We start from the raw sequence: 144179 nt of genomic DNA, 5'->3' as shown, positions 1-144179 counted from the left end.
TTGTTTTATATTATTTACACATTTTTTTTAAATTTAATTTTTTTTTCTCTTTTTTAAATAAATTTTTTTGAAATTGTTCAATTTGAAACCATATTAAATGTAATATTATAACATATATTTATATTATAAAATTAACTTTTTCTATTACAGTAGGAATATTAATGACAATTATATATAATATAACTAACTACAACATTCATAAGTCAAGAGCAATCATTAAAAAAAAGCACAATTAACAAAATTACATGAAAAGCAACAATTATTTATAAACGCCAGAAATTTATTTGAATTGTTATCACATCATGAGGCCATAGAAAAAAATGTTCAAAATAACTAAATAGATTTTTTTTTCTAACATTACATACATACAAAAAAACTTACAAAAAACGCACACAAATGCAAGTGCACAAAAAAAAAATACAAAAAAAGCACAAATTAATAAAAATTATTACTAATCAGCCAACGCATGCTACGCAAATTTTGCGCGTATCGCGTTGATTGTGTCAGCCAACAAAATGTAAAAATAAACTTTAAGTACAAAAACTACAACAAAACTACAAAAAGAAAAAAAAGCCGAAAAAAATAATGCTCAACAGACTGCGCATAAAAGTAGCGCAGCGCAGCGCGCGCATTAAATTATTATTGAGCCTACAATTAAATTGGCTCAATCCACAATAGGCTGGCTAGCCCAATAATCAGGGGTAAGTAGGGCAGCGCAGCTAGGGGGCAAGCGAGCAACCTACAAAACGGCAGCATTAATTACAGAAACAAAAGTGCGTGCACAGCAACAACATTTAAAAATTAATAAAAATTTATATACATATATATATATGAACACGTACATATATGTGTGTATGTATGTGTAGGTATGTTTATTTTGGCTCTCATACGTGTAAATACAAGCAAGACTTCAATTTTATATAAATATTATTTTTCTAATATTATTTATATGTGCATATCTATTAATATATATATGTATTTATATGTAATTTGTCTGTTTAAAAAACAAAAAAAAAACCTTGAACATACACAACATAATTTAAAGTGTGTACTTTATCTCTTTGTCCGTAATGCGTACGTCTGCAGACCCGTCTGTCTATCTAATGAAATCAAAAACTATATATATGTATATAAATATATACATACATATATACTATATTTAAAAGAACACAACAGCTCTTATGTTTAGCAGCAAGTTTTTTTTTATTTTAAGTATTTTACAAGTCTACGCATAGCAAAATTAAAACAACAGCAACAAAATCAAGTAAATATTAATGAACAACAATAACAACAATAACAACAATAACAATCAATAGCAAAAAGCAGCAACTGCAAATACAAGGTTGCTTTGCTATGCTTTGCTGTTTTTTATAATGAAATGGAAATACAAAAACTACAAGAAGCATTTTTATATCAATAATAATAATAATAATAATATAACTACAAGTGCGTAACTTGCTCAAGTATTCGTTTTCGCATTCGTATTCGTATTTGTATTCGTAATCGTATGCGTTTCATGTAAAAAAATAGAATCAAAAAATAAAACAAGACGCACACGCACACGCACACTCGCACACTAACTTAAAGTTAATGCATACAAATACATATACACGCAGTAGCAGAAACAAAATCAAAATAAAAAAAGAAATATATTACGTATACGCACACGTGCCTGCAATGCCTTACTTAACTTTCAAAATATATACATACATACTCGCAGTCGCTGTTACTCACTCTTTGCGCATATAAAAGAACATATCAACGCACATTTACATATGCACGACGCCTAATTTTTGCATTGATGATCAAAGCTTTTGCTCGCTCATATAACACAAATATTTTTGTTTTGGTTTTGCACTTTTGATTTGTTGTTATTTCTGTTCTATTATCGTTGCTGTTGCTGATAGGCCAGAGAAAAAATAATTCGAATTATTTTTGGTAATATATTTTTTCCTCTCTCACACACATGCACACACATGCACACATTTACTGACAGTTTGTATTCTAAAGACTTCAGAAAGTCAGAAAGCTTTTTTGCGAAAGCTTTTTAGAGTAATATTTTTTGAATGCAAAAGTTTTGGTTATGCGTTTTTTAATTGTCATTACTGATCGATCGATCGTTGGAATATTTTAAAGCTAAAATTTTAATTGAATTTAAGGAAATTAATTATAATTAACTAAAAAAAATTTAAAAATTTGTTAATTTATTATATTTTATTTCACCTACGCAACAAATATTTGGAAAGGAAAAATGAATTTTTTTAATGTTAAAATATAAATAATTTTTAAACAGCGTAAAATATATGTATTTCATTTTTAATAATTTAGAATTATAAATTATTTAAAAAAAATTAACATAAAATTAAAAGAAATTCAGAATCAGTAGCGATATTAGCTCTGTTCCACGATATAGTTCTTGAGATATTTTTATTATGAGATGATCCATTAAATATAATCATAATTCAAGAACCTAGTCTATTTCAAGAACTTAGTTTTTGAGATACACTTATTGTATTTTAAACCCAATCGGTTTCCCGTAACTACTTCAAATTTGTGCTCTAACATCGTCAATTTTTCCACTGTTTTGAATATCTTAAATACGATCATGGTATTTCTACCCATCATGGTAAAAAAACAAAATTTTAGCTACAAAATACTTAAAAGCACAAAAAAAACTTCTTTCCTTTTTAAATAAATCTTTTTATTGATACAATCACAATTACAATAACATGTAATAACAATAAAAATAGTAATATAATAAATCAATCTACTAAAGCGTGAGTATATCTACTTGTATTTAGACTATTCTCTCATTCTAATTTGTATTTAGAAATGTCCGTCGTCCATTTTATTAAAGATTTAAGAAAAAAGAAACTATAAAAAGCATTTTATTTTTATTGCGCATACATATGCACATACATATGTACATGTGGCTTCGGCGCATCTAAGGGGAAGAATGTTGCTTTGAAAAGCTTTTCCAAAAGAATTTGCATTAGTCATTAACTAAGAAACTTAAAAAAGTTTTGCTCATAGTTGTTAATTACGTAAAAATTATATTTAATTAATATTTTTTACATAATTATTTAAATAAAAATAAAAAACAAAAAAATAATGAAATTGAATTTATTTTTAATTAAGGAAGTTGAAAAGTTCTTATGCGTTGTATCGCACAATGTAGTAGAATTGTAATTAGACAAATAAAATTTGTTGTTTCGAAACCGATAGCGATCTTAATAAAAATTTTATTAATTATAGGCTGAAAGTAATTTGAGCCCAATCGGCTTACCGGAACTCCACCAAACATGATTAACTTTTCCATTTTTTTGAATATCTCAAAAACTATTATAGGTAAAAAACCAAGGTCTGAGATAAAAAATACTTGTACTATATTGTTAAGGTTCAAAAAACTTCGTGTTAATCGCCCCACTGACACACCCACCGCCCAAAAAAAATGTTCATAAAAAATTATTTATTTTTAAAAATTATTTATTTCAAATTATTTTATTTTAAAAACAATTTTGAAAATTTATTAGTTGTTATTTTTAAAAACATTCTTTTTACTTTATTTTTATTTCTTAAAATTTATTTTTTTAAAAAAATTAAAAAAAAATTAAAAATTATTTATTATTTTTAAAAATATTCTTTTTATTTTATTTTAATAACATTTTTATTATTTTTAAAAACTTTTTTATTATTCTTAAATATGTGTTTAGCACATATTTATACTCAATGACAATTACGGTGTCTGTTGAGATCCTTACGAATTCCATTCAACCGCCATCTATAGCACTATATCGTTCTGACTATTTCTTGAGTTGTTACAGGCTTATTTAAGATAATTTTTTTTTTTAATTTCACTTTCTATTGATACCGGTGTTCTTCAGCTAGTATAGAGTTTTGTTGAAGAAACAACAAAATATTTTTATTATTATAGATTTCTGTTATAGATTGCAAATAAATGAATTAGGTAATAAAAAAGGGAAAGCATTTCTTATTAAATTCTGTTCCTTGGTCAGTCGAAAATTTTTATTAGTTATTCAATTGTAAAAATTAAGTTTCCGTACATCAAAAAAATCATACTCTGAGGTCTTTGCCTGCATTTCTAATTAGTCCTATAGTTGAGACAGAAAAAAAGTCGCCTGTTTTGCCATTAAAATTATTGTAGCCCACACACGGCTACTCGTTATTGCAGCAATGTTTTACATATGTATGTGTATTGCTCGTTGGTTCTAACGAGTATCAGGCAACAGGCGAATATGCAGAGCAAGAATTCTATGGCATATTTGAAACATTCATGCCTCTACTGCCGGCCTTGCCACGGCGAGACTAAAGGCGACGTCATTGTAGCTTTCATATTGTATATTTTTTCCGGCTTGGTTGTTGTTTTTGCATAACTGCACTTCAAAGTAGCAATTCAATTTCATGGTAATTTTGTTTTTTTTTTTTGTTAACTCCGTAGTTTTGATGTGCATTTTTTTTATTCCGAAATTTTTATTTTTTACTTTATGCCGGGCCGTCTATTGTTTTGATATCGAAAAAAAAATACTTACTGTGCTTTTTTGTATGATTTTTTGTATTCTCTTGTATGTTTTATTTATTTTTAGCATAAAATACTTTATTGTTGTTGTTTTTGGAAGTTGTACGAATGAATATATGAACTGCATAAGGCAAGGTGCACACTGATCGTGTGTAGTGCGCTTAAGTCGTTTCTTATTAACTGCAATTATCATTTATTTATTACGATAATGATAATGGAATTATACCTATTACATTATAACTCAGTATAACTTAGTATATGTTAGCTATGAACTTACAGCAATGACTGATATAGTCGTTATTATTGTAATTATAATTATAATGATAGTTTCGCCACAAAAGTTGTTGAAACGCACACAGATCTGTTGTAATACCACTTGAGAACTTAAATTGACTTCTTAATATTCTTTCCTAAAAATATTGCTAAGAAAACTAATATATACGTAATGAAAAAGCAGATAGTTTGACTCGTCTATATGCATTTCAAGGGATATCAGTACTTCGGGTTAAGTAGACAATTGAGAAATAAAGCCTTCTCTTCACAAATAAAACCATGCTCCACAGGTCTTTTATCGTACCTGACTTGCTTTATGCTGCGAAAGCTTGGCTGACTGTCCAACAGTGATGAGAAGTAGTATTCGAGAAAAAAAGTTTTACGGAAGGTCTGTGGCCTCTTACGCGTTTGCAACAAATATCGAATTATTTGGAACGATGAAGTGTTCAAGATATACCGTGATATTGACATAGTTAAACGCACTTTAAACTGGCAACAGCAAGCTACTGATTGGTGGGCTGGCTGGCAGTAGCTACTAGTAGCGAACTAGGACGACTCACATCTGTGATGGCCAAACGTAAAATTTTAAGTTTAAGTGATTTATTCAGACAATTTTACAACAAAATTCGTGAGCAGTGTAATTTACACTTTAAACTTAAAAATTTTTTTTTGGAATAAATTAACTAAAACAATAGTAACAACAATAAATAATTTAAATTATTGTTAACAAAGAAATGCAACAACATTTTCACAACTTTCTATACAAACATTTCGGCATATTTGAAGCACGAAAACAACAGACGGCGAAAATGCGTCACACGCTTCAAAATAAGTTTCAGGTAATTAACTTTACTGTATTTTACTGTAAAGTACTTCACTGTAATTCTCTTAAAGAGTTTTAAACTTAACTGCCAGAAAGCAAATAATAAAAATACGAAAAAAAACTCAATAATAAAAAAAACCAAACAAAGAAATGCATTTAATTATGCATGCCGTAGACAGACAGACAGACAATTGGGTGCTGCATAGGAAAAATGTTACAAAATGCATATGTTAAGCAGAAAATGTAAGCAAAAGGAAGGGAAACTATGTAAAGCTCCGAAAACATTCCCCAAAATGTGTGCGCATGTTTACAACAACAACAACAGCAACAACAACAATAGCAACTAACGTTAGTACTGCTTTAACTGTTTTCACTGTTGCTTTAATAACATTTCTCTGTTGTTTACTTTGTTGCTTTTGCAACTAAAATTTGTTTGTACTGCTAAAATTATAAGTTCGTCGGGTCAGTGTGTGTTTGTGTATGTGTGTGTGTGTGAGTGTGTATGCGTTTATTAAGTTAACGTTTTTTAAATTTGTTTACCCACCAAATTGTGCACCGAAGCACATGTAAAACTAATGCCGTTATTTAAGTTGGTATGTAGATATGTTCATGCAAATGCATATAGCTAATGTTCTACCATCAAACGAACATTAGATGGTTAGGTAGGTTGGAGTGCCGGCGTTTTTGCTAAAAAGCCTACTTGAGCTCAAATGATGGCCTATTGTGGTAACACAAGAATAGCATTGTTATGTATATAGATTTAAATCAGTATACAGCCAACGTCGAAAAAGGTAACGACTTCCTCATTAGGTAAAGGACAACCAACCTGACAGTTCTATAAACTTGGCCAAGTCCCTAACATTACATGTTGACATCTTAGTCAGATCGATGAGAAAAGGGGATCTGAAGATTTTTAATCATCTTCTAGCTAAAGAAGGACACTGGCACATAAGATGGAACACGGTCTCCTCCTCATCCTCAGAGCTACAACCTCGACAAAAATCATTATAAGGTAGACTCAGTCTCATAGCATGCCTTCCTATTTCGCAGTGTCCCGTCAGCATAGATACCGTGGTGCTGAGAAGGAAGGAAATTTTAGTACAGAGCTTTTGTTATAAATAAGACCAATTGTTTTGACATTAGTTCTAAAAGATAATTTACTGTACTTCAAAATAGACATGTTAAGATCCAATATTAAAATGACTTCATATATATGAACTGACTTGATCTCTGTTTACATACAATTCAGTAAGAATACATTCCATTCAATACGGTTAAATGTTCTATTTTTTATTTGAATTCTAATTGGATGTAGTTATTTATAAAAGTGCACCCATTAAAATGCATTTTTAGAGATAGAAAATTAACTAAAATTTAGTAAGATTTAGGCACAGAATTAGAATCAGATTTGTTGAATGTGATTATTGTATAAATTGCAATTTTAATTACTTGATTATGTATTTAATAATAAAATTTTGTTTAAATTCAATAGGAGTACCCATTCAATATGAATGTTCATTATTTAAATGAAAAAAAAACCTAAAGTGATTTGACCGTATTGGAATGCACTTTTAAGCATAGAAAATTTAGGTCAAATTTAGTAAAATTTAGGCACAGAATTAGAATTAAAATTTTTGATTGAGCTTTATTTTAGAAATCAAATTTTGCTTAATATTAGTAATATGATTTATATTAAGTTCAAATAATTTGAAATAATATATCCATTTTCATTTATATGAAAAAATATAATTTCAAGTATGTATAATAAATAGTAAAAATCTTATACTATATTATATATCATTACATATTTTCAATTAGCAAATTACTCGCTATATATACAGTGATAAACAACAATAAGTAACGAGATAAACGCAAAGAGGCACACTGCATACAGCGTTGCATTTGACATGCATTTTCGAATATCCCAGGAGCCATAAACCATTTGCTGCATTGCAATAACAGAGCTATCCAAAATTACTCACACCAACACATACACAAAAATAGAAAAGAAAAGAAAAGAAAAGAAAAGAAAAGAAAAGAAAAGAAAAGAAAAGAAAAGAAAAGAAAAGAAAAAGGACCACATTACCGCAGTGTGTGCATTCTAAAGTGCTGCCATCGTATGCAAAAGTGAAAGTTTTTACTTTACTATTTTTCATATTCCTTTTTACCATTACTTTTTTTTTTTATTATTCTCATGCTTCTATTGTTGCTGTCATTGTTGTTGTTGTTGTTGTTGTTGTTGCATTTATCACATGTCTGTCTGCTCTGTTTGGGTTTTGTCGTATATTAGATCTGGTTTAACATTGTGAACGTGACGTTGTCGTATAGGTGGTCTGCAATAACAACAACAATAGCCGCCCATCATTGTTGTCATTATCTCTCCAGCGAGTAACGAACAACGTCATAATGCAGTTGTTCGTGTTGTTGTTATCGTTGTGTGGCAGTCGTTGCTTTTGCTTAAATTATATAGTCGCAATCGTAATCGTAGTTGGAGTCATAGTCTACGCTATCATCAACAAATTGTGAATTTCTAAAATGAGGGTTGGTTTGAACGAACGAACGAACAAACCCTTGCCCACTCTTCTTACACTTTCCACCTTCCACCTTTCACCAAAAAAAAAAAAACTTACATAAAAGTTATCCGAATGCACCGATACGAAGAATGTAAGGACTCTGTGAGTTTGGTATAAATACGCGCAGATGATGACGCTAACGATAATAATGATGAGTATGAAAGTTAAGCATTTTGTTTTGCTCCTCTGCTCCTTTTCGTTTTTCGTTACTCGTTGTTCGTTGTTCGTTCAGAAACAAAAAATGTATGCTATGCTGTGCTGTGCTGCAAATATGTTTGGTTAGATGCGCTTCATAAGCGCAATGTTTCAATGTTTCTTTCTATCTTTGTTGTTGTAGTTTTCAAATAGTTGTTGTTGACTACTATCTAGCACAAACAACCAAATTTTCATTCTGGTTTTATTTTTAGTCTTGTTTTTTTTGCACAATTGTTGACTGTGTAGAAGTCTCCTCGTCAGTTAAGGTAGCAAACGTAATCACCAATATCATCGAGCGGCACTAGTTGTAGCTATTTTTTTTAATTGCTGTTGCTGTTGCTTTGGCTGTTACCGTTACTGTTGCTGTTGCTGTTGCTGTTATTGTATTTGTTATTGTCCTGCGCTTTATAATCAACTGCCAAGCGCATTTTTGTACAAACACTTTAACAGGATTTGGTTTGGTTTTAGTTTTTTGATTTAGGCACTTATTTTAGTGCCTTTTGACTTGGCTCGACTCCATTTTATATTTTTTATTCGCCGCACAAGTGCATAAAATGAAAAATTCATTTTTAAGTTCTATTTGTTGCTGCATGTTTGAATTTTTTTTTATTTTTTTGTCGTCAGTATTTCGTTTGTTTTTTACTTTCTTTCTTTTTTTGTTTTTTTTCTATACTACTATATGTTTTCCTGTACCGAGAAATTCTTAACAACCGGCCTGCCAATGTCGTTGTATGTGTGTGTGTGTTTGTCTAGTAAGGAAATAACAGACGATAAGGAAATGAGAAAAATTCATTTTACACATAAATGGCATTTGTATGATGATTGCTTGTGTGTCTGTATGCGCGTGTGTGTCCGTATATATATATGTGTGTGTGTTGTACCAAGGAAATGCATAAACAAATGAGTGCAATGTTTGCTAGCGTAGACACAATAAATTTATGATAGCCGTCTTTAGCAGACCTCATAGTCGCACTCATACTACAACAACAGCAGTAAAAAGCCAAAAGTTAAAATAAAAAATTACATATACATATATATAAATACACATATAAATAAAATGGCGTTCCTGAAATGCAGTTTAATATTTTTCACTTTGCAGTTTTGTCGCAACAAATGGTGGGTTCGTAGTGGAATGAAACTGCTGGGTACTTTTAGATATATTTTTTTTTTATTTGCTAAATAATTTAATTTTAAGCTTTTTTTTGTTTTTTTTTTTTTCGTTTTTTGCTTCTAGTGTGCAGTCAAACAAGTCTTGCGTGTTTTCGTTGTGGGTTTGAGCGGTTTAAAGTGACTGTGGAGGTTAAACGTTGACTCTACATGCACTTCTGGTTATTTTAGTGTTTTTTATATAGATTCTTAATTGTTTATTTATTTATTTCTTCTTTGTTTTTAACGTAAATTTGTTACAATACAAACAACAGCCGGTTTATTATTGTATGCTCGATTTTATGCAATACAGTGAATGCTTAAACACTAGAATCCAAAAAATTTGAACATTTAGTAATTAAAACTTGATTTTATTTTTTACTGAATGTTGTAAGATCACTGTAAGGTTTTAGTTTATGACGAACTTTACTTTTTATAAGTTGCTCATCCTACATGTGCTTCTGTATGTCGATCCTCCGTGAAGTACAGACGCAATCACAGAACACTGAAGCAATTCCGATATATATATATATATTTATTACATATGTATATAAATATTTTATATTATATATACATATATATATTAATCGCCATCATAACGGTGAGGTTATCTGTCAGTGATCAAACAATATAAAACTTAAATTGGAGAGTCACCATATTTGTTTTACCTCATTTTACAACTGTTAGGGGCCTTAGTACTTTCATTTCAATTATATTGCACTGCGAATCGCTGTAATGAAACACAAGTGTCAAAACATATTAGGTCTGTTCCACGAGCTACTCGTAGTAAAATTCAAGTAAAACACTAGTAAAGTAAAAACTGAGAGCGTAACACAATTAAAGTGCCAAGTTATACTCTTTACATAGATTTTCATGGAACAGCTTTGTGTAAAATCTGGTGAGAACTCCAGTGCCGTGCAGATAAACAATATAAAAATTTAAATTCAAATCAAAACAGCTGATTTACACATCAACATAAATTTTACTTGAAATAAAATCTACGTGTAAAGTCTGTGTAGCATTTTCAATTTTCAACAGGGATGTTATGCGCTCTCAAATGCTCTCATTTACTCCGCACTTGTGTATACACAGTGTTACTTAAAGTTACTATGAGTAGTACGTGGAAGAGTTCTATTATTGCTATAGCTTACATTAAGTTGTTCTGGAGATCCTTAGGATACACTCAGGCCGATTGGCCCATTGTGTTACCAGACAAGAAACTCAGATAGTGAAAAATTACCAGAAACATATGACAAAGCCAAAAATGTTCTTTAGAGTGAGGTCCTAGAGCTGGCCCCTAAAATAGTATATCGGCGTTTCGGAAACGCTGGATAGTAACAAAGTAAATGTAAGGCACAGATGTGGTAGAATTAAAATGAGAGAATCAAAATTCGTTATTTTTTGGTGTCAGTTGATATACCAAAATGAAATTCTTCTTAAATATAGTTTTTGAGATTGGCTTTTTTTTGAATCAAGTCCAAACATCTTATCCAAACCATTTCAAATTTAATTTTAAATATGGTAAACTTTTCAATTTTTCATTATTAAATACCTCAAAAACTATAATAGATAGAAATATGAAATTTGGGATACAAAATACTTGTGCTATGTTACAAATATTCCGAAAGTTTTGAGATTTTCTGTTCATTGAAATATGCAACCTTTAGACAAAATTTTAAATAAGTACATATTTATTAAAATAGGAGTGATTCGTCTATTAGTTTTTAAATTATTTGCAATTTTATGAAATTTTAACGAAATTGAGTTATCGTAAGAATTGTATCAACTTTAAACTGATATCACTTTTTGGAAAAATGGTGATTTTTTATGTTTATTAAACTATAAGATACAATTATTAAGTAAATTTGTTAAAACTTTCACAACAAATTAACAAAACTCTAGGAAAAATGTGCGAACATAAAAGTCAAGTACGGCTTTGGGCCAGTTGTTTAAGGAGCGCTGACTCTGAGCTTTAAATTTGGCAGGAGACGAGTTCGATTCCTGATACTTGCAGTCTTAAAAAAATTATGTACGAATAAATAAATACAAGAATTATTTCCAAGACCACTAATGAGGAGTATTTGACAATTCTCGAAACAGCTGTATGGTTAGCCAAAAATTCAATTAATTGAAATAATATAAAAAAGAATTTTTGTTGTTGTAATTCACTACTGTTCGAATAACCTCATTATTAATTATGTGTAAAAAAAAATTTTAACAGTAAAATTTAATAAGTAAAAATATACAATACATCAGTCTAGTCTCTTGCTATTTTAAATTTTAATAATTTATCAGTAAAATTTAAAATATATATGTACATTAAATCAATAATCAATAACATAATGCATTTTATAATATTGTAGTATTTGTTGTTTTTGTTGTTGCATATAATTATTAACACCAACAAGTCCAACTAAGATATACCTACAAAACTGCTGTTGTATGAATGGAGAGACATATGTAGGTATAAAAAAAAATAAGAAATTATATTAAACAGGAAAAAAAATAATAAAAAGAAATGAAATAATATAATATAAAATTTATCTTGAACTTGAACTTGATATAACAACGGTAGCAGCAGCAACAACAACAATAATAATAATAAAAAGACAACAATAATAACATGAAGCAATAATAAATACAACAGAAGCAACAACAACAAAATTACAATAATAACAAGGGCAATATTGGAAAAGACGTTGCTGGCGCTGAAGATGTTTATGACGATGGCGCGTAAAACTCCCATAATTTGTGTATATATTTTTTTTTTGTTTGTTGAAACATACATATGAGTCGAAATGTTTTGTTGGATATTTGTTTGTGTGAATGTGCAGATGTGAGCTGTTTATACTAAATATTTGTATATACCTACGTGTATATTGTTATTTATATGAGTGTACGTACATACATATATTCATGTAAGTAAAAGTATTATTATGTAAAACAATTTGTTTCATTTCATTTGTCTTGCTGCTGGAATATACATACGTATACTCCACAGTATTAAAGATTTTCACAAGTGTCACGTACGTTTTATATTTGATTTTTTTTTATTTAAATAGAAAAACATAAAATAAAATAAAATAAAATGAAATGAAAATGAACTTATTGTGAGAAGCACCAGTAAACCACATAACCAATAAACAAAACAAAAAAATATATAAAAAAATATAAACAAAATAATATTGGTTACAAGTTCAAAGTTAAACATATACACACACGTACACACATACAGAGATATTCACACAAATAAGTCTAAACACTTTAAAGACGTTTCGTTTGCAGGAATATGATAAATGACAAGAAAAAAAGAATATGGATGCTTATATTTCGCTGTCTGCCTTCAAATGTGTGTCATCATTATTTACACACATCCAGCGAGTGCTGTTGTTGTGGATGATCACTTGGTAATTATATTTGTTATTTTATAGGTCATATTACCTATTAAATTAAACGAATAATATTTACTTAGAAATATATATGTGAAGTAAACAGTTATTCGATCTATTTTCCATTATTGGTATTTACGAGTTTTGGTAGATAAGTCATCGGTGATCGGGCAGGACAATTGACGAGCTAAATCGGCCAACCGACATTACACTTATCTTGTTTTCTAAAGATAGGAGTACTGAATGAAAGATAAACGCAGATGTTATTGTAGTGGCCCGGCGTCTTGTAAAGATTACACGACGAATACATGGGTAGGGGAGTGGATAGCTGGGGTAAGAGCGGAAATAAAAAAGCACATAGTTTGGTCTGCTTTGCCGCGTCCCTACAAATATCCCGAAGGGAATAGGTTAATGTTTCCCAGGAGATTGTTAAGGGTAGTGCTTATCTTTAATTTTTCAATATGTCAATAATAAATGGAAGATACTTGAAAAATCCGAATTTGCGAACTAATTAAAAGCGAGCACGTAAATACTGTCAGCATTACTGCAGACAACCCTGGTCACTGTTGTATACCTTTTGTGCAATCTTTATACTACTCATTGTAAAAGTTGAACAAACTTGCAGGAAAGTGAAATAATTAAGTATTTGTGTATGCACAGCTCTGGTGTCCAGAAGAGATAAATGCTTAGGGAAGTACTTTTCTTACAGTTTATTAGACTGTTCATCGGAACACACGAAAAATCTGCTATATAAGTTAAAGTCAAAAAAATGAATTAAGTTTTGTCTTCTTATATCTTATATAAGATTTTTTCCGAGGAATGTGTTCATAAAATGACGAGAAAGCGCTAATTATGGACAGCCGTAGATATCAGCTGTGTTAAGAAACTTATCACTACAACTAATCAAATGTAATAATCAAATTATATATTATTTAGAATTCAGGAACACTTTTGTTTTTGTTTACTGTTAACTGTCTGCTTTTTAATTTCTTTCAATGTTTCCATGTTCAGGAACCCAAATGAGAGTGATATCAGCTAGCCGATTTAGCTTGTCTGCATTTCCCCTCTACATTCTTTAATTAACTTTGTTGAAGATGAAGAATTTAAGAATTTAAATTTTAATTAAATTTTAAATTTAATAATTTAATTTAACTTTAAATTTAAAAGCTTTAACTTTAAATTTTTTTTTAATTTTTTCTTCGAATAATTGCACTTTAGCGTAATTGTGCAGATATCTTAAACTTTCATTTTTTTTTTTTTGGTATCGAACCTGGAGAAAAAATCTTCTAAAGATACAAATGGTTCGTACCATTTGCTTGCCCGATTCAAGCACGTCGGACTAAAAAGTTCCCACATTGTCAGCTCAAAATCCTGGAAATCCCTGCAGGACGACCAGTTAAGGTATTCTTTCACAGGACAGGTTAGAAGAGCACTTAGTGTGCTTTCACTCCGATTGTGTACTAAGTATTTCGTTCGTATTAACAATGTTTATTGTTCTAGTGATTATGCACTTGTGAAGGCTCCACTCTTTAATGCTTGCCAACATCTGCATTACCATTGGTAGAAGGGCTGGCTTCAGCAATTAGTCTCTAACTGGGATTCGCTAATTGTGAAGTGTAAACATAGTAAACTTAAAAAACTTAGAAAGAAAATTTTTTTTTTGAATTGTTTAAATACATATTGCCATATATTATATTCTCTTAAGCGTTAAGCAAGCGCATATGAATAAATTATTTAATTTGGCAGTTATCTCTCATTGAGCTCAGCTCAGCTTGCGTGAAAAAGTATTTTTGTTTTGATTCTTTTAAATTATATTGCCATATAAATTATATTCTGTCAACAATTAAGCGGATCTGACATATCAAACCAAGAGAAAAAGTGTTATTCCGCAATGAACGCAGAAATCAAATATAAAATAGTTCAAGTCACATTCAAATTTTGAATGCACATATGTTTTGTGTGAAATGAGATAATCGTTATATAGCTTTATTTAAGATAAATACAACCAAATAAGTATTTGTTGACAATACGAGTATAGAAAAAAAATAGAATTAAAAAAAAATATTGAAACAATTGCAAAAATAAAAAAATTAAAATGAATTCAACTTGAATGCGCCGCAGCTTAAAGTTTGAAAAAAAAAAAATAAAAAAAAATTATATGAAAAAGTAATTTGAGAAATATTTATTTAAAGCAAAATATACATTGAAAAGTAATCATAATAAAAACAAAAAAACAAAACAAAAAAACCAACAACAATAACAATAACAATTGCAATGTAAAATTGGCAACGCCTTTTTCATTGTGTTAGAAGACAAGCAAGCCAAGCGGCTATAAGAGCAGCTACACTCTGGCAGCACTTTCAACACAGACAGTAGCGTCGACAAGTACAACTCATACGACGACGACGTATGGTGCTCTTAATTGAAATGACAAAAAATATTGCATATGGCAGCAACTACAGCAACTAAAGCAACTACACCGGCAGCAGCAGCAGCAGCAGTAGCGGTAGCAACAAAATTAAAAGCAAAATAAGCGCACACCAACAGAAAATCTAATAGCGCACAATGCACGCGCACACACACAAACACTGGCTAATATTTGTTTTTGTTCTTGTTTTTGTTTTTGTTCTTGTTTTTACCTTTTCGTTTAATACACCAAAATGCATATTTTTAGTTTTTTGGTATATACAAAGGCGTATGAAATTAACTTCTTTATTACTATTTTTTTGTGGTGAATATACAAAAAAAGCTAAATTGAGTCTTTTAGTTTCTATGTGTTTAAATAGCAAACACAAACTTTTTACTATGTGATTTACATACCACACTGGTACGTATATTTGTTTATATGTATATAAAGTTCATATTATTATTATTAATTAATATTTTAGACAAAGTATAAACAATAACAGATGTACAGAATGCGGTTTTTATATATTTTTGTAAATTTTTTTAAACTCATTTTTTTAATAGTTATTGCACTATTAAAACAGAATAGTATTGAAAGTTAACAATTAAAAATAAAAAATATTAATAAATTAATTCTATTATTCTACAGCTGGCTTATGATTTCGTTCTAATATAAACACAGCAAGTGAATTTGTTATTAAACAACTTTCAGAGCAAATTAACAAAACTCTAGGAAAAATGTGCGAACATAAAGTCAAGTACGGCTTTGTGTCAGTTGGTTAAGGAGCGCTGACTCTGAGCTTTAAATTTGGCAGGGCACGAGTTCGATTCCTGATACTTGCAGTTCTAAAAAATAATTTACGATTAATTAAATACAGGAATCATTTCCAATACAACTGATGATTGGTATTTGACAATACTCGAAATAGCTGTAAAAATTCAATTAATTAAAATTAAAATAATATAAAATGAGTTTCTGTTGTTGTTAAATCTCACATCGTTCGTAATATAAAATAATTCAGATATTTTGCATAACACTATTGCTATAATTCCTGATCATTAGTATGCGAAGGATAAGTATACCCCAGTTGGAAACCTAGCGATCCGTCATCTAAGCTGTCTGTAATATACGGAGACATACATAACAACTGATCGATCTAAATAGATGACGGTTATTAAAGACATTTTTGTACAAATGAGTATAATGTCATTAAAGACCGATTGGATGCACTGCCTTATAGAGCGTCCGCATACGAATAAAAGTGCATGCTCCTACTATAGCTGCTCTTTGTTATTTTTCTTTCTCTGTTATTTTTCTTCTAAACTTATTAAATTTATTGAAAAACTGGTAAATTATTATCATTTGTAAGTTATTATATAAATAATAATACTAAACATTTTCATTAAAAAACAATTCAAATTCACTAATCCACTTTAAAATTGCAACAAATTAGTCGTAGTCCTTCGTTTTTTTTCTCGTTAATTAGAAAACTTCATAAATCTACTAATAAATTTCAGCTTATAAATATAGTAAGTTTTCGTTTCTTTTTTTTATGTTTTTTTGGTAGGTGGAAAGCATGGAAAGCCACAGATTAAGGCTTGCACTAATTAAAACCACTTCGTATAAACAAGTTGACAGAATCTTGCTGACAATGTCATCAATGATAATTTGAGCAACTGGGAAATAAACAATTGTTATGCTTAGTCTTTCTTTAAAGTTTTATATGGCGTTAAGAAATTAATTAGACTTTCCCCACAATTTATATATAGTTAGTGGTTTATATAGTTATATTATATAGAAGTATGGAACCCTTTTTGTTATTTTATAGGGAATTGAGAAATCAATAAGACTTTTTCTTTCAATTTGTGCACCCAATTGCTTGTAACATATGTTTATATTAGTTAGCATTATTGAACCCTCTCGAGAGTTTCATTGACAGTTAAGAAATCAATAACAAATCAATAACAATAGTGAACGTTGTCTATAGTTCTATATAGAGTTAAGGAATCAACAAGATTTTTGCATCTAATAGCTCGTATTTTTGTATTAGATAAAATTATTGAAGTACTAAAACTTTACTTTTCAATTTATATACATATGTACTGAATTGGTGATATATATTTATTTTACTTAGAAGTATGAAATTCTCTATGATAGAGTATTCAGTCCGGAAATAGGTGCGAAATAAATTTTTACTAATAATTGTTCTTTAATTTAATATTATTATAATTTATAATATATAATGTATTTCGTGTTATTTTTTTATAATAATATTGTATAATTATGTATTGTGTAATATTGTGTATTGTATATTGTATAATATTATCAATTACATATTATGATTTGATATTGATATTATTATTGATATTATTATTGATTTGATTATATTATTATTATTATTATTACATTATTACTATTATATTATTATTATTATATCATCATTATTATTATTATATTATTATTATTGTTTTATTATTATTATTTTTATTTAGATATAAAAAATATGGGGTTATCAAGGCATCAGATCTGGTAGTAAGTTCCGTTAGCCGGTAAAACAACAATTGTTACTTTCTAATATGAATATCGTTTGCAAACTACGCAGCAAAAAAAAAAAATAAAACCGAGTGGGAATTAAAGAGTGCGTTTGTTGTTACATAGTTTACTCGTAGCATTTCAACTAGTAACTAAAAACGAGTAGGTATGAATACATCTTATGTGTTCACTTTGACAAAAATGAAACTTGCGTTACTCATACGCACGAAATATGTTGCGTATTTTTTTTATTTTTTGATTGTTCAAACATTTGACAAAAACAAAAAAAACCTTTTGTAGGAAAATATGTAAAACTTTTATTAAATTAACACATATTGCATTTATACAATAATAAAAAAAATATTCTTTCTATGTTGGGTACAATATTTAAAAATCATTGAAATTAATAAAAAAAAGTGAAAAACATATGTATATAAAAAGGCAGTTCATTAATTTTAATATCTTTTTAAAACAAACTTGAAAATCATTAAATATATACAGCCATTTGGCAGTGTATGTAAATCTAAATGAAGCGAAAACGTCACAATAATAAAACGTCAATTTAGAGATACTCAAATGTCTTCCGTAAATAACAACTGCAAATCAAATAAGCAAAAAAAAATAAATATATAAAAAAAAATAAAAACAAAATCAAAAATGTCAGCAGCGGTTGTGTTGATAATGAAAAAAAAATAAAAAAAATCAATTAACAATTTTTATGAATAACAAAAGCAACACCATATACACCACATATGTAACAATGAATAAATTTTAGGAAATCGCTTAAAATATATTTTATATAATGCAAAATACTACAAATATATGCATATATTCAATATACAAAAAAAAAATAAAAAAAAAATTGCACATGATTGCGACGTGCTGTTCGCTGTGCAGTTCGCAGAGCTGCCAACCCTTTAAAGCGCTTCACTCACTAAAAAAATTAAAACAACAAAAAAGGAAGCAAAGCTAAAGCAATTTGCAAAATATAAAATAAAATAAAATAAAATAAAATAAAATAAAATACAATAAAATATAATAAAATAAAATCACAAAAAAATATTAAAAAAAAATTAACCAAAATGCGCTTCCCAAATACAATATATTCACAAAGAAAAAACAAAAAAAAAATTAGAAAAAAAATTTAAGCAAACAAAAATAAACATACTAAGTTTTTTTGATTTTGTTTTATTATTTATTTTTGTTAGAAGCAACGGAGAATGAGAGAGTCGTGGAAGTGGGACACTTGTGTGCAGCGAATTTCATTTTTATTACTTGTCTTTTTTTTATTTTGTGCAAATTGTATTTTTTTATCTGTGTATTATTTATTGCTTACTCTTATTCCCTCTCTCCCATTCATTTTACTCATATATGCACGAGTATATTTTCGTCTGTTGTATTTTATTTTATTTTCTTAATTTATTTATTTTGAAGAGTTGGTTGCTGTTAGTTTTTGTTGGTTTGTGAATGTGCTAATAATCGCCTCCACCTTCCTGCGTCCTCACTAAGGCATATTTTTGTGATTTAGTGTTAGCTAAGTTTTCGAAAAATTTCATAGTTCTGCAGTTTAAAATGTGCAATATTAAAAAAACAAAAAATAACTGTGAATTTCTTTAAATCAATGCAATTTTCAATTGTACAATTGTAAAAATTCCTATTCTAATTATTTGTGAAAATATGTGGATTTTAATTGCTGTGAATTGTTGTTGTAAGCATTCGCCATAAAATAGTTTTATCACAAAAAAAAAAAATATATATATATATCTTAATTTGTTATTTTCACCGAAAAGTGTTTTTTTAAATTATATTTTAATTATTGTGTTTTATAAATTTTTTTGTTAAATTTTTTTTATTTTTTTTTTATTTTATATATATATATATATATATATATATCTTATTCTGGTTATTATATAATTGTAGATCTACGTCATTTATTACGTCATTATTATGGTGATTTCTGACTCATCATATATCTTTGATATGCTACGAATATGTTTAGGCTATTTGAATATATGGTGTGTTCAAGGCATTCGCACATGTTATATGTTTATTATTATATTTACACAGATTGGTTTTCCTTACTAAACTGATTTAAGAAATGAAATAAGTGGGACTATAAACCATGTCAAAAAGTAAAAACGATGAATTATTTTACGAGTATTTAATTCCATTTAATGTTACTCATTCGCCCTGGTGTTTTATTTTTGGATCTAATAACTACTTATTTAAATGACTATAATAACCCGTTGCCGGGTTTCAATCTGATTCATCCAGACACATAAGAGATTATTGTTGCTTGAGAGAGCAGTATTTAGCAACTTATTTTTTAACAAAGCTTTTATCTATGCTGTGATGACATTGAAGAATAAGAATCTGTACATTATCTGTTATATCATTGTTTCGCACTTAGAACTTCAAAGTTTTATAATATTGGTATATTACCGGCATAAAGTCTATCGACTTTTATGAAAACTTTAAAAAAAAATGTCGGGAAAGTTCTTTGTAAAGATACTAATTAACCGGTGTTGCAATGGGTCAGTAGTGAATAGTCCAGGTAAGATAATTGAGTCATATAGTTGCCTAGATAGGTAGGTAGGTGAAATAAAACGAAGTTGAATTCTTCTTAATTAGCTCACATTGAAGAGAATTTACGGAGAATTTACATTTCTTGTAATTATGGGAGATAATTGAGCATTGAGATTGATAAATGCAAGTATCTGGCGAATAATCATGTTAGAATATCGCCGAGTGTGTTAAAAAATTGGGCGTCTGATAACTTAAAACTGGTCCCGGGCAAGTCTAGACATAGACACTGAGTATGTTAAAGAATGGGGTGCCCAATAACTTAAGCTTGGTTCAGGATCAGCCTGGACATAGACACAATTGGTGCTCTGATAGTATTTCTTCCAGCGGCAGTGGATATGTACTACAGACAAAATTCGGCAGAGCATGTCTGGTCATGTCTGGTTATATGCCGTCCACTAGTCTAGTGTCTTATTAGGACAGATATTAACCTAGGTACTTCTAATTTTTTTCCATGTACTAATTCGGAGTTTCTACATTTGGGTATAGGAGTCATGTAGCTGTTGACATATGTTGGCTGCTGAGGAACTATGATGCCAATTGCTATTTGGTTTTCTTTTGTTTTTATATTTCTTTTTCTATTTTCTTTTATTTGATCGTCTGTGGCTGGCAGGAGTAGGGATTGAAACGGAAGGTCCCATAGCAGAGGCGCTAAATCTAGCTAGTGCTCTTCTATATTATAGTTTATTAGAATGTTCAGGAATCTAAATATATAGGTCTAAACTAAGAAAGAATTTCTGTGCAAAAAAAGGAGTCATTAAAGAAAGAGGTGGTTGTTGAAAACTAATTGGAAGTTCATATGAATATATTTAATTAAAAAAAATTATTGTCTATTATGATTTTTTTTTTGTTTAGGGTGGGCTTAAGCCCACAAAACCCACTTTGTATACGTCACTGAATATGGACTTAATCACTATATATATATGTATCTGTATATATAATTACGTTAAATATACTTATACGTTACTTAGTCATTTCATATCAAACACATTTTATTACAAATTAAAACAAAAAGGAAACAATCAAAATATATATATATATATATATATATATATGCATATATATATATATATATATGCATATATACATATATATATGCATATATACATATATATGTCTAAATATTTAGTGTTATGCAAAATTTGTATAAGAATCAAAATATTATATGTACAAACATATATCCAAATAATGAATTGTGCTTTTCAACCATTATACAAACATATAACATACATATGTTCATACACATACACATACACACACATTGACATATATCAAAAATTGCACCAAGGTCAAATGTGACGAACATCAGGAATGCGTTGCTATTGTTTGTGTTGTTGTTGTTGTTATCGTTGTTGTGTTCTGTGTTGTTGTTATTGTATTTGTTAGTGTAGTGCTTAGAATAACTATATATATATAGCAAGAAAAAAATATTCCCAAAATATATGTAAATACAGAGAAGAAGAAAAAAAAATTGCAAAAGTATTAAGAACACCAATAACAACAGAATGCATAATAATAAACTTAAATAAACACAAATAATATTCAAAGTGAACGCGTATTTGATGAAATTTTTTTGTATACACAAGTGTAGACAATAAAATAATTTTTTACCGGGGCAGCATCAGCGGTAACTTTAGAAATACAAGACAAAAGTCGAAAAGCTGGTTTCATTTTGCATTTCTAAAGTTTTGTGATAATTTTTAATATCCTGCTTGAAAGTATGCCGAAATGCAGTCAAAGTGCTATATATTTAAAATTAAATTATATTAAATAATTCAAAAGTTAATTTTTTATAATTTAAATTTATAGATATACTCATAATAACAGACGAAGCCTGTTTGATAAGTCAGTCATAAGTCAATTCTTTACATAGACCTTAGAGTTTACTATCTAGCGCGTCTGCTAGTTGTTGTAAGGGAAAATAGGAGTTCAGCTTTTACTAATATTTTTTTTATTACTCTTTTTTAAGTTCTTTCTGCGGAGAGACTTTACTTGTCGTTGTTACTCGTCAATATAAAAATTGCATATAGTCGTACTAGTTGGGATCACATGGCAAGTGTATTCAATGTAAAGAGTATACAATCTTAACCCTTTAGGTATTAAGTTTTTTCATTTTTGTTTGTTTGAAAAAAAGTACTGTGAATAGCTTCACAGTAAATAAGAAATATGTATTTAAAACAATTTTATAAGTAAAAATCATTAAATTCAACAATATACATAAAAAATTTGGGGGTTTCACAATATATAAAATCACTCACTTATAGTATAATTGTAATAATTATTGGTACTAACAGAGCAGTTTAATTGTAGGCTACCTTAAGGAATTTAACCCAGAAACTAGAGGGTTAAATCTGCTTACGAGAAGTAAGCATGCGCGTATTGGTATAAGTTGTACAAAATAGCTGATACTGCAAAAATACGTTATCGAATGATGCAAATCCAAATCGCAACGCCAGTTGTCCTTTGAGATCGCGTAAGTCGGTTCGTGTGATGATTAGTGAATCAATATTTTTTTTCAAGCTTGTAATTTTGCGTAAAATGTTCTTTCATTTTGTCTATGTCGGGTTCTGTTGCAAACGTGTCTTTTTTTGCGAGTCAATATTTTTTCCAGGATTGTGATTTTGCAGTTAAATTTTGCAGTTATTTGTTGTATCGCTTCGAGAATTTTTGCAGTTATATTTTTTTGGCTATTTGATGAATCGATAAATATCACCAGAAAAAAAATCGATTCACAGATCCAATCGAATGGGTTTTTGTTTTGTTTATTTGTGACGTTTCTGAGAAAGTATTAGAAAACGAAAAGAGTGTAGATGACTGTTTGGTTATGTGACGTGGCTACATAGACACTTTAGATCATTTTTAAACTAAAAGTTAAATTAAAACTTTTAATAACTTATTGTGTAATAATTATGTTAATTTAGTTGTTATTAATTTAGACTAAAAGGACTCAATGTGTTCTAGTAATGTCATTGTATGTTCATTCTAGCTGTCAATAATATAGACTAAAAGAATCTAGTGTGGTTTGTCAATGTGAAGAAATTATTAAATAATTGAAACATGTTTATAAGTATTGGACCTAATTAAGGACTACTCACGTCTTTAAGTAAGTTTATATACCTAAATTTTTAAAAGTATATAATTCTTCTAAAATATCTACCGTGGTCTTAATCTATAATTAAATTTATTGAAATATTCCTTTTTTCTTTTGATTTGTTACGAATTGTTTATATTAAAATTTAAGATTTTGTTAACCTACTAACACCTACCGCGGTATGAATCTATTGATTAGTTTGTCCAAATTTTTTTTTACGGTTTTTTTTTATTATATTTAAAATCATATCTTTATTACTAGAATTTGACAATTTGCCCAAAAAAAAATTTTTTGTTTTGGTGTTACCGAAAAATTCCTTGCAGTAAGACTTATTTCAATAAAATCATTTCCTTGCTTGAAGATCTTAAATGATTATGTCTCAACCGAAAAAATTCTCAAAAATATTATTGAGAAAAGAATTAAAAAAAAAAACAAGCAAACAAAGAATATAAGATAAATAGAACGCATTCTGACATTCTAAGTTCTCACCTTTTGAAATTGATTCCTGGAATTTTAAGTTGTCCTTTTTAAAAAAAAATATATAAAGAAATCCAGATAAAAAAGTTTCTATCTATGAAAAGTTCGTTCATTAGAGCCCAAAAAAAAAATATTGGAATATAGAAGACCGCAAATGAAAAGAAACGCTTTTATGCATAGAAAAACACAGTTAAAAAAATAAGAAATAAAATAAAACGCAAATCGAAAGATCACGAAAATTACGTTGCTAATAAAAACAAAACGACAACGACAGCAACAGCAACAACAACTACAAACACAAAAAACAATCAAAGGAGAAACCTAATATAAAATAAAAACAAACAAAGCAATACGATCCAACTATATATCCTTGAAAAGAAAGCTACTTTTATAGGGAAATAAACGTACACACACACATACATACCACATACACAGGTGTAGAAATGACTACACACTACATTCATAACCAAAAACAACAATAATAATAACAACAACAAAACTGTTGTCATCATTCTGCTGCATAATAATGACTGTAGTTTTGTTGTTGTTGTTATCATTGCTATTGTCATTGTTGTTGTAGTTGTTTCTTCTAGTGAAAAGCAATCGAAAAAAACATATTACTTTTTAAAAAAAAATTTTTTTTTCTACAACGGAAAAGATAAATCAAAAAGTAACTAAAAATGCGCACATAACATGAAACGAAAAAAAAAACATTTCTACATATATATATATATATATATATACATTATATATATGTATATAATGTATACAATTCAAATAACTGCATTTGACCTTGTTTCGATATTTACTCTAGCGGTGTATTTTTTATTTTAATATTGTTGCTATTTATTTTTCCTTTGCTGCTTGCTGTTAGCTGTGAGCTGTTAGCTGTCGCTCTTTAAGTGTAAAACGCATGCGTTAATATTATAAAAACGCAGTTTGATTTAGTTATGAAATAAGATCGTCATAGACGATTCAGTCTATGAGAAATAATAATTATTATGAACGTTAGTTAGTATTTTTGGTATTATTAATATTTCTAACGTGCTGACGAAGACAACAACAACAACAACAACAACAACAACAATTTGGCGCAGTTAAACCACTAGATGATTCGCACAAGTGAATTAACAACTTCTGATTTGTTTCTTCGTTTACTTGTTTACTTGCTCTTTTAATACTACTTACTCCCTTGATACATTTCATTATTCTTCTTCTTCTTCTTCTTACACTTGAAAGCACTCCCAGAATAAAAATACATATATGACAAAATAAATAAAAATATATTCGATTGTGCCAATTTCAATGTATGCGTATTTGACACACATATACAAGCATAAGAATGCGTGTGTGCATGCGGTGTGCAAGCTTAATAATTTATTTTAGTATTCGTTTGCAATAAATGAAGCATTTAAATGAAAACAAATAATATCAAAGCGGGAAATGCGCCGCGCAACAAACTTGATGATGAGAAATGCTAAATTGTGGTGTTGTTTTTGGCGTTTTTTTTTCGGCACTCTTTTTTTTTATATTGTTTTTGTTTATCAAAAGCAGTAAAATAAAAAAACAAATGTACTCGCTCGTACGTACGTATAGTTCATTAAAAAAAAAAAAAAGAAATAAAACAATAATATAAATAAAAATATGGTAAAATAAAAATAAAAAAATTAAAAATATATTAATGAAAAAGAAAACAAAAATTCTTATATCGTATGTGTGTGCAATTTTTAGTAAAAAAATAAAATAATCAATTTACTTGTTTTTGTAATTATGTGACAACTTTTGATTGTTGTTGTAATTATGTAGCCGACGTTTGTTATTTTTTCTTTCTAAATTTCCGTCATATAAACTAATTGCGCAAGCGGAAAACTTTATATGCAAATATTTACAATGTTGCCACACATTATTATTATTTATTATTAACGAATTTATTAGCGTGGATGGACAGCCAGTTCTTATAAGTATTGGATATATGTACCTAACGGTTTTTGTTATAAATATACATATATAAATGTACACTTAAATGCATATTCATACGTATAAGTATATAAATATAATTGCATTATTAAAATTTTTTTTTTATTTTTATTATTATTCATTATGCGAATTATGTTCAACTATTGCCAAAAAGTGGGTTATATGTAAAAACGAAAAAAATTTTTTTGATAATCATACATATCTACATATATGAAATATACATATTGTACATATTTTGATAACAGTTGCTTTATAAAATTTTTTTGAAGCAGTCTGTTTTTCATTTAGAGTGCGTTATATTATATACTTTGTTATACATTAAAACATAGCCACGTTATCAACAGTAAAACTATTTAAGCAATTTTGCGATTTGCTTACAAATTCATTTAATACTACTATATATGCAATTTTATTTATGAAAAAAAAATGTTTGTCTACAATTTTTTCTTTTTTTCATGCGAATCATTGAGTAGAAAATTTTTCGTTATATCTATTCTTATCAAAAATTGTAAAAATTAAATTTTTAACTTTTTACGTTTATAGAAATTTAAGTGCTTCTACCGTAAAAACTTATTTTCACATAATTAGAGTATTTATTTTATTATTAAAAAGTTTTTAATTTTTTTGCAGTTATTTTAAGTTTTTAGTTTTAGTTTGCCTATCATCGGTTGAGAATTTTCAACTTTTATAATAAAATATGTAAGAAAATACTACGCTCATATTACCTTTATAAATAATTTAATTTATTTTTTTCAAACAAATACTGTAATTTTACACCCATAAATGAAAAATGTCATTTCTGTTTAAAATAAAAAATAAATAAAAAAAAGCTCAGCTAAATACGTGTTCAATCTTTTTTTATTACACTGAGCCGATCATTTTTATGCAACTCATCAGAACATCGTCGTGTAATTTATATTTAATAAACTTCGTATATGTTCGTGTTTTTGCAAAGAATGCAATTGGCTTTTCAATTTGTTATTGGTGGAATTATAATGCATACGTTTTTTTTTCATTTTTTATGGTATATGGGCACATGCATGTAATTGCCAATAAAATGCAAATGTTACTTACATGTGTTTGTTGTCTTTGCATTTGCAAATTCTACCACCACCACACCTACGTCTCACTTAAGCTTTAATAGCTTTATCATTGGTAGTTTATTAGTGTGAGTTGAAAGTGCATATAATATGTATAGTTTGCTTTATTTTGTTTTTGTAACTAACTGGTTGGTTGCATTCGTCTGATCGCTTCAATTTGACTCGTCAAGACTTCGTATTCCGAACTGCATACTTCGTATTTCGTGTTGGTATTGTATTCTTTGTTGTAATTTGGCGGAGGTGTAATTGCATATGTAAATGTAAGAACTAAATATTATTTTTAAGTTTAATGTTATTATTATTACTATTACTATTATTATTATTTAAATTTATAGGAGGTATGTATATGTATACATTTTTTTTTTATTATTACTATTAGGTTTCGTTAGGTTAGAGTGGTGATGGCTTTGTGCCCAAAGCTCACTTCATCTCAGATCACTTGAACAGATAAAAGTCATATATAGGAAATAATCTATATTATTTTCTATAATAGCAGCAGTAAAAAAAATGAAATAAAAGAAAGAATTATGGTACATGAGGTTCACGATCAACAAAATAAAATTAACACTTTGCTAAGCTATATGGAGAACTTAGTATCAACGCGTATGCTCATTTTATGGTTAAAACGTACTTCTAGAAATACTTAGGAATATAACAAGGTACATACCTACATAAAATCTAATTGAAAAATTATTTGTTGATTTAACTTATCCATAAAGTAACGCCGGTAATGAACACTTTTTTGTCCAGGAAAAATAAACTGAAAGTCTTTAATATCTAAGCAACAACTTTAGTTTGGCCGTTTAAAATGTTGTTAGAATCTTATCTGACCCTTTACATTTAAGAATTGGGTAGTAATCTCAATTCCAATCTGAAGCCTCATCACATTATTACTTCTAACACATTTTTATGTAATCCATAAGGCACTTCTTGATTACGTCCATAAATTCTTTGGTTTTAATATTTACTAAGTTTGAGAGACGAAATTTATTTATAAGAATATATATTATGGCCGAGTTTCAGTAAATTGATGGTAAATTGAGTGAAATAGTAAATTATGCCGGTATGGCAGCGAATGAATTTTAAGTAGTTTAATAAATAAATTTGAAATTTTTAAGCAAAAATAATAAATAACTGCAATTAAAAAATAAATAAATATTTACGTACATACGTGTAGTGCCAAAAATCCCTAGGAAATTTCAATTTACTTTACCTCAATTTATTTGAACTCGCGAACCGCTTATATCCGCTTCTGTAAGTGCACAATGTTATGTTATTAACATTAACTTATGCTGTTAACGTAACAGCTGCTATTGATTTTGTAATAAGTGGACTTGTAATAAGCAAGCAACGATTGAAAAGGTAACGATACGTTATATTTTATATTATATCTTTGGAGCTATTTACATGTTGATAATCATTGCAATTTAAGATGGATTTGCTTAATTCTTTTGTGAAGACTTTTTTCTCTAATTACCGAAAACTACCACCAGATAAAATTTTTTCTTTAGTATATTATATCTTTTATCTTTCAAGTCAACGTAATTTTTCATAGATTTACTTAATTTTCTTACGAAATTCCTTTTTTGGAATTAACTAATACTATGTTTAAGGTGAAATATTAACTTTTAGTTCACAAGTTTTTTTTTTTTGATTTGAAAAAATTAGTCGAAATAGTTTTTTAGTAAATAAGAAGTATTTCTTCAAGAAAAAAATTTATAAATAAAGATTATCAAGCTTAGTATAACGTATTTAAAATTTTTGAGTTTGACGAAGTATTAAATCGCTTATGGTGTATTTGTATTAATTATTGATGCTAACACGGCAGTTTAATTGTAGGGTGATTTAAGGCATACAGGGAAACTAGAGGGTTACTTATTTTCGATTACGTTTATCTTTTAAATTGTTTGAATGATAGTGGTTTTCGTAGTTTTGGTTGAATTTACTTAAATCTATTATGAAGATTTTTTTTCTGTAATCAAAAGTACTACAAAATAAAATAATATATTTTTTTTGAATATATTATATCTTACAAATAGTTTCAGTGATGATGAATGTTGGGATTTTAAATAGATTAAATTTATTTAGTAAATATTGTAATTATAAAGATTTACTTAATTCTGTTATAAAGATTCCCTTGCCTGAAATAAACAACATTATTCTAAATATAAAATGTTAATTATTTTCAAATTAAATCACTTAATAACCATTAATTTTGTAAACAATATATATGTTTATACTCAAATATGTAAATATTGAACTTTTTGTATTTATTATGTGATATTTGCATAGATTTTTCATTAAAAAGTATATGTACTTAAAGTCCCGACTAAGGATATGTGCGACTTTGAGTGAAGTGAGGTAAAGTAAATTGAAATTGCCTAGGGATTTTTTGCACTGCACTTATGTAAATATTTATTTGTATTTTTATTACATTTATTTATTATTTTTGGTTAAAAGTTTTCAAATTTATTTATTTATTAATTAAAAATCTTATAAAATTTTCACAATGGTAACATCTAATTTACTTAATTTTTATCTAATTTACCTTACTCAAAATTCTGGTAAATACCAACATTCGCTGTCATACCGACATAATCTACTATTTCCCTCAATTTACCATCAATTTACTCGAACTCGCACACGGCCTTAATAACCATTGATTTTGTGAATAATATATGTGCTTATACCCAAATATCTAAATACTGAACTACAAACTATTAAATTCCAATGCAATATACTTATGTTTATGACAAAAATATTGAAATATAATTATTATGTAAATTTGTATTTATTATGTGACATTTGCATAGATTTTTCATGAAAAAGTATACGTACTTAAAATTCCGACTCAATAGGTTTTTCTTACAAATCTCAAATCTGTTCTGCACCCTTTCAGAATTCTGAAAATTTCCAAAGTAACAGAGCTGATAAGGAAAGCACAAAACGCACACAAACTATGTTAAAAAAGAAAATAACCCTTGCGGGGAGTGGTGGGGTTCAAATGTAAACCTGAAACGACTATAATTACACATTGCATAGAACATCAAATTGTGAGAAGATGATGAGATGAGTTCTTCCACTGTGAAAATTGTAAATTTTTGTGTATGACAAATAGTACAATTGCGCAAAAAAAAAACATAAAAATAAAAATAATTAGAAAAACAAGTAATGGAAGAGTGAAAAGTGAACACTACAGCAGGCACAGCGCTTAGTTTTTACGCCTATTTAAATAATTTAAATTTTAATATGCAGCATAGCGAGTTCAAAAAAAAAAAATAAAAAAAAATCCAACAACGTGCATAGCTGATTGCAATTTTCTTTTAGGTTTTTTCTTTGATTTTATTTTTTTTTTACATTGCATACAGTAAATGATTAAATACGTTATGCCACAATAACAACAAAGCAACCCTTAGACAAAAAATCTGTAATTACAAAAACTGCCCTTTGGCTGTGTTTGAAAGGGAAAAGACGGCGGACTAGCAATAGCAAGTATTTTCATCAGTATTCGTACAAAGCAAACCAAAGCCAGTTGTTGTGTACATTTTATTCACTCTTCTTTTGTGCATGTGCAGGAATACAGCAATACAGCATTACAGCATTACAGCAATACAGCAATACAGCATGCGCAGCACGTGCGCTGCTGCTGCATTGCAATTGTGCATTGGAAGGATTTACACACTTCTGTGAACACGTATTTACGAGCGTATGCTTGTGTGATTGTGTATGTGTATGTGTGTGCGTGTATGTAGATATCCTGCACTCTTAATAAAGTTAAATTTTTTGTATGCGCTACCCTTTTATACTGTACATTTTCTACTCGTAATAATGTCTTCGTACTACTTTTGGAGTCAAGCAGTTGTGCTAAAACAAATTGCATATTCTGACAAAAAGGGGTGCTTGCTCACTTCCTTCACATGTGCAGTCTGTGTGCAGCACTTATGTTGGTTGCATTTGATGAGGGTTACGTTTGTAAACTGGCGAGTACGTCATGTCGTCATGTCGTAATATTAAAATGTTGCCAATTTGGTATTGCATGGCATCGCAATTGCTTGTTCATCCTGCAAATGAGCTTAAAAAACTGCAATTGCCAAGTGGACTGTACAACTAAAAAACTAGAAGCTATCACACCTAAGATACTTTAACAATATTTTATGCTAATATGCCACACTTGTCACATAAATACTTTAGTTTTTTCATAACTTTATACATTTTTCATTTTCATACTATATTTAATTCATACAGTATGTGTCTTGGCAATATATATTAATTATAATTTATACATTAAATTTTATTTAAAAAAGTTATTGTCTCTAACAGGCTTGTGGCCAAAAATTTTTTTCGAAGGAAGCGAGCTTTCAAATAATTTCATTAAATTAAAAAAAAAATTTATCTTTTTAAATAGACATGATTAATAATATATAAATAAATTTATTAAATAAAAATAAAAAAACTATAGTTTATTATTTATATTTAAAAACAACTTATATTTTAATAAAATATAATATAATTTGTTTTTAAATATAAATTATAAATTATTGTTTTTTTATTTCTATTTAAATGAGCAATTAGCCTGCTAATAAATAATTATTTAATGTTTTTGATCACAAATAAAAGAATAAAATATTTTGCAAATTTTTTTATTTTAAAATTTTATTTTTATACATTTTAATTTTTTTTTATTGTAGTGGAAAAGCATCGAAATCCATAGTTTTAAGACTTGAACTTCACTCACTAAAATACTTCACCTCTTAGCAACGAGTTAAAAAGATCTCAACTATAAAATTGTGAAAGACTACCGGCTTAAATTGTGTCCCAGTAATTATTGGGTGTAACATAGAGAAGCTTAGTATTTGAATGTATAGAAGCTAGTAAAATCAATATAATGAACACAAATATGTATATATATAGTTCTTCGTTTGACATACGTGTAAGTAGGGGTGATTCAGTCCCTCAAACCTTGCCCTCCGGCCTACGTGATTGATCTTTACTGTTATTCAAGCATAATAAAAGTGTTGAAACTTTTTGATACCCGACATTGCTTGCTTTATTCACTGATAGGTGATCTGCAATTGTCACTAAAGAAAATGTGATGTGGCTCGAATTGTTAGTTAAAAATAATTAATGTCAAGTATACTTCACTTACACCGTTATTCCTAGATAGGTACATCCTTTCCACTACAAATGTTAGGTGATGCATATAAAAGCTAGTTATAAGAGTTCTAAATTTCTATTAGCAACCTTTCAACAAGCACTTCAAAATACCAAAAGAACTCAGTAGAGTAGAGTAGGTATTGCATAGATATTAATTTATTCAATTTTATTTTTAGGCATATGAGTGTTCATTACTGGCGTTATCTCACGAAAAAGCTCAATCAACAAATTATTGAATATCTTGTATGTGTGTACCTTGTAATATTTAATAATTTGAACATCCAAATCTTTGTAGCTATGCTTCTCATGTTATGATTTAACAAATTTTTTTTTTTTTGCTGATCATGGATCTCTTATATCATAACTGTGACTTTTATTTCATTTCTTTATGCGATTGGTAATAAATTATTTTTGTTTTTTTTTTGTTTGCGGTTGGTGGTAAAAATCGAAGGCCACAGTGTGAGACTTGAATCTACTAAAATCATCTTTCAATAACGAGTTGAAGAGATCTTAGTTCTGTGAGAGATTTTTGGCTGAAATCACAATTTAGCAATAAGAGAGTGAAACTTAAGTAGCTAAGATTTTAAGTTTCTAAATTTATTTAAGCTAGAAATATTAGATTATTTCTATATTATTAATATTCATCAATTAGCCTAATACAATATTATATTGATAATTTTGGTAATAAAATAATAAATATTATTAATTTTTTCTATTATTGACTTTTATCAATCCGATCTAATATGGGATTTTTGTGCACAAGGCCGCAAGTCTAACCTAACTTTATTGGACCCATTATATTTGAGAGAGTGAACTATCATTATACCATGACCTGTGTTCACATTATGAAATATTACTTCGAGCACACTTTTAGTTGTCTTCTCAAATATGTACATGATTTTTTAATAATTTCATTTCTTAAACTTGGACTAATTCAATTCTATGTGACTCTGGCAGCAGCTTGAGAAATGAGCTTTGATGCAACTATATACTGTTATATAGAAAATCTTTATTTTTTTTTTTTTTAATTTCAATTTTTTATAGAACTTCAGGTCTACAAAATATTTGTTTACAAAACAACATCAACGCAGTTAAAAAAATTACTTTCGAAGTTATTGAAAAATGTTTTCTACACTGCATTGAACGGTGGTTTTTGTTTTTTGTTTTTTGCAAAGCTTAATTACATTTGCTTCGTTAATATTTCAATCTTTTAAATAGAATGAATAGCATAGAATAGTTTTCATGATTCTCCATTCTATTCTATGAAGTGGAATGGCGGCATGTACTCTCATCTCATCCCTTAAAATTGAAAAAGGAATTAATAAGAAAAAGCATTTGCTGTTTTTAAGTACAACATTTTCTGCATACATACACATTTTACACGTATTTGTGTTGCCAACTTGTGCTATGAAATATTTGGAAAGCGCACAACATATCTTACCCCACCACACTTTACTCTACTTTACGTTACTTTACTTTACTTTACTTTACTTTACTTACTCCATAACAACTAACAACATTGTCATGCATAAGTATGCGGCAATATGCGGGAATATGCACAAGAAAAAGGCATTCTTAAAAATTCTATCGAAAATAGCTAAAGCTGCTAACTGCTAATGCTAACTGCGTACACAAACAACAACATTGTACAGGCATATGAATTTCGTTTTGCTGCTCTACCTACTTTCTTACTTACAACTTTTTTTTTGTTTGGTATTCCTTTTCGGGTAAATAGGCGAATTGGTTGTGATGCAAGCATGCGTTTTAATGCGTGTTTGGTGTCGTTGTTATTGTTGTTGTTGTTGCTGTGGCACTTCCTCAAAACGAAAGCTTTGCTGCTTGCATGTATTCTGCTATATAGGCTTTTTTGTGTTTTTTTGTTTTTTTTGTTTTGTTAATGAGTGTACTAAAGCAAAAGCAAAGACCAAGTCCGACGCATGCACGAAACTTTAGCTTTCTTGTTGTATAGTTGGTTGTGTATGTTTGCAGTTTTTATTGCGTTGCTGTTGCTGCGTTAGGTTACTTCGTTTTTTTCTGTTTTTTTTTTTTGTTTTTTGTTATATTTATTAATTTTTCAACTATTCTGCTGTTTCGTGAACCTTAGGAGAGCCTTAAAAATTTTGTTTACGTCATTTATATTTTATATTGCGTTTGCTTATGAGTTTGAGTGTGTGCGTGTGTGTGTGTATTGAATTTTTTCTTTCCTGTGCGTTTTTTCGCAAGTAAGTTTTTGGAATGACAGCAACGGAAACAAAACAACAATAACACAACCATTAAAAGCAGCAACAGCAGCCTATCGTAGCAATCAACTGTGCGTGTCATAAAGCTCTCGTTTTTTTGTTGTTGTTTGTGTTTATTTAGGTACAGATAGATGTATATACATGTATATATAGATATTAAGTTGGCTCTTATGTGCATAAACAAACTAAGCTGATAAATGTAGCAACATACATACAGCAATAACAACAACAGCCGTTACAATAATATACGTATAAACCCTTGGGAGCTTCTATTGCAATTATGTGCTGTTATGCTGTTATGCTGCGCTTTGCCTTGCTGCTCTGTTGCTTTACTTATGCTTCTGCTTATTTTTGTGTATATGTGTATTTGTGAAAGTATATTAGCACATTCATGCGTGTGTATGTATGTATGTATGTATATACATGCGTACAAGTTTGCTGCATTGCTGTTATATATAGAGTCATAGTCATATTTAAGCTTAAATGGGTGGCTTGATGTTGTTGTATGCTGCAAGCTGCGTTGCTGCGAGTTGTGGACTCTGTGTGACGTTTGGGTGGTAATTTTTTGGGTTTGAGTTCAGTGGTTGGAAGGAAGCTTAACACATTGAATTTTATTTGAGCGATATTTGAAAAAAAGGAAAAAACTAAAAAAAGAGTATACAATGCACGCATCTTAAGGCGAATCATCATGTATACCTTATATATTGCTGGACATTTTCGTCAGTAAAAAATATTTTCTTCAAAATGTATATTTCAATATATAAGAACTACTTATATAATAGCTGAACGTCAATAGTTATATGTATGTTAAATGCGAAAAATTATATTGCCTAAAATTATAATAAAAAAAATTCCTTTATTGCAAAGTGCATTATAATTAAAGATATAGAATATTGTTTCATTGGAAGTGTATTCATAAAGGTGATAGCAAATCTGAGTCTAATCATTAGAGTAGCTAAGTTTTCTGCTTTGTTCCTGGTTGAGTTTTGTTAAAATCGCGCCCATTACCAATTTACTATTGCTTATAAGTCATCCCTTCTCGCACAAGTGCATACACAAAATCACATGGGTATCACCAGACCATAGAACTGAAAATCAAATTGTCCATATCACCATCTCTAAGAAATGGCGGGGATCGCTACTGGATGTACGGAATCGCAGAGGAGCGGATCTTTTTTGCGATCACCACCTAATCGCCGCCGACATCCGACTAAAAATATGTGCAATAAGTGACAACAAAGCCAAAATGCCGAGGAAAAGACCCAGTATTATGATGGGGTATACCGATCAGTTGAAATCGTCACTAAACTCAACAACTACCGAAGAACACATTGAATGGCAAACTGTCAAGACCATCTTCACTGATGCCGCTAAGGACCAAATTTGGTTCTATAATCGTTCACCCCAACAATGGATATAAGACGAAGCGTGATGCTTAATTGAAAACAGAAAGACTCAGCCCTACAAAAGAAAAAAAAAAGGGGTCCTATATAATATATATAATCCCTTCTCGTCTCATACTACCAGTTCCTATCCACATCCTTACCCAAGTATACGTCTTTGTAGTTTCTTTCATGTTATCTGCTTTGTACCTTCTTGCAGACTACAATAACAACAACAACATGGTAACATTGTGGTTCCGTTTTGCATTATCTATTCATTCTTATATATCATTTTTAAATACATTTAGTGCGGGAGGTGATTTCTTGCCACATGAAATTAGAAAAAATATACGGCACGGAGAGAAATACAGGATGTCATTGAAAAGTTGATCAAAAAATACTTTGTGTTAAAAATGAATCATCCAAATGACATCCAATGTCAAATATGATATATGAATTAAGTATGAGGAATTAAAATTAGTGAACATTCGCTGGAAGCACCATATCCTAAGAAATAATATAAACTGTTTAATAAGATATCTCACTGAATATACAATAAATGTTCACTATATGTAATGCTCCATGTATTATCAACGGCGTATAAAGGAAATCATTTCAGACACGTTCTTAAAACCTTACAATTTTATTTTTTTAGTGGTTTCTGTGCTGATCCACTTGTCAAAAACATTATTGTTTAGACATCATAATAAAACCGTCATATTTGTGATTTGAAATAATACCGTAAAAAAATAAACAAAAAAATAAATAATAATTTACAGTACTCTATTATTATTCCATTACAAATAATTTAAATTTATATTTTTTTTTATTTTTCAGGTGCTTACATTGTTCTTAAACAATTTATTGGAACTCATCTTGTGCTACCGATTTATATGTAAGTTCTATAAACTGTTTATGTTAATTTGTACTTTTGACATGTGCTAATGTGGTTTAATCTCAAAATATAATTTTTTAATCGGAGATCGGAGATCAAAGTAAAGTTAACCCAAAATATGAATCCATGGATCCACGAATTTTGTTATTTCCGACATTGGTCTGAACAATAACAATAGCTTAATCTGTGCTCACATTGGATTGTAGTTTAGCCGTTAAAAGAGTAAACAAACTGCAAAATTTTTTACAATAATAATTTTTAGAATAAAACTTAGTTTGTTGAATAAATTGACTGTAAAATCGACAAAGGGCTTTGTCTACATTTCTGATTTCCATAATTTGCAAACGTTCCTTTGGCTTAGACCTTTGCATAGACCTGCCTAACAATAATGTATGTAAATATGCTATATACTTTCTGATAAACGATAAAGTTTTTGGTAAAAAAACTAAAGGGTGTTTCACTTATCGCATTATCTATTTTACCATTCTCTTTGTATTTTCATTTCGAGGTATTTTATTTTATTTTCGTTTTTGTTTTTACTTTATGAGTATATTTTAGTTACATTTTTTATAGTATGCATTTTGTACAATTTGAAATGTAGATGGATTTCAATGAAGTTTCTTTTAATCAATACATATTTTTAACACCCATTGCTATATAAGCATATTTAATCCAAATGCTTAAAAGACAACAACAAACAAATTAAAAAAAAGGAAAAGCATTATAAAAAATTATAGCAATTCGAAAAGAAAAAAATTTAAAAACAGAATGAAAACGAATTGCAAAATGCCCAACAGACATGCAATTAAGTCGTTAATACTTCATCGATTTAATTCTCAACTATATACCTTGAATTTTATTCTATTTCTAAAATTATAGCCCCGCTTAATATTTGCACCTTCTTGACTTTCGAATACACCCGTCAACAAGGATTAAGGCATTAACGCGTGCGGACATTTGGATAAAACTTGTGATCGTCTATGAAATGATAGCTCTGAACCTGGCAACAGCAAACATTTGTTGCCCGCTCACCCAACTACAATGACTAAAACGCAAGGTCCTTCTGCTTGTTACATACAGAACGCGAAAAAAACAAATGCCACAAGCGCTACCAGCAACCGTTGTGTCAGGTCCGTACATTGCTTGTTACTTCCTTGTAAATTCCATATCAACTTGCTTATAATTAAAAACCCAATAAAAACAAGTCAATAAGTCTGTAAATGCAACAAAAATACGATACGTACTCAAATTTTGTCTTTACTTCAACTGCAATTCCAATTTAACTTTTTTGTTAATACGAATCGGGATCCCTTAGTTTAAATGTAACACAAAGTTTAAAGAATATATTTCAAAAACGTGAATTATTATAGTTACCAGTAGTCCAAGAAATAACAGTTGAATTAACCAAACACTATTTTTGGTAAGTTTATTCGTATAGTTATTATTTATCCGTATCCACACCGAAACATTAAATACTTAAAAACTTATTCAATTCGTTTCAACTCAACGTGGTGTTCACATACACTAAACGAGTTTGAAAATCAGCTGTTGTATTTATAAATTATTTGTGTGTGCATTCTTTATTACAACAACAACAACGTGATCGTGCAAATTTCAAAATGACAGCAAATCTTTTTCAATATACCCAAAAAGATTGTTCACATACTATTAAAAGGAAAGGTTATATATATTTAAATACGTCTTTTCGTTTGGAACTCGTTTCAGTGTAAAACCGCAACAACAACAGCTTTGCATAAAACTTGTTTATTAGCTAGTTATCTTACCGAATATACATTATACTAGTGTAATGTGTAATCAACAATATTGGTACAGATAAACCACTACGGGAACCCCTTTCTCACTTACCCAAAAAAGTTGACATTAATTAAATAAAAATAAATACGTGGCCAAGTATATTAAATTATCAACTTGTTTCCTTTGGAGTTCTTTTCATATGTCAAAATTTTGGTAACTTCTTCATTACAAATCTGACTTCAGCTTTTAGTTGAAGTGGTGTATGTTACTCTAGTTTATATACTTTTACTTGCTTGTTAGAGTGGTTTTTTAGGTCTGGCGTACGGATAGCGGCTCATCCGTGGTATCAGAACGGGATATTATGTGAGTTCTAATTAACTTAGGTTTTTCAATCCAACCTAAGCTAACTTAAATAAGCAAAGTTTAAAATACTAATGAATTAGGAGGAGGATTTCGGAAAGCATATTTAGTTTAATTAGATGATTTTTGGCTTTGTGTACATTGGTTTGCTATTATTACATATCAATCAGTGTCAGGTAGATGGAGATGGATTGGTTGTCGTAACAGCGCTCTTCTCCTAAAACGTTATTGTCACGTTAAGTTTATATAATTTAAAAGATCTTTCGTACAAATCGATGACAGATTTTTCGTTTAATACACTATTAAATAAATACTACTATAAAAGCCTGTTTCTACTAGTTAGATGATTCAGAGAAATTCCAGAGATTGCTTTGAAATTGTCTGTCTAACAAGTAATTAGTACTTACCGATGAGTACCACCTTAAAAACCTGTTTCTGCTGATTAGTTTATACCAAAAACCGGTTTCTACTAGTTGGACGATTTAGGGAAGTTTCAGAGATTTCTCTAAGATTGTTACTTCTTCGTGTCCTTTTCCACAACCTTTACATTGACTGTTACTGTTATTAATTAGTGAATTGAAGGAATATCTTCTAAATTACTTAAACCTATCTATATATTACGAAGTATTTTTTTTTAATTACTCTTTAGACTTAAAAACGTGTTGACATTTTACATAATGTCTTATATAAATCTATGTTGAACTATTATATGTTCACCTATAAAGATCAATAGGTCTATGTATGAATTATAACCATTCAGTTTAGCCTATTCTAGTCCAGATCTGTTTTGAATAAAAAAAAAAAAGAAAAAGAGTAGTTATATTTTTCAATACATCCGCCTGTCAAAATGCCTATTATTATTTCACCATTTTTCGTCTAGGCGTTTTTTTTACCTGGTTTGAGTTTTAATTGTATGGATATATGTACATGAATTTTTGGACTTTCTGTTCTTCTTCTTCATCGCAATAAATTTTTTAATGAAATCATATATTTTTTAACTACAATTTTTTACATATTTTTCCTTGTTATGGCGCTTTCAACGAAAAAAAAAATTTGTGGTAAAAATTTACTAAAACATTTTGAAAAACCCGAGCAATCTATGCTACAAATAACCAACCTACACACACATATATGTATATACACACATTTATGCATATATACATACGTAAACATTTTAACAATTTAAGCACATATTGAACTTACGACTAACAAAGTAATTCAAATGTCCTGCCTTATTGTTTTTTAACAATTTGCGCACATCAGATGCCATACGAGGAGAAGTACACCACACATCCAGACAAAGTATTCATGTGCATAAAACTTTCAAAAAGTACTCGTATGCTGGTGCTCACACAATACACATATCCTTCCACCTCTCATACTATGAATATTAACACTCGAACTCATACACGCACTCACACACAAACGCAAACGTGCATGAATGCGTGTACAGGTAAAACCAATCAAGAGCATCAATAAAAAGCACGTCAATCAACAGTAATGCTGTTGTTGCTAATGCTGTTGTTGCTCCCGCTGCTGTTGCTCCCGCTGCTGCTGCTTTCGCCATCACACTGTGTTACCCTCTACACTGCCTAACAACAAACAATCACAGGCAGGCAGCACTCATATATGCTTTGGCCCTGCATCTCAGCCTATGCAGATATTCGTATGAACACATTTTACTCGTATCGTACATAATGTGTAATGTTTTTATTTATGTGTTTCGGCAATAACACGTCTGTCCCTTTAACACAGCTAAGTAATCTTTGAGTTGACATTTGTACTGCCTAACAGTTCTAACTGTCCTACCTAGCCATCTGACCATCTAACTATCTAAACTGTAAATCTAAATCAACATAAGATTTTCAAAAAATTAACCACGGAAATAGAGTTCTAACATCTCAAATCAAATCAAATAATTCTCCAGAACAGTAAGAAAACAGATTTTAGCACATTGTCCGACGAGAGTGAGTTTGTGATATATAAAATTTAAATTTTAAAAATAAATTTGTTAATTAGTTTTACTTCTATAACTAATAACTACTACCTTTCCGAAAAGGTGTTTTTATATAAATCATCAAACAACAATCTGATAGGGTTCAAGCATGAATATTAGATTTGTAATACGGCTACTATATAGTAAGCTTATATAGTAAGGCTTATAATATAGGTATATCATTATGTTGCCTTTATAATGTCAATAAATGCAATGCTAATTGCTTTTATAATTACTAATAAGTTGGATGACTTAACACTGCGACCTGGAGATCTATTGCGCTTTCTTCATAGAATCAGAATATTTCTCCGATAATAATTTCTGAGAAAAGTAAGTCCAATTTGCTCGACAAATTTTAGGATTTCGCCAACTTCGCAAAGTGAATGATGTGAGGTTTATGAGTCTATTGCTGTTATTAGTGACCAGAGCTTGAATTACTAACTACAGATTGTAAAAAAAAAAAAATAAAACTGTTGCTATATTCGCAGTCTGTGATTATAAAGTGAAGTTCGCTTTGGTACAAAATTTATAAGAGTCAACCGAAATCAATAGTTGCGCCATAAAACTTTGATATTGTAGTCATATGATATATGAAATTGCAGAAATCTTACATATAAGTTTCATTAGTTATATAAAAAATACTGCATGATTATACAGTTTTGGTACAAAGTTTGTAAGGGTTGTCCAAAATTAGAAGTAGTTCCACATTAAATATTGAGGCTATAGTCATATAATATATTATTGCATTAAGGTAATCTATTAGCGTATATTAAATATTGCTTTGTTGCAATGTTATCAGAAGTCCTTCAATATCAGTAGTAATGCCAAAAAATATTGATGCTATAGTCATGTGATTTACTATGGGTATTAGTAATCATACATATATAATCGATTCCACATAGTTTTACAAAAGCAAATAATATACTTTCGTCTATTACGACAATCAGAATGGGTTCAATTATTGAATCTAAGTGAACCGATCTTACTTATATAAGGCGAACTAGTATGTCTAGTTATATCTCACATATATCTACCTAGTATTGATACAAATAAATACTTAAGAATTACAAGCGTGGCAGTGTGAGTTTATGTTGAATTATGGATCTATATGTATGATTTTGAGATAGTTGACTGTATGGAGATATCATGTTGAATAAAGTCCAGCTTTTCTAATTTGACACTCAACCACGTTTTTTTAATACCGCAACCAAAGACATTGTGCATAAAAAATGAATTTCATCTGCAGAAAAAGAATTTGATGTCTTTAAATACTATATTTCATATGTAGCAGAATTGAAAAAAATACTATTATAAATTATTCGAACTCGTTCAATTCCCCTAGTATTTATTTGAATAAAATCTCTAAATTTCACTTAGGCTCTTCTCAGAAATTCGCAGCTCGATTATTATTTGACTTCTCTATATGTTGCAAGGATGTTAGGCTCTTCAGTTACTTTGAGGGGTATATTTTTAAAAATTTTTCCGAAGAATGTCTTCTGCCGATCTACGAAAATCGTATTTATGTCATTTTTATTTCCTAGTTATTATTTTTTCAGTAATTGGAAGTTACTTAGAACTGAATCGTAGCTCGAATTATATATTATATTAAGATATAATATATCTTAATATTCACAAGATGTGCTAAAGACTGCCCTTGACAAAATCTTGCAGAAGTTGGACCCAGTTGTAGGTTATATTTCAGGTTTCACTGCCATAAGGATCAAGGCTTTAAAGTTGGTGTTGAGTAATTTCATGTTTATGTGGGGACTTATATTCGAGGAGTACCACATTTGGTTAGGGGCTCCAGAGACTCCAAAGCTTCAATATATTTAAAATATTGAAGTAGTATATATAAAATTTAGGGTGAAGAAATAACTATTATTTTAATATTAGGAAATCAAATATTTCACCTTTATATTTCCTTAGTAAAGCATGCAAATGTGTCCTTTCGCTATCTGCAAATGGAACGAATGCGTATGGATACTCTACGAGGTATTTATGCATATTAATGAAAATGATTTTTGTAAGCGTTTTCTCATACTCAACTTTACGTTTACTATAACGCAGGCACGTTAACATTAATAGAAAAAAATTAATAGAAAAAAATTTAAAAAAAAAGAATATTTTGCGTGTCCATGCAATACTCTATGTTTAGTTAACAATATTTTTTCTGCTGCTTTAGTAATTTATCGAGACAAAACACAAACACAAAAGGCACAGTCCTCTTTACATATTCATAAAAAGAAATGTAAATATATAAAACTGTTTTTGTCGAAATTAAAGAAAGGACCTTGTCATTCTGCGACACCTTCTACAATGGTAATTGTTTATGCGCCCACCAAAGACATCGACGACCGTCACTTCTGAAATGCGAAATACGCATGCATTGCAACTCACGGGGAATTATTGCACGCCCTTTAAAGTTACTACTATTATTGTATTTTATTTTTTTATACCCTACATACTGTCGTGGATAAGACTATGTTAAGTTTGGGTAGTGGTTTGTAACGCAGTGAATCAGATATGAAAAATAAAGTGGAAATCTGACTTGCAAAAAGGAATATATATATATAACTAATTGATCTTGATTTTTTACATTTATCACTGCACATACTGGAAGCCTGGTAATCGAAATATAAAAATTTCTTGATCAGACATGACAAGATTCAGACAAACCTAATGTTTTTTTAATTCTGACAGACCAAATTATCCTGAGAAAAGTCATTATATACAATACTATAAACTCAGGCACAATAGATCTATTCAAATTACAGCGCTTTCTAGTTTTTAATGATAATATTGTAATACTATAAACTCAGTTGGTTTTTTGTATAAGTAGTTCCATCAAAAACGGATGTTGTGAAAACACTTTTATTGAGGCGGTGTTGTTCATTAAAAGTGCTTTAAGGGGCTTTGTGTAATCAATAGTGAAATTGGTACGATAGGACTCTTCTGGTCGCAGTACCGACTGTTGGGCGATTTCACGTCCAAACTTTTAATAATAATAATAATGTACTATGACCTATTTTGAGTTGGTATCAATTAGAACCTTAACTTTTTTGCTATAAATCTTTCTTAAGATGTATAAATTTTGATAATACTTGATTTTTTTTTAAGAGTGAGGATACGGTATTATCCTAACTTTGAATTCAAAATTCTAACTTTGTGTTATGATTACATTGGGCTTTAAGACCAAAAAATCAAATAAATTGATAGAGATAGGGATTGAATAATCACTTAAAATTTGTTAGTGTAGATAATTTAGCCATGTTATAGAACCATTTGCAGTTCAAATATCTGATCTAATGTTCCTTAGAAGTAATAGGATTTTTTCTGTGTTTTTTTTCTCATTACGGGAAATTAGTATTATTGTCTTAAAATTTTAAAATAATTATTAAACCTATAACAAGTTAGAAAAGAGAGTTCAGCTAAATTATAGAACATTTACATTTCGTGGATGTACTCTTCATTTCCTTACAAAAAATAGGGTTTCTTTTGTTTAGTGTTGTTGAAAGGGTTGACCGAGGTGGTAAATGAAAAATAATTAAAATTTATTTTATTAACTTAAAATGTTATAATAATTAAATTAAATTTAAAATTAGTTATAGTAAAGAGGTGAGCTATGTTACAAAACATTTACAGTTTGTTGATGTCCTCTTGATTTCTTAGACTTAATAGTTTTATTTCAGTTAGCTTTGTTACGAGAATTAATTAACACGTTTAATAAAAAATAATTTAAATTAATATTAGGCCTTTTTTTGTAAGCATGTCGCAAAAGAACAAATAAAATAAGCACTGCTTTCGATAGTTGGGCTAAATAAGCCAGCAGTGTTGTTGTCTCATATGTTTTTTTTTTAAAATAAGCAGCTGTTCTTTTGTGATATGCTTACAAAAGAAAAGACCTATTGTCAATTTATTATTTTAATAAAATTACTATTATTGAAGAAATAATTCAATGACAATTTCCTACACACATAGCTGAGTGACACTTTAAGTTTGTTTTTTTATTTGTTATTCTTAAGTGGCGCCTTCGAAAAAAAACGCTATGATTGGCATTGTACTCGTATATGGCATATGCTATACCAAACAACCATCGTTCCAAATATTTCGAAATGAGTCAATTGGCTAATCTAAAACATTAAAGAAAACCAAAACAAAAGCGCAAAAGTCTAAAGTATTTCCTTAGAGTGCAGTGCAAGTACGTTTCCCATATTCAAGCAAACCTGATTCAAATAAAAACTTCATTAACAAATCAACTTGTCAATATAAAAAGAAAACTAAAAACGAAATAAAAAAAAAATTTATCTATTTTTTACGTATCGAAGCACGAAGGCAATACTTAAACCCATTACTAAAACATGGGGTCCGACCATGATGCCAGCACAACCACTTACTGCAAAATGTAAACGTTATTGCAAAACTAAATTAAGATTGAAATGTAAAACTGGAAACATTTTACACAATTACGACGTGGTATCAATTCTTTATGTTTGCATACCAGGACCCCAATTCTTTACCGCTTTCGTATAAATTCACAAATACTTATGAATGGAAATGAAACGAGCAGATACGAGATTGCTCATTCTTCAGTTGGTATATGAATAAAGCCTTTAGTAAGTTAGTGGCCTGGGTTAGTCATCATACGTCAAAATCAACGTTGATATTGATGACGATGAGGATGAGGATGACGACGACGACTGCGACGATGTTTATGTTAGTGTTGTTGCTATTGATACCATTGCTTGGAATACTAACTGCTTAATCGGACTCACCAAAAACCACTCGGACTATTAAAGGAAAAGCCAAATATATGAATCGGAAGAACAAAATATCTCATACTCAAATCGATGGGTTTTAAACGATTTAATTTTTTAATTTTTTTTTCGCTTTTTTTGTTTTTGTTTCTTCTTTTTTTCTTTATATATTTCAGTTATTTATGTTTTGCTATATGTAATCGTCATTCATTTATTCTGTGGAAATCACTCAAGTGCATAACTTACAATTCCGTAAATATAAATTTTAGCTATGATTGCAAAACGCACAACTAGGTCTCCTGCACAAACCCCTCACAGTTGAAACGAAGCAAAAAAAGAGAACGAAGCTTTAAAGTCCGGACTGAGTGGAGTTGTAAGGTATGTGGCAACGAAAGAAAAATTCATATTGGTACTGTCTATCAGAATTAAACTGCTTCCGGATTTCAGACACACAAACTCACACACATATCTCTATTCAAACTCTATGCAATAATATCTGTTCATTCCAACATGCATTTTGCAAATAACAAAAAATAATAATGACTAACAAAACAAGAATCGAAGTCAATGTATGTAAATTTCTCTTCAATCACAAATCCAATGATGTGCGCTTCGGCGGATTTTGACAGTTCCGCACTTTTAAAGCGTACGAGTACGTTTTCGTACAGATGGACGGCTACAGTTCCATAGTCCGTAGTCTGTGCCTGTGACTGTGCCGGTGCCTGTGCCTGTGCCCGTGCATACGGAGGACCAGTTTCTATTTAATTTTATGACAATGTGCTGAGATGTATTGATGTTGTATTGATGAGGTAAAAAGGGTTTGTCGAACGTGGGTTTATTCTATTGTGCTCTTACTGCTAGACCTGAGCTTAAAGATCAATTCAAACATTCATTTCAATGTTTTGACTTGATGTATAAATATTTTTTCATTCTATTAATTTAGATTCCGCATCCTTTTTTGTTTGACAGTTCAGTTTTGTGAACAATTTAAAAAAATTTATTGTTTATACGATGCACATGGATTGATTACATTCCGCTATAGAAGGGTGTACAGAAAGAATAATTTAATTACAATATTTTCTTTAAAGTGCCAAATTTTAACTATTTCTTATATATGTATACTTTCTATATAGTATTTATTTATATATAGTAAATTTAATATCTTATATAAAGCAGCTGTAACGCATTCCAGATTCATTAGCAGAAATATCTTAAAGACTTGAATATATAACTTTCATTCAATATTGTACTGGCGATATTTATAGGGTTTTAAGAAATATATACAAGAGCATAGATTATTCTTTATAAACGAACAATCTGTATTTTTGAATTTTTGAGTCAAAAATAAGTACACCAAACCGGGAATCTGGTTTAAATTACTGGACTATGTACATTTTCCATACCTATACCATAAATGTTTCACACTACGAAGTGGGTCATATGCTAAGAAGCTAAATTCAATAACTGAACACGACTATGTGTGCTTTTCTTATTTTTAACATCTATGTTATACATTTCAGAGTAGTGGTGCGTATCCAATAGGCCGGGAATGTAGTTTCAAATGCTAGATAAGGTTATGTACACTTCATATACGTTCAGTATTAATGTATCACATTTCGGAGTAGGCTTCCTTTTTGATATAAAATATTACTTTAAACACAAATTTGGGAGGGAACTAGAGACATACAACGTCCCATGTCTCATCCTTGATTACGTCATATATTGCTGTACTTTTTGGCTGTGTGTACATGTTATAGTATACAGTATTCCAGGCCCGTGATAATTCCACTAAATATACTTTTAAAACATTTTTATATATTTTATATTATAATATGGTAATAAGTTAGATTTCAAGTCGGTGAATATTACACTAATTAAGTTTTAAAATATTTTTGTGAGATTTTTTTATATTACTCTGGCATTATTAAAAAACTTGAGCCTAAATAGTTTTTCCGATTTTTCGCGTTTTGATAGTTATTTTTGTGAATCGATTCTTGAATTGTTGAATTGATTTATTAATTATCAGCAATTTTTTCAAAAAAAAACGAAGTTGAAAGAAATAATGAACTTTTAAAGCAATATAAGTTTTTTGGACCATCATATTAAATGGATCAAAACTGTAATCAAAGATCAGACTGAGCGATCAGAAAGACTAAGTGAGGTAATAACTGTAAATGAACGGTAGATTGAGATTGATAAAGAAGTTATAAAAAGTTATAGATTACTTAATAAGTACCATAGGAAGTAGCATACAAAAAAGTGTTTATATAGATGCTATCCTACTCATAGTGGATCAAAAACATATCCAAGTAAGTAAAGTAAAATAAAGTAACTTTTGTAATTGAGATTGCGATGAAATTGCAATTTCACTATGTATTCTGTTTGGTTTGTTTGACATTAGATATGAAATGCAATATCATTCAAATGTTTTTCATGAGATATCTTGTAGTACTTCTTATTTTCATAGCTAATTAGAGGTCATAACTTCCGAATGTTCGATTTTCAAAGTGACGAAAATTTGGGAATTGTTCGCATAAGCAATATATTTTTCATAAACTTCTAAAAAAAAATACCTGTAGTGATAAATCGCTGAATGATATTTGAAACCTGTTCACAAGACTAAAACGTCACACAGAGCTTAGTGTCATGCAACTAAGCTAAAACAGGACATGTCTTATGGCTTGTGACATTATCTTGTTAAAATAATATATCTTCTATTTCGATATCTTAATAAAATAAAAAAGTGACAAAAAAAAAGCCCTGGCTACTTGTGGAAAGACACGATTCATCATCGCTTCTAATTTGACAGACACGAGTTTTGAGTCTGACACTTGCAGTCCAAAGAAATTATATACGGACTATAAACTAATTAAAAAGAAATTCGAATATTTTCTAAGACCACTGATGATGAGTATTTGGTAATACTCGTAATAGCGTTGTATGGTTAGTCAAACTTCAATAAATTAACTAAAATTTTTGTTGTTGTCTTTTTATTGCTATTCGGACTATGAAGTAATTAAAAAGAAATTCGAATATTTTCTAACACCACTGATGATGAGTATTTGGCAATACTCGCAACAGTGTTATATGATCAGTCAACTTTCAATTAACTAAAATTATTGTTGTTGCCTTTTCATTTCCATTCGAACCTTTCTAACTATTCTTTTATCGAAAAAGTGATAATTATAACTAATTTTTAAATGGAATTGTTTTTTCATTTACGGTTAGTGCGATTTTTAATTCTTGAGGAATTCGGGAATTCGTGAAAGTTTACTTTTTAGGCTTTTACAAAACGAAAGCAAAATGTAATGTTAATTAAATTTAAATCCTCATTCAAACTACATATCAAAGATAAAAAATGTCATTCATACATGTCTTACTTCCAATTATCCTCGTAAACGTCAAAAGGAAAAATTCCAAATACCTGTACTCCCAGGACGCAGTAAATGTACATCAGGACTACGAGGCTAAATCACACATAACGTCGAAATGAGTAAAGCAACTGTTCATTGCCTCAACGCTTTTCCAAAACAAAAAAAAAAATGGATGGAAAAAAAATTATGTGGAAAAAAAAAATTGTTCTTAAAAACAAAAATCAGGATAAAAAAGCAGAAGTATTAGAATGGAAAAAGCAAACAAACGAAATTGAAATGAAATGAAATGTTACAATACGTCAAATAAAAATAAATTCGGTGCGAATTTGAATTTGAACGCCGGGCTGACTCCGAATCTGAAACTGACTTGCGAATATGTAACCTATTCAGAATATAAATGTAAACATTAGACGTGTGTGATGTGATGTGATGGTGATGCATGTGGGTCGGTGAAGTTGGCGGAGTTGGTTAGTTGGTTGGTTGGTCCTGTGTTGTGCTGAGCACGTTCGCTTATCAGAGCGTCGCATATATGTCAGGCCTGTGTGCCGTCATACCTCTACCAATTACTTTTATAAGTCGAGTCAGCAAAATTAAAAAATAGATTCAAAAATATTGCAAAACAAAAAATAAAAAATAAAATTCTTTACAAAAAATATTTGAGAACAAAAAAAAGAAAAAATAAATCAACATTTTTCATACCTTCACCTTTTTTTGTAGTTGGCTGCAGTGGTAGCTATTTTAACCATATCTGTTAACGGGTGGCGTATTCTACTACGTACAACAGCTGCTCGACGCGTCCATTACTGTATTTCTGTCGCGGCACACTCATATCGGCACATCGTCATCCTTGCTTGCATGAGTCAACAGTCAACCAACAGAGCAGCAAAAATGAAAAGTTGCTATCAAGTAAGGCCTAAATTGTCAAAAACCAAAACCTGCACTACGCGAACCATTGTGCTTCGATCGAAAAAATCGTAGGGAACGGTACGGTGGTCAGTATGCGTTTTTCATTGCGCAAAAAACAAAAACAAAAACAAAGAACAAAAATATGAATAAAAATTCAGGATACGAACTTTACTTGCGTTGTACTTGGGTCTGCAACTCTCGTTTCTTGCATGGCTTTTGGTTGGCTTTGACGCATGTATCATTGATGAATTTGCCGATAACAAATCTCAATCAAATGTCAAAAAGGTAACAGACATGTTGTAATGTTGCGATTTTCACGAGCAGCAAAAGCACAGGCACAGGCACAGCACAGGCACAGACCCTGCAACATACCAAAACCAACAAAAACAATTGACTGAAGGCACATCAATTCGGTAAACTTAAGTCCAATATATGTGTCTTGTTATATGTGGGTTTGCTATTCGATATCCTGCAAAATTGTTTTTATAAAATTTTTTTTTTACTCTTGCTATTTTTCTCATTTTATATTACAATTGAGGATTTCTATACGAAGAGGGTGGGGCGTAGAGCTTGTCCATTGGTGTGTATTTGACAGTCAAAATTGTAATTTTAAATTTGTTCTGTCAAAATTGTCAACCAGGCAATGAAAACAACAAATTTCAAATAAAAATGAAATAAAAATGATATGTCCTAAATTTCAAATTAAAATTGTTTACTTCTAATATTAGTCTTTATAATATACGGAATAAAATAAGAGTTGTACTTACAATCACATATCACAGTTGAGTTATGAGTTTTTAGCTAATAATAGGTATATATATATATATTTAGAATTTACCCATTTAACAATTTAACAATTTTGTATAAAGAATTTATAAAGAATTTAACAATTTAATTCAATTTATTAATCCCAAAATCGAACTCTATCTCAAGTGTACCTCAAGCTTGATATCGAGTTTGAAGTTTTTATTAGAGATTGTTTACTTCCATAAAAAAGATGGAAGTATATATGTAGTGTTAGTATAAAGCACCTCTCTGCTTATGTTGTTCTGAATAGTATGTTAATCACCAAACGCAACTTTAATTGGTGTTGTTTGGAAAAATGGGCTTGAAACATGCAATCAAAAGTTAGTATACATTGATACGAGATTTACAAATAATACTACTTCTAATTATAGACTCCAAAAATTTAATACTTTATTGGACCGCCTTACGCTTTGAGATAAGCCTTCAAACGCCACTGCATAGACTCAACAAGGTTTTGAGTGGTATTGAGCGATATATTAACTTATTCTTCGGTCAAAGCCGTTTGACCGATGAAAGACTTGCTCCGATGAAATCGAGCGTTTTTGGATATTAAACCCTGCCATTCAGTCAAAGTTAATTTTTGGCGCGAGATAAGTATGAAATTAAAACGTTTGTTTTACCTACGGTTTAATTGGCAGTTTTTGTCACTGCGGTCCAAGAACACAAATGGAGATTGAATATCGGCTTTAATATTCAAAGCTTTTCTAAACCGCGGTTTAAGAACACAAATGGAGAGTGGCCATCAGCTTTAACAATCTATAATGAACTATCACCGATATTAAGTTATTATTCATTATTTTTATTCAATGGTTCACAAAATCTAAGCTAATGAAGTTTTTTCAAATAATAGATTTATCCATTATTTAATAAAAGTAATATCAATGATCAAAATAGATTGTATGAGCTTATTGCAAGGCTTATTGCAGTTGTCATTGGTCATTGGTGTATAGGAACCCACGCAGAAAAACTGTACATTCCTCATAATACTCACTGTAGAAGTTGTGGAAATCTACAGGAAAATAGAAACTATAAAACATTTTCTCTTTGAATACCCATCATAGGAAATAGGTTTTTAGGAAGGTACTTCTTTGACAGTTTATTTTCATCAAATGTTAATCGGTAAAGTCGAAAGACCTATTAAATTATCTAAATTTAACGGAATGGATTTAGTTTATATTCTTCTATCTTAGGGGTTCTTGCGAGAAAAGTGGTAGCAAAAGGAAGAAAGATCTCTGATTGAGGTGCATGGAAGTTATCTGATAGTCTATCACTGCAATTAACCAACCAATGGAGTTATCAATTTGCAAACTACCTCCCTGCTTTCTTTTAATTAAAGTTTCATAAAATCTTCATTCAAGTTTAAAAAAAAGAAATTGGAAATTAACTATATTTTCTGTTTTATTTCTTTTTCAGGCAGAATTTGGAATTCAATTTTCTGGATTTTAAGCACTAACTGAATTTGGAAGTTATTAAATGAAACTGTAATGTAAGTATCTGTTAATGAATATCAATATATGTAATTTATATGAAATTATAAACAACAACAAAAAACTTTTTTCTTATAAATTTTTATTTGAATCAATATTTCGACTATATTTTATAGTCATCTTCAGGGTACTTTAAAACAGGTACACGTATAGCCCGTTTAAAAACAAAATTATTATTATAAGTATTTTTTTTTTTATCATGTGACATTGCTTAACCATATTTATTTTTGTCACATCTTTTTATCTGATATACAAGATATCTTCAAATTGTGATATTCCAAGTAGATGTGCTCACGATCTCGAATAATGAGCCGAATTCGGTGATTGAGTGATATGGTAACACTGTAAAGTATCTACAACAAAATACATACAGTAATCCAGCCTATAACGCAGTAGATTGGTTCCGCGTTATAGTAAAATGCGTTACAGGGATATTCTCCTATATCCCGTATACATACGTGCAAAGGTACGCGAAGGTAGTTATAAACCGTACAAATACCCGCGTTATATGGGGGAATGCCCGTATTATACGGGGGATTGAAATCGTGTAATATGAAAACACATTATAAGGGTACCGCGTTTTAGGGGGGATTACTGTATATGCACTTGAAGTCTATAGTATTGAAATTTTTTATTGCATTTATGGCTTTCATCAAGTCATGAGCTGGGCAATTGAGTAATATGGTTATACTGTAAAGTGTCAACAATTAAACAAATTTCCTCGCATCTATAGCTTTTTTTTATTGCAACATTTTATAACGATATCTGAATATTTGAAAAAATGTTCAGCTCGATATGTGGTTGTTAGTATCTGTATAAGCGTTTTTCTCAAAGATGATTAATAATTATGAGGAATCACTCTAATCATTCTTTATGATGGATGGTTTCATTCTTATAATAAATTTTGTTTATTATTACAGAAAATCGTTTGTCGTCGTGACAGTTTCATGTTTATTTCAGAGAAGAATTTTCAAGAAATAATGCAACATTTCAGTTATTTTTTCTTGGTTTTTTTAATTTTTACCAAAAATAAAAAGCAATAAAAAATTTGTGTCATTTGTACTTGGTAAATTATTAACATATATTAAAAATGCATTTAGAGGTTGTTCACTTTACCAAAAAAATTTTTATTTTTTATTATTCTTTTCGTGCACAAGTGTCTAAAAAATAATTTCATATTTTGAAGGTTTTTTTTTTTTCGTCAAAGTTCACTAATTTAATATACAAGTTCCGTCCGGAATGTAAAAATGTATGAAAAATAAAAAAAAAAAAATTAATTTAGTGAAGATTTAAGATTTTGTAATTCGTGCATTTTTTGTAGCCTACATTTTGAATTTCTTTGTAAACTATCTACAATTTCAAAACAATGAAAAAAAAAATACAAATTATTTCCCATGTGCAGCGAAGTGAAACCTCACAATATGCATTTTAACATGCACTTTGATATAATTTATTAACTTTTCTTCTAGTTTTTGTTTTGATACCACAATTTCACAAGTTTCATGACTCTCGACTGTCTTCTTCTTCTTCTATTCTACACTCTAATTGCTACGTGTAGTGAGCTGATTATCGTCTTACCAAAAAAAAAAAGAAAAAAAAAATGCCACTAAAAACGATACAATAACATTTCACTTAAGCGTTAGATACTTGTATCTTGTAGATAAATGTTGGTATCCACGTTAGTGATACGACGCATATATGTATCTTGCATCCGTTTTACATGATACTACGGAACCAGTTACTCCGTGCGCTGCAAAACTATCTGCGCATATTCGTATATGTGTAATTACCCTTATTATGCGTGACATCATGCTTTTGTTGTAATATTTTGTGTCATTTTACTGACTGTCTTACCTTAAGTCAACTGTAAATTCGTAATTTTGGATTAAATTGTTACGGCAACAAGTTTTTTTTTATACTCGCAGTTATTTAGTTTTTCTTATTTAACCTTTTCTTCTGCTGCGATTCCATTGTTTGAAATTTTGACATTAAATTTTCTCATGGTTTAATGCATTTTTTGGCTCATAATTTTGTTTTTATTTCAATTTTCCAAACTCAAGCCCAAACCCATTTCTGTGCTCACTTTTGAGTATTAGAATGTCTTTGTCTACTACTGGCATTACAACACACAATGGAACGGCAACGTAAAGTGACATGCGACCAACAAATAAAAAATAAAAAAGTATATCAAAACCTTTCTAGTATTTCTTAAACCCTTTGGTGTGCAGCGCAGTTTTCTACTTCTCTTCTTTTAGACGTTGCAAATTCTATTTCCAACTGTTGATGTCCTGCTGTGCTCTCACATTTGTTAAAATGTACATACTGTGAGTATGAACAGGATCAATAATACATTTTTATTAAAATATAGATTTCACTAGTTGTTGTTTTAAATGGCTGGAAATATGTTAATAAATATATTATGCACAAAAACAAATATTTATTTTAACCGAAAAATAGTTTTCTTGGGGTAATGATAAACATACGTCTGTCATATGACGTATGACCACGAATATTTTACGCTCTCTTGGATCAAAAGGTGAATATATTTTTATTATTATATATACATATCCACACAAAATATATATATTTGCTCCAAAAATGCGCAATTTCTGATATATATTTATTGAACAATACTGACCAACTTTTAATCGAAATTACTCTCTCACAGTTCTCGAAAAAAAAAAATATTAATAATAAAAATTATAAAATAAATATTTTATATTATTAATAATTGTTATTTTTATAATTTTTATAATAATAAAAATTTAATATTTTCATATAATTTTTATAATTTTTATAAATATACAAATTTCACATTTGATGTGAGCATGACTGTCTATATAACATGTTCCTTATAGTGTGTCATATCATCATTATCTTGTTGAATTATATATTCTCCATTTTATTCCAACTCATTTTGCTGTTATTTTGGCAGTAAAATAATTCCACGCTTATCATACTTCTCACCTATGCTGTCAAACACTAATCCAAATCCTTTTTCACGTCCTCATTCAAAGTGGAGGATTTGCCTAAGGCACATAATCCAAAGATATTAAATCTAGAGAATATGATAATATATTCCATACAAATTATACATTTTTTCTATGAGTTATTAAATTTGTTTGAGTTTTCGCATTGATTTTTGGTAGAACACTCTTCTACTACTCTTCTGAAACGAAACAAGGAAGAAGTCGATGTCTTCATAAGTCGGATGTTTTCTTTGCAAACTGGTATTTTGAGTTATGGTAGTGTGACTATATATCCTTATTACATACTTATTTTTTAAATAATTTGAAAAGGATTGCAATATAGTCAATATATAATATATAAATTCTATTTTATTAGGTCAAACAGAATTACAGTAAAAGCTCTTCTGAGCGGGCACTCATCAGTCAGTTTTTTTTTCTTTTTTTAGGAGGAAAAAACTTGTAGGCCCAAAATTAAAGGTAAATTTGTGAAAATAATGATAAAAACAGATTTTAGTTTTAGAAAACATAAACCCAAAAGCGTTGTCCGTTATGGAGACATGCTATTTAGAATAATTTTCACTGCATTATGTTTATAGTAATAATATATATAAATCTATAAATATATAAATTTATAAATAAATATAAAGAGGTTTTTTCGAACAGTAGTGAAATACAACAACAAAAATTAATTTTTTATATTATTTTAATTAATTGAATTTTTGGCTAACCATACAGCTGTTTCGAGTATTGCTAAATACTCATCATCAGTGGTCTAAATAAATATATAAATTTATAAATAAATATATAAATTTGTAAATAAATATATAAATTTTTAAATAAATATATAAATTTATAAATAAATATATAAATTTAAAAATGTATATATTAATTTATAAATATAAATATATAAGTCTAAATTAATGCATCTAATATCTGAAATGAAATTTTTTTTTTTGCAATAAAAAATATTTAAATCATCCAGTATTTAGATTCTCTTTATTAATAATTCTACTGCATTACGTATATAGTAATAATATATATAAATCTATGAATTTATAAATATATAAATAAATATATTAATTTTGTTTTGCAATAAAAACAAATTTAAATCATCTAGTGTTTAGATTCTTATTATTAAACATTTTTCCTAAAAGCTAATAAAAAACTCTAATAAATAATATAAATTTAAATTATATATATAGTTTATAGCAATAAATTAAATCATCTAGTGTTCAGATTCTCTTTATTAAGTGTTTTTGATAAGAGCTAATAAAAATCTCAAATAAATAATTTCAAATTTAAAATATTTATAGTTTTCTTTTAAATTTTTAAATTACCGTACATCCATTAACTGATAAATATTAATTCATTTTACAACAGTAACATAAATTCTTTTATGTAAAGTAGTGTATATAGTTACAGTGCTCTATATAATACAACTACAACTACTTCAAAAATAAAACAACAGTATGTATAGAACAACAACAACAACAACAACAACAACAACAACAATACGAAAATAAACAAAAAAGTTTTAAATATATACATTTTCTATTTTAAAGGATCCCTGAAACGATTACATAAACTTTCTTCAAAAACGTAATACTTTCACTTTTAGTTTAACTTCCACTACAGATTCACTGACGAATTTAATTTTCACTACCACTACCACTACCACTACCACTACCATAACCATTACCACTACCACCACCAACATCAGCATCAGCATCAGAATCACAACCCCTACTACCTACTATTCATACCACCATCCCCCATATTCAATATGCAATCTTCAACAGCATTGTGTATACATACAGATACTTTACTTTTTGGTAGTGAAACAAAAACCCAACGAACCGAAAATCCAAAGCTTCCCCCAGCTGCCAAATTGAAACTTTTAATGTAAAAATTTTCTAAAGCGTGCAACAACACAAGAGACAACAACAACAAGGAAGGCACGAAATTTTATATTGTCAACTAACAACAAGAAACATTCACGTAGCACATCTTTAACCATCAGTAGTAGCGCTGCATGATTTTCATACAATTTACCAACTGCAAACCAAAACTTAAATACTTTGAAAACGTTGCGGCAGCAGCAACAACAGCAACAACAGCAACAGCAACACCAACAGCAACAACAGTAACAACAGCAACAACAGCAACAACAGCTACAGTGGCAATAGCAGCTATACAGGCTATATAGAAGCAACATAGCATAACAAAACTTGCTCTAATTCTGCTTGCCGCAGTTTCTAAAATAAATATCATGCACACACACCCCATGCCGCCCATGCCGCCCATGTCGACCATGTCGCCCATGTCGCCCATGTCGTCCATGCACCCAATACAACCCAAAGGCAACAATACGCGCGCACATATAAAACGAGGTGGGATTGCGTTGCGTTGCGTTGCACTACATCCCTGCCTGAAAATTAGTTGCCTTGTCTTGCTTCCTATGCCCCATGCCCCATGCGCATTCTAAGGCCCTTTTGGGTGCTGTATTTCCGTGTTTCGTGCCCTGCGTTTTGCGTTTTGCGTTTTGCGCTTTACCACACCGAACATTGCGTTGTCATTTTACCATTTTACCATTTTACCATTTCACAGCAATTTTGCTATGAACTGTGAAGCAGGCGGCAACGTAACGTACTTATGCGTTTGTACCAGGGACAGGGACAGGGGCAGGGACAGAGGCAGAGGGACTATAGCATACGAAAATATCAAGAAAGCAGCACTGAGGTTGTAGAAAGTAAATAGAATAAAAAACGTTCACTGCGGTTGTAGTAGTTACCGATTTGTTCTGCTTTGCTCTACTGAGTCCTGCTCTACTGAGTCCTGCTGCACACGTTGCAGTTCAGTTTGGGGTGGTTTCGTCTCTACTTGAAATCATGTCAAGAAAGTTTGTTTTTTGTATTATTTCTATTTCCTTGCTGGGAGCATCATCTGTGAAGTCTTACGAAAATAACAACTTTTGCATTATTGAATACTTTCCTATTCACCTCATCTAAGTTGCGTTGAAGTTGCGGACTTGAATGATTTTTTTTGTTTTTTTTTGTTTTTTTTTGTTTTTTTTTGTTTTGTTAAATGAAATATTTCTCTATTATGAGTACAAATGCATTTTTATTCTATGCCGCAGTAAAAAAAAAAAATTTGTACAGATATATTCTATTGAAAATGAAAATTTGGGCACTTGCCTAAAGTATTATTCTCGTTGCCATATATACAATTCACTTACTTATCTCAACTACAATACAGACTGATGTACTGCATAATAATTATGTATCTACACATCTTGTAGTGTCTCTTTAATGCCATATATTGTATACATAAATATTAATTTTGATGCTGGTTTTCATGAAAGTTGAACAATTGCTGCGTTCTGCATTTTTTTTTTCTATTTTTAAGGGTTGTTGCACTAAGCTTCTTTCTACAATAAGTCTCTATTCTCTGGATTGCACCCTTCAAAAAAAAAAAAACTATAATTAAAATAAGTGCAAGTAGAAATGTTTGTTTGAAATGCGAACTTTGATGTTTAAGGCTTAATAAAGTTGACTCATAACAATCTTATTAAAAGTATTGAATTATCTAATTATTAAAATTTTGTATACACATAAAAGGTACTACTCGAAATACTACCCAAAATTATTAATAGATATTTATAGGTTTAGTAGATCAACTGCTGCGTACCAAGAACAAAAATGTAACCGGACAGACAGACGAGCCATAAAATATTTGGGTAATGCTTTAAGAGTTGGAATAGTATAAAATTGGATATAGAATGGTTTAGCCATTTCATTTTAAATAATCAAATTAAATTTTTAATTACTGTAATTTTTATCATTATCTTGATAATAATTTTTGACGAAATTAATTTATACTATAAAATTTTTTTGAATATATTTATCGAAATGTTTTTTATAATAGTTTTTATATATTTTTTAATACGGCTATAGCTCCCTTTTTTGTTAAATAATTCAACGTTTAATATTTTTTATTATATTCTATATTTGAATATAGACGATAGAATAAAGAGGATGACATAGGATGACGTAGATATAGTTTAAGCAATATTACTTTATTTGTTAATTTTTTAGCTGGCTATAGGTCACTTTTTTTTCTTTCCAATAAAAATTAAAAAATCCTTTATTAATGTTTTGTAAATAATTCTATATTTCTATATTTATCAGGATCATATTCTAATAAAAATAAAAATTAATAATATCACATTCCATTAATCTAATTGTCAAGTTGCTCCTTCGATTGTTCATATTCCATAATAGAAATGACCTATAGCCAACTAAAAAATAAACAAAAAAATCATTATAAAAGAAATACAGGACGATAAACAAAGTTAAAGTTTAATATTAATTTATGTTAGATAATGATTCTGATGAGAAGTCTCAAGGAAAGTCGAAATATACCTATATCCGAACCTATACCCGGATTAAAAATATATATAAAAAATATATTAATTTAATTTTTGGGTATGTGGGGCAATCACTGCTTGTAAATATTTATTATTTATAATTATTTGTAAATAATTTTTAAGACTGCCAGTACTTAGGGTTGAACTTCTACTTTTTCAAAAACTTGCCTATTAAAAGTTAATTTCTATATCTTTCAATGGATTAATGGGTCAATTTTAAATAATACACAACTTTTTAAAACAGTTTTTAAAAATACGCTATCATTAAACAATATTTCGACTATAGTCTATAGTTATCTTTAGTCACTTAACCCATTCAAAAATATACATATAAATAAAATTTGGTCATTAAATAAACCAAAAAAATAAGTCTATTAAAAAAAGAGTTTCTTTCGTCATAATTGACTTTAAAATAATAAAATTTAAAATTGTTTATAATTTAATAATATAAAAATAATCTAAATATAAATCAAAAAAGTATAATATGATATAATATTGAATACTGTTTATGATAAGGGCCCAAGAGGTGCAGTGTATTTGTATTACTTTTCAATAATAAAGATTTTTAAATCGAAAAAACGCCTAAACTTAACTATAATACAGATCATACCAGTATAGTTCTCATGCTTGAACTATAAGCAGCACAGCATATATAACTGACTTGATATATTGGAACTAAAAGAGTAGTATTGAAATCTAATAATTAAAAACAATATATAATTAATTAATTCAATTATTCTATAGTTGGTTTATGATTTTGTTCAAATATAAACACAGCAAGTGAATTTGTTAGTAAACTTTCACAGTAAATTAACAAAATTCCAGAAAAATGTAAGAACATAAAGTCAAGTACGGCTTTGGAGCATTTGGTTAAGGAGCGCTGACTCTGAGCTTCAAATTTGGCAGCGTACGAGTTCGATTCCAGGTCCTTGCAGTCTCAAAAAACTATTTATGAACAATTAAATATAAGAAATAATTTCAAGACCACTGATGATGGGTATTTGACAAGATTCGAAACAGCTGCATGGACAGCGAAAAATTCAATTAATTAAAATAATATAAAAAATAACTTTTGTTATTGTAGTACATTACTTTTCAAAACCTCTCTACCAAATACTATAGTTTCTATTTTGTAAAGTAGTCACTAACAATATAAATCACGTTAAATTACAATTTAAAATAATTTGTGATGGAATAACTAAATTATATAGGTCGGTATTCAAAACAGCTGTGTCTTCGTGTAAGAACTTACTTAAATAAAAACTAAATTTTTAATTTTTAAATAGAATAATAGTAATGTATAATTCAAGCAATTATAACATATTGATATGGAAGGAGAGACCCAAGTGCTCTATATAAGTTATAGGATAGAATAATAGTAATATATATTTAATAATATAATATAAGTGAAATAAAACAAAACTAAAAAAATATGCCTCAGATTGCGATGGCTTGATTTGATAACCTTGAAGAAATACTCGTTTCAAATTCAAAATAAATATTTTCCCGACAGCAGAGACTGCAAACTTTCAAGGAATTTTTTAACTGCTGTTTACCGATAGTTTTAAAACCGTTGACTCAACGGCAAACCTGAGCAAACAAGAAGATGATTTTTTCTTCTGTTCTGAATGGACAGACAATGCGCACCAAATTTCAAATGCATATGCGTTTTTACACTCTTTTTTTTTGGCTTCCGTCTCCATATATCCACACAAGAAAGCTGCGAGTACCTACTCCTAAAATGTTTATTCTACGTTCAAAACTATGGCATGTGGATGTCCACACTTTTGCTGTGTATGTATGTGTGTGCGGATTATAGCGTAAACGAAAAAATATTAGTAAAAATAACTAAATAAAAGCTAAGAATATCACGGATTCACAGATGATTTAGTGACGGAATACAATAGACAGTGAAAGAGACTTGCTAATAATATTATATATGTAGTTTTCAATTAATAGATGTAATATATGGAATATGTGTAATATATATTATTATCATTGGTATTATTCGATACGCTATAGAGCACTAATAGCTCAGCTTCAATTGCCGATAGAGCAATAGACTCTCAATTTTCACAACTTCAAACATGTCTGCTATTTTTTTGAAGGGTCTGCATATCATAAACAGAGTCCAATATCTCTTTATTCTTTTATCGAGAATTGCTTTTGGACGTTTATTTTTTTTTTTTCCCAAATTCCATACTAATTGACATTAAAAGTTCTGTTTTGATTGCATGCTCTATAGTGAAGGACTGTACTGCTTGTGTAGAACCAATCTTAAGTTATATATCCTAATCAGCATTTTATCTGCAAACTCTGCTGTGCAAAATGAACTTTCTTAAGATGATTTGTTAAAAGGTATAGGTAGGGTCGTATAAAGAAATTTATTTATTTTAGGGGTATTTGAACTTCAAATCCGCTCTTATATACGAAGATACACAAGAGATTTAAATTAAATACGCTCTGTGTTCAATATGTTTCTAAAATCCCACAAATTTATAATTGTCAGCTATATATGTTTATAAAATTTCTCTTACGTTTCTCAATTGTAAGGTGACAGTAATAGGATTGTGGTAGACTGTTTGTTTTTGGTGCAGTTAAGTAGCACTTTTGTTTGTTCGTGGTGCTGTTTTTGGTACATGGTACTTGTGTTTGGTACTATTCTTATCAAATGATCTTAGTTTTCATCTCGTTTTAAACGTTTTAAAATGGTAATCTTTTTAGCAAAAAGTTTACCATTTGTTTATATTTAAGTTTTTATATAAGAACTAACTTGTTCAACTTAATCATTCGTTAGTCTTTTTGTTTTTTTTTGTGCAGTTAGTTAGCACTTTTGCCTGTTTGTTGTGCTGTTTTTGGCAAATTGATTTTGTTTTTGTATCTTTAATATTGTTTTTGTCATTTTGGGTTCTATTAATTGTCATCTTTGCTCCTATTTGGTTCTGATTTTGTGAGATTAAGTTGAACATCTAGTATTGTATGTATTTAGCTGGCACTTTAAACTTTGTTTATTTTATAATTTATATAAGAGCTGACTTGCGCTTAAATGAATTGGATGTAGTGAAGAGGTATATTTTATAATTGATATGAATTCAGAATGGTAAGATAATTAATGTGTCATGTAATTTACCTTCAATGTATGATTTGATTACTAGAGTAAATCTTATTAATTATATTTTTTGGATTTTTATTTCTGAATACTTAATACAATTTTTATCTTTGACTTTTATAATTATTAACGATTTTGTTAAGGTGTATCAATTTTTATGTTGTATGTAAGCATGCATTTTGAAAAGAATTGAGGACAGCAGCAATTCTGATGTTTTTGTGCTACATTTCACTAACGATTAAACAAATTCGTGGAAACGCATCCAATTCTTATATTTTGCAACTTATGCTGCTGCCTTAGATTAGAAGGCTTTTAGCTATTTCACTTTCATTTCACTCATTCAGAAAAAAGAACGAAACTCCTAACTACACCATAAGAAGTAATAAAAGATTGCATCACAGCATCACAGCATCACAGCATCCAGCAAAGTCCAAATAAAAGTATGCGATCTAACCTACTCATCACCTGCAACTTCTGAGAATACTAAAATAAGAAACGTCGCGTTTTAATACTAAATGAAATATTATTGAGGGTCCGTAATATAAAAACATAAAATATTGTCAAGGTTACGATAAAATAAAGACCATGAAAACTTAGAAATTTATAACTTTGTAGTTGTATTTAATAATATGTACGAGCATTGCGGATGCAACTGCCTTTGAAGCATTCTGTTGTAGATACGAGTATGTGAGTTTTGTTGTGTTCTTCTACTTATTCGATACTATCAATTTTGTGCGGTTCTGGGATGAGCACCAATAAAAGTAAGAGTGACTAACAGAACAGCAACGTCAAGAACAGCAACGGCAACAGCAATAGCAACAGCTATAGCAATTTTACCATCGGCGGCACCGTTTTGTTCAAATATGTACCCAGCAAAATTCCAGGAATAAAATCGAATACTTCTGCTGCGAAAACGGCTTAGCTAAGAAAGAAAATCAAAAAAAAATTCATTCTAGTGCTACTCCCTTTTGGGTGTAGTAAATGCTCGATTAATTTTTAATAAATTTCGGAAATGTCAAACTTGACTTTGTTTTTACAATTTAACGCAAATATAGAATTACCGTCAATAACAGAGAGCAGTGGAAGGGGGGCTTCCACAGCATCCAAAGCATCCATAGCATGAACAGTATCGACAGTTTAGATGCAGTCGTACTCAATAATTTCATAAACCATCCTCGATGCACTACAATGATTTTGAAATATGATGACTTCAAATTTGAATCAGTTTTATAAAATTCATTCATTTACAAATTTCCTAGAAATAGCATTTGGAAATGCACTTTGTAGCTTGAAGTCTGTGGCTCTTGAAGCCAATAAAAATGAAAACAAATATTTGCACATATGTTACAATACCATAAAATATTTTCGTCAAAATATTAAGTTGCAGACGAAACGAAACTACTTCGATTAATTTCAGGAACGACTTAGATTTAGTACAGGGTATTGCACCTATAACATATATGTACTAAACCATGTACACATATACATATCAACTAAAACCATGAAATATATATATTATATTCAGAAAGGTTGTCCTATTAAATGATGAACACTCATACATATAATGAAGTACAGTTTTCTCTGTAACATAAACCCGGAACCATACAGAACCATAAACCCGGAAAAAGTCCTTAGATGATGTATAAAGTTTTATTATATGTCTGTTTAGTACGCAGTAATGTGGTATTATAGATACTGGTGTAATAAACTGCTGTTACAGCTGACTCGTGCAAATTAAATCCAATTTGGATCAGGTTAGTCTCGTGAAAATCTTCCTCTAAACCAAACTTCCCAGATTAACTGTATAACGACTGCCATTTATCATGTTAAATGCATAGAAAACCCATTTAAAAATTATACTTATGAAGTTAGATAAAATCCAGTTTGTCTTTTATTGTAATAAGAACACAAAAATAATAACAACATTATTATAATATAATAATGTATATAATTTTATAATATAAATTATATTATATTATATATACATTATTATAATATAATATTGTTATTATTACATTTTTTATAATATTAAAAAAAAGTAGAATTATATTCGAAACAGCTTTGTAGAAAAAGGTTTTACTCTATCTGGCATAACTAGGGACCAATAGGTTTTATACGTATTCTTGGTAAAAAAAATCAGTTGTGAGCTAAATAGATTTCCAATTTTTTAATAAATGTAATTAACAGAGTATGTATAATCTTTTTATTATGTAAATAAAGGGTGGATCATATAGGAGGTCGAAAGTACTCGTTTGTGGATTGAATAGGTTGATCAAGAATCCTTCAGTATAAGTTAAGTTCTAACTTTTTAATTGTTTTTTTTTTACTTCAAAATTTTTAAGGGAATGAAAGCAAAAACTGAAAAATCGCCTCTAATTATCTTCAAAGACTATTTAATGTTAAAAATATTTAAAATTTATCATTAGTATGTATCTAGTTGTATATTAAATTAATTAAACTACTAATACTAATTAATACTAATTAATATGGAATTAAATTTAATTTGAATTTGTTTTTTTTTTTAGAACTTGTGGTGTGCACTATAGTCGAGTACGTATCTGTATTTAAAACGGCAATAATTGCATGGCAGGAAATATTTGTTAAAATAAAAATACTTCAGGCTCCGGAGGCTATAGGCAATAAGGCAACAACTTAAGCCATTTAAATGCTAAAAACGCATAAAAACGAAAAAATAACAAAATTGGAAAATTCCTTTTGGCAACACAAAATTTTCAGAAGAGAAAAACGCATAAAATATATGCTGCAAAATTATAGAAAATTCATTTTTGGCAAAAAATATTGGGATCCGAAAACAGATTTGGACACAGATTGTTTTGAATCATTGGAGATATATCAAAAAGAGCAATTGCAAAAATTACTAACGGCGGGAACTAGTAAATTTATAAAAGAACTAAAAGGAACAGCGGCAAAAATCAAAGTGTATCTTTGAAAAACTAGAAACATTAACAACAACAACAACAACAATAACTACAACCAATTATTGGAGAAAAGGTTGTATAAAGGATATTCATACACTACGTATACCTGCACATGCAATACGTTTGACTTAAATTTAAAAATTTCTAGAACAAATTCTGGATACGAAATTTTATTTGTTTTATTATTTAACATAAAATTTTGACAAAAGCTTAAAAACAAAGTTTTTAACAAAAACCTTAAAGATATTTCGGAACATTACGAAAAGTTTTTTTATTATTTAAGCATCATTATACTTTTTTTTTGGAACTTGCGAAAATATTAAAAGTGCAAAAATGGATCCGCAGCAACAATTCTGTTTAAAATGGAACAGTTACTCGTCAAACTTAGCCATTACATTTTCCAATCTATTTAAATCGGATCTGCTGGCGGATGTAACATTATCATGTGATGGTAAGTTTGAGACACTATAATATTTTCATAACTTTTTAGTTACACTAAAGTAGGTATATAACGTTAAATATATAATAGAAGCAACAATTTGCTAATAAGAGAGAAATCTATATATTTTAAAATTTTATATATATATAGTACTTCTTATGTTTCTTCTTACTTCTTATGCAAAATACATCCACAAAACGCAACTTCACACACAGTTCGTTCGAGACTTTTCATTACAAAAGGACAATCGGCTCCATTATTGCACCTACCATCAACGCAACTTGATTTGTTTTTAGACGCAAACCTCAAACTACTACTCTCCATAGTTTTTGTAATGCGCATAAATATGGTATATATTATAATGACAACAAATAGTTCAAATAATAGAAAAAAACATATTAAACCGACTTTATAAAACTTGTGTGCTAACATAGGTTGCCAAAAAAAACATTAAATGTTTGATATAGATGAAGTATATTATGTACATAAGACACTACCTTTTCCTATGGTACTCTAAACTCTAGTAGATTGAGTAAGGCTGCATGAAGCGGCTGTCATCATATTTGTGCTTCATAATTATACCTATAGAAATAATCCCAATTAAGCTATATCTCGCTGTTCTCTAAGAAATCAATCACTGAACCTTATTAATAATAAAATGGAAATTTCCTATATATCATATAGGATCGCTTTCTCCCTCTGTTTAACGTTTAACAGTTGCAGAGGAAAAGGTCAAACGTATTCTCTTCATTTTCGTCGTGAAAGTTTCTATAAAAATAATTATAGGCAATTTTCAGTGCAGCAGCGTCTCTGCCTATCAAGTATGTTATCATTCTCATCAACACGACAAAATTCCCTCTATCAAACCAATTTGGATATTTCTTCTTTTTTCCTAAAATTTTTAATCTTTAATATATATTTATTTACTGGTAGAGATATTGTACTCTAAAGAGGTTAAAGTCCCGCCTAACAAGCCATATAATTAATATTTTTTCCAACATTTTCAGTCATATAATAATATATGGTACATAATTATTTGCAGAGATATTCTATCAACTACGATTCACTAATGTTTTCGGCATATTTTAAATTTTTAACTTGTTTAAGGCACGGGAATTACTGACTTTATTCTTTTGGAAATAGTTTCATTGATGGTATCTTGTCTGGCAAGTACAACTGCCTTATAATTATCTTGAACGTCACAATATTATGTCAATCATACATACATACATATTCTGTCCGTCTGCCTAGAGAGCCTGGTGAAAGATTTTACCATGGTATTTTATTAATACCATAGAAGCCGATGCAGTAGGTACATTTTTTCTTGGTTTTTCGAGTATATTAATACCTAATTTCCGGAGTATTTTCTATTATCTTTTTTTCATTTAATAAAGTTATTGTCTGATATAGTTATCGTCATCATTCATAAGTACACAGTTCAGGTAGAACCTAAGCTTGTTTTACGACATTCCTCTATCCTACTCTATTTTTGGTTTTTATTTTACAGTTGGTGACATATACCATATATATCTCAGATCTTGTCGAACACTGTCACTCCGTGTCTTTATCGGTCTTCCTTTTCTTCCCACTGTTCTAATTTCACTCTCGGAGATTCTGGCTGCTACTCTTTCCTCTGACATCCACACAATGTTTCCTGTGCATATGCTCGATTATTGTGACACCTTCCATCAGTTACTCCAGTTCATGATTATATCTTATGCGATACTCTTTATTTACTTGCACTGGACCAAATATTTTTCTCATAATTCTTCTTTCAAATACTGACATTCTTTCCAGCCTGATGTAGTTATAATTTAAAAAAAAAATGAACTACAAATGTATAAGTAGACTTATATAGTATTTTAGTCAAAAACATAGTTATGGGAAAGAATGCACATTTTGTTGGGTTTAATTTTTAAAGTGAATTTAAGTTAGGGTTATGTTCATAAAAATGGACTTATTGCAAAAGTAATTATATATAATTAATCTTTAAATGCAGTTGTCTCGAGTGAAATGTAATTTGGAATACCAATTTTTAAGCCGTTGAGGTCATATATCGTGCTTAATAGTTAAATAACGGGATTTAAATAATTCTCGTAGAAAATAATAGATACATTGGCAATAATTCTACGAATGTTGGATATGGGAAATTGTTTATTACTGTATACGACTGCCTCTACTTACACATTTTCTTCACCATTGCTATATCATATTTATGAACTAATATTAAAACTACCAATGCTGTATCAGGGCTTTAAAATGGTGCTCTAATTAACTATTGCAACAGTTTAGTTTTCATTGCTAGTGGTATCACAATGGACTGTAGGGTCTAAATGATTAAGTATTTTAGACTAATTGCTACAGATTAATTGCTAATTAATGCAGCAATTATCTCATGGGCCCTTTTCTAATTACGAAATATTACTTTGGACACACTCCTTTAGAGTACACCGTTCCAAACACACTCTTGGATACATCTATGATTCAAATTAAGATGTACTCATTGAATATATATCAAAGCCCTTTTTCTAGAAAAACTTTATTATATTATTATGATATCTTCTTGCAATACATATTAGAGACGTGGTTTTAGAACAAGTACATTATACTTCCAGTCAAAGTTTGGCATATTTCTGGGTGGTTGGATGTAAAACTCACGTGTCGTTCTATGCCTAAGTATGTGTGAATAAATACGAAAAAACTTGATTGTCTTTTTATGGATCTTTTTATTTCATCTTTAATTTTAACACCACAAATAAGAAAAAAGCCTAGAGGCTTTGCATACATTAAAATATCAAAATATTTATTCTTCGAGTGAATTTATTGTCAACATGAAAGAAATATTAATATGAGAAAAATTAGAAAAAACAATAAAGATTTAAAAGAAATTAAAATTGCATGTCCTTTGTGGGATTTGTACAGTGAAGGATTGAGTGAAAATATTTTCAAAATATTTAAAACCACAATTAAAAGAACGTATTAGACCTCATCAACCGAATTTCAAAAATATCTATGGCTTGGGTATACTCGTATTTCATTTTATTTCTATTGAAAATTTTAATCAAAAGTAGTACTTTTTGATTGATACCACAAAAAATTCAGGCTCTACACAGTTTTAAAGGAAATCAGCAGAAAAAACAATCTACATTGCGAGTAAAAAGAGCAGTTAAAATATTAATATACGAGTATGTGAAATCAAATGCTATATACAGGGTGTTGAGCAGATATTTGATTTCATGATGCAAGTAACTTAACAGTAGCAAACATTCATATAAGATAAAAACCATTACTCCATTACTCTGTGAGGGACCCAGTTTCGATTATGGCAAGAGCCATTGGCAAGTATCATTTACGTATGAATTTGATTTTTGTTATTTCATTGTTTGTATGAACGTCGCACATAATCCAAACAACCTACGAAATAATACTTTATCCTTACATAGCATTCACATCTGCATAGCTTTCACTCAGTCATTTCGCTTGGATGCATGCTTGTTAGCTTGGCTAAGAGCTCACACCGCTTTAAGGCACAGAATTTTGGGGAAAATGTGTGGGTGAAATAGTAGTCACCAGCGTCACCGCAATTGCAGTGCTTTGGCCGATTTCATACTTCAGCGATATGAAAAAATACAAAATAGACTCAATATAGCGCCGTTTTGAAAACTGTGTGTACCGTACCATGCTCCTTCTATTTTGTTTCCAGATATTTTGTACTAAATCTATGCGTACTCAGTTCTGCATCAATTGCTCTTTTTTTGCTCTTTTTTTATTACATGGTATTTTCTCTTTTGATTGGCTGTAGCCGTTGGCATGTTCTTAACGCCAACGTATCTCCCCAGATTTCGGTATTTTGTCAACATAGTTAGAAGGCATGGAAAAATGGTTCAAAAAGTAATAGAAGTGCAAATGTTTTGTATTTAAAACGTATAAAAAACATTGAAAAAAATATTTACTACACATTTAACCATATTCAGCCCATTGCCGAATATTTTTCGCCTCCTCGTTAAAAAATATTCTGGTATTCACTTATACTTGACAACCAACAAAATTAAAAAACACTAGTAAAATGCGCAATACAGGGCTTTCCATTTTGTGGTCCGAGAATAAATGTAAATAAAATATACTTATAATGCGGATTTGTATCAAATTTTTATTTCTGTATATTGTTTGAGACTTGCCATTACGCATTGAAATGTTCAGAGCGGTATATCACATATAATTTCAATGACTTGTCGGACGTATATCAGACGTAATTTGAGGCATATTTGTTTTCAAATATTACAAGTTTAAGAATCGTCCATATAAATATGATTCCTTGTGCAACCACACAAAAATTGTCCACTTTCAATTTAGTTGAAATGATGAATTGAATTTGTCAATACATTTTTCAGGCAATAAATCCAAAACAGGACTTGTCCTATAGCTTTGGTATCGTTCAGTTGAAACTATTATTTTCTCAAAAAATCTATATTTATAATTATGCTGCTTTACCGATCGTAGTGATCAACTTGTCAATTCATCAAAGTACGAGTCTATCAGACTTCTGGACCAAATGGCATATATATACCTATATGTTATTTATTATTATTATTATATTTACTATATCTTTAAAATATAAAACTCTATTCTACATAACATTTAGAAAAGAATGTATAAACCTCTACAGGTTATCTTAGGACCATGTTAGGTATACACTTATATGACGAATGGTCACAGCGATTTTACGCTCTTTTTGATTATGACTAAAAGACTCTCTATAAGTCATATCAAAATTTTCAATTTTCTACTTTTATTACTATTTTAATACGTTTATTTTGTGTATAAATTTAGAAGATAGTTATTTTTGCATAGATAAGCATGCAGATCTACACAAAAGTACACATATTTATTCTCAATAGGTTCAAATATTGATATACGATTGTTACTGAGCAATATTGTTTTGATCAACGTGATGACGCTCACAAAGTCTCGTCACCGTAATGAAATTTAAATCAAAACTTCTCTTTTAGTCTCATTCTTATTCTCTATTTTTTAAATTATATTGAAAATAATAATTTCGAATTTGACGTGACCATGACTCTCTATGGTATATAACATGCCCTTAAGCTTGCTGGATTTTCTGAATAATGTTTTTCAATAATAGAGAAAAGTGATCCAGTAAAAATATAAATGGGGTAGTAGTTTTGATGGTCTCATATATCTCATTAAGATCTTTATTTCGATTGTACTATGGGGTTTTGAACAATATCTTTAACGTTTTGTACTAGAATATTTGAATAATTTGTACTAGAATAAATGATAAATTAATTATACGCCACGTATCCGCACAAAAGAGACAGTTTTTTCATACGAAAGAATATGTGGTCGAATTAAATTACTTCCATACAACTTTATAATTCTTATACTTCTATCTATTATTATAGGAGTATATACATAACTTGGTTTATTTTAAACACTTGTTCTAACAACTCAATGTAGGTCAGTCATATGTTATATTAGCAGTGTTACGTATGTATGTACATATAAGCAAATAATACTATGTTATACATATATTGTATAAATTTGTTAATAAAATTTTAAAATATAATATAAAATAAATAAACGTAAACATAATATAAACAAAACGTAAAATAAGTAATCATGGTAATACTAATATAATAATAGAAAATAAATAGTAAAGTTAATTTAATTTTTTATCCCATCACAGATTTTATAGGTGGTATATATAGGTTGAAAACACTTCTGAGAACATAAAGCATATGGAACATATAGCCACTGTAGAATTCATTAAAAGTACGGCTTCATCTTAACATCTTAAAAACATCAAGTTATCGCCGACCAAATATTTTAACATATCGAAGAGCGATAAGTTACTTGATACCCCAAAGTTGCACTAATAGATCGAAAATTGTGACTGGATGAGACTAAAAATCACATTTTAGCTGAAAATTATACCGTTCATTTTATTGATATGATACCGTGTCATATTAAGGTTTCTAGAAAAAGGTTTTCACATAATTTAGTATTAAGTTTCATTCTTTTGTAATTAGAAAATATAAACACTAAATAATAAATAGTTTTGTTAAAAAAATTAAGGTTTCTTAACATAAATTACTCAAGCAGATTATGTTATGTTCCGTCAGGAAAATATGCTGGGCTTATGCTTATAAGCTTATAATATTTGCTTTTTATATATGCTTATAATAAGCTTATTATCAGAATTTAACAAAACTCCGCTTGCAACTGTGGAGATCATCCAAGTGATCACAGACGCTATTGAGTAAAAGTGCTTTACACCCTAATTCGAGTTTCATCAGATAAAGAAAAGAAGAAGAAGAAGGTTATGTCTGGATCTGTTTGTGTTAAAAAGGTTATGTTAAGAAAGTTATATTAGGAATGCTATGTTAGGCAGATTATGTTAAGATAATAACGTTAAGAGAAGGACTTTTGTTATAACGATCCTAATTCGCATTTCATCACATAAAGAAGAAGAAAGTAATGGTAGGATCAGTTTATGTTAAAAAAGTTATGTTATGAAAGTTATGTTAGGAATGCTATGTTAGGCAGATTATGTTAAGATAATAACGTTAAGAAAAGGACCTAATTCGCATTTCATCACATAAAGAAGAAGAAAGTAATGGTGAGATCAGCTTATGTTAAAAAAGTTATGTTAAGAAAGTTATGTTAGGAATGCTATGTTAGAGAGATTATGTTAACATAGTTATGTTAAGAGAAGGACTTATATTATAACGACATTAAACATTTTAAGAAATAGTATATAAACATAACAATTTTTAAAGTAAATTAACAGTTGAGTTCTGACTCCCGCGTTTGACTGACAGCAATATTTTGCTTTAAAGTGAAAATTGTTGAAGCGGAATATCTTGTTTATTAGCAAGATTTCTTGATATCCTGTAGCGGTCAGTAGCGGAAATCAGATTACATTTAAAATAAAATATTATAATAGTATCAATGATAAGATGATAGATATTAGAAGCGAAGGAATAAAAGGAGAGCATATCTTGTTATGAAATTGTCAGTATTGTTCGCAAGTATTTTGTTGTGGTAAAAAGGCTGCTATGGTGATAAGAACAAACACAGATGGAAAATCATTTTTTTAAAAATATTTGATGAAAATTATATAAGCAAAAGAAAAGGTCTTATATCTTAATATATTTCACATTTCAATTATTACATTTTTAATGTACTTTACAGTTGATCGATTTATATACATTCATATAGATATATAAATATGTAATAGGGAGAAAGAAGTGTGTAGGAGGAGGGTATTATGATTGTAAGATGTGTAAAACAACATGCAACGACCGCCAAGGAACAAGTTGACAGCTGTTCAGTTTCTTAGACTTTCCCAAAAGACATGAGACCGACCCAACTTTGCTAAAGAAATATAATTTGTTAATACATTTTTGTTGCTGTGTTAAGTGTGCTTGTTTCAAATACGGCTTTATTTTATTTATTTATATAAGTATATTGCTTTATTTTAAAGGGTAGGCAACGTTGCTTACTTACTGCCGCCTGCCAGTCAATAGCTATTATTTATGCTGTTGCCGCTGTTGCTGCTGTTGTTGCTGTTGTTGCTGTTGCTGTTGGTGCTGCTATCGACCTGTCATTTCAATTTGGTATTAGAGGCAAATTCAACACAACGCAGCACAACACAACAAGTGCCCCATAAAAAATTAGTAGATGTGAAATAAAATACATTCACACACACACACACACACACACACGCACAATAAGCCACATGCACACCTACACACGTACACATATATTTATTTGGTGTTCTTGCGAGAGCGCCAGCAACATAAACTAAAAAAAAAAAATAAGCTAAACAATAAAAATTTTTGATACCATACACACACTTTTCCCTTAACAGTACTCCCATATGGGCGCCAACTTTTACAGCTGCACATTTCCTTTTGTTAACCAGAAATATATATTATTTACATGTGCTGCTGCTGGTATTGCAGAAGCTTACAGAGCAGAGCAGAGCACGGCAGAGCAGAGCTGAGCAGAGTAAAATAAAGTAGAATAAAGCAAAGCAAAGCAAAGCAAAGCAGAGCAGAGCAAAGTAGAGTTTCAATTTTGATGCTCTATATATTTATTATAAGAAGTGCGCGTAAGCAACAGCATTACAATATTTTTGTTTTTACCGGCTTTTAATGGTGTACAGGTGCAGATGTACCCAGTTGCTCTTTGAAGCTGTTAGCACTTTTCACCTTTTTTTATGGTTTTCTGTATGTTGTTAGTGTTACACGTTTCAAAACCAACAATCACAACAACAACAACAACAACAAACACAACCATTTTGTACGCAGCTTCTTAAAGCAATTGCAAAAGTAAAACGTAATATCTTTCAACTACAACACAAGGATTCAGCTTCAGCAGTACATAAATATAAGAGTGTGTACGTGTGTGTGTGTGAGTTATAAAATAGCTACCAAGCGACAACAACAACAACAACAACAATAGAAATAACAATGTCAATTTACTTCATGACTGACTGCAAAGACTATGACATCAACAGTAACAGCAACAGAAACAGCAACACAAACACAAAGGATACGAAAACAAAAAAAAAAACAAAAGCAAAAAAAAACACGTACATGTATTCAAGAATAAGGAATTCATTTCCGTAGTTTCTTGGCCTTATTTTTTTTTGTTTTTTAGATTATTGGTTGGTTGGCTTACATATACGTGTTTACTTGGGTGTGTAAGAGCTGCTATAAATATATATAAGTTGGTTGGCGTGTGTGTGTGTGTGTGTGTGTGCTTTTGACATGATTTTATGGGTTCAAGGTCTTTTGTTAAATGCTTTCACTTTTTATTTTTCTCACAAATTTCCCTCCAATTTTCTTGTTGTGTAAAGTGATTTTCTTTACATTTTTTTTCCTTTTATACTTGCTTTTGTTATTTCATAATTTTTTGTTATGATTTTACTTTCTTTTTGTTTTTGTATTAAGAATTTTAAAGAAGATTGAACGCCTTAAAGTATGCTTCAAGTTTATTGCAGAAAAAATTAAAACAAAATATTAATATCTATTTTTAAATCTTCTATAAAGACATACTCATAAAAATGAGTATGTGAATCTTTAATTTGTAATAAAATTAATCACCTTTTCTCGCAGTCAATTAAATATTAAATATATTTCACAATAAAATATTCCTACTAATACAGAAACACATAATATATTGATAAAATGTTAAAAGAATAAGAGAATAAAGAAAATGCTTTTCTTCAGTATTGAATAGTTAATATGGGTTGATAATTTTCGAACAATACCAATCTTTTATCGTTTCACCACCATAACCACAACAACGATGTTAGCTTCGAGATCAGACGAGGCGAATCAACATTGCTACGAGGGTTTCTAATAGGAATCTATTACGTGGACTCCTGTATGTGATTATATAGTTCTCTAATTGCACTTCTGTATGCCATACATATAAACATATCATAGCTATCACAGATTGATAAAGCAGTAGTGGAAGTTTTCTAAAGAGCTTTAGTTATCGACGAGTTGTTGACGACTATCGCAACCGATTGAACTACAAACAGAACGAGCTTTTTAAAATTATTGATATAGTTCAGCAAGTTAACATCAAGCGGCTATTCTGGCTTGGCCAGTTCATAACAGGGTTCGTATTTGCTCACTTGTGAGCAGCTCAGGCTCATGAGCAAGATTCTTATGTGAGCTCAAAATTGACTCATGAGCGTGAACCCAAACTTGGCTCATATTGAAGAGCTGCTCACCAGCGTAAACCTTCAAGTTGCTCATGTTGAAGAGCTGCTCATGAGGTCTCACGAGCCGAGAGCTCACGAGCTCAACTATTTAATAAAAAGCAATTTATTTGCTTTATGTATTTTTATAAACGTTATATGTGAAAATATATAATTTGAAATTAACTTGGCTTATTATTATTTTTATTGAAACAATAAAATGAAACAATAATTTGAATTTGAAAAACAAATTTATAAAATATTATTTTCCACAAATAAACAATACTAATATATTTATTGTTTATTTTAAGAACTTTGATTATTTCCATATTATAGTTAGTTCAAGGTTATTAATATTTTAAATCTTATTTAATGACATGTTTTCACAAAAAAAAATAATAATAAAATCTTATGAGCCGCAGCTCAAACTCTTGCTCACGAGCATGAGCCCATTTATAACTTAATGGCGGTTCTTGCTCGTGAGCGTGAGCTCTGTAGTTGGGCTCGCTCGTGAGCGTGAGCCATCTTATGAAAAGAGCTTTTTGCGGGCTCACAAGCCGTGAGCATAATGAGCCAAAATGGGCCGCTTATGGGTACGCAAATACGAACTTTGGTTCATAACGATCGATAATGATGGTCTTAAAAACACCGTATTTAAAGTAGCAGTTGCAGCAAGAAGGCGTATATAGGTAGACCGTGTGTCCAGAGGTGTGGTCAATTTGAGGGAGCACTAATCGCTTTTGATAACGGGCTGTTATGACCATTAAAAAAGAATTTTCGGACGTATTTCTCTTTCCTATGAGTTTTCACTTGTGTATACTTTACTTAAACTATATAAACTTCGATGGTATAGTGTAATGCTACAACTGTTATATATAAGTTTGAGTTTGAGTATTCAAACCCAATTTTCTTATGCAGAATGCTTTTTCAACTTTATTACCATAACAAAAAGTGTTAATATAAAGAAAAGAGCAGAAACCAATTAAATCTCGCATCACACGTAACGCTGCTATCGGTAGTTAGCCGTGTTGTGACCTACAAAAGTATTATCAAAATGATCAATAAATAATCTGTAATGGTTCTTTGCAAAAAATTACGATTATTTACAATATCAGAAACCTTCAATTTTCTTGAAATAAAATTTTCTTGAATAAAATTTAAAAACAAAAATACTAATTATTCTTAACCATATTTACACAATAGGTGCAGTATTCAAGGCACATAAATTAATATTGGCGGCATGTTCGAAGAAGTTTGCTGATCTATTTGAAACAACACCAACAAATGGACAATGCGTTATTATACTGGAGGCTACATCATCAGATAATATGGCTGCATTGCTAGAATTCATGTACAAAGGCGAGGTTCATGTGTCGCAAGAGGCTTTAAATAGTTTTCTCAAATCTGCAGAAAACTTGCAGGTAACTTATATCAAATTTTATTGCACGTTCATATATATACATATCACAGTATAAATAATAATGGAATAATTTAAATCATATAGTTTTAAAAATTATTATCTTAAAAATTGAATGCCCAATTGAATTGCATATTTTATTTACGATATTATCTTTAGGTTAAGGGACTTTCAACGGAAACAGGTCGTTTAGCAGCGCAGCAAGCACAACAACACATAGAATCTGCGCCACTCGATTCGCCCACATGTCGTCGCAGTATTCGCAACAGCTTAAGTGGCAATGGAAATACTAGCGGCACTGGTGGCGGCGGTGGTGGTGTTAGTGGAATATGTGGTGGTACTGGTAGTGTTGCTGGTGGTGGTGGCGGCGGTGCAGATAGTGGTGGTGGCGTTACGGGAAGTGGTAATATTATTACTGGTCCTGGCGCTCTCGGCAATAATATACCTGGTAACATGGGTAGTGGTAGCGGCGCTGGCGCTGCACATTCACTACGTGGGGCTTATACTGGTAGTCTCAAACAAGAATGCGATTCACTTATGCAACCGAGTAGTTCAACTCTGGGCGCAATGTCACCATATGTGCCACCCATGTACCGGCCAATGTCATTTGAACCATTACGTAAGCGTGCACTACGCAGTCCATATGCTGAACAAGAAGTACGGGGTAGTGTATTGCGTGACGGTTCAAAGAACTCATCAGATTGTGCTAGTCCTATCAGTAAACCGCCCTACCATCGCCCGTCGTCGAGCGCATCTTCTACAGCACCCACCGAAGCAGATACAATGCAATCAGAGCGAGCATCACCGCAGTCAAGGTAAATTATCTAGATATTTTCACTTTTTTCAGTAACTTTTTAACAAATGATAACTTCGAACTACATTTACTAAATTATAATATTTTGCTATTATATTAAATTAAATAAAAACAAATATAGCCGTTATGAGAATCATAGTCCCAGTACTACTGCCGGCAATACGAATGCTTCTAATAGTTTGGTTGGCATCCTCGATAGAACAGTTAAAACGGAACGAAATAATGGTAGTACAATTGAGGGTAATGATGACGACCGAGATGATCATGATGAATCTATTGATGTAAGTAAATTCTGACATTTTTTTAACTAAAAAATATAAATGCCTTAAGATATTTTTCAAATGTATTGCAACAAACTTAAGTTAACCCTCTACGTTTCAATTTTCTTTTGTGTCAAAAAATTACTGGTGATAATTTTAAAATTAGTAAGCTATATTTGTTCAAGAAAAAACTTTGTATAAAGTTAATTAAACTCATTAATAAATATTTATAAATAAATAAAGCAGTTAAATTGTAGGCTTGGTTAAAACATTATTGGTAACTAAAGGGTTAAACTGAAGTATTTATATATTATCATTCAATTTATAGTTAAAAAAATAATTTTTTGTATTAAAATAATTTTAATTTTGATTAGTAATAACTAAATAATCTATTATGTGCAATAAGATACGTATATATACATATATAGATATTGATATATGCTCATATTATTTATATGTTTCTTTTCATATGTCGATTAGACATTCTTATACATACTTTCCTCATTATGGTTTTTATATATTTTTTAAACCGGCTATAGTTTATTTTTTGTTAAATAATTCAACATTTAATATTGTTTTATATATTATATATTTTGACTACTCTCCTTGAGAGTCGCCATCAGTATCACGATCTAACATAAATTAATACAACTTAAAGTATATCTACGTCATCCTCTTTATTCTATCGTCTATATTGCACTTTTCTCATTATTTTATTATGTAAAATTAACAAATATGACTTTTTTTGTTCAAAATGATTTTGATTTATTATTTAAAATGAACATAACCTTTAGGTTTTATTAAAATTTTTTTATTTTTTTTCTTTTATTTTTATTTAAAAAATATTTTTTAATATTTAAAATTAATAAATATGATTTTTTACTTTTGTTAAAATCATACTTAATTTTATTTTCTTAATGTAGAACGGTGCAGAGGACTTGCGTGTTAAATTAGAGAATTCCAATTATTCTCCACAGCCACCACCTACCTCAAATACTTCTCCAACAACACCTACTCTACTGGATAATCTGAAAAACTCTGAAGGTGGACTACCGGGTGGCTTGGCAGCTAATATTGCTCCTGCTGATATGTTGAACGTTTGGAATGCAACAAAACTAAATAATAAAAATACCGGCAGGGTTAACACGCCAGATGGTAAGTAATAGAAATAGACTAACACTATTGCAATAAATTCTAAGTAAGCCCGATACTAAACTAATAACTAAAAAAATAAAAAAAAAGAAAGATAAAAGGATTTTTTAAATTAAATAAAATATAAAAAAAATAAGAAATAAATAAAAATAAGAAAAACATTGTTTATTTTCCTAATATAATATATTTGATTTTATGTATATTAAGTTATGAAAATTATAAAAATCCAAAACTAAATTTTAACCACCAGGTCAAAAACTCAAGTGCCTGTATTGCGACCGCCTGTATGGCTATGAAACAAATCTTCGTGCTCACATTCGTCAACGCCATCAAGGCATACGTGTGCCATGTCCATTCTGTTCGAGAACTTTTACACGCAACAACACCGTACGACGTCACATTGCACGAGAGCACAAGCAGGAAATTGGCATTGCTGCCGGATCTGATATCGCTCCGGCATCCGTTATTGCTGCTGAAGCAGCATCCGCCAATCATTCACAATAGGATGCGGCCGCAACAGCAGCGGCAGCAGTAGTTATGAGTGCACAAAAAGAAGCAGCAAAACAGCGAAAGAGAAAATCATTAAAGATGGCATTAGAGAAATGTATGCAGAGACGTGATGCAGCAGCAACAACCACACCATCAGCAGGAACAGGAACAGGAACAGCATTAGAAGCAACGAAAACAACAAGAACAACTTTTACAGCAGCAAAAGCAGCAGCAGCATTAATGGCAACAGAGGGTGTAATTGCGAAGATAGGAGATGAGCAGTTACCTAAAAGGCAGCAATCAGAGATTAGTATAGCCATGGACATTGTGGAGAAATCCAATATGAAAGCAGCAGACTCAACAGTTATCACTCATCCAACTGTGAATGCAGATATCGCAAAGGAGTCTACACTAATGGATACTAGAATTGATGTTTCCGCAAAAGTGGCACATGATACTTCAGTCGAAATCGTTAATATTTCAGTGGAAATGGAAACAGAAACTGAAAGTACAGATGATACTGAGGTGGCAACACCAGCTAAAATTGCAGCAGAAAACCTATTGCAAATCGCAGAAGCAATGGTTGATGTTGCAGCTCAAGCCCAAATTCATGTTAAAGTAGAGCCAATAACTGAAACGTCAGAAGTGAACACATTGTATAGAGCTAACGTCAATGAAAATGACGGTATTACCGCCATGCATGCCACAAAGGTTGCAACTGCAACTGCTACAATAATTGCTACAAAAGATTTAAAAAACCCACCGGAACAAAAAATGGAAACGGATTCCAATGAGAACTCCGTTGCTGCTAATACAAATCTTCAAAATGCTGAAAATGTTGCTAGAATCGCTGAAGCCAACGCAAGTGAGATTGCTGTGAATGAAGTTGCTGATGCTGCAGCAACTACAACAACAGCAACGCTGAACTAAACAGAAAAGGGAAGGAATATGTTATATCTATATAAATATTGATATAGATGTAGGTGCACTAAAGGAAAATTGAAGAATTGAATATGAACAACCAAAAATACCAACTGTGGTTGGATGCATGTGGATGCATAACTAACTTATTTTCCTATAGATATATACAAGATATATATAAACTACTGCAACAGCTGTTGTTGCTCGGATGTAATAATGAATATGTAAAATATTCAAAGTATGTAAGTAAAGTAAATTTATTAAAAAGCAGTAAGAACAGAAGAATTACCTGCAAAATTACTTCCAATAGTAATTATAATTAATAATATTATTATAGATTTTAATTAACTATAATCACAAGGAAGCCTGAAATAGTGAAACAGCATGCACAGCAAAAATTTTGTGTAAAATAATGATAAGAAAGCCTAATGAGAGAAAAGTAACGCAATAGAAACAATTAAAATATTTATTTAAGTTTTTATGTATTGTGATGGATTTTTTAATTGTAGGACATGATATCAACAATAAATGCAGTTTTACAAATAATTTAAAATATTAATTGTATAATGATACATAAAACGCAAATTAGTTAAAATTTTGTAATATAGATGGTAATATAAATGGTCAAAGACGAAACAAGCCTTTAAAGCTAAATAGTAAATCCGACTGAAAAATCGTTTTCAGGGTGCTAACTTAACATAAATAAGAAAATATTTTAATTAATTTTTTTTAATGATAATACAATAATAATACAAGTGCAAATATATGAAATAAACTAACAGTTGAAAATAAAAAAAATATTTTGCTTTATAGAGAGTACAAGCGCATAGTAATATTTGAAACAGAAATCTTTAAACGTAAGCGCTAAGTTGGTTCAAATATAAAAAAAAAATAAAATAATATAAAAACAAATATGTAATAAATAATTATAATTGTTTTTCTACAACAACAATACCAATCAATTTAAATTATTAAAAAATAAAAACAAAAAACAAAATACAATAAACACAACGACAATATCTACAACAAAAAGCAGAAACCAACAACATTTTTTTTTTTCAAAGTTCGAACGTTTTTGATTGGTCAAAAAAAAATATTTTTTATTAAATTAAATATGTATAAGCAAAAAAAAAAACAAAAATATTATTATATATTTTTTGTACTGTACGTAAATGTTAATTAATATATAACAAAACTCTTTTTAACTTTTACAACAGCTGCATTTATTATTTATTATTTTATTTTATTTTATATTACGTATATTAACAGTTTTTAAATTAATTTTTTTTTTTATTTTTATTTTTAACAAAACCAGTGATTCCGTTTTTAAAACAAATTTAAAACAAAACAGTCACCAAACGTACCTATTTTTTCAACTATAGCAAACAAATCATACAAATTTATAATCAAAATAAAAAGAAAAAGAAAATAAAAACAAAAAATAATAGATTAATTTTTTATTAAAAATATAGATCCACATAGACTCACTTTTTCAAAGTATTTAAAATACTTATAATTTACAATATATATGTATATTTAACTTTATATATACTGTAACTATAATAGTTTAACCATATAGCAACAGAAGCCAATAGTACAATTACAATACGAGAGTATCTTATATGTTTTTATATTTTTACCACAAAAAGTACATTTATTTATATTAAATATTTTAATTATTTTAACTTTTTTTTAATTAAAGAAATAAAATGAATAATAACTGAGTATAAAGATTAATTATTTTTTGTCAATTGGTTTTTAGCACACCAATCCGGAAGATCAAGCATGCACCTCGCAAAATATAGACACATGACGGACGTCTTGACTTCACATACAGTATATAGTAGCGTGAATACAGTAGCGTATATAAGAGTGTGGTTTTGAGTTCACACCCTCGCTACTAAAATAGTTCGGATCATTTTATATTTGATATACAAAATATTTTTCACTCATATCCGTTTGATATGCACTTCAAATCAGTTTTCAAAAACCAATCCAACTCTCTATCTCTATCCCACTCTAATAGATATGAATTTATATGTCCGTGTCTATAATATAATATAATATCTATAATACCTCTAAAAAATTATTAATACTACTGCTTCGGGAATAGAACTCAAACCACTAAAAAAATCTATATAGATGTTTACCTCAACGTGGTGTCGCTAAGAACCAATAGGTCTATGTGTGGTTTACAACCAGCAGAATCAACTGAACTTATTTTTCTGTTTCTTACAATATTTTGAAAATCAATCAATTCTTTAGTTTAGCTTTTAAGCATCTCTCTTCCCTACAAATGCCAACTGTATAGTATAATGTTAATAAATACAATAGTTATTCATATATTATTTAAAGATTTTAAACGCAATAAATAAATCGATTTCACTACGGTAGGAGTATTCCAACCAAATAATCAGCCAAATAAGCTTAGAAATAAAGCATAAATCCACTTAATCTTAGATATGAGGTTTGACTTCAAAATGAATGTTTTATCAACATTTAAGATTTCTTCAGGGCGAGGGATTAAGTAGTCCAGTTCCTTATTCTTAGTTAACTTTAAAATTAATTTCACAAATAAATAAATAAATAAGATTTTTTTATTCTTAAATAAAAATAAAAAGTTAATATAACTTTTATTTATATTCTTAACTGTTTAAAAATATTCATTATTTTAAAACTATGTTTACTTTTTAGTGAATATAAAAATGAAATCTTCAGAAGTCTATATAGGCATATTACTTATTATAAAGTTATATATTAAAGTACTCAGTTTTAATTTTATTCATTTTATTGCTCTGATTATGCTTTCCAAACTGCTTTTTAATGCTTTCTTTTATTCCAAAATACATATTTTCAAAAGTTCTTATAATAATAGTAATAATAATAATAATAATAATAATTATGATAATAATAATATTTAATTTAACACCCTGTTTTTAATTCTATTTTATTATTTTTTAATTATTATTTATATATAATATAGTTATTGTTATTACTCTTTTAATTATGATTACTATTACACTATTATTAAAATTACTTTATTATTATATTTACTATTTTAATTTTATTATTATTGTTTTAATATTTTCATCATTATTTTGTTATAATGATGATGAAGAGGTATAGTCCTTTAGTCGGTAGGAGTCTGGCACACTAGTGTCATGACGATGATATTGACTGACCATAATGGCTATCGCACGCCTCACCGCAAAAAAAACGACTATAATATTATATTATTATTTTTATAATTATTAATATTATTATTATCATTATTATTTACATTATTATTTTTATTAATATTATTATCATTATTATTTTTATTTTTACTATTATATTCATAATTATTACTATTGTTATTATTATTACTATATAAATGTTTTTAGCTCTGGGATGATTATTATTGTAATTACAACTATTACCGTTTATATTCTTATTATTATTATTGTTATTATTAATACTATTATTACGATATTTATTAATATTATTATTATTGTTGTTTTTATTAATTCTATCAATACTGTTTATATTATTCCTATTATGAATATTGTTATCATTTCTGGTTTTATAATTATTATTGTTATTATTACTATTCTTATTCTTTATTATTGGTATTCATTGTTATTATTCTTTATTATTGGTATTCATAATTACTATTCTTTATTATTGGTATTAACTATTATTATTATTTTAATATTATTACTTTTATTATTATTACTTTTATTATTATTATTATTTTTATTATTATTATTATTGCTTATATTATTACTAATAATATTATTATTCATTATTATTCTTATTTATCATTATTTAACACTAGTTACCATTATTTTTATTATTATTATCATTATTATTATTTTTATTATTATTATTATTATTATTATTATTATTATGTTTGTTTTCATTTAAAATTCTTTATATTTTATTAGCAATATTTTTTTCATCTGTCCAATTAAGAGTATATATACTTTATTTTAATTATATAAACTTCTAGTGATTTTTTAAAAATTGTTTATTTTCGTTTAATTAAAAATGTGTATTTATTATTGAAGCTTTGTAATTACTTAAATAGACAATGGTCTTTTTTAACTATCAAGTTGTCATTTGCTGCCTTCGATTTACCAAATCTATATAGTCTTGCCAATAGAGCGACTTCTTAACTTCTGAGTTATTTGGCATAAAATCCTTAAATTGTTGTAGTTTTTTTAATGATTAATTTCGAAATTATGTTTGATGAACAATTAACAAGAGAATTTGACAAACACTAACTTAGCGGAGAAGCTAAGTCAATACAATATCGAGTCATAATGGATACTTATGTATAGATTATATATTTATATATATAGATTATGCCTTATAAGGATAAAACTCATCAAGCTATAATATGCTTTTCATACTACAAACTGAAGGTATCTTACGGAATAAGTCTTAAGTGTACATTCACATTCCAGAGCACTCTCAGAGCAGCCAAAATCAGAAATTTGATTCAGACATGCGAATAATATAATATAGATAAGTGCAAAAGCGAAAAACCAAAATTTTTAATTAACAACTTAAGATGCTTTTTTTCTTGCCTTCTTGCGCCAGAAGGTTGTGAGGCAATTTGAAAACAAGAAACACATATACAACAGTTACAGCTTCAGTGGGGTGAGCATTAACTCACGCAGTGTTAAGAGGGTATAAGATTAGCACGTGAATCGAACGTAGCAACCACTCATTATTTTTATTATTCATTTCACAAATAATTTTTTTAATTTCTGTATTAAATATTAATTTTTTTTTTAAACTACGACAGTTAAATAATATTTTTATTTTATTTATTCATAAATAAATACCATAAGTGTCATTAAAAATGAATTTATATAGTTATATATTGTCCGTTTAATAAAATGCCAGCCTATTTAAACTCCGATTATCTTGTATGATTGGAGCTAGTATTTATGATATATACACAAAAAATAAAGGAATGTAATAATCTTTAATACTTACCAAATACAACAACAAATAGTTACAATAATTCTTTACAATAGAGTAAGATAAACTCTTTTCCTTTTATGGAAATATAAGATTCTAATACACAAACAAACAGAACCATAACCTTAGAAATAGTAACCACAAGTACCTGCAATATTTTTAAAAACAAGTAATAAAATTAATAATTAAATAAAGGGAAAAAATGCAAAATACTATAAAGTGAAATAAATAAATAAATTTTTATCATTCATTTCAATTTTAATAACTAATAAGAGCAAAACTTTGTAAATAAGAAATCGTTGTTTTACTCTCAACATTTTTATTAAAACTAAATACTTTTTCATACATTTTATGTAAATGTAATACTTTTAAAAAATCATATAATATACATTTATATGTATATATGTAAGATACATTTTAAAATTATACATTCAATAATAAAATAAATTTAATTAAACATTTTAACACTCTTTTGGCAACCAAAATTCATTTTAAGTTTCCTTTTACACCGCAAACAGTTTTAGTTTTTTAATATAATTTATATATACAGTAATCCGCCCTATAACGCCGATAACTGGTACTCTTATAACGCGTTTTCATATAACGTGATTTCAATCCACCGTATCACACGGGCATTCCCCCATATAACCTATACGGGGTATACGGGAATACTCTTATAACTATAGCGTTTTCCTATAACTCGAAACTAATCTATCGCGTTATAGGGGGGATTACTGTATATTATTTCCTTAATACACTCAACGAAAAGTTTGGTATTCAAAATTCATTTTTATATACACAATTTTTTTATAACATATATTTATTATTTAATATTTTAAATAATAATTGGTAAATTGGGTGCCTCTAAGTAAAATAAAACTTTTGATATGTAGTCAAATTTTTTATATATATATATATTTTATATTTAAAGAAATCAACAGATATAAGTAAGAATTTAAAACAACAAACCTTGAAATAAAGTAAAGTAAATTAAAGGAAATAGTAAAATCAAATCAAATCGAATAAAAAATCAAATCAAACATTTAAAATGTAATTGAATAGGTCAAGAACCTAGAACCAACCATTCAAAAACGTTCTCAGTAACTTTTAATGAACACATAATGAACACATAATCCTTATGTCTTATTTTGTGACCGAATTTCGTAATGATCCAAAATTCTGAATTGTTACATACATACGATAACTAGCAAAATATTATGGAATTATAATATAAATATAAAAATACTGGCGCTTTGGAAAGAGATTTTTCTGATAAAATAGTTTTTTTTTGTTTTTTTTTTTTAAATGTAAAAAAATTGTTAAAATAATAAGAAAATTTTGTTTTATGTCTTCGAAATTCAAAATTGCAATAATAAACTAAAAAAGTACATTTTCTCAACTACAAAAGCAATAAAATGCAAAAAATTAATTTAATGAAAATTAAAATTATAAAAAATTTATTTATATAGAGTCAATCAATATATAAGCAAATAGAAATAAAATTTATTTATAAGTTATTTAATTAATTAATGTAAATAAAATAATTCGAGCGTAGCAAGTATAATTTCATATGAGGTTCTTTGATTGATACAAATTTAAAAGGCAAAGTTTTAGCTTTTAAATCAACAAACATAATAAACTTAATAAGAATTTATATTATTTTCCTTAATAAATTTTTCTTTAATTTTATTTTTATAAAATATGCAAATGCAAACAGAATATATAAACTTAACATACAAGTTCTACTTACTGTGAACTATAAACGCCTTTAAATAAGTTAAATAATACGAAACTAACCAAGAAATTACTAGAAAAGCACTTAATATCAAAACATTGTAAACAAATTAATATATAATTACAAAAATAAAATTTAGTAAAATTGTTGAATTTATTTCAATTTTTTAAAGTAAAATTAATTAAAGTAAAATGAAAAGTATTTGAAATAAATGCAATAGTTTTTGTTTTAAACGAACATATATATTTATATATGCATTTAGTTATATGTAAAACTATATACTTAACCATTTATTATTTATAAAAAAAAATAATTTTAATTAATTACAGGGTGATACAACAAAATTTAAGTAAAATATTTTATTATAATTGCAATGTAAAAATAAGTAAAGCAATGAATAATTAAAATAAAAATATATAAACTTTTTTTTTTGTAATATAAATAATACATATATATATAATTTAAAATTTATATATATATATATATAAATATAAAACTAACTGACAACAACAACAACAACATCAAACAGAAAATTAGTATTAATAAAATATTTCAAATTTCTTTTAATAATATTATAAAGCCAGTACAAAACCAAGCAAAATATATATAAGTTTAAAAAAATTTATTGAGGGAACAGAAAAGAACAGAACAGAACAGAATAAAAATAAAATTAAATAATTTAAATTTTTAATATTTTTTATTATCCTTTACTAATACATAGTGAGGATATTTGCGATCTCGGGTAACGAGTTTGGTAATTGAACAACAGTTCAAAGTACATTTCGAATAAATTTTACTCAAGTGTTCCTATACTACTTCCTGATTTCCGAGTTCAATTCTTCAGAATTTGGATAGTAAATTTTGATTTGATTTTGATTTTTAACAATTTTATATACATAATATATATATGTATTATATATGTATTAGTTTAGGTTCTATACCTAACAAACAATATTTAAATCATGCAACAAATAATGCCTCTACTAACAGAATAGTATTGAAATTTAACAATTAAAAATAAAAAATAACAATATAACTTAAATAACAATATAATAATATAACAATATATAACTTTAACTTGATTTAAATCATAACCATCTTTTAATTGTTTATAGGGAAACATTATAATTGTAATTTATTAATATATGATAATAATAATATTCATATATAATATAATTATTATAATATATAATATATACGTATAGATATATAGATGTAAAATATGTATAATACATGTATATATATATTACATATATATATTATATATATAATATATAATTATATATTCGCCAACGATTCTGTATACAAATTTTAGCTATGAGCAAACTCTATAAATAATACTGACATCAATTTATCGATTCAATTTGCAATAGTTTTCAATATAGTAAATTAATTTTTTTTAATGTTTCTGATTAGACCATATATCTATCTGATTTTGATTTGACAGTCGTATTTATCATGAATCTAATTGAGCTACAATTGTGAGCTACAATTATACAATAAATATAATTATCTGAAGGTAATAATTTTAGGAGTTGCCACATTCAGCAATGTCGTTTCATGGAGTCTGAATTACATTTTAAAATTATATTTTTAGGTAACGATATTTTTGAATGTGTACAACAATTTTAAAATTATTTTTAATTTGTTAGTTGTTGTTGTCAATTATGTAAAGCACGGCAATAGTGACACACTTACATAAATTTTAAAATAATTATTATTAATTTTAAATGTTATTTATTAATATATAATTTACATAATTTTTATTATAGTTTCTTGTTTTTAAATAATTTTATTATTTAATGCTTAACCTTAACATTTTTTTTTTATGTATAGTTGTTGATATGTTAAAAAGATTATGTAATATATTTATAAAATTATAATAATAATAATAATAGTTTAAATAAGTTTAAGAGAAACTGATTACAACAAAAATATTGTTTACTTTTTTATATTGCAAGAGCAGGAACTCAAATACCTCAGAAATAGTAATACATATTTATTAACAATTAAATGAAATGATTTAATTGTTTTTATTAACTCAGGCATTATTTTTAAACCAATTGTTTCATATTGTATTATTTCTTTTCAATAATATATTGATGTATACATATATATGTATATTGCAGAAAGTTTTTTTTTGTAATATATGAATTGTCATGTCAAACTGTGTTAAATAATTTTTAAACAATTATATTTACATATATATATGTATATACATATGTGTATATATGTATATGTGTATGTTATATATAATTAATATTTTAATTTGAAAATATTAAAATTTTACTACAGCGCAAATACAACTGAAAACGAAAGCAATTTTGAAACTTAAAAGACAGCAAAACATTTATTAGAATATGAAACAGTAAATAATAGAATTAATTATTTTAACTCAAGAATACAATAATAATTTAATGAAATTAACAGAAAGAACTGCACAATAGTAACGAAACTACCTCAAAATAGTAAGACTTTATGCATATAGTTTTATTTCTACTTTAATCTCTTTTATTTCAATTAAGTTTTAAATTTAAGCTTTTTAAATATAAAACATTAAGCAAAAACAAAAACAGAAACAAAAACAAAAACAAAAATAGTAATAACATGTGAAAGAAATAAATAATATGAATTATTAAATAGCAGGTATTAAGAAATACCTGCTAAATAATTTCAAATAGCTTTTAATTGTTAAGAGAAAATTAATTAATGGAACTTTTTTTTCCACTTTAAATATACTAAAAATAGTCAACAATGCAACATTTTCGAATTTTTTGCAGTGTAATAGAATAAGCATATTTTATGTGTTATAGAGAAAATGTTTATGTCGTAAGTGACACAAGATAAGACTTTCATATTGTATTATACAAGAGTACATTTCAAGCATATACAACGTGTACCTAAAACATATAAGTTCAAAGCCCAATATACGAGTATATCATGTAACACAACTTTATTTGTTATACTATATGAACTCGCGTTTAATATATATGTACACAATATATAAGATAAAATTATATACTTGTTTGTTTATGTCTTGCGCAGATGCAGTGTCGGGGATTTAGAAGAAAATATTTGATTTGACAGTACTTTTGCAGTGTATTATCTATAGATCATATTAACCCTCCCCTCACCCGAGTATCACTATGCAGATGACAATCGCAAACTATCATTGCAATAGGACCTACAGTTTCTCCAAATTTAAACGGCACATAAAATTTTTTTTGATATGTTTTTATAACAGAGATCGTCAAAATTTTATATAGAATTTTTTTTGATGTGTATATATATACATATAACGAAAATACACAGCGACAAATAAGTGAACATTAATTATTGTGTATAAATCAACATGATTTTTAAGTGAAAGTAATTAATTAACTTTGTTAAACAGTTTTTTTGCTAACGTGTTATTGTAACAACAATTTAATATGACTCCCAAACATTTATGAAAGGATATTAAAATTTCAAAAACATTTCCATAAGTTTCTTTTGAATTTAAAATACTGTCAAAATATGAAAACAAATTTTTTTTTTGTCTATATTCTTTAAGTATACAAACCAAACTTAGCCGTCATGAGAACTGAAAGTTTGAAAGTTGCCGATCTTTATTATCTATATGTACCATTACTCCCTAATGTTATGTGCTACCCCTCAAATGAAATACTGTCTATACCATTGTTTTTTTAATGTCAAATTCTAAATAAACATTTGGGGTTATTTCTCAAGTTCTTAAGCGCGCAGTTTTGACGCCTTTTTAGTAGAGTCACCTAATTCGGGCAATTTAACTATTATTCTATTTTGAGCAATCACACTTCTCTGTAACCACATGACTACCCGAACTTGTTCTTAAATCTTAACAAAAAATTGTTTGAAATTTGCTATAACAATATTAACAATAACAATGAAAATGGTGATATAACAATGGGCTCTGATATTTAGTATTTAAAGCCAAGTGCTAATTTACATTTCACACGTAGAGTTGACATAAAACTCTCTACAAAAAGAAATGATCCAAAAATTTAAAATGATCCAAAAATCCAAAAAATTGAAAATGATCCAAAAAATTTGGACACTGTAGAAAAATTTTTTATATTAATATTTATGTCAAATTTTAATGCGAAATGAATGTTTGTACTAGGTACCACTTATATTAGACCGCCGATACATTTTGTATTACACAGCTGATATCTATATTGAGCACAACGTTTGAACTGTGTTTTGAGTGCTATAGTCTTTACTTCCATGTCAGAACATTTCTCTATCGTTAAATTAGAAGTTTCTTCTGTACCTTTATATATCATATATAATTATAAATATATCATTTATAACATTATTTCGATAACAGAAAAAAGTTTTCTTTATAGCACATGATTTCATGCAATAACTTTTTTCTTAACGATGAGTAAACTGTCAAATGGTGACGACGCAACTTCTGTTGAATTTTTTTTTTTTAATAACTCAAAATAAATTAACGTGAATATAATAACAGTTTCTATTACAATTCATAACACCAGAAAAACACAATATATACAAGTATATAATAATAAAACATAAAATGCCTCAAAGAACTTTTAATCTTAGATTTCATTGAACGAAACCACTTAATCAGATGCATGTTATCACACTTAACAAACACTCCTGCAACAAATAATTGCATAAGATACTAAATTGTCTTAGATACTAAAATTATATTAAATAAAAAGTTTAGGCTTCGATTTGTTATATTTACAAAAACACATTTAAATAATTAAATAATTAACAGAAAAATAAACAGAATTTTCGGCTTTTAAGGATTAAATTAACAAAAAAAAACACTTGTTCAGGAATCAACAAGAAATAAAATTATAAATTAAATTTGTAATGAATCTATACTTATTATATTTGGATATATGATGATTATTATTTAATATTAATAATTATTAATGAACATAATTTATATAAAAAAGAAAATGTATAATGCAAATATAAAAAAAGTTACTGAACAACTTTTTTTGCAAAATTCAAAAAAAAAACATAAAATTTTACAAAATTAAATCATTTTGGATGTGCATTAAATTTATTAAAATTAACAATTGAACAAAAATATAAAATTTTTGGAGAAATAATTATGGTAAATTTTATAAGTATAATCTTAAAATTACAACTATAAAGCTTAAAGGTTTTAGATAGGTTTTTGTAAATATGCATTAAAAATTTAGGAGAAATAACCAAGAAAATTTAAGCAAAAATAAAAATTTAATATTTATATGAAAATGAAAATGAAAAATGGAGATGAACAAAAAATATGTACGTGAAAGAAAAAAATATAATATATATAATAAAAAAAATCCACATAAGAAAATAACTAAATTATTTGGCATATTCAGAAATATTTTTAATGGAAACGAGATTAAAATGAGCAGAGAGAATTCTCAGTAGAAATTTGCATAATTGTGCTGAACGAACAGAAATGTTAAAATATTAAAACAATATCATATATATAAATATATATATTAAATTATGTATATGTGTGTTTAGAGGAAAGTAATAGATCTTGAATCTGAGCTAAGAATCTTAAGAATCTGAAGAGCAAAAATTTGCATTCGGCACAATAAACAATAATAAAAATTCAATTGAAACAAAGAAATTATTTCAGCACTCACTAAAAAATAAATATGTATATATACATATATATAAATATCTTAAGTAATATTTATGTGTATATATGTAATTCAATAGCTAAACTTAATATTGTATAGAAAATGTAAAATATTACAAAAACATTTTTGCAGGACTAAATAATTAAATATAGAAAAAAATTATTATGTGAAAAATATGTATTTTTCGATTTTATTTAAAAACATCTCTGTTTTTATTTGACAAGCAAAAACAAAAAACGAAAGAAAGAAAAAAACAAAAAAAGAAGAAAAAATGTTCAACCATTCAGGTTATTTAAAAGTAAATAAATTTATTAAAAATAAAAATTACTTAAAATAGCAATTAAATATTTAAAAAAAATATATATAAATTAAGGCATTAAATGTAAAATAAAAATTGTTTCTTTTTAATTCAAAACTAGACCTAAAATTTTTAGAAGTATAATAAGCATAAAAATTAAATAAAATAAAATAAAATAAAATAAAATCAATTTTAATAAGAAAAATCAAGTAAATCGTAATGACAACAACTATGTATACATAAAAATTGAAATTAAATTCAATAATAAATATATAAAATTAAATTATTTTAATACACAAGTATTTTGGCATAAATTCGAAGGCGAAAAATAATTTCTTTGTAGTCAAAAATGTTAAAAATGAACATTTTTAAAATTATACCACTTTTTTTTTTTTTTTGAAAAAAATGATAAATTAAATTAATTATACAATAAAAGTAAGAGCAAAATTGCAAAATTGTTAATGTCACCATTTTAAGAAAAATGGAAAATTAAATTTACTAAAAATAAAAGCAAAACAAAAAATAAAAAAAAAAAAGAGAGTTAAAAAAAAGAAAGTTATATACATATAAAAAAAAAACCTGCCACTAAAGTTTCAAAACTTACAGCATTGTTTGTCAAAAAATATAATATAATATTTATACACACATACATAAATACATACATACATATGTACATACGTACATACGTACATACATATATATATACAAAATAAAAACACAATTTCATTTTTCTATATATGTTTTTTGGTTTCCTATTAATTAATTTTTAATATAATAATTATAAAAATATATTATTTCACATAAATTAATTTGTATATTTAGTTAAAAATAAAAAGTTTGTGTTTACTTAGTATATACAAATTTATGTTGTAAATGTAAGCGTATTATGTAAATGTTTATAAATTGCTTTAAATTTTTTTTATTATTATTAATATGTTTTTATTTTTTAATTAAATGATAATATTAAGAATTTTAATTGGTAATGTAATTTGTGTTTATACATTAACATATACTATATATATATCTAAATGTATATTTATATATATATATATATATATCACAATATAAGTAATATATTTGAAATATGTTTATATAAAAATATATATATAAATACTAATATAAGTATATTTGTATAATATTTATATAAATATAATTATATAGATATATATATAAATATATATATATATATGTTTATATATTTTCATTTATAAATATGAATGAATAAATGATAATAATATTAATATAATTTCTTCTTTTTCTACGTACAAAATAATATATTAATTAGTATATTATATAAAAAATACAATAAAAACATGAATAATAATTTTTAAGCAAATCAAAAAAAAAAAAAATTCATATATATAAAAAAATAAAAAAATTATTTAATTTTGTTGAACTATTTTTGTTAGTTATTGTTTTAGTTGTAAAAATGTTTGTGTTAATTTTGTAATTAGGTATTTTTTTCAAACAAACGAAAATATATATATATATATATAAATAACAAAAATTTTTAAATAATAAAAATAAATTAATTATAGGTATTAGATTATTGCATATGTTAATTTTAAAATTGTTTAACAAAAAATTTAGGTAAAATGTACTTAAATATATTTTCTATACCGAAGTATATTTAATATAACATTACAATACTAAAAATTAATTTTCTCACCTAAGACAGAAAGTGTATTCACCAATAATTCTTTAAAATAAAAAAATTTTTTGCATAAGTGGCAGAAGTACAATGGACCAAATAATATATAACATTTAACATATATATAATGTATGTGTATGTGTATATATTATACATATATATATATAGATATATAGATATATATATATATATATACAATATAGTTGAAAATTGATATTGCATTATCGAATTGTATATTTTATTATATATTACTACACATAAAAGATTTTAATTTTTCGATACAAAATATATATTCGCAGATTATATATTATTAATTTTTCCTATTTAATCTATAAATAGAGTAGACCGCGCTAGTAATACAATGTGTGTAAACTATAACTAACATATGTCAGATAAGGTCTGGATCCAAATCTCACTTACGTTTAATCTAAGCATACATTTTGAAAAATCTTTAAAAGTTTTGAGGCTTAGTCTCAGTAATAGAGCTTTATGTACTGTTCTTAGAATCAGAAAATGGTCTACTGAAAAATCTACATAGAGGTTTAGCTCTAATTAGTACTGACAGGACTCTTAGTTAGAAATTTAGTTCTAGTGTAGGTTTCAGATAAAATATTGGATTCACTTTAGTTATGTTTACGATTTAAGGTTCTCAGCGCTGGATCTTTTAGTTATAATACTGGTTCGATTATACTTTTCTTAACGAATCAGGTTGGGTCTGCCAGTTATAATACTATACTTTTTTTAGGAAATGGGAAAATTTGTTATATGTAATTATCATTTCAACATTAACATTGAAATATATGATTTTGGTCCACTGTATGTACAATACTTTTCCAACAAGATGTACTTGAAATTTCTGTAATATTTTTTACCACATCACTGAACGTACTCCCAATATTAAATCAACAAATCCAAAGATGCAAAATATATGTCGACAAAAAAAAATAAAAATAAAAAATAAAAAAGATGAAAACATAGAATACATAGAATACATAGAAAAGGTTAAACCACAAACATAAATAAAAGAAATACTACTAGTCACACGTGCAAATTACACTCAGGGTACAATAGATTCCAATATTATTGAAATGTAATAAGAAAAATACAGAAACAGAAATAATATATACCATATAATATAACACTGTGAACATATAAGCATATAAGCATATGAAAACTTACTCAGATAAAAGTGGTAAGACGGACAGATGGTTATGTTTCCGCTCAGATAAATCCATACAAAGATTAAAAATAAGTATGTACAATATACAAATATAGTTTATTTAAGTAAAATTATATGAAATACTATATAACATATGTCTGTTTTAAAAATTTTAGAATTTTATTTTATTTTTTGTTATATATATAAAAATAAAAAAAAACATAAATAACTTTTTTGTTTTCATTTCTGTTATCTTTGTAAAAATTTTTGTTATTATAAATAACTAAAAAAAGAAATCATTTTTATAAATAATATTTGTTTTAATTATTTTTAATGAGTTACAGCAACTGTATAAAGAAAACATAGAAATACGTATTGATAATTATATATAAATTTTATTTACATTGATTAAAATTTTTTTTAATTTAATTATTTTAATTTTATCTATGTAAAAATTCAAAACAAGCAAAAACATCCAAAAACAACAATAAAAATAACATTTACTTGAAAAAAAAAATTTTTATTTGTTTTATTTTTTTCTCCATAATTTTATTTTTATAAAATTGGCCACAACAAAAATTATTTCACTTAAGGTTTTTTCTATTATATATTACTGATTCATTTTTATTTATGTAATCTTTGGCATTGGAACGAATTATCTTAAGCCATATTAATTCTTAATTGCAATTAATATTAATTTCAAATTTTTGTTCATTAAAAGTGTCGGGGCTAGACCAGCCGTAAATGTCGGCGAGATCAGCTTTGCGAGGACTCTTTTATTTCCCAAAGCTAGAGAGAAAACGTTAACACATTCGCTATAGATGGTTTTTGCGATAGTTTTTTTTTAGTGAAAGTAATTATTTTCGATAATGAAACTATTGAAAAAACGATAAAAAATCGATAACTATCTACTAAACGTAACATTTATGTTTATAATGATTTTTTTATTAGAAAACTATCGTCTTAGCATTTGTTATTTTCATGAAAATTTCATGAGGAAAATTATTGACTTTTCATTCAAGCTCTTAAGATTTCGATAGTTTTTTCGTGACGAAACCTATATTAAAAACTATAGTTTGATCAATTGGAATGAGCTGAATAATGCATTCATTTCACATGACATTTAATTTTTTTCGATAGACAAGGTTCGAAAGTAATACGCATTTGCATTTGAGTATAAAAATTTAGCCAAAGTCTAGCCAGTATAGACGATGAGTAGTAACACTGCCACTGTTCAATAACTTAAAAACTTAATACTCATAATTCTCATGCAGTTTAAATATAATCATACAGGCAGTGCGTGATGTTTAGTCTGACGTATGAATAGTATCATATTATTTTATTTTATATATATATTTTATTTATATATATTTTTTGTTTTACATACATATTTTATTTTATAAAATTAATATACATTAATTTTTATTGAATCTCATCAATAATATGCTGAGATTCATATGCTGTATACATACATTTTTTATTAAATTTTTATTTTATTTTTATAATATATTTAAATATTCCATAATCTCAGTGATTGATAGTTATATATTAATTTTTTCAAAATATCTGTAACAAAAATTACAAAAATTAAACGCTGACTTAGACCAGCGTTTTTTAACCACTGGTTTGGGGAAGTATCGACAACGGTCTTTACAAAACATATTGAATATTTGTCCGCTCGTTCATAGTACGTTTTGGGTTGAGAAAAACTATTCCAGACAACGCTTGAACTTTGCTTGAGATGTGTTATTGTTTTAAACAATTCTGGAGCTTTGTTTAATATTTTTTTGTACTAAAATAGATTTAATATGTGAGGTTTATATTAATTTTTAGAAAAAAAAATTGGAGATATATAACATATTGTATTTTTATTTAATTTTTATATATATAAGACGTTCTTGGAAGTTAATCAATAAACGATATTTATTATTTTATATGTTATTTAGTATTTGTTACTAATATAATATCTACATACATATGTATATATATTTGAATATATTTATATATTACATGTATTATATTTTATATACGTAATAAATGTTAAATAACACAATAAAGTATTTTTTAATGTTTATTATTTATTTATTATTATTTATTATTTATAAGTTTTTTATAAAAAATTGGAGTTGTTGAAAAATAAAAGTTTATATGTACAATAATATTTAATTATTATTTTTTTATTATTTATAGTAAATTTTTCTAATTCGTTTTAATTAATATTTTTTATTTATATATGATATATAAATACACTTTTTATTTGTACAGAAAAGTTTTGTGTGCATAAAAAGCAGTTTGTTTGTTTATATGTAAGGTAATTACATATATAAAAAAAAAAAAAATTACAAACAGTCTTTTATGTTTACATAAGCTTTATGAACAAATGTAAGTAATTTATAAAAATTTTGCATCTTTTTAACTAAATATATAAATTATATACAATTGATATTTTCATTTAAAAAAAAATATGTTAATAAATTGTGAGGTACTTCAATATTTTTTGTAATATATATTTTTTACAATAATTTAAGAAATTGCTTATAAATATTCATTATTTTATTATATTAATTATTGTATTAAATAAAAATTGAAATAATAATAAAAAAAAAATTATTAATGCTTATATATTTATAGTACTTTATGCTACTAAATATGTTCTTATAATTATTATATTAAAAATTAATATTAGTTTTTATTAAATACTTATTTATTGATATTATTTATTAATTTCATATAAACTAATAGTACATTATATAAACATATATTACTAAAATTACAATATTATATTCAATAATTTTATTATAAAATTAAAAATGTTTTGTGTTATTTTCATTCTTGTTATAATTTATAAAATTAAATTGTTATTAAATTAAATTATTACTTATTACAATTTATTTTTATTAAAATCTTATTTATTTTTTATTTTATGTTTTTTCTTATATATTTTATTATTTACTCAACAGCTTACACAAAATCATCTATCAACCAAAAACAACACGTATACTACAAAAAAACTATTACAGATTAACGTAAAAATTAAATTATATTATATATGTAAATATATTAGCTGCAAAAATTAATGTTAAAACATTGCATACTTTTAGGCATAAGAAAAAATTTTTAACAGTTCAGAACAAAAAATTTTTGTTTTTATTATTATTTTTTGTTAATATTAATAATAATAAGTACATTAAGTACATACATATTAAAGAATTATTGATGTATTGAATGTATAAACCAAAAAAAAAAAAATTATTGTATTAAACTTCTTGTCTAAAAGCGTAAATTAGTCCATAAAATAAGCCAAATTACATGTGAATGTGTAAGTTAAAGTTAATTCGTTAACAACTACAAAATGAAAATAAAAAATAAATAATATAATATTCAAAAAAGAAAAGTACAAATTATTGTTAGTAAATAAAAGAAGCATGTTATATAAAGTAAACGATTTGATATAAATCAATTTATATTAAATTAAATTTTTTTTCATTTAAATTTTGTTTTTATTTTTTTTTTTTTGAAAAAATTTATTATTTGTGTTCTACATTATTGTCACACTAGAATAAAAACAAATTAAAATTTAAAAAGTGTATACATATAGATATATAAATATAAATTATACAAAAATCTTTTGGAAATCTACTACGAGTACAAAATTTCAGGTAAAAATGCTTTTAAGGCAAAATTTAAGTTTAATTATAAAACGGAAAAATACAAAAAAAAAAAAACTAAAGTAAGAAATTAAATTTGTACAAATTTTTTGGCAAAAACAAAAATCTAAATTGTTTTAATGTAATTGAAAGTAGTGTGAGTTTTCCATATTAAGAAAATGTATATAAGAAAAGCATAATAAATGAAATAGGTGTGCAAAAAAAAAAACGATTGTTATATTATTATTTAAATATTTTCAATCATAATTTTATAAATTTCTGAATTTTTTTCCACTTGGATTAAGGTTTTTTATATATATTATTTATTTTTAAAATTGTTAATATTTTAAAATAAATAGCTTAATTTTGTTATTTATTTTTCACTATATTTATTTTTCACTAAATTTATCTTTCACTGCATTATATTAAATTTATTTTTAAATTGATTTATTTTAATACTTATGCATTACCAATTGTTTCAGTTGACATTGAATGAACACTTTTTTATCAAGTTTTATTCTACAAAGAAGTCCAATTTTCTACCGAGAATATAATAATTCTTAGTTTAAAATAAAGAACTTTATTTTTTCGACGAATTATATTTTAAAAATAGTAAAGTTTAATTATTAACAGTAAAACATTATATCAAACATTTTTAATATCAAACATTTTTATTGAAATTTAATAATATATCTCCCTTAATGCTCGAAGCTACCATAAGCTTGAAATTTCATAAAACAAAAAACTTCAACCAAATAAATCTAATTATTTTTTATTTATATTGTATTATATAGAAATTGTTGTGGAATTTATCAAAAACAAAGCCTAATAGTAAGTTCACATAACATAAATAATAATAATTTAAAATGTAATTTAGTTTGTTTAGCTTGATTCGCTAAAAACTTGTTCACACAGCAAATCGTAATTTTATCTTAACTTTGTTTTTTATATTTGTTGAAAAAAAGCAAAAAATATCAATAATATTGGTTGTTGCTGTTACTGAAAAATTAGAATAGACAAATAACAAGATTATTTTTATATATGCATAGTAACTTTAAATTTCATTTCCACCAAACGTGGTGAATTTAAAAAAGCAGGTATCTTGTTATAAGAATTAGAAAACATTTAACTTAATAATAGGTAATTAAAAAAATAACAATAATACCGGTTATTCTTGTTACTGAAAAATTAGAATAGATCAATAACAAGGCTATTTTCATCTATATATTGTCACTTTAAATTTCATTTCCACCACACAAGGTGAAATAACAACTAAAACATTCTGTTACCAGTATTAAAAAATATAAAACATAATTATGTAACAAAAAAATGTTACAGTTACAACAAAGTTGCTGTTATCTTCAAAACAAGAAACCAATAGACCCATTAGTTGTATACTTGGAGGTATTACAGTAACACAAGTCAAGTCCAACATTAAAATGTTTTTATTCAGCTCTAAGCTCTTAATTTTCAATATTAATCACAATCAACTTTAATCGTAATTTATTTTAATCATAATTCATTTCAATAATTCATTTTTTAATTTACATTTATTTTAATCATAATTAATTTTGATTAGAATCAATTTTAAACGTAATCAATTTTAATTAGAATCATTTTTAATCAGAATCAATTTCAATCATCTTCAATTTTAATCATAATCGATTTTAATCACTATCAATATTAATCATAATTCATTTCAACCATAATAAATTTTATTTATAATTAATTATTTAATTTTAAATAATTTTAATTATAATCAATTGTAATCAAATTTAATGAACATTAATTTTTTATCGTTTAGTCGAGTTCATCGGGCAGAAAGTTCTATTCCGTTGGGAGAGAGAGGAAAATATTAGAAATGTTTGAATTATTGTTTTATTGTATATTATTGTATTTATTTTTAATTTATTTACTATATATATATATATATTAGTTTTTATGAATTTCTGTTAAACTTTCATATATAATTTGGCATGTTCTGAACTGAAAAAACGCAAAATTTTGAAATATGAATTCATAAGCAAAATAGTTAAAGAGATTGAATTTTCCTTAGAAATACTTTTAAAATAAAAGTTAAAACAAAAAACTTCAGTAAAAATTGTTAAGTTAAAAATAATAAATAATTAAGAAAATACATATTAATTATTGCATAAAGAGAAAAAAACGTAATAATTAATATAAGAAGATTAATGAAAAGATAGCAAACTCAGGGCATTATTAAGACTCACGACGATGTAAACTTTTGCATTTAAACATTTTTACACCATGAATTTACATAAATAAGCTTAAATAAGTTTTAAAGTGAAAAAGTATCTTGTATCTTATACTAAAGCTCCATCAAATCGAAGAAAAATGAACTACTCAGGAAATTTTAAACATAATAATTAATTTATACATAAATCTACGTGCAATAAAAATTTGTTGTTCAACCGAAACAAATTTAAAAAATAAAATACGTAATAGTAAATAATATATTAAATATACAAATAATAATAATAATAATATTAAAAATTGTTAAAGTAAGGAGTCACAGATGAGGGTTCATGAATAGAGAAGTTGGAGAACTAAAGAGCTAGAGGGCTAGAAGCTAACCTCCATGAAAGTGGAAGATGAGGCGTAAAGAGCGTTCGAAGCTTAGGAATGAATACTGTATAGAGAAGCTGGAGAACTAAAGAACTAGAGGAGCTGGAGAAGCTAAAAGTTAACTTCCATGAAAATGAGTGGAAAGGAGCGTACGTTCTTGAAGGCTTCTAGAAGCTTAGGAATGAATACTGAAAGAACATTGAAATGAAAAGCAAAAACAATGGCAAATGCATGTAAGAGAGTTGTAGTGAGTTTTTGTATATTTTTTATTTTTTATTATACGAAAAAACTATTTTCTTTTTTTTTTCTTTAAAAAAAAGAATAAAACAATTTTACACAAATAAAACACTTACAAAAACAAATAGCAAATAAAAAATACACATATAGTGAAATAAAAGTAAAATAAAAAAAATAAATAAAACTGTGATTACCAAAAAGTGAAGTGAAAAATATATAAAAAATTGTTCATAATTTTTTTTTAATGAAAACTATTATAAAAAATAGATAAAAAAGAATTGCAACTCTTTGTTTAAGTAAATAAAAAATGAATAAATAAATATTATTTATATGATATATAATTCTTTTAGCTGAAATATAAATTTTTTCATATTCTATAAAAATTTAATATTATTCAGTAACTTTGTGCGATTTTATTAATTTTTTTAATATAACTTAATTTTATTGTAGTCAACTTTAGTTAAAACTTTTAAAGTCTGATTGTATTTTATTGTCGAGCGCATTTTTAATTAAATTCAAAATTAAAATTAAAAAAAAAAAACAACATTTTGAATATTTATTGCAAGACGGAAAAATTAAAGGAAAATATAATTTTAAATCTATACTTTATATTTTAAAAATATACGTGTATATGATTTAAAAAAAAAATTCAAATTAAACAAATATTTTATAGTTTGTATGGTAAAAAACCTATATTATAATTAAACATATATATATAAATACATATATATATATATATATATAATAATTTAAAACAGAACAAAAGTAAATGCAAACTTAAAATTAAAAATATACTAAAAGCTAAATCTTATTTTAAAACTTTGGTAAAAAAAAAACTCATTTAAATCATAATTTTAGTTTTAGCAAGAAACTTTCTATAAAACAAAACTAAATTGTGTACCCAACTAAAGCCATAAATAATTTCGAATTAAATTAAAATAAAAATTTTATGTATAATGTATTTGACAAAAACTCACTAAAAATAAAGGAAAAATTAAATAAACTTGTTGCTAAAAAAGTGTATTATTTAATTTAAGCTTAAAACTCTTAAAGAGTTAGGTTAAGTCAGGTTTAAGAACAATACGCAGTTCACACAGCGTGCGTTAGGAATTAGTTCACATTAAGCTATTTAAGCATGCTAAGTGTTTACATCAGATGCTATTAAATCAGCTGTTACCAAAAGATTTTATTTTTTGCTCAAACTCAGTAATTTTGATAGCCTCTAGACAATGTCCGTTTATGACATTGCATTATACTGAAGTACTAATTTCATATATACGATTGGACCAAATTTCTACATAGCACGAGTTCCAAAGGTTTCTAAGCTGTAAACATATTACTGTTATTATATAATAGGTCTGCAATTAAGCACACTGCGTTCTTTCTAAAGAGAAATTATTTAATTTAAGCTTAAGACTCTTAGAGAGTCTTAGAGGCCTAAAGACAATACACATTTCACAATGAGTGAGTTAGGAGTTTGTTCACATTAAACGGTTTTAAACGCATGTTTGAAGAGCATATAAGTTTGTGACAGATATCACATAAACCGCCTATTGGTCCACTGTGTTGTACTAAAAACAAGATATTCTTCTTCCTAGTTATTTGATTTTGGGTTCCTAGTGATTTGTAGATGGGATTTCTCTGGTATATTAAAAGTTAATTCAAGAATTATTTATTTTCTACTTAAGACCAATAAAAAGTACTTCAAAGAATTGATTTAATATTAAAATATCTAAATGAAGTCAGTACTTCCAATAACAAAAGGATCTCTCAACAAAATTCTAGGCGCAATAGCGCAGTTAAAAGTAATGAGAACTCGAGGATGTGAAATGATCACAGGCATGGTAATACAGCATACAGTGATCTATGGTAAAGTGTTAGTGTTTTTCATTATATTCCTCACCAACGTAATATTAACAAAGGAATTTATATGTCTTCAGTGAAGCACATCACAACTATCTATGAGTTTATTTTCCATACTCTCCAATGTTATGGGAATCCAGTTAGTTAGTTAGATAGTTGAAATAAGTGGAGGAATAAATCCACCTCAATTAGCTAAGAAAGCTGTTTTGATTCCACAATTGCTCTCAATAATGGGTAGAAGAATGGTTAAGTTAAAATCTGCAAAAAGTATTGACAAATGCGAGTGTCCGGTCAATGCAAATGCGGGAAATATCGCTGAGTGTGTTAAAGAAGGGGGCACCCAAAAGTTTAAGCCTGGTTTTGGACACACCTGGACATAGACACAACAGGTGTTCTGTTTTTTTTTTTAAAGAGCACAGATAGACATGTGTAATAGGAGATACTACAGGGTAGGCCGAGCTTAACCTTATGATGTCTACAGCTCAGTTAAGACAAATATTAGTATATATACTTCTGATTTGCTTTTATGTGGCAAGTCTGATGTGCTACATTTCAAATATGTTGGCCATGTAACCCTTGACCTGGGTGCAGACGAAATATGAGCAGACTCCCTATTTGCCTGTCACAAAAAATGGCCAATAAATATCAATCAAACAATTAGAATAGCAACATATGTTAATGGTCCTATTTCTACCTGATCGACATTATAGAGTCGGAAATGTTATTACAGTTGCAAAATTCTTTAAAGAATTAATTATTCTATATAACTAATTATACAGTCAACGGTAGAATTTTAGGTTTGCTAAATTAGGCATTCATAATATTGGATATTTCTTACATGGATTGACGACTACTATACTCATAAAATAAATAGAAAATATAAAAATGAGTGTTCTACATTGAAAAAATGTAGACAGTGTGGTACCCGAATTACTGCAGTCTTGTGTTTGAATCTTATCGACAGTATACTGTATCATATACATATATAGTCTAAGCTCTACCATTGTTACATGAACTGCCCACTAAAATGAACAATTTCTCTAAACTCTTTTATTTAGACCCACTGAATAATTGTGACCCAACCCCTCTCTTAAATTAAGAAAAGTAGGGTTATGCTAAATATCTGCTAAACAGAGTTTTCATAGCAAATATACATATTTATATATAAAATCATTCAAGTTAAACTTTCAAAGTAATACCAATGGTCTTAAATATTACAAAGTAAAAAATAAGGTATTAAAATCAGAAATAATAATAAAATATTATAAATATAATTTTACTTTTCTATATATTTTATTTAGTAGAGGCTTTAGAGTGTTCGACTGTTATAATATTATAAATGTAGATTCCACACATTTTAGTTCAGAACGTCAGGACCATGCTACACAATTGATCCGATCATTGTTGATAACCGTATTTCCTATGGTTTTCAATATTTTTAACTTAGTCCTTTTATTAATAGTGTTAATGGTTTCTGTCATGATATATATTTAGCATGCTAAACTCACACTAATATGTGAAATGGGTTAATAAAAATAACGTAAATATATATATATTGCCATATGACTAGAACTTGTTGAAACTTTAAAGCCAGCACTTAAAAATTGCATACAAATAAACTGACAAGATCTCATTCGTTAATTTAAATTGCAAATTTTCTAACTATTTAACAAATTAGCATGTGTTACTACATGACAATATGTTAAAAGGTAAAATATTGATATTTTAAACAAATTATTTAGCACACACTTAACATTTTAACATGTCAGCAGTTTAGCATTAGTTTAGCATAATGAATAAAAATAAAAAAGAGATTTCATATATATTTACAAAAAAATCAATAAATTCATTACGTTAACGTAATTATATTTCACCTACAGATGTCGCTTTAAGCATTTCTGACAGTATAATTTCTCTGGGTAATTATTCCGCACAAAAAATCCCACAAAATCCCAAACATCGGAAAAGTCAAATGTCAATTTCTCATTTTTTGTTTTTTGACAACTGTGCAAGTTTTTTGAGCAAATAGTTTACTATTAATATTAGTAAATTCAGTACGGACAGTATGAATTCAGCAACAAAAGTAAGTGAAAAAGTCTGACAAAGAAAATTTTGTATTTTTGGGATAAATAAATAATTGGCGTTTTTGCGCGAAAATTACGATTGTCATTGGCTTCCTGCAGAGCAGTCGCCGTTTCTCGCCGTTTCGTTTACGTTATATTGAAGTGAGGAGTGGGGAAAAATCCAACGCAAACCGCTTTCAGTGTTTTTTTATTATGAATTTTTTAAAAAGTAAACAAATACAGATTTAGACTGTTCACCGCCACAATATATAAATTACTGAAAAGTCTAGAAGTTCCAGAAGTCTATAATTCCAGAATAATATGGTAGCAAATATCAAAGTATTGTCATAAAGAAATATTCATATATAATCTTTAAATATAAGTAAAGATAAATAAATTTTCAATTTTAGGTTGGTGAAATTTTCACCGCTGCTGGACAAGCTTTCAGTCGGTTGGGAGATTTAACAATGCAGTTGCATCCAAACGCGGACGCACCAACTGGGTAAGAAAAATTATACGTTAAAATTCAAAATAATTCTAGTGGCATAACTACAGATTTGAAATACTATTAAAATTATTAATAGACTTTCAAACTACGTATTCGCTTAGTTTATATTAATAATAATATCATATTTTTATAGCCCAATCAATTAACAACCAATATAGTTTATGAGAAGACTTCTTATCAATCTATTTTAAATTCGTTTCTATCACAAAATTTTCATCATTCCAAGTCACGTGGAATATATTTATAATACGTGACTTTACGATTTTTTTTTGCTATTTCCGAGAAAAAACAGCTTTTTTTTAAATAAAAATAATTATAATTATTTTATCAAGGTATCATCCACATCTGTTTACTTAGCGAATGTAAAAAATAAACTAATTCTCGACATTTCAATGAGTCACAAATTAAACGGTGTTATATTTCCATAGAATTAATAATATTATGACATGTTCCAAGATTATATACAATTGTAAATTGATTTTATATTTAAGAAGTTAGTCTACCTACAAAAAGTTTTCAGTTTTCTCTACTCCGTGCCATGTATCTAAGCTCGTTGAACGATTTCGATGTTTCGGCGAATACTGTTCGCCTCCATGTTGTCTTTGAACGTTCTCCTCTTGATTTAATCGGGTTCCATTCTTATGATGAGCGAACTATACTGCGCGGGTATCCTTTCTTAGGGTATGACTGAGTCAACCATATTTTCTCTTTTTGATATTATTTAGTATATCAATTTGCTTGGTAATCTCCAAGCGTCTGGCATTAGTGATGATATGTGGCCAGAAAATATGTAAAATGCACCGTAAACATTGACTTAAAAATGATTGCATTTTGTTAACGGCGTTGTTTGTTATATGCCATGTGTCACAGGTATACAACAAGACAGTTTTTACACGAGCGTTGAACATTTCCACTTTAGTAGAGTTAGAGCGATGTTAGCGGCTTTCCAAACTCTAGCTAATGAGGCAAAGGCACGCTTTGCTTTTGAAGATGTTTAGATATTTCTAAGAGAGTGCCAGCCTCGCGGGTAAGCTTCTCAGGTACCCAAAATCGTCGACATCAATATCACAATCATAAACTTTAAAGGCAGATAAATTTTAACTGCAGACACGCATAGCTTATGATTTTGACGTATTAAATTTAAGATCAGCTTTCAAAGAGACGCTCATTAGTCAGGTAAGCATGCTTTGCATTTCACTGTGATTGGAAGAAAGTAATATAACATCATCGGCGTAAGTCAAGTGGTTTAGCGTTTCATATAATTTAAATTGTATACCTCGTTCGTTAAATTTAGCGTCGTTAAAGATTATATCTAGTGTCGTTATGAACATCAGTGGGGACAGAGCACAACCTTCTTTAAACTCTGATGTTATTGGGAAACACTCACTTAGTTGGCCCGCATATTAAACTTTATTTGTAGCATCTTTGATATGTAGCATCTTATTATGCCTATCAACTTGAGAGGAATCCTATATGCTTCCAGAGTCACCCAAATAGTATTCCTTTTAAGAGCATCAAAAGTTTTTTCATAATCAATGAAAGTCATATAGAGCGGAGCATTAAACTCAGCAGATTGTTCGATAATAATCCTCATGGTGTTAATGTGATCAATATACGAATGGTTACGGCGTAATCCAGCTTGTTTTTTTGATATTATTTCATCTAGGGTATCCATAATACGATTTAATATAATATTGTGCAGTATTTTGGTTATTTATGGTAGAATAGAAATACCTTTCCAATTTGAACATTTACGCGTCCATAGAATAGCTTCGGCATTCATTCTTGGAAACTATTTTATCGAGTAAATTTAGCTAGAAATTTAATTTATTTCCAATGCAAATTTAAATAAATTCTTTTTGTTAGGTACATTATATTACAAGAGATCAGGTTATTTTCACTCTAGGTATTAGTTTTTCTTCTATCAGTTATTTGAACAAAGTAGGGCGTGGTGACGTATTAAAAATGCATATTAATCGTTGTAGTAAGTCATGTTTGAACTTTCGCTTTATGTACTGATTCATCAGTCTTCCAAGCACAACCGAGTCTACGTCGTGGAGCTACTCGTTAAGTTCAAAGCAATACAGCTTTTTATTTTCTTAGAATATTCGTGTACCACCTTTCTAAAGAAGCCTGTGAAAACTTATTTTTTATTTTAATAAATACTAATATAACATCGAAGCGGAGCTTTGAATTTGGTAAACTTGAAAAATAAGACAATTTTAGTAATCAATTCTAAACCCATGATATCTCCAGGAATTGGCAATATTTTCTCTATTCAATTTAAGAAAAATTTGCACCCATATTCTATTATAGAATCGCTGTAAAGGAAATCAAATGAAATCAAGCATAGTCATATTAGTTCTAGAAATAAAAAAATCCTCACATACCAACGTAAAAGATTTTAGAACTATCAGCATTTTATCTTTCCTGTTAAGCATTTCAAAAAGGACTGGTAAAAATTAGTATATGACTCCTTAAATTTAAAGGTCGACCTACTTCATAGCCTGAATGATTCTCTGGTATTACGGGTATTGTAATTTGGTGGGAAGCGCTCAAAATGACAAATATAAAAAATAAGAATGGTGCATTATGTACTAACTGAATGATGCTGTAGTTTTAATACTGGATATTGTACCATTAACACTCGGGTGTCATCTGTATGCCTCGGTTATAGTTATGAGACTCTGTCCAATAAAAATTCATATCAGAATGTTAAATGCAACAGCTCCACGCTTTGGTTCCAGCTGTGATGACAAAGAAGAAGTGTAGACAGTAAGTATGCTTTTTGCTAACATTCTCTCAGAAAGAAAGTTCTAATGTAAATGCTGTTACAATAGGTCAGTTATTGGCTTAAGTATATATATTACTTAACTTATGTTCTTACTATATACGTTAAAAAATGTATATAATACAACCTTATTTGTGCTAGTTTCACTTCTGAATAGGTTTGATGTTACTTAGTTCGCTTTGACAGTCGCTCGCTTCAATGAAATGGATGAATGTATGCACACAAGTAACCACAGATTCTAAAGAAGTGGTTAAAAAAAATCTATGGTAACATAACCATTGATTTAACCAAAAGTGAAAATTCGGCCCATAGCCTATTTATTTATATATACTTGATAACAATGATTATTATTGACATTACTAATAAATACAATGAAAATGGTAACTGAATGCAAATAGGTAATAGGTAACCGCAGATTCTAAACAAGTGGTTAAGAAATAACCATTGATTTGATGAAGATTGAAAAACTGACCCCGTAGTTTACTTATTTATGTATGTCGTTGTATTTATGTGTGTCCGGGTATTGTCATTGTACAATATGCTGAGGGCGTGGATTTGTAATCATGATTTGGTTATGAGGGCAAGACAGTGACAAAGCTCCAGTTTGGTTGAGAAAATAGAGGTTTGAGCACAATAAATAAATATACAGATTTTGCCTTCAGTTAATACCTCAGTTAAAATATTGAATCGTTAAGAATAATAACAGTTGGTGTTAATAAATACTATCTTGGACTATGCTTTCTGCCATAAACAATTAAAAGTTAATAAGATATATCTTTTTTTTTTCTAATTTTTGTACTCTCGCTATGACTCTTCTAACAATACTGCAAATATACGTAACGAAATAAATACAGCAAATGGACTGATGAAGAAATTGATATGTTGCATGCGTCAATAATGCGATTTTCTGATGATCTTAATAAAATAAGTTTGTGCATAAAAAATCGTACAGTGTAAGTGTCCAATTAATATGAGAAATTAAGTTTGAAGTGCCCTTTTGCAATATCTTTTATAAAGCGGGTATTACACATCATTCTTGGTGCGATGTCTTGGAGCGACGTCGCTTGCTATTACACATCGTTCACTGCCGACATTTTGAACCCTCTTCAGCAAATACTACTACAAAAAATAGTATTATGCGCGCATTGAAATGATGTTTTCGCATTCATGGCTTAAAACATAATGAAATTTACATTGAAGCCGACAAAAATCCGTTTGTATACGAAAAAAAACGAGCAAGACAGACGAAAAATCAATATATTTCGATTTCTATCGCTGCGCTTGTAATTCCTGTAAATTTTGCTATTACACATGAGACTTGGCATAAATTTTGTATTTTAACGCGCCAAGTAAACCACCAGGAATCATGTGTAATACCCGCTTAAGCAAAGGTTATAGCGAGAGGACAAAACATATCAATATCTTTAAAACAAACAATACATTTACTTTTATTATTTATTTCAGTTCACAAATACGACAAGCCTTAAAAAAGAAGGCGTTTGAAGACGCTGGTATACCAGCAAAACAGGTGCCATCCCAGCAATTACAGCATGTACAACAAACAATACAACATGTTCAACATCATCAACCGCAAAGCATTAAGCAGCAATTAAATGCAATACAACAGCAACAACAATTGCAACAACAGCAGCAGCAGCAACAACAACAACACCAACACCACCAACAAAATCAGCATCATCATCATCAACACCAACAGAACTCCACACAAGTAACTCAACATCCACAACCCACTGTCCAAATTCAGCAGCACATAATACCTGTTCAACAATTGCAGCAGCATTCATCGACAACATCCCTACAAACGACACCCAAACAAATCATAATACAAGCTGCAACGAATTCCAATTCCACTTCTCACCAAACTCAACCTCAGATTGTTCACTTGCAACCGCAGCAATTGCAGCAAATCATACACACTCAACCCCAAACGACAACACTGACTTTGGCACAATTTCAGCAAATGCAACAACAGAAACAATTGTTAGCCGCTGCAGCAGCAGCAAATGCCTCCAATGCAACGGGGGCAATAACTGGCACTGCATCGACTACCTCATCGCATATTGCAACAATCGGCAATAATGTTATCATTCAGGCACATCAGGCTCCGATGCCGACGTCTACACAACATTCAACAGCTCATCATCAAAGTCTTGTTGTTGGTAGTACTAAGGTTGTGCCGTCTACCTCAGCTGCAGCAGCTGCAGCGCACGCAGCTGTACAAGCTGCTGTTCTACAAACTGCAAATTCAACACACCGCGCCACTACTTCCACACCTGATGTTATGATGACATTGAACCGCATCAATACGCAAGAATCCGAAGTGGATGTTGAGTGTTTACCAGAGGATGTCGTCAAGTTGGATTTATTGGGCGAAGAGGTGACTGGATGAAATCTAGTACATTCCATTGTATCGACATCAGATCACACCGTAGTTAATGAGCACGAAACCGGGAATGGCAATGAAACGGTCGAAGACGATGATTTTTATTTTTTCAATTCAAAAACCTAAAAAAAAATGAACACTTAGTTTCTTAGTTATGTTAATCAATGGAACTGTAATTCACTACTACATAATCGACATTATTATGTATTAATTTAAGAATTTAAGAATTTAAGTTCTTCATGGGCTCGGCAACAATAACAACTACAAAACACACACAAACACTTCCCTAAGGTTAGTTCCCAATGAATAAAGAAAAATTAATAATAAATAATGCATGCAACAAATTAAAATTAGCTTCTATTTTAACCGGTCCACTTGCTGTCTGAAGAGATAATAGCGCTGCGTGCGTTGCTTGCGGGATTTACAAACACTCTTGGTCATGTCCTTTATTTGAGTGAAAGCAATTAAAGATAGCATTCTGCACAGAAGCACTGCATTTGAGTGCCTTTCTTACTCAGCGTCTAGACTGGCTAGAATTTGGCAAGATTTTTACCTTCAAAAGAGAATATATATTACAAGAACTGTCTTAATGCTAGTGAAAAAAAATGAAGGTGTATGCAAAAATCTCTTGCCAAAAAACAAGCCACCAGTGTAGATGCAGAGTTAATGAAATTATGGTAACATTTTGCTTCGGTCACTCTCATTTCTTGTGCCTTCAGAATATGTTTTAATGTTTCTTTACGATTCGATTTTCAAATTACTGTGTATTTCACTCTTAAATCGCTGTGTATTTTATTTTCGTAAATCACACGCTCGCACTCCCGATGTTATCCATTTCAGCAGTTAGTAAAATAATCAAAACATAAGATAATCTAAGAAGCAGTTTTATTAACTGAAAAATTAAAGATTTGATTGTAATTATAATAATCAGGGATCAAAAAAAACAGTTATTTTAAAAATGTTTAAAAAAAGAAAAACAACAACAAAAAGTTGTCTAAACTCATATTTAAGTATATAATTATCATTCTAACAACTTTTATCTTTAATATTATGCATGCTTTATATATATGAGTGGGTTTTAAAATAAAACTCAAAAAATACTAATTAAATTTGCTTTATATTATATTTATCAAAAATAACTCTTACATTCTGCTTTTGCCTTATAAATATAAAAATCAAAAATAACTCCTATTTTTGAAAATAAAATATTACTCACACGGCGTGTCTTTAATACATTTTATATGAGATTACAAAAACAACTACCTTGTATGAAAAATGCATTTTATATTTTTGTTTTTAAAAATATTTTTCACTCCAGTGTGAGTTGTTATATTTTATTTTGAAAAATAAGAGTTATTTTTGATTTTTATATTTATAAGACAAAAATAACAATAATTTGTGCATTTTAAAATAAAAAGCAGAATGTAAGTGTTATTTCTGCATGAAAAAATAAAAAGCACAAGATAATAATTATTTTTGATGAGTATAATATAAGGAAATTTAATTATTATTTTTTAACTTTTATTTTAAAATGCAAATAATAACAGTTATAAGTTGATTTTTATTTTTTTAATGATAACTGATGATAACTGTTACGGTTCCTGATAATAACAAGGACTTGCAATCCGAACTTTGTTTTTGTTCCGGTTCAATTAAAAAAAAATATATGTTGGTTCAGTTCTATGTTTGTCTTCGGTATAATATCGGTTTTTGTTCTTAATTTTTGGTTTGCAAAAATTAACCTTTTTATTTTATTTGAATTTTCGTAACTATCTTAATAAGATGGTTATATTGGATTCACACTAGAGTTTTGTTTATAATCTTAACATAGCTGTCAAAAATTGACAGCTAAGATTACATGCAAAACTCTCGTGTGAACGCATAAAACAATCTTAAGATGGTTACGAAAACTCAAAAAAAATAAAAAAAAATTAATTATTATTAATTATTATTTTTTGAAAGAGATCTTAGAGATTTATTAAATTAAATTTATATATTATTTTGCAAAGTTCGCATTTATTGAAAATTCAAATAAATAAGTTTGTTGCTCTTTTGGTGAAAAGCTGAAAAGGGTGGAGTGAGTTGTTCTTTTGTTGTAGACAAGAATGCAGTGGCGTAACTACAGGGGAGCAACTGGAAGCAACGCTTTCGGGCCCCCGAATTTAGGGGGCCCCACCATAAATTTTTGTATTCATTGTATTTATTTTTAATAAATTCTCAAAAGTGGGACGAAACGTTTTTTGTTGGAATAACTTCATATTGCATTTTATAAAAGATACGTAAATTTTAAATTTAAAGTACATAATATGTATGTACTTCAAATAAAATATTAAACCTATTTATGAAATAAAATAGTTTTTCTAAGATAAATATGTGTCTTGATCGAGAGACTTATATGAAAGCTATATCTAGACTTAAACCCATTTAAAAATAATTTTGTACGTTGTCTTTTGCAAATATCAGTACTGTATACACCAAATTCCATTTGAATACCTTTATTAAAAACGAAGAAATCTCATATCCGATTGTTAAGTTTATATCACAGCTACAAGAAATAGACGTCAAATTTCAATCAAATCAAATGGTGAACAGGGTCGGCTCCCGAAAAGTATGTGTGTAAAGTTTCATTCGAAGAGTTCAAAAGCTGAGAGAGTAGTTTGAACTGAAAAAGTATATATATATTGTACTGATATATATTTAATGGTATTTCCGACGTTTCCTTTAATGCGTTACGAAAATCTTGACAAACCTTATATATCCTTTTCACATTTTTTTGTGTAAAGAGTATAAAAAGAGGGGCCCCTTAGTATGTTGGTAGGGGCCCCTTAGTTAGAATTTGCTTACAGGCCTAAAAAATGTAGTTACGCCACTGCAAGAATGCTTATAATAAATATTCTAAATGTAAATAAAGTCTATATGTTTTAATGGATTCTTCGCAAAGCCCTGTTCTGAAGGTAATATATGTTTATAAAGTGATTGTAAGTAATTTTTTAGTTATGGATTATGCATTCTATTTTTAAACCTGAATTTTAATCACATAGAATTGTGGTGCTTAAATCATTATATAAGTTATTTAATTATTTATATTAAGAAAATTGCACTTATTGTTTTAACGAACAATTTAAATATTGTATAGCTAACATTTTAAAATATAGTGTAAGCTTCCTAAAGCGATGCGAGTGTGGAACTCTGTACAAATGAAAAAAATGTAAAATTTAATTGAATAAAACTTTAAATGTAATTCTATCGGTAATTTCTTATTATTGTTATTAAATTTTTATTTGTATTAGTATTTGTATTTATAACTTTGTTTATTTAGATTTATAAATTGATTATTGTTCTTACTTGTTATATTGCTGATCTAATTGTATTTGAAACAAATGTCTAATCCTGTAAGGCGCGACTTTTTTGATATATCATTTGGACGAAACTATAAACACCACAATGAATGTCGCCGATGGGACTATAATAAAAATAAAATCTTTTTGGACAAATCTTATCTTACTCTTATTATCAAAAGTGTATCAAAAGTGTAACATTTAGATAATTGTTGCATAAGTGCAATTTGTACAATAATATCGAACAATCGACTAAATTATATTCGTTCCCTACAGTAGCTGACCCGATCCCGAAATTGTAGCCCAACTACAAATGCTCTTTGAGTATATATTTACTTGCCTGCCATAGAGGTGTGCATTCTAAAGGCAATATCACGATGTCTTTCACCCTCCCTATGCGATGCATTTGTCGATCCCATTTCAATAATACGTCGGTACCTGTTGTAATGGAGTTAACATCAATGTGGTTGAGTATAACTGTGCGCAAACAACCCTCCATATAGATGCTGGCTCCTTTTTAAGTACATGGTTGCACAGCAATAAAGTTTTCAACAGGTCTCCGTCTTTTATTTCTATTAGAAAAAAAAATACTTCAAAACAGTGTCCTAGCCTAATTGAGGATAGGGTATAACTACTTGCTAAATAATCACATCAATGTATGTTTTAATTGTAGATTTATTTCTCATGAGTTCGCCCATCTATCTTATGTGCCAATAAGAACATTAATTTGAGCTTTATTGATTCTTGGTTATTACAATTAGTAAGTGACCAGGTTTGTTTGTTTATCCCAGGCTGGTTTTAAGTAAGACCTACCTATCCCATCGTTCATACCTTTTATACCGTTCATACTTTTTATTTTGCTATATAGATCAATATGGGTTGGAACAATAGCAACAATTGTAATTCAATTGAACAGAATAAAACTGCAAGGGACTGGAGTTCAATCCTGCGCAGTTGAGCAGAGTAGGTGGAAAGCATCGAAAGCAACAACGTGAAACTTAAATCCATTAGAAGACCTCTTAGGAATGAGTGGAGAAGATTTCTGCAGCAATGTGGAAACTTCATTTCAGTAATCAAGGGAGAGAAATATGAGCAGAGGAGTTTAATATCTAGCGGACTAGACCTATTAGGAATGAGTGAGGAAGATTTCTACAGCAATGTGGAAACTTCATTTCAGTGATCAAGGGAGAGAGATATGAGCAGAGGGGCTTAATATTTAGCGGACTAGTTTTATCTAAGCCAGAAAGCATGAGCGTATGGTAGAGAAATTAAGGTTTAATCATCAAAATATTGAGTGAATTAGTAGTAAATTTCATATGAAATGTTATCACCAAGAAAATGTAGTATATAGTACATATACAGCCTCCTAAAATCTTATTGATACTGCAATATTTCAAATTTAATATTAGGAAGATATGATTAATCAAAATGTATATTTTCTTTAGAACAGTTCAATTTATCTGAACCAGAGAGCATGGACTAGTAAAACAAGCAGTAGAGACATGAGAAGTGATAAGACAAGATTAACATATAGTGACCGTCTGTCAGTGTGTTGGCTGGTCATGAAATTAGTTTTAAAAAATTACCAAATAAATATATTCCCAAGTCTAAGGTTGTTCCTAAAACATGAGCAGTTCTACTATATTTCAAGAATATTTATAAGAGATTTCAAAACGTCTGAAAAAACTATATAATAAAGTTTATTTTAATATACCTATGCACATGTACATGTTTATCAGTAAACATAGAATATTCATATACATATATATGTATTATTTTAAAATCAGTGGAAGTTACAAATGAAGTAACTATGTACTTTATACTATAACACTAAGTTCAGTATAATTGGTCTCGTCATAATAATTTTTGTTTTTTTATATGAAAACAGATAATCGATATCTGTGTTTTAATGGATATTATATATACATTGCTCTTGAGGAAAAGATGTGTGCACATTAGCGATTATACTGAAATGACAGTCTGAACCTAATACTTAAGAAGCCCAGACAGAAAAGATTTTGAAGATTTATAGAAATTTTCTTGTAGTATTCTTACTTCAACCATTTTTATGGATATTTTGCATAACAATTGTACTAAAGCTGGAGATCCTAGGTCGGTCAAAGATCGCTTAAGAATTTTGAGTTCACTTTCACATACGATTTTTTTTCAATAATATATAATTTTTTGAAAAAAGAAAAAGAATATGCATTTCTCTTAATCGCAGATTTATTTAGAGTAAATCAAAAAGTATGAATTTTTATTTTATTAATATTTTTTATACCCGTTTGCAGAGTTTCTATTTCTGATAGAAAATAGAAGATTCTCAAAGTAGAAAAAATTGACTACGTTGAGTCAAATTTTTTCGATGACCATAAAGCTTTAGAGAGAAATTGTGAAAGTATTATAAAAGCTAATGGTTATATTATGCAGATAGTCAAATGATGAAGGGTTACGGCATTTATACGTTCTGTTAGGTCATGATCATTAAGTCACAAAACTAATTGGTAACAAAACTTTAGAAAAATGTGCTAACATATAAGTCAAATACGGCTTTGGGCCAGTTAGTTAAGGTGCGTTGACTATGAGCTTCGACTTTGGCAGGGCCACGAGTTCGATTCCTGGTACTTGCAGTTTCAAAAAATTATTTACGAATAATTAAATATAAGAATTATTTCCAAGACCACTGATGATGGGTATTTGGTATTTGACAATACTTGAAACAGCTGTATGGTCAGCCAAAAATTTAATTAATTAAAATAATATAAAATGAATTTTTGTTGTTATAGTTCACTACTGTTCGAAAAAACCTCTTTATTTGGTGTAACCATAACTGTCTACATAACATGAACCCAGAGCTCTATGCTTACATATTCACACAAAAATAATTACCTTTTCAATTTGGGCAAAAATTAAAAGCACTAAAGTGGTACTAAAGTACGAAATAGACAATTGTGATTTGGCCCACGACATAACATGACTTAATGGTCATGAATCATGACCTAAAAGGAGCATAAAAGTGCAGCAACCATTTGACAATTTACTGTCTATAATTGTATGACATCGTGCTTATGAACTTTTCTAAGGACCTGTGCGAGTTAGGCTAAGTTGTGTTCTAAATGAGGGAAATTCTAGGTTGTGCCGATAATGTAGTGATGTGTCGATACGTGTTGATAAATGGCTAAATGTGTGCAGTGCAAAGAATTCCAAAAAATTCTTATTTGGATTAGAATCAACTTAGCCTAACTCGCACACGTCACAAATTACCATAAAACTGTCAAATATATCAATTGTTAAACATTGACAACTCTGAATGTACTTGTGTCAATAAATAATATTTGCTATATTCAAAAAAATTTTATTTTCATCACATTATCATTTCTTTTTTAAAAATCTATATAGTAATATGATATGTAAAATTTTTTGAAATAAGTTATAGATTTATATTTGTTACGTAAAAATTAAATGTAAACTTTGGATCCGCAGATTTTGGCCATCAAAAATTTCAGTTTTTCTTTTAGCTTTTTTAAGTACTTTTTCATATAGTTCGGTAAACTTCAAACTTTTTGTCTGTTTGTAGAAAATGGCCAAATTTTCTCTATTTCCCCTCGCACCAACCGCAGCTAATCTGTCTAATGAATATTTAACCTGGATAAATGGTAAGGTTGACGCGAAAGTTAACAATGTTGAGGATTTGTGTACAGGAGCAGTTTTCTGTCAACTTCTACATCGTTTACACCCGTCATCCATCAACTTGAGAAAAGTGATATTCTACACAAATCAAGAGTGTGATTTCATGAGCAATTATTTGTTACTACAACAGTCTCTCAACAGCTTAAAGGTCAATAAATCCATTAACATAACGAGAGTTATACGTTATCAGTTCATGCCAAATCTAAAAATGCTGATTTGGTTCAGAAAGTACTACGATAGCAATTACCAGCGGAGGACAGGATTACCGTACAATCCGAAAACGGAAAGATTCCATAAAACCATTGGCTATCGCACTCCAATTGACAAACTACAGATAGTAATTGCTAATTTTGATCGCATTCGTACCAATCGATTGATAACGACAGTCGAAAAAAACAAGTTCACTCAAAAATTGAAACAAATCAAGGAACTTTGTAAGGGTTATGAGAATGATGAGTTTGCCATTAAGGTTATGCAGGTCATCAAAGCAAAGAAGGGCAAAGCAACTCCTAAGGAGGACGCAAAAAAATCATCAAAAAAAACGGAGTAAAATGTATGAAAAATATTAAATTTATTTAAAATAAAATATATATACTCTTGTATTTGTTTAGCATGGTGTGACGTGTGAATGAAGGATGGCGCTTTGACGTGTGTTCATTTTAGTGTACAATCAAATTGCGTACACCATGAGGGAAGCTACGAGGAATGCAAGAAGATGAGGCTGGAAGAAACCGAAACCCGAAACTAATCATTGATAATGCTAACCAATATCAGATCCAATAAATTCCACAATATATATATATACCTATTTTTATTTTCATAGAAATATATCTGTTTTAGATACAATTTAAAGTTTAAGGTACATATTTTGAAGATTTCAGTCGTGTCTAAAGCATCTAACATAGTTCTATCAACTGTTTATAAATTTTTCTTGCAATATCTATCATGTCTCAATTATAACAGTTTTTGAACTATATCCATACAATCATATTTCATATTCATTATATTTATATTCTCTTGTATATTTAGAAGTCCCACAGTGCTTACGACTATACGTTTTATATTCACATATATAAGCTCTATATGCGTTGCACAATTACGCAAACAACTGGTAACAAGGTATCATCTGGTGCGCCTACTAATTCTTAATATGCGACTTTAAAGCTGATATCTGAGATATGTAGACATGTAATGTAATCTGGAAAGTTGTTCAGAAAAACAGATTTTATAAAAATGGAATCATAAATCGGAATCCCGGAATGTCGAAATGCTACCAAAATCGTAATATCTAGTCTATTATGTATTTAATAATAGGAATAAATTAAAACATTAGAACTGTTTATGTGAGGTTTGCACTACAAAAAACTGTTCCATCTGGCGGTAATAGCCTGTGACCAATTTCCAAATTTTTGATACGCAATAATTTAAGAAATTTCAATGCAGATAGTACATTTTGACCCTTTCCAAGCCTTTTTCGCATATCAATGTATTTCATATATTTGATTGAACCAAAACAGGAAAATAGATGTATACTCTTTTAAAACGATTTCAATTTTTCGCGAATTTCTATTTGGCAACGAATAGAACTATGTTTGTGTAAATCTTAAATTTGGAGATAACCAGCTATGAAACCGAAAATTTTGGCATGAAAATCACTAACAACTAGCAGATATTCCTTTTGGCATATTTCCATACGACAAGTAAGCTGTATCGATATATTAATGTTCTTTAAGAATATTCTACTCAAATCCATTGTCATATCGGTGTGATCAGGAAAACGAAATATTACTATCCAGAAGCCGTAGTCAATGGCTTAAAGTGATAGCTTGAGTAAGAAATTGATATTTAAAATATATATATATATATATACTTGTTTTTGATCACCTATAGGGCTTGAGTCACTGAGTACATTAATTTATTTCAATATATTGGATGTTATAACGCTTTATACGTGGTATTATTATTGTAACGCAACGTTATGCCAGATTTTTAATAAATTGGACCTGTTTTAAATAAATAACCAATAGCAAACAGTTGGAAACCCGCAGGAGAAAGAAACAATAATACATTTTCATTGTGAATACCCGGCTTTAGCGTCCAGAAGATATAAGTTCTTAGGAAAATACTTACGTGATAGTTTATCAGACTACTCAACGATGAAGATGAAAGGCCTATTAAATTACCTAAATTCGGCGGGATGGATTTAGTCTCTACTCTTCTATATTAGGGTTCTTGCGAGGAATGTGGTAGCAAAACGGCGAAAAATCGCTAATTGAGGTAGTTATCTAGGTTGAAGTTATCTAACGGCCTGCTACTGCAACCAACCAGGTGATTTACTTATGAAGTTTTTTTTGTGGGACAATAAAATATTTCAAAGCAGATATTGATATACAGATGTCAGTATGGCAACCGAACTTTTGGTTTAGAATTGTACTAAGCTTTTGCAAATGAAGTGAAAACCAGAGGACGGTGAATTATTATTAAGCTTAAGGTTTGAGATGCGACTAAATATTTGTGTACAGTTTGCCACAAAATACCATTTTGCTAATATAACGTCAGATGTCCCAGTAACCACTAGATGACATTTACATTTAGGTTCTGAACACAGCTAAAAATGCACCCTGGCGCCATACACGATCCAGCTTATAAAAAATAACTGCAGAGAGCGCTTGAATAAGTAAAAGGATTATGGAAATGGGTTTGTGCATTTACTAGACAGTACAAAATAAGGTTTATATGAATTGAAACATAGATGCCCCTCCGACAGCGTGGTTTGGAAAATAACTAAAATTTACAACACAAAGTTAGAGAGATTTTGAAGCTGACGGTAAAACGACGGTATTAGCATATTACGCTCTCCAGCGGAAGTTTAAAGACCGTATTATAGAGACATTTGACGAATTTCTTTAAATGAAGAGTTGGAGCTTGTGGGACCTGGTGCAGGAGTTTTCAGTTAAGAAGTAGCTGAGAGAATCGTTGTAAATTGAATGTTTTATAATGATTAAGATCATGTTTTTCCTTTTGATTTGCTATTTTGATTTGATTATCCTTTTAAAATTTTAACTTACACACTTATAGTTGGTTATTGTTGGATGAAATCACTTCCATTCTTCTTAGTCTTTAGCGGTTATAATCATTTTATATCATCAATTTTTGTTGGTCCTTGAAATGAAAATGGTTTCTATATAGTTGTGAATTGTTTTTTGATTGTTTAGACTGGAATTAACTGTGGCTAACGTAAAAACAAATTATGTTAGATTTGGCTTAAAATTGTCACTTTCTTTCAATTTAAAATTCATCATTTTTTGAACTCATAGAACTAGCAATCCCCAACCTACCAGTATAGCCCAGTCGGTAACGCTGATTCGTAGCAACGTAGCCCAGTCGGTAACGTTGATTCTTAACCTGCTAGCGTAGTCCAGTCGGTTACGTTGATTCTTAGCAACGTAGCCCAGTCGGTAACTTTGATCCCCAAACTACCAGCGTAGCCCAGTCGGTAACGTTGGATACCCTTTCGAATATACTAATCGTTTTCCTATTTCAGGAATTATATTATTTATAATATTATTGTAGTTAATTTTCGTAGTTAATAAGTATTAAAACTATATACCTTAAAAATATATATTGTAAAGATAAAGAAATTAAACTAAAAAATAATAAAGAAAATAAATCAAAAATAATACGTGGTTAAAAATTATATTACGAGAAGATTCAGGATTACAAAGAAATATTCTTCTAACAACCCTAGAGCATCGTAAGCTATCCCTATCCCAACTATTAACGGCCGTAAATAGGTTCATTATAACTTGATTTATTTTGATAAATAGGTTTTAATTCTATTGATTTATTTTTAACGATTAATTAAGGGTATGCAATATATGTGGAACAGTTGTTCTGTGATTTCTACCGATATTTAATTAAGCATATAATATTTGATTCTAAGCAAAAGTAGTTCATTTTTATATATGGATAAGATAAATATTTCATACTAGATTGTAAATATCACAATGCGAAAGTTAATATTAAAAAAATTTACTTAAGATGATGGATTATGTTTCGTATGAATGTGTGCTTATTAAAAGATATTACTTACCATACATATATAGATATAGAAGAGATTTTCCTGTTCTTCTTGAGGTATGCTTTTCTATTTAAAAATAACTCCTTTTATTTACTCTCATCACTCAGTAAATACTCATTGAATTGAATTTGCTGTAAGACTTCAGTTTCATTTCGTTGCAATGGATTAAGGTCAGGTTTTAAACACTCTGTTTATTTAGGTTTTAAAATTTTTTATTATTTAATATAAAAATCATTCCAAAATTATTTAGATGATGTTCTGTTGCTTTTGCAATTTCTGGATTGTTAGTCCCGAATTTCTCTGTACTTTACCGAACCTCACCGAAAACAACTATTTATATTTATTTGAAGGGCAAAAAAGTGAATAATAACTAATGCATTTTTATTAAATTGTTTTTAAAAATTTTTTATAAGCCTTTAACAATTATGAATCTTAAGTGTAGTCGATTATTAATTAGATACGTAAATATTAGTATATTATAGAGAGTATAGTTCTTTGGTTTATTAGCTGTTTTAATTTTCTTGATTTTAAACAAAAATAAATTTAAAATATACATATATAAGGGACTTTCTTTACAATAAGTAAATTGCAAGCGTTCGGCCGTAATGCCGCGCGAATGTATGTAGATATATAACTAATGGTACTCATAATAATAACGGTATGGATCCACTGATGCGCTAGCAGCAGCTGCTGGAACAGAACTGGCCTTATTCATAGGACGTATAACATAGGTGCTGCGTCTAAAAATAATATAATAAAATTTTTATAAGAACAGAGAAAACTAAAACATATTTATAATTATATTTAAAGTTGTAATTATTATATATTTATTATTATAAAATAAGCAGGTATTATATTATTACTATTTACTATTTCGATGAAACATAATAGTGGATATACTATACGATTCTTCATACCTAAGATTTCACATAGTTTCAAGAATTGAACTTTTGTATTAAAATTTTGTTATTCCTTTTTTTTTGCTTTTATAAAATTGGAAATAATTGGAAATAAATTTCAAACTAAACAGTGGAGGAACCGCTGGTATTGCTCTTACCTGTTGTGGTCTCCAGCATGCACCTGAAAACTGGTCTCCTCGTGGTGATCATGCGAAAATAGTTTTTTGAGAGCTATAATGCCGGCAATTGTGAGTGCCACTTTACTGATGACTAATGCTTTACCAGCAATAGCGGCAAGTGCTTTTAATCCGATTGGTCCAGCAATACCCATGGCGGTAAGTAGAGCAGCTATGACATACTTAACATGCCCACCTCCTTTCTTACCCTTTTTTCCTTTTTCTTGACGTCCCACGCTCATGTCAATCTTGAGCGCATGGGTACGCACAAGCTTATCAGCTTGAGTGAGTAGTGCGCGATCTAGTGACTGTAAACGTTGGAAAGTACGACCGTCAGCGATAGCATCGATGATGCTCTGTGTCTCCGTGTGATTCTGACGTTCCAATACAAGCCCATCCACAATTTTAATAGTGTCCTGTTCGAGTGCACGTGAAAGTGCCTGCAATGCCTTTTGCTTTAGGCAAGCAATAAAATCGGTTTTATCCAAGCAATCGTCATAAACACGACGTACAATCGTTAGTTCGGGGCCCAGCCAACCGGACGTATGTGTACTAGCCGTGCTAGTTGTACTGGTGGTTGTTGCGGTGTTTGTTCTAAACCTTTGTTGTTGATGGTCAGCATTTGTTGTTGCAAAGCATAAAAGGATTGTAAAAATCTTAAATAACTTTAGTAGAAATGCTTTTTGATACTCCATATCGTCTGTGTTCGGCTGGAAACTTGACCGCGCGTTTTGAATTTTTTTTTTTTCGTAACTTTTGTACAAAAGCAACAATAGGTTTTGTATTTGAGATTTGATTTAATATCTTTTCTATTTTAAACTTAAATTTTTTCTTTTTTCAAAAATTAAACACAATTAAACACAAAACCGTTTGGATTTTTAGTTAAGTCTGGCTTTATAAAGCACCGAGCTGAATCTGTTAGCACCTGTATGGATTCTAAATGCAACTGTAGCGAAATCTCGACTAATTTCTTGCTTTTATAAATTGCGTCTGCGCCTGCATAGAATCACTCGTTTGGAAAATATTGGCGTGCTTCACAAGCAGAGAAATGCATTGTGAGGAATCTTCAGACTATCGACTGCCAGCAATCTATATTTCTACGCCGTCTCTTGTTGTTGGTATTACTGGCATTACTGGCATTGTTGTTGGCTACTGAGTGTTAGGTGCGCAAAACCGATGTTTGAAGCATCTTCATTGATCATGGACGATTAATTAACGTTACGTCGCACTCCACTGCTAAGTGCAATTTATGAATTTCGCATTCGTTATACTCGTATTATGTTTAATACTTTATTTCATTTTAGTTTTAATTATCAAATTTATTTTCTGTTTTATAGATAAAATTATGCTGCTGACATGTTTTTGTTATTAATCGGTGCAGCTACTTTTCTTTGCAGCTCATTTTGTGTTCTACGAAAAGCGCTCATTTTTATTTTCAAATACTTTTTAGAGATGAAATTTCATGCAGTCGATTTAATTTTATCCAAGACGAGCTAATGCCTTTCATTTTGTCCATATTTAGCTTCGGAATTTATTACGGCAGTAACGTTAACACTTTTCTTTTTGCTGATTTTGTTTGTTTATTCAAAACTCAAATTAATTGTATGCCAAGGTTTTTCAATGGTTTAATTTCTCATATAATTTTTTTTTTTTTCACCACAGAGACGAACTGATATGATATGTATATGGCATTTGATTTGATGATAAGAGCTAGGATCATTGTATCACTAGTATGAATTGTATCGGTATTAAGTAGGAAGAGCAAAACATGATGGATATAACTGCTTTTCCATCTTAACAATATATATATATATACATCAGTAATAATATATAATTACTAATAATAACATTGTCATAATATAGTATATAATAGTAATAACATATATGGTATATACAGTGTTAGGCGGTTAAAGTGTTACCTTTTCAAGCGACCATATCTTTTTGGTGTGATATTATTTTTTATTGACTCATATTACAAAAATTTGTGCAAATAATCAACATTTCAGAATCCATTCACTTCAGTTCGGTGTGGCAACCTTGACTGTGCCCTTCAAACGATTGAAAAATGAGTTGCATACTTGACGAATGTGATCTTCCTGAACAATAGGTTTCCTCAGCGCATCCATACTGGCATATTTTTCAATGCCCACCTTGCTCTCCAAATGGCTCAGATGAAATAGTACATCAAATTTGCATCTGATGAATTCGCAAGGGAAATGGGAAATGAGTTTTTAACCATTCTTGGTTCATATGAGACGGTGTTTTATGAGACGGTGCCGAATCTTGTTGAAACGTCCATGGTCTACGACAGAAATATTTGTGTGCGTACGGCTCTTAAGTTACTTCCAAGACATTTTCCCGATAATAAATCGCATTGACTTTGACATCAGGTTCGATGAAAATGATTGGAGAGTGTTCATCGATACGATATGGATGAAACGATATGGAGAGCTGGATATACCTTTACTTGAGATGAAAAATTACTTCAGGTGGCCATTAGTAGTTTCGAATTTTCAGCAGTGCATTCAGTTAAGTAAATACGATTATTTTGAGAGCTTATGAACTGTAAAATGGGAAATTTTTCTCATTAGAACACACAATATTTGGAAATTCGACACGTTTGTTGCTTTGGTATGTGATCTTATGCCTTTTGAAAGTTGCAAGATATAAGCTTGTTATCTTGAGCTCATTTTGGAATATGCATTGAATGCTTCGCTGGGATATGTTAAGTTTTTTGACCATTTGATTACCATTATGACGTGGATTTCGTTTAAGTCGAGCTTTCGCCTTTACTTTTCGAATCATCTCCGGTGATATTGCTGTATTTTTTCGTCCATCACTATGGCGTTTGGCGATGCTGCCTATACTATTATAACGATTTATAGTATAACACATACACATTTTATTCACTTTGAGGTGTTTGAGCTCACGAACAATAGCTGGTTGTGATTGTGACTTTCTAGCCAAATATAACCCAATCACACTTCTACGTTTGAGTTCCATTTCGAATAACATTTGTTCTATAAAACTTAGACTCAAATGTTTGTCATAGCTTGTAAACAATATCAGCAGCTGTCATTTGAATGATTTTCTCATAGTTGGCAGTATTAGTTTGACTGATATACCTGTTTGATATACCTGTTTAGCTGGTAGTTCATTAATCGTCTAACTCTGTTATAATATATTATAACATACAATAAAATATAATTAATAATATATGTATAATAATATTAATAATTATACTGTTATATATATAATAATAATGCATAGATATAATAATTTGCATTGTCATTAAGTTAACTCTACTATAGTGATTTAAAATCAGTAAGATGACCTTACTACCGAGTTGTAAAATAGGTGAAAAACACCGATTAAAGTATCTCAATTAAAAAAAGTGTCTTATGCTTTTAATTAAGAGCATAAAATTAAAGTATCTAATGCTGACGTTAACACGGCTTCAGGAGTATTCCGTGGATATCGAACGTTTATGTGATTTGGCGTACATTGGTAGCTGTAGTGACTTTATGGAGAAGAGTAAAATTGACGCTTTTATTGATGGCATATGTGATCCAGAAACCAGGTACCAGGCGGTAATGTTTACGAAATGGATGAGACTGCCGGTTTAATGTGTCGACCCGTAGCAAAAATGCGGAAAACAGAAACTGAAGCGGATGTTTTGGTAGATGTTTTGGAGTCAGTTAAATGTTGCTTTAACTAAGAATGATACAAATTTAGCGGGAAATGTTTTGTTTGTAAAAAAAAAAATTGTAGAAGTGCTAACGACCAGCACAATAACACAATACTTTTGGAACAAAAGTGCCAAAAAGAAGGAATAATGCTAACTAATAGTATCAAAAATAGTTGAAAAAGTATCAAGAATGAATACACGAATCATTTCACAAAAGTGGCACCAAAAAAAAACGAGTAAAAGTGCTTACTAGCAGCGCAACAAGAAGTTCAATAGCATCAAAATTAACCAAAAGTGCTATATTTCTTATATAGAACACATAGGATAAACATTTTCAATACTGAAATGAGGTTTGTAAGTCTAAGGTGGATTTCCTCATCAGATATAACACAGATCGTTGTTTTTTAAAAAAGTAGTAATAAAACAGTTTTTTGTCAGAAACTTCCTTGGAAAAAAAAAACCATTAGAAAGTCAATAAATATTATGACAATATTTATATTTTCATTCAAGTCAATCAAAATTTTTACAAATCAGGTTTTTAACTGGTTCCTGTAATCAAAATCCCGAAAAAAATTCAGCTTACCCTTATAACTTATACATTACGTAAAATTTAAGTACATATTTTTATTCATTATTGAATGAAAATACCAGGGAAAAAGTATCGCAATACTGACAGACATCCAAGCGGCTATCAATGCATTCAACTAGCATTAGGTGACTTCAAGAATGGTACAAGAATGCCTTGATAAGCTACGCCTGCTCGTCGAATCAAATCAGGTGTCGAACTAGGTGTCGAATTCTTAACATGGCACTGTAAACAAAAACACCATCTTACGAGACTGGGTATATATACGGATGCAAATTGTAGATTTTACGAAGAGAATGAAGAGTCAGCCACATATGTATTGTTAGAACGTGCTACGCTCATGCACATACTGAATATACTCGTGGTGAATGCACACTTTTACGGAATAAGGAAGATAACTCTCTAAAGTAGGTTCTATACTATTTTTTATTGACGGAACAGGGTCTAGAAACTGGTTTAAAGAAGGGGAGGGGGGGGGTTTAACAAGAGATTCGATGGTTACAGTGCCACATGCCACATCCCACATCCAATTTCAATAAGAATAATAGTTATAGCCTATATTGTTGTCAGTTAATTTCTTCATAACTTAATGATATAGCCATATTTCTTTTATTTCTGAAATTATTTGCGAAAACTGACAGGCTTACCAATACCGCGTTATCAAATCTCAGAATGGTTACAGGCTCCTCTGGGAGGTATGCAGATCTGAGGTCAATTATTGCTCAGTCTGAGAAAGTGATAAACAATAATCCAGTCAAGGCATAAAGAGGGGTTTTGAAAATATCTCGAGTTAAGAAAGAGTAAAAGTGTTCAAGTGCACTGGCTCAAATAGAAATAAATAAATAATATAGTTTTTGGTGGAAGTAAAGACAGAATATATCTAAAATTGTGACTAGTACAGTCAGTCACAGGATATTGACAGATAAGCTGTTTGACTGGGATTTCCCTTTAATAAATCTTGTCAAAGTTATGGAAGTAAGAAGAAGGTATTTATTTTGATAAAAACAATAAACGTTGTAAGCAATTTTATTTCGCAAATGATAATACTTTTTAAACCATGGTATTAAAACTCGATTTATTTTTAAAGTATATTGAGCAGAAATTAATACGAATTCAAATAAATATTTTATTCGCAGAATAACAGAATTTCAATAAAATAAACTTAGTAGTATAAGAATTATCCGGCGAACCAGCAAATAATATGTATTCGTAGATTTCAAATCTGATTTTTTATGAGAAAGAACCAGAGCAGGAAGTTCCATAGCAGAATTTTTTTTTTACTTTGTGTATATATCAATATTGTGCTAAGACCACAAGTATGAATCTAAGAAATAAGTAAAAGCTAAAGTCAGTGTTCAATTTATATTAAAGCTTAAACTAAAATAAGTATAACATTATTATTAGTATTATAAGAACGACATATATTAGGCCTCAACAAACAGAGGGGGAGCGTTAAAACGAGTCATAAAAATTCGATATTTTCTGAAATAGTTAAAAAAATTTTAATTGAAATTTTTTTACGAGTATAAACAGTATTTGAAAAGGGTTTATTAATTTTAGTTCTTACATATTTGAATCGCTTTTATTTAAACAATTTAAAAAACTAAATATTTTATATATACAAACTACAATGAATTATAAAATGAGTTTTAAATTATTTTAATTGACCTCTGAATATGTAGCCATGGCTTATTTATCAAATCTCAAGACGCATAAGTTCATTTAAACAAGATCATCTTTAAGCAATGAAATATATAAGAATTATAAAAATATTAATACTGAATAATAATATTTTATATGAATAATATTGTTTTATTTATTTGTGAGTTAACATTAAAATTAATTTTAAAGTTCAGTACGAATAAGGAATTGAACTGCTAGAACCTTCGCCCTGTGAATAACATTTATGATTCTCATTTGCTTGAAATTTAGAGAAATTAATATTATGAAATTATAAGTGAGATCATATTTTTCATTTTAATGTATTTTTATATATCACTAGCAAAAATTACTTTCCACTATTTTTATTAGTTCTACTAAATATTGTATCAATTTGACTTCTTTTACTGCCAAGTTAAGTTTGTAAGCTTGTATATTATTAAATAATAAGCTGAAAGATCTGAAAGATCTATTGTGCATCTAAAGGCCCAACTAAAACAATTCTAGACTATTTATAAATCTCGTAATTATATGAATGCACCCTGACCTGAAAGATCTATTGTGCGTCTAAAGGCCCAACTAAAACAATTCTAGACTATTTATAAATCTTGTAATTGCTGTGGGGTTAATTTTACCTGTTTGGTTTGGGACTAAGATCCCACTTTCAAGGTAATCAACGTCAACATCTTGATAAAATATTTAAATTTATTGTGATCTTTTCAAATCGTTCGTATTTTTTTGAGGCCTGTTATACGGGTAGTTACTTATATTGTGTTTTGTTTTTAATTGCATTATCTATATGAAATAATTTTCTTGTTCAAGAAGTGGACAAGTCATATGAAAAGATATATAACTAGTCTTTATAATAAACTAAAATACAAAGTATTAAAGAAGTTTCAGTTTCAGTCATATGCATGTCCATATTTAAAAGACATTTCATTTAAATAATGGAAGTCATTGACTAGGGTTTAAATTTGAGAAATTTCCGGTTAGGCGACAGTGTCCAAAATACATACACAAGAAACCTCACCTTCTGGCATAATGTGCTACGCGGCTGATCCCTTTAATTCTGCGTCAATATCTCCTAACGGCTCTCACAATCATCGAGCTATCACACCACAGCAAAGGAAGATTACGGTTAAAGTAGGGATAGACTGTGTGAAAAGTAATAGAGCAGGTTAAAGTCTCATATTTTAACCTGATAGAAAGTGCAAATTGGTTGCGAAAAATAATTACGAGTGTGGGCATATCGTGATATATAATGTGACCGAATAAGACTCAGTGTAACCCGATGTGTATTAGCGTGATGAACTTGATGCTTTTCTAAACAGTTCTTCCTACTTATAGTTAAGTATAGATACATAGGTTTTTTTTTTTAAATAGATCAGTTTTTCTCGATGTAACTTTACTAAATTGTTTGTGAAGGATTGTGGGAAAATCACATTTGCTTTGAAAACAATACAAAGTGAATAATATGTTAGGAATTTAGTGGAGAAGTGATCTCAACAAAGGTTAATTATGTTATTTTGGATATGTTTAAAAAATAAAGTGGTTTAGAAAAATAATCTATTGAACTCAATCATGAGATAAGGTATATATATATTATGTATATAGAATTGTAATATGTTAACAACACAGTTATTATTATCGTATTAAAGTAAGTCTATGTCAGTTAAATAAAATAAATAAAAATATATAAATAATACATAGAAACGTATAAAAACAATCTCTTCGAGAAAAACATTGAAATCCGCTGGTGGAGCCAATTGACCATAATCATGTTTGGACCGATTAAGTTACACTTCCAGTGAACGCTTAAAACAAGTGCGATTCACTTAAGAAAACGTTATTGCGGTTTCAGACGAAAGCAACATTACTCCAAAACAAAAGCATATATGCTCAGTTTAATTAGTGAAGCATCCCGGACTTCACCTTGCCGTGAATGCGAACATTGTTAGCTGCTGGAAGACAACGTCGATTATGCACTGAAATGCATGCAATAATTACTGTGATCATTTTACTCATAACTAAGCTCATGATTATGTTTAATAATTTATTTTTAGTTAAATCGCTAATTGCTGTTGTAGTTTTGATGGTTAGATGGCTAGAAGGGGGATTCACTCAGTTAGTAGAAGCTGCGTTAAGTAGGAAAAGGCATTGAAATTGTTGTTTGCATTTTGCGTGTTACCAGTGCACATTTGGTGCACTGGCCCAGTGGGTGAAATTGAATGCATTGCGCTTTAATTTTCTTTTCAATAAAAAGACAACACTGCAAAAAAAAAAACCATAAAAAAAAATTAATCATATCGACGTAATGATAATGATTCATTGTTAATGAATATCTTTATTCTTCCCTTGAGAAGAAAATTTAAATGACAAGATTTTCAAAAATGGTGATAAAGATTAATAAAGATTAATGAATTAGTAATAGATGATTCCAAACTCAAACACTTTTATATATAAGCTTAGCTTTTAAATATTATTATGAAGACAATGTAATAGGTCAAAAGCCATACACTAGCCTCACTGATACATTTAAACCATTAGGTGCAATATAATAGCATTTTTTTTTTATTTAACAATATGTCTTTATTAAATCACTTTTATTATTTTATATATACATACTACTATGAATTATACAATAATATGCAAATTATTTTAATGGACCGCTAAATAAATAGCTATAGCTTTTTTACCGGATCTCACGGCGCATAAGTTGCATTAAACAAAATAATTTTTAGGAAAGCAAGATGACAGGTCTATCATTCCGTTTCAGTCTAGAGGAATTTATTCATATGGTTTTCAAGATTTAAAACATGTTTCTGCTTTATTCTTTCGAACTCGACTTTAACCATCGGAACATTCCGAGTCGGAATGTATGTGTTCACCAGTTATTATTCTTATAACCTTTTCTTCAGCTCTTTGCAGGATTTTTACGTTCAACGAACAGACATTGCCATATAGCTGTAAGCCGTACATCCAGATTGGTTATAATGGCATTTAACCAGTAAATTAGTCGATAAACTAGCAACTATATATCACACAACTCTCTTATCCTATAAATATTTTTTTTATTCATAGCTTGATTTACTAGTACCAATGACAGTGTTATAGAAGAGGACAGTGGCTAAGATGTGCTGGTTGGCAGGTTAGCAGATATCTTTTCGGTAACCACAATTAGCGAGTTTTTACCACATTTCTCTCAAGAAGGATGGTGTAGTCATTTATCAACATCTTAAGAATGGTTTGATATTGTCTTGGTTTTATTCATAACAACATAAGACGAAATGGTTTTCGATTTTAAAGTAAAAATACTCCATACTTTTTATTATCAATTATTCTTGCTACAACTCTTCAATCCAAGTGTATAGCTAATTTAAAATTTTAATATCAAGAGATGATGTGTATAATTGTCACATTTTTATACTTATATTAGTTGAACATCTATTAGGAAAAGACTTTGCTAATTCTTTTTCTTTTAAATACTCTCTCTTCAGTTTTTGTCTGGTATTTTTCTCAACCATTGATTTAGAATCGACAGCTATCTAATGGTAACTTCAGTTATAATTACAGACATCACTTCAGTACAGTTAGTAAATATTAGAAAAAGTCAACGGACGGGTTGTATTTATTAAATTCAAATTTATTTATTTATTATATATATTTTTTATATATCATATCAAAATTTTTTTATATATCATTTTTATTAAGCAACCAAAAAGCGCTACTTATTTCACTTGTTTTCATAATATAAAAATTTTATTATTTCGTATTTATTTGTATAATAAGAAAATATAAAAAATTTAAAGTCAAATTAAAGAAAAGCTTAAAATATCATTTAGTCATAGGTTAACCTAAGAAAATTGGTCGCATTTAAACATTTCTGTTTAGTTAAGCAAACCAAAATATTACTGAAGCATTGGTTAAAACAAAAATCTTTTGTATGTGTACTAAAATTTCTAATTAGTTAACCAAATTAGAGATTCTCTAGTCAAAATTTAAGGAAATGGAAGCAAAATCTGGCTAATTGCTCGGTTAACCAGCGATTAAAGTTAACCAGAGTTCAAATAACCGGTTTTAATACACCATATGGAGAAACTGATAAAATATGAATCCATTGTAAAGTGATTTTCTTCTATATACTCTCGATTAGAATAAGGTGGATATCTTAGTTATTCTATTTCATAGATAATTAACTATTGGATGAATAGTTTCGATATCAAGTAAACATTCAAAATGTCATCAGAATCGGTTAAGATAGCAGTTCAGGCCCAGATTAGATATTAACTCATTTTAGAAAACATATATACTAAAATGATGTCTGCCAACATAAAAAGTAAAGCTGATCGGTTAAAATTTTATTAGAAGGTGTCAAGCAAATCCGCAATTTGCAACTTTATGGTACTGAAATAAAAATTAAAAGAGAAAAGTGAAATTTAATTTTAAAATTCTTAAGACAACTGTACAATACCTTTTAAAAATTCATTCCGATATACAAGATATTGACAATTTTTTATATGGAGAAGTAATGAACTTAGACAAGAGGCATATACAAATATATTATAAATATCCATTTTGGTTGATCGAGACTTTAAAACTGAAGTATCTGAAGTAAGATTGGTTTTAGGCTTCTCCTTAAACACTTTCTTATCTAAAATGTCTAAGGAGAAAGTTAACTTTAGGATAACATACTACCTATGTTATTGAAAATAAAAATTCATTCAGCTCTTATTATAGTAATATTATAGTATAATGTTTACTATAAAACCATCTTGTCTGTCTGTCCGTCCATTGAAATTGTTTGCAGTAAACATAGTTTTATTGTTGTATTGTAAACATTTTATGTTATTATAAATTTTATAAATCATTAAAAATCAGATTTATTAATTTTTTATTAAAAATATGTTTATAGATCTTAGGGTAAAAATTTTTAAGTAATTGTTTTAGTAAAATAAGAATTAAATAAGGCATATATGAACGCAACGTAATGGTTCATATAAATAAGTAGTATGTACATGACTTTTCCATACTCTTACTTACACCCTACGAGTATAAATTTATAATATAAACATAACATATATGGTAATCTCCTCATTCTCATCGCCACAGCCGTAACAAAAGTTTTTATAGGGTAGACCCAGTCTTAAAGCATTTCATACAGTGACCCGTCAGCATAGATTTGTGCGTTTTTTATCCAAATTTGAGTAAGCCAACCTAGATATCTGACAATATGGTTCATCAGCGCAGCGTTGCTTGGCTATGCTTAGGTATTTTTATTAAGTTACCAGTTAAACTATAGCAAGTGGAACACTTGTAGTAGAGAAGTAAATGTCAGGGAGAATAGCACCTGCCTTGACAAGCTCATTTGCCCTGCAGTTACCCGAGTTTTCTTTATGTCCCGGAACCCATTGAGTTGAACCCTGACACGCCTAGCTAAGACATTGAGGGACGCACGGTAATTTTGAGCAATAATTGATGTGGCTCTCTCTCTCTCTGAAGTGCCTATCAGTGATTTAATGGCAGCATGGCTATATAATACTAATGAGTTGCCTATAACTTCGATGTCATATTACAATTTTCTTGTCACGGTACCAGTGTTAATACCAAACATAAAGTCAGATTCCAGATTCAACGAGAAATAATTGTGCTTAGAAAATTCTACTATGAGCTAAGTAGACAATATAGTTTACACTCTATAAGTCTTCTTCATTCGTTTTTTAAAACTTTGGACAATGACCAACAATGATAAAAAGGCATCAGGAGCCTTTGAGTGAAAAACCCCAAGCAAAAGATTGACGAAGATATATGCGTTGGTAATCAATGTCGAATCCGATAAAATGATGAAATGTGTTAATTATTCCATAACGTTGACATCCGTTAAAACTCAACAGCGTATAATAATGATCCGGTCAGAAAGGCACATGGTAGTACCAACTAGTAACATCAAGCTGCTTTTAGGGTTGACAAAGCGAAATTGCAAAATATACCTATATATACCTTAAATTCTTCATACAGTATTTATACAGGTTACAATAATCAGAATTAGAACTAGAGTCTGTTTTAAGATTGAGTTTCACTTCAAATTTGTTTCTAATAAATTCTTGTGTATACTTAAATCTTCAAAAAACACAAAATCAATCAAAACTTGTTCGAATTTGGAACTAAAGACAGAGCTAAAGCTATCTAAAGGCTTTTATATTTTACGATTACGCGTTTTCAATTACAGTTTTCCTAATTCCATAGTAAACATTTTTCCGTAGCCGTTGCACCCTAAGCACTTTTCAGTGTTAATTGAATTTATTGTTCATCGTGGATTATTCTTCAGTGCTACATGGTCGGCGGGTCCATCAATTTCAGCTGAAAACGGATAAGGATGAAAGCACCATAAGAAAATAGTGAAAATTGCAAAATCTAAAAAAATTAACTAAGCAAACCAAAACATGGACTACAAAAAAATGTTCAACACCGTAAAGTGCAATTATTAGCCGCGGTTGGTGTTCATCTTTCAATTTGTCGTATTAAAAGGTTCAGTTTTGAGACGAGACATATTGCACCACAACAGTGATACCCTCTGCTGAGAGTAATGCACTCGAACGCTAAATGTTGGCATATGCATGAATAATGATGCCGCATTGGGCAGACAATGAGGATGATGACACCCACTACATTGTGACCACCGCTCAGGGGTGGTGAACGGCGGAAATAAATCATTTTTTCACTTGACTTGTAATTTTGAACATCAATTCTGCACATTTGGCTTCAGTAGCACTTTTATTGACGGATTATGCTCGATAACTGAGTGCATCTAATTCCTCCCGGTTCGTACTTCACGCGCAACAACTAATATATTTTTTATACACAGATCATATATTTTCTATATTTCTGTATAATTCATCCACTTTGTGCGACCCATTCATCGAAATTCACTCAATCGAATTACGATTCCTTGTCGGTTGGTTAATTGTCAAATTAATCCGAGAACTAATAAGATATTAAGTAGTTTAATATCGAGTAAAATAAGAGAAAGAGCAATTCAAAATTAAAACCAATTATTTTTTAAAGCTCGATCTGTTTAATATGACTTAAATTTATTAAAAATAAATTTAAAACACAGTGTCAAGCCCTTAAACATACCGTGTATGCTAAAAATACGAGTCCATTTTTATACGAGTCCATTTAAAATAGATTTATAGTCCATAATTATATTCTATTTATAAAAAATAAATATAGAACAACTTAAGAGGGAAAATATATCGAAATCAATTGAAATTTTTTAAGTGATTTTGACGAAAATTGCTTTTGTTTACTTCATTGTCCTAGATATTTTTCAGATTACAAGTACCAATGGTTGAACTTTGTACAGATGTGCAATCTACAGATACAGGGTCAATTGCATCTCAAATAGACTTCGTCTATTTTACTTCATTCTTGAAATTTTTGTTTATTTTGTTTTTTAAAACTTAAAATAGAAAAGGGACCTATGGGAGAAAAAGCTACTAGAAAAAAGAAGAAACTAGAAATAACTATTTCTCAAAAGTAATCTATAAAAAGCAATTAATCAGTTCAAGAGAATTATTGGATTCTATGGAAAGTAGTAGTGTTTTTCCCAAAAGACGACCTAAATGTTATAAATTTCAATTTTTGAATGCTTATTAAATATGAAAACTTAATAGCAGCACTTGACTTCCTGATACTTTTCAGGCCGAGATATACGCTATCAAAGCGGCCAATCTAACACAACTAAGAACAATTCCTCCGTCGAATATCATGATTTTTGTAGATAGTTAGGCCGCACTGAAAACAAATGAATCCAAAACGGTTAAATCCACGATTGTATTAAAATGTCGCCCATCAGTGATGAGCTTCAAACATAACAAGATCTCTCTTTACTGGACATAGCAATATTAAAGAGAATAAACTAGCAGATGAGGCAGAGGTTCTAAACTGAATACAAGAAAAGTCGACCTCTCAGTACAAACACCGTTATGCGAACAGCTTATGATCATAGAGGGAATCACTAATACGTTGACTAACAATTTATGGACTAACCGCGAAGACTGTGAAGTCGCTAGAACCTTATGACCTGATTTGAACAAAAACAAAACGAAAAGATTTACATTTTGACTAAACATTCGTCTTCTAAATTTTATAAATAATTGAATTTAATTAATTAGAATAGTTTATTTGTATTTCAGTCAAATTTTAATTAGTAAGTTATTTTATAAAAAAGTTTTTCGAACAGTAGTGAAATACAACAACAAAAATTTTATTTTTTTATATTATTTTAATTAATTGAATTTTTGGCTGATCATACAGTTGTTTCGAGTATTGCCAAATACCCATCATCAATGGTCTTGCAAATAATTTTTGTATTTAATTATTCGTTAATAATTGTTTTTGAGACTGTAAGTACCAGGAATCGAACTGGGGTCCTATCAAGTGTGAAGCTCAGAATCAGCGCACCTTAACCAATTGATCCAAAGCCGTACTTGACTTTTTTTGTTCTCATATTTTTCTGGAGTTTTGTTAAGTAAGTAAGTTATTTTAGTTATTTGAAAATTAGGAGAAAAAGTTGCTCCAGAGATATTAAAACTTTTTTTGGCTAAAGATGGGCCAAAGTTGGGACTTCTTTTCTGTAAAGTCGCAGTCACAAAGAAAGTCATTATTAAATAGACCAAGTCTTATTACAAAGACCTCTCAGCATTCATATTATAGTACAGAGTAAGTTCCATTTTAGTTGTAGTAGCTGATTGGTCCCGCTTTTGCATGAATTGGACCAAGTAGTTATTGCTGGATATTTAAGTTTCGCAGCTAGCTCAGTTGCAGCGAGAGGAATAACAGTCTCCATCAGATAGAGCCTCTAAAAATTTTGCCAAACAAAAAGTAATATGCCATAATAATAATTAATTCTATATATAATAACTTAATATTAAATTATACTTAAATAACTATAAATTATATCTCTCTATGTAGATTTTTTTCAGATAAATTTTTTAATATTATGTTTCAATATGAAAATAATTATATAATTAAGAGTATCAATTTTAAAAACTTGGAGCATATTTTTAGGTGTCGACTTATATCTGCACTCCATAAAACTATCGAAATTTGTGTTTTTTGTGAAAGAACATCGTAAAGAAATACATTTGTTGTTTCAGGATGAAATTATGATATCCTGAATATCTGTAACGTTAGATTCATTATTGTATTTCAAAATATAGCCATTAGGTCAAAAGATTTTTCATCCAAGAAATGTGATTAGTGAATATTAATATACTTTTCTGATCCCAAATATTTTAACAAATTCAAAAGTAAAAGGAATTTTTTGAAATGAGTTACTATTACAGATTTGATAATTGCGATTTTTCTCAGTATGTCAATTTTCGAGGCTACATGGATATGCCGATGATATACAAATGTATTATTCGTGTCGGAGTGATAATTTAAATGACATTGTCACAAAGATCAATATAGATTTAACATGCATACATCGCTGGGCGGTTGAAAACAATATGCTGCTAAATGCAGATAAAACCATCATATTGCCGCTTAGTAGGTCTGAATTAAACTTAGACGAATTACCATCGGTAGCTATTGGAAACTCAATTGTTAAATATAGTGCATCAGTTAAATGTCTAGGATTTAATTTGAATTCAAAGCTACATGCCTCTGATCATATCAATCATGTCGTTAGGAAATCATTTATTTGCCTCAGATATTTGAATTTATCTGCCAAGTATACCCCTGTCCATGTCCGTGGCTTATTGGTCAGACAACTAATATTGCCTATAATTACTTATGCCGCGTTGGTGTACTGTAAACTGGACTACGAGTCTCTTGCTAAACTGAGAACTGTAGTAAACTGTTGTACTAGATACGTCTACGGCCTTAAACGTTTTGATCATCTAACAGTTTATAGAAACGCTATACTGGGTTGTGACATTGAGCAGTATTTAAATATTCGAATCTGCCTATTTCTGTTCCAATTAAAAACTTCTAAATATCCTGAGTACCTTTATAATTGCTTGCAGCCTATGCGTTCCACAAGATCTCTTCTTTTCATAATTCCAAGATTTAATTTTGTTGCTACCACTAGGTTTTTCTTTATTCATTCAATTCGATTATGGAACGCTGGAAATTACCAAGTTCAACCCGAAATGCATGTGATTTAAGAGTTTTTAAAAAGTTATTGTTAACTGAACTTATTTAATATATTATTTTTATTTTAAATTAAATGTTAATATTAGTTTAATTTTTATACTTCCTTTTTATTATATAATAATATCCAATTTGAAGTTATAGCAAAATTGTATTTTTTAACTCAATTTTATTATTTTCTACTATTTGTAATTTTCAAAATAAATTGTACTTGAATAAATATCTTGTTAGCTTTTAAGTTAGTTTTTAAGATAGTGCAATAAAAAGCATGTACTTAATGCACTTAATATTATAAATAATATTATAAATAAATTATATGAGTCGACAAGGTCAGACACTTCTCTCATTCTTCTGATTTTGTGCCATGTGATTTTCGTATCTTTAGAAAGCGAAAGTATTTTTTGATGAGAAAAAATCGTTTAATGAATATAGAAATCATGCGAAAGCTTTGTATCGATATAATGAAGAGTATCCCAGCCGACTATAGAAAATACTTATTCGCAGTTTATTTTTATTCTTCGGTCAAGTCAAAAAATAATTAAATTTACGATGCATTCTAAACATTGCTTCGGTTATAGAAATCATACTTTCTTGTCTGGAAAAATCATTTTATTAAAAATTTTTAATCTTGTGTGTTTTTATCTAAAAGATCTTTTAAAATTTATTAGAAATGATTCTCTTATTGAAGGAAAACTAGGACTTGTTGAAGAAATTATGAATATTTCATCTATATAATTGAAATGATATACGATAGATTCTTTCTATGTATAAACTATTTCTTTACGTCAATATCAGAATTTTTCAGTTAGTTGATTTTTATGAACGCTGACTTTAAGCTTCAAATTTTGCAGGGCACGAGTTCAACCCTTAGTACTTGCAGTCTCGAAAAATTATTTACGAATAATTAAATATAAGAAATATTTCCAAGACCACTGATGATGGATATTTGGCAATACTCGAAACAGCTGCATGGTCAAATAATTCATAATTCAAATAATTAAAATAATGTAAAATAATTTTTGTTGTTGTAGTTCACTACTTTTCGAAAACCTCTTTAAAAATTTTTTAATGTATAAGGTGAGATGTATAAAAGTAAAGATTTTACAAAAACTAAATCCATATGGATCTAATATTGATCAGAATTATTACAGCATGTTTTAATCCTTGATGTTTGCGTTATTGTAGATGTGCTCTTGTACTCTTAAGTTTTCTAAAACATAGTGCTTGTCGTTATAAAGTCTCTGTCTTAAGTTTTGACTTGATAGAAGTCCAGGGAGTGTGTACTTTCCGAGCAGTCAGTGACTAGTGCTGTGGTTTGTTTGTTCTTATATAAATCAGCACGGTGCTTAAACCTTGTTTCCTCGACTTATTTAGTACTTGACCAACTTTGGAATTGGGAGTTATGTTAGTTTGTCTATTATTTGTCTCTTATTTGTAATAAATAAAAAATATTATATGTATGTAAAAACTTAATTTAATATGCATGATAAACTAAAAATACGAACAACAGAAATGATGAATCGAAAATGTAGAATTAGATATAATCGCTGGGGGTGCAGTGTATTGAAAATAACTGCTAGAGTCTAATAGACAATTTTTAGCGTACTTCCAATGAGATTTACTTTGTCTATTTAACGAATTATGTTTTGTAATTTGATTGAAAAATTTTTCTCCATTTTGTTCCAGTTTGTCTAACCACTGAAACATAACTCCACCTACTTTTGATAACCGCAAATATGAAATATGAGTTTTTGTTTACCCATTGCGGTACGGCGAGCAATCAACCCTCGTGGAGTTCTCGATTGTTATGAAATATTGCATAAATTTATGCGCATGTTATATAAAAATATGATTTGATAGCCGTGCATTACGAGATGTAAAGCCCATAAGGGGTTGTTTCGTAAGCAACATAAACCGAACAAAGCCAGTAAATACTAGTAATGTTAATGCAAAAGATTATAGTAAGTATACCTCATGCTATTGTGACTTATCTTATAATTAACTGAACTGCTATTATGTATTGATAATTGCAATATATACTTATATACATAATGATAAGTAACTAAACTGAAAAGCTTCCTCAAAATTATCTTATCTTATTATTTTAACTTAAACAGCCAAAGAGAATCATCAATCAATGGTTCAAATAGCTAAAATTTTTATAAACATATATACATAATTTTATCGTAACTATAAATATTTATATCAGTTGCTTTAACTGCAATTTATTTAATATATATCGTACATATGAGTTGTTAATATATAGCATATATGCTTATTGTACAATAGCTATGTAAAAATGTATACCGATGAGCTCTGATAGCGGAAAGAAAATAACAATTTTCCAATTAAGCGACCAGAATTTGAGCATATGATGCTTACTTCAGATAAGAACCGCAATACGAATTACGAGTTTATATTAAATTTGTAGATTGCAGATCTCTTCTATAGACAAGTGTGCACATACTTTTATGAGATTATATTTGAACATAAATCCATAAGTAAATACTTTGTGTTATATTTGTATTTTGTGTATTTTGTTGGAAACACACATAGCTAGCTCCTCGACGAATTTCGGTTATTGGAGACATATAAACTTTCATTTTCAATTTGCTTGATGTATCAAATTATTTACACCCTCTTGAGCAGGCATTCAATAATGTTTTGGCTTGAAAATTGTCATGTACTTGAAAGTACATATGGCTATAAACATATTTACTCGCACTTATATTCTGTAAATATTGCTTTATAAACAAATACCAATAATATAAGACACTCGATAAACATCTAGATAGAGTTGGTGTGTATATTCACATGTTGCTTTCCATGTCAGTAAGCCCAGAGGTAATAATAATATATTTGTAAATGGAAAGGATATTTGCACTATTTATCACCAGTAAAACTAACGAACATAAAATTAATGATAAATACTGATTTATACTTACATTTATGATAATTATTGTTTTTCATTATTATCAAGGGTGGAGAATCTTGCTTTAGATATACAATTATTGAAATATGAGCTGAGCTCGAAATAGCAATAATATTTAAAGTGTCAGAGAGACTAAGATATAAATTTTTAATTTAAATCAAATGAATTTTGTGAAATAATGAAAAAAAATTGTTTTTTTTTGTGTTAAATGCCTAAAAGTGAGCTACAATTTATTGAAAGATAAACATTTATTTATTTAAATAAATATTTATTAATTTAAATAAATATTGCATTATAATATTCATAATAAATATTATATATTGAATAAATATTTATTTATTTAAATAATTTATTTAAATAAATATTTATTTATTTAAAAAATATTGAATTATTTATATAAATTTTATTATTAAATAAATATTTATTTTTAAAATAATATTATATAAAAAATCTAAATATTATATAATATTATTTATTTAAGTAAATTTTATTAATTTAAATAATTATTGATTATTTAAATAAATTTGAAT

The 144179-nt window shown here is 28.6% G+C and overlaps 4 protein-coding genes and 1 long non-coding RNA gene across 9 annotated transcripts; 4 read left to right on the top strand and 1 right to left on the bottom strand.

The window, feature by feature from the left end:
• The first annotated feature begins 36714 nt into the window (after positions 1–36714).
• LOC119689322 lies at positions 36715–65859 on the top strand. 3 transcript variants are annotated; one of them, XR_005253405.1, is made up of 3 exons: positions 36715–36774; positions 52140–52212; positions 65243–65859. It is a non-coding gene; the product is annotated as an uncharacterized LOC119689322 (long non-coding RNA). The 3 variants fall into 3 exon arrangements; XR_005253404.1 differs by lacking the exon at positions 36715–36774 and adding an exon at positions 50624–50700; XR_005253403.1 differs by lacking the exon at positions 36715–36774 and adding an exon at positions 50643–50730.
• Positions 65860–65865: 6 nt separating this feature from the next.
• Positions 65866–81414, top strand: LOC119689321 (zinc finger protein chinmo). The gene is given in 6 exon segments (XM_038104123.1): positions 65866–66107; positions 77038–77255; positions 77411–78066; positions 78187–78346; positions 79249–79480; positions 79728–81414. Coding segments are annotated over 6 exon segments (2553 nt in total). The 5' UTR covers positions 65866–65989; the 3' UTR covers positions 80897–81414.
• A 25242-nt stretch (positions 81415–106656) lies between these two features.
• Positions 106657–113373, top strand: LOC119689345 (putative cyclin-dependent serine/threonine-protein kinase DDB_G0272797/DDB_G0274007). 3 transcript variants are annotated; one of them, XM_038104162.1, is made up of 4 exons: positions 106657–106759; positions 107150–107241; positions 110893–110991; positions 111503–113373. In XM_038104162.1, exons 1-4 carry the CDS (start codon positions 106742–106744, stop codon positions 112446–112448), a joined length of 1155 nt encoding a protein of 384 aa, XP_037960090.1. In that variant the 5' UTR covers positions 106657–106741; the 3' UTR covers positions 112449–113373. The 3 variants fall into 3 exon arrangements, with proteins under 3 accessions (XP_037960090.1, XP_037960092.1, XP_037960091.1); XM_038104163.1 differs by lacking the exon at positions 106657–106759 and adding an exon at positions 106773–107078; XM_038104164.1 differs by lacking the exon at positions 110893–110991 and having other exon boundaries at positions 106658–106759.
• A 5848-nt stretch (positions 113374–119221) lies between these two features.
• On the top strand, positions 119222–120280 carry LOC119689499 (microtubule-associated protein RP/EB family member 3-like). Its single transcript, XM_038104332.1, has 2 exons — positions 119222–120023; positions 120082–120280. Exon 1 carries the CDS (start codon positions 119361–119363, stop codon positions 120018–120020), a length of 660 nt encoding a protein of 219 aa, XP_037960260.1. The 5' UTR covers positions 119222–119360; the 3' UTR covers positions 120021–120023; positions 120082–120280.
• A 3774-nt stretch (positions 120281–124054) lies between these two features.
• Positions 124055–125321, bottom strand: LOC119688227. Its single transcript, XM_038102907.1, has 2 exons — positions 124609–125321; positions 124055–124291 (listed from the first exon to the last, which is right to left on the bottom strand). The coding sequence occupies exons 1-2, from the start codon at positions 125319–125321 to the stop codon at positions 124186–124188; spliced, it is 819 nt and encodes a 272-aa protein (XP_037958835.1). The 3' UTR covers positions 124055–124185.
• Between the last annotated feature and the right edge of the window lie 18858 nt (positions 125322–144179).

Source organism: Teleopsis dalmanni, chromosome X (genome assembly GCF_002237135.1).
Source record: "Teleopsis dalmanni isolate 2A chromosome X, ASM223713v2, whole genome shotgun sequence".
NCBI classification, from domain to species: domain Eukaryota; kingdom Metazoa; phylum Arthropoda; class Insecta; order Diptera; family Diopsidae; genus Teleopsis; species Teleopsis dalmanni.
Note: the sequence above shows the minus strand (reverse complement) of the source record. Positions and strands in the feature narration are given on the sequence as shown.

Coding starts and splice junctions, on each gene's coding strand:
- LOC119689345 (XM_038104162.1), top strand. Junction 107,242..110,892: donor AACGCGGACGCACCAACTGG/GTAAGAAAAATT, acceptor AAATAAATACAG/CAAATGGACTGATGAAGAAA. Junction 110,992..111,502: donor TGCATAAAAAATCGTACAGT/GTAAGTGTCCAA, acceptor TATTTATTTCAG/TTCACAAATACGACAAGCCT.
- LOC119689499 (XM_038104332.1), top strand. CDS start 119,361: ATGGCCAAATTTTCTCTATTTCCCCTCGCACCAACCGCAGCTAATCTG.
- LOC119688227 (XM_038102907.1), bottom strand. CDS start 125,321: ATGGAGTATCAAAAAGCATTTCTACTAAAGTTATTTAAGATTTTTACA. Junction 124,292..124,608: donor CATGCTGGAGACCACAACAG/GTAAGAGCAATA, acceptor TATTATTTTTAG/ACGCAGCACCTATGTTATAC.